Source organism: Anopheles stephensi, chromosome 2, assembly GCF_013141755.1.
Source record: "Anopheles stephensi strain Indian chromosome 2, UCI_ANSTEP_V1.0, whole genome shotgun sequence".
In the NCBI taxonomy this organism is placed as follows: domain Eukaryota; kingdom Metazoa; phylum Arthropoda; class Insecta; order Diptera; family Culicidae; genus Anopheles; species Anopheles stephensi.
In genome coordinates this window covers 45,972,022-46,085,497 of record NC_050202.1, presented here as the reverse complement: position 1 = coordinate 46,085,497, position 113,476 = coordinate 45,972,022, and the positions used below count along the sequence as shown (strand labels likewise).

Sequence of the window (113,476 nt, the reverse complement as noted above, 5' to 3'; positions counted from 1 at the left end):
CTAGGTATCATTCTCATGACATGACAGCGAGCTGTCTATGTACAGCCCCTGCTTCGGCTCAGCCTTTCGCATCGATCTCAACGTCCATGTTGTTCTCAGTTCTTAGTAAGATCAGAGACCTCTTGAGGTGTGCTTGAGTGCTGTTACACATAATCCTCCAGGAAAACACCTCCTTAACGCACTTTCGCAACAATCTTTCCTTCGAAAAGACAAAAAAAAGCCGCCATGATGTTCAATCTTCTGTTTATTCCATCTTTGCGCTATTATTCCACTGTTCGGTGTTCTTCATCAGCTGTTTCGTTCGCTTTACAATCTCTAATGATCCTTCTCTACTGCTTCGAATCCGTTTCCGTGCCGTCGTTGTATCATGTTTATCAACGAGAGAGAGAGGTAGGTAAAGCGTTGTTTTAACGGTCATTTTCACATCTTTCCCGCGCTTTCTACCCTTCTTGTTTCCTCCCCCTTTCTGCAGTACGGGATTAAGGTGCGGTTTTGGAAGACTCCGGAAAATCAATGGTCACTTGTATGTTGCTTCTTCCCATAACGTTCCGTTCGGCCAATTGGGGAGAAGAAAAACCGGATCTCATCATCAAATTTTCAAACGTTCTTTCACCTGCCTTTTGGATTGATTTTACATTACTCTGTTTCCTTTATGTCCGGCTGACGGTAGTTTGGGGGGATGATGGACTTTATGCTAACTTGAAACCCAATACGTAGTGTGATAATGAGGTCATGGTCAACGGTCCTCCTTCTAGATGATGACAGATCGATGTGAGACCTTTCCCTTTCTTCAGGTCCTACAGATATTTCGCGTTTCATAGACGAAACGCAACTAACGTCTGGATTTGGAATCTGGGAAAAATCTACAGCTTCCGCTTATTCGTTGTTCAGAAGATCATTGTGACTCAGATGAACTAAGCACATTTTAGCCGGCGCTGTTTTAGACCTCTTCTTTGACCTGACCGGAGAACCAATAAAAACTCTTTAATCCTGGTTGCTTTCCGGATAAATCACATGACTGGACCATCCCCTACCAACCACCACACTAATACAATGGACACCAACACGGGGATAATGGATACAAATACAAATTCTTTCTACAGTTGAAAATTCCACCGACTTTCCACGAATGGGGGGGAAAACGCACAAAAATAAAACGGACAGCAGGACAGAGCAGCGCCTCCACTGCAAACCGCGTTACAACAACTCAGTGAGTAAAATGTCCCTTTCAACCATTGTATTGTTTTTATATTTATCATCCGTTCTCTCGAGTGTTTCCACACACACACACACTGCGGGGGGATAAGGGATTCTCACCCTTTCTTCGTTCTATATTCCATTGTTCTAATAAAAGTAACGGGTAAAATGAGAATATGTTGTGCTGTTTGTAGTAGCAGCGCGCGCACGATTGAATAGAATAGGTGGTGTGTGGTTTATAATAGAAAGACGCGACCCAGCAGCGCAGCAGTGTTGAGATGGATGGTGGTGTGGTGGTTGTGGCTTTTTCTGCTGTTGACCGGGGGTGCGCTGTTGTTACGCGGAAGAAGAGTATCCACACACACGAGACGAGAAACAGGATGATTACGATTTAGTCTTCCTCCGATTCACTTTCTGCAAATTATAGGAAAGAAACGGGGGAGGGTAAGAATTAGTGATCAATTCGTCATCAAGCGCCCTTGCTAATGCTTGCAGCACACAACAAAAACACATACCTTCCTCAGCGTTTTGCAACCACTCAATGAATTTTTTCATCTGTTCCAGGAAGTGCATTTTTCCCTTGTTAGAATGGCCTTCCTTGTACCACTTCAGGATCGAATCTTCCGTGATGACTTCGGCTGCAAAAAGAGGAAGTTCGAATTAATAACAGAAAGGGTGTGTGTATGTGTTTGTGTGAGGCGGAGGATGCTTACTTTTGTAGAAAAGCAAAACGATCTTCGAAAAAGCTTTCATAAAGTTCATGTTTTCGTAGCAAAACTCTTGCACCTTCAGCAGCAGTACCATCTCCGATCGGTCCGTGGTGGTGAACGCTTCGAACAGCGGCGTGTAGGTGCGCAAATGTTTCAGTGCCTGCTCCGCGACCAGCTCCTCCTTCTTGTTCCATTCGGCTAGCGACATAACGGTGGACCAAATCTGCGTCGGTGCGTTGTCGTGAGATGGGTTGGTGGTGGGAAGAAAGGTAAAATGAAAAAATCCGTCATTAAAAAGAACTCTGGGAAAAACAAACGAGCGCGGGAAAGGATATTTGCTTTGCTTAAGCGCGTTAAGCTAATGTTCCTCCTTTTAAATGTGTTTGAGATATGCTCCTTCACCACGCAATGGAAAATATCCCACAGTTAACACTCTTGAAGGACATTACTCTGGCTAACCGGTTGGAACCACCAGGCGCGGTTTGGAGAATCCGCCAACAGTGGATTTGTCTTGGTGCCACACACACACAACACATAAAGGGAAACAAAAGAATAAACACGGCAGTAAACAAAAAATTTTGACTTATTCGTCGGATACTTACGAGACCAACTACTTCATGCTCGGGAATGTTTGATTTCGTCGACATTTCCTTCGCGTCGGCGATAATATCCTTAATTGTCTTGTTATCGTTAATATCATCAACTAGCAGCTGTGAAAAGAAGGAACACAATCGAGAAAGATGGTTACTTTAAGGTAATATATAATAAAGTATCAAAATAGTATTAGACCACTATATTATATTAACCAGCCCGTCCTGATCGTCTCGTTTTAGAGCGAGGATTAGTGATGGCTCATACGACTCTTTTCATGGATCGACCCGGAGTCTAGTCCGACCAACGGGGTGCAACGAGTCCGGGGGTCCGGGGCATCCCGTAAGTTCGATCAGTTCAGTCTAATACGTGGGTCGATCAGAACTCGCTGAAACTTAGGAATACAACCCGAACGTCGCTTACGATTCCGGGTCGCTTACGGATAGCTTGGGAGGGTTGAACAAGCATCACCTCAAATCTATTTAAAAGAAAATTATGCTGGCAAACTTATCATACCTGCTTAAAATCTAACTGCCTGTCTTTTTAACTGTCGCAGATCACACAAAGGCAAGTAAATGCTTCAGAGTTTCGAAGTCATTTACTGAAGCACATTCTCTGACTACTTTCTTGCACACGATTTCCCACCAAATTTAACATGGTTAGAGCGTTAATATCTGGTTCTACTAGCTAATGTGCGATCTGGTAACCGATCTCACTACAACACAACCTCCTCGAAAGGTCCCCTGTGTCCTGTCATTTCTGCCTTGCCTTGGCCTGATTTTACCCATAGCTGGATTCACAATCTCACGGTCTCGGGATAGCTTCAATAACAGTTACATCAACAAAATGTTGATAATATGAAATGTTCATGGTATCGGGCGTTTCTATCCGACGCAAAGTGTCCGATACATGATTAGCCGATAGCAAGATGGATTATTCTCTAGCACCTATCCGACTCCTCCAAATGGATCGATCATCAGCAGGTTCTAATTGGTGCGAATCTGTTCAGTAAATAATGCCTTACAAACTACAGCCGCCGGTGTCACCTTTCCACCTACCTGCGTCAGTTCCCGTTTCGCTTCCTGACTCGCCTGAGCCATGTGGAGCTTGAAAATTTCGGCCAGATCCTTCTCGACAAGCACCGTCTTGAGGTAGTCCTCGCTGCGCTTGTTCATGGGCAGAAAATCCATCAGACGGGTGTCGAGACCGCCCTTGCGCAGAGCCGCCACCAACGGCGCATTGCCGCCCTTCTCCTGCTTGAAGGTGATGAACACCTCCAGCAGAAACTCCAGCGCTAGCCCGTCCTTCGTCAGATGTTCGTTGTTCAGCACGTTCAGCACTTGCGGCGGAATGGAACCATTGGCTGTGCGGGAGAAAGGAAGTAGAGCAACCGTTTTATTCGTCACATATACATATGTTGTCGCGTCGGTGGACCTTTTGCGTGGATAATGTAATAGTTCTCATTGACGCCAAAAGTCATCGAACTTGTTAGGACTGTGCTAATAGCGTAAGCAAAATGAACTATTTTTTGTTATAATTCAATCTAGGCACTGTTTTGTACATTAAAGCACCACCTTCGGCGTGATCGATTCGCACGCGCCTCCAGTCATTTGATCCTTGGTGCCACACAAGCGAGAAACGTGTGTCCATTACCCCTCGCTGTTAAAAGTAGACCCCACTTCTTTAACCAGGAAATGCATCTGACAAGAAACTTACCCATCCACAGAGCCGTCATGCGAGCGAGCTTGATCCGTTCGAGTGGTGTAAAACCCTTGATGAAGATCAAAATTTTCTTCATTTCCTCCTCAAACATTTTCTCGAGATACTTGTATCGACGCATAAGCCGTATAAAGATCTAGTTGAACAGCGTGTGGAAAACAAAGACAAAAAGAAAGACGGGGAAAAATATTATCAATGTGTGTGTCAAAGTTTGTAGTGTGCGTAAACTGTGTGTAGACAAAAATGTAGGAAAACTAGAAAGGAATACGTCTTACAGGAAAGAAAAGAACGTTTCTCAAGCAAATGGATTCCACTATTGATTTGGCACACCTATCTACCAACGTAATGCTGCTGGGGATGTGAGCCAAAAGCTCACCGACATTAAGTTATAATTAAATGAAGTGTGCCGCCACTCAAAATAGTGCTCAAACGAACGGAACGGTCCGTTGCCTACCTGCTCATGGTTCCGCATCGATTCCATGTCTTCCGATGCTGCGAATATACAGCGATCGGTACGTGGTTTCTCGCCATCCTGCGAGATAGATCCTCCGGGAACTGCAAAAAGAAGAAAACACAATGGCCACGGTCAGTTTAAATTATGATTCATCATGTCACCCGCTGGCTACTTACCGAGTAATCCACCAGCAATTAAGATATCGAATAAAACTTCACCGTAGCGACGATAGTCGAGTTTATTACCAGCGCTGTCAAGGTACTTGTAAATTTGCTCTAGATCTTCAGCTGCTTCGAGACCTGCAATGACCGCGTCACGGAATCCCGTGGGGTCATTCTTCTCTCTTTCATCTGCAAGTAAAAGTGATTCAAAGGAGATAAATCAAATTAGTATTGGTTGACATTTTTTAGCATGTCGTAAACACAATTTTGCTTATGATGTAGCCAGGCGGCGTGTTACGACAAGTATTGGGAAACCCCGACTATGCGTAACATAGCGAATGCCGAAGCCAATATTAATATTACAGCCGAATTATATTGTTTATCCACAAACAGATGAGTACACCATCATGTTTCTGGCTGGAGACTGTGTACTAAAATTGTTGCACAACGCTTTAAACTAATGAACCGCTTGCTTATCGAACTGTCGCTGCAGAAGGCGGAATATGGAAGCTTTCAAAATTTGATGGGTCTGTAGCCAGGCGGCGTGTTACGACAAGTACTGGGAAAACCCGACTATGCGTAACATAGCGAATGCCGAAGCCAATATTACTATCACAGTCGTATTATATTTTTTAACCACAAACAGATGAGTAAAAGCATCATGCTTCTGGCAGGGGACTGTGTTCTTTTACACGACACTTTCCATAACACATCCATACGCAGGACCGGACATTACACACGACAAGTATCATCCCGCTTCATATATTGTTCCAGCTTTTATCGCGTAACTAATTTTGTCCTATTTGTCGCAGATCACACAAAGGCAAGTAAATGCTTCAGAGTTTCAAAGTCATTTACTGAAGCACATTCTCTGACTACTTTCTTGCACACGATTTCCCACCAAATTTAACATGGTTTGAGCGTTAATATCTGGTTCTACTAGCTAATGTGCGTATCTGGTAACCGATTTCATGGCAAACAACAGTAATTCTTCTACTGTCCTGCCATTTCTGGTTTTCCTTGATTTGATTTTATCCACCGCTGGATAGTCAGTCCTGCGGGTGGAGGCGGACGGTCTGGTTGGGATTTCATCAATAATGTTGACACATCAATAAAATGTTGATAAATGTTCATGGTATCGGGCATTTGAATCCGAAGAAGATGATCAGATTAGATATTTAGCCGATAACAAGATGGATTATCCTCTAGCACCTATCCGACTCCTACTGATGGATCTATCATCAGCAGGTTCTAATTGGTGCGTATTCACATGTTTAGGATGATAATGTCTTGTGGGGTATTGTAAATTGCATTGCTACGTAGATTTTATTCTTGAGCAATGACGAGTTGAGGTAAAAATTGGAAGCTTTCCTGAGCTATTAGCAGTTTTGTAACACAAATTCGATGCAAAGCGGTTTATAGAATATCACATTAACATGAGACTGTTTTCTAGATTTGTTTTCCTATTTGTTTGATTCACTACATCCGTGGAAATGGATTCCAACAACACACTCGAAATAGGATACGAGTACGTTTGCAAACGAGCAAATCATATATTCTCTCTACCATAGCTGCTCAATAGGTGAAGCATACAATTTCTTCCCGACCTATTAGTATTGTATGGATGGATTTCAGTAGCATATCCAACGAGAAAGGGAAAGGTGTTATTATTTAGTGTTTCTTCAAAACTTACCCCTTTTCCTGGTCTTAATGCGTTGACCTGATAGTACTGGTCTTTCGGCTTTCTGACTCATACAACAAATTACTGCAAAACGAAATAAGAAGATAAGATAAAATGCGATGAGAAAAAATTGATACAAAAGGTTTTAAAAGTATAACAAATTATGCTAAGTATAGATTTTAAATATTGTTTCCTCACTAATAATCCATAGTGTGTCTATGTTAAATTATAATTGTAATTCTCTTTTGCTCTCCCTTGAAACTCATTTGAAAAAACAGCAAATTTCACACAATATTGCTACGTTATGAAAAGTATGTTTTGCATAATAACATATGAAAAATCTGCATTAAAACACGCTGTACAAAATGAACCCCCACGAAAGGATTACTTTAAAAATGACACGTATTCGCCGCCGTCCATTTCCCATGACCTAAATATAACCCCCACCGACCCGATGGTCAGAGCCGAGCAGCAGGAGGCCATGAGCGTTGTTGATGTTGTCCTTGTAAAGTTTTCCTCGTTCAAACAGAGACAAATATATACACTCTGAGTAATCTCGGGACTGCTGCTGCAACAGTGGCATTGCATACAAACAAAAAAAACTAACAAAACAAGAAACACATTTCGTAGATCAATATTCCAAATGGACAATGTAACGAAAAACAGGTGCATATGGATGGTGTAAGTAACAAACCAAAATAATTTCAAACGTAAACAAAAACAAGTGGTGTGGAGGTGGGTGTCGCAGGCTGCTAAGACACTCGCGAACAATGCACAACCAATAGCACGGGGGGGTGGGATGTGCCATCCCGCACAGCGAGACACATTAAACAGGGGTAATCGATTCACACAACTCGTGGTCGTTACGAATCTGCGCTTGTTCGACAAAAGTATCTTACCCGTGTTTTCTTCAACCACGAAAATCAAACTTTCAATTTCTCTGTTCCCCTGACGACGAGGACGAAGGCGACGACGACGACGTGGCTCTTGCTTTTTTGGTCGTCGTGTGCAAATACGTGTTCGTTAACTGATCTGAAAAAGGGCAATACGAAGGTGAGAGATGATACACACACGTCAACGCAAGGAGCGAAACAGTCCACACACGTGTAGTAACTATACAACGTTGGGGCAGTCGCCAATCAAAAACAATGATAAAAAAACTGTACAAAACATTTCTACGCCCTTCACCACCCTCTCACTGTGTTCATCTCTCCTTTACGAGAAAAGCAAAATAATTTCAACATAAGACAGCACTATCTTATCTATATTCCTGGCCTAAGAAGTAAAAAAATAGTATCCAACATATGCACTGCACACACACCATACGTCTATTCAAATCGATCGAAACCAATCGATCCAAAACAAGCTATGATTGCGCACGCTGCCTGATGGATGGATCCTGCGACAGCGTTGAAAGCAATCAATTGAAAGAAGATTTGTAGCACAAGATTTTACACTTCACCAAAGTACGAACGAAATACGCCCAGTTAAGACTAGCTAAACATAAAAATAAAACAAAAGAAATAAAATAAAGCTTACTTAGTTACTGGTTTTCCGCAAAAATGAAGTCGCCGGGATCCGAGATCTATCCAATCACAAATGGGGATGGTGTGTTAAATGGTTTAGATAAAGATAAATTAAAACGAAAATTTAAAACTGTCACTCGCGCGCTCGGCCTGCTACCACTAGGTTCCAGTCTACAAACACAACAAATGTCTGTCGTGTCTCTGCTGCCCTGTGGTTTCCTCTATATTCTTCTTTTTTCTTGACCACTTCTTTTTCTCTCCCTTGCTCTCTCTCTCTGCCTCACTACTAGATCTCTGAGCTGTTTGCTTTGTTGGTTACAATATTGCAATTGTGAATTTCTTTTGTCTCCCAATGCACACGCGGGGTTATTATCTCTATTGCTTTTGTCGGCTTGAGGCGGTGCTGTGCGCGATGGTGAATTGGTGAGCGGGTGTGTGATGATAATGAAGACACTTACTTCTACCAAAAAAAGAAAAAGAAAAGAAAAACAAAACACAATGAAACATTGTTCTCTCGTCGTGCACATGATAGAATCATAGCAAATATTTATATGCTCTGTATCCATGGAAACTATTCTTTGTGTAGCAGCGATTCGCACAAGCTAAATTTGCAGTAGCCCTTTGTAACATGTGCATATTTTAGCATGCCATGAAACGCACACAAGTACAACGCAACACAGGTACACATGGCTAACAACCAGAAGTTGTGGTGGCTGAAGGTTCAACGTAGGAGGATTTCCCGATCTTGAACTTATGCGCTACTACCTCAACCGCCAATAACCGGTTCGAATACAAGAACGATCTCAACCCGTCTAGCTTTTTCTGCTACCCCGCTGCTTGAAGCTGTCCCTTGCACACCCATTACTCATAGCAGGCGTGCATATTTCATTTAAGAGAATGATAAGAGCGGCACACACGTGCACACCATCATGACTCTGTGACACATCGATTTCATCCAAGTAATAAGCTCTTTTAAACTAAGCCATTAAATACCCGCAGCGCAACTGATATGAAAATCTCAACCAACCCCTTCCAAGACGTCATTGCTCTCAAAACGTCGTTTTAAAGGTTAAGTTCCAGACACAATACACGATTTCATTCTCATCGTCACAAAGCGATACCGACTTTCCCGCAAGATCGATGATGATGATGACGACGAAGAAATGTCCCCTCTCTATGCTAGTTTATGTACTTCAGCAGCACATCCAACATGACACATCGGCACGGAAAGCTAGGTTAGGATTTACCATCCACTCGCCGCACCAACCCAACGACAGCCACCAGCGCGCGCTAGGCGCTAGCCCAGGGGTTGGGGCAATTTTTCGTCCACCTCATGCTTTTGCCCGAAAGCAAAACTAGCTGGAAAAAAAAACGCTTAATCGAAAAAATAGTTTTGTTACCCACTGCGAGTATCGGCAGCTTGCAGTATAGTAGGCGGTGGAATATTTTTCTTTACTACACAAAGCAACTGCTGTTGCTGCTGCTGCTTGCTTGCTCTGTGAAACGCCATTTCGCATTCCTCACAGTGGCCATCTTTAAACCCTCACCCATCGCACCAAGCGATATCATTTTAGCATTTTCGCAACTTTCCTTCTCGCACCAAAAACAATTATCAATGCGTTGAACTACAAATTTCTCTTTTCCAAATCGAATTTACGCATTAAGCGCTGATTCAAGATGAATTCAGCTAGCATGCCCTTCCGAAGCGAACATCAACTTCAGGGACAAATTTTTGTGTAGAGAAAAAAAAACCCTTTTACCACCATCGGGAGTGACGTACTCAACCTTGAAAGCCTAACACATATTCTAACCAATTTCCTATCCAATGCTTAACATCCTTTTGCCCGAGCGCGAGGGCAATTACCTAGGAGAGGGGACTTTACTTACAAATTTATTAGATAGTTCGCGGAGCACTTGACTGAACACAACGATCACACCACACGCGCTGACGATGGAGAAAGAAAAGTGTTATTCACTGTGCACACGGAAGTTGCCTACTCGGGCAGTTTTCGGACCGTCAGACGTTTCATTCGAGCAGAGGACAGGGTTCGTCGACATCAAATGATTGCTCGAATTGGTTGTTAAATCAAAGTGACGGTTGACGGATTCATAATTGAAAAATTATTAAAACACTAAAAATTCTTTTCGTAAATACTCGCGCACTTGCATTATTGTATGAACAGCAAAATGTTTAGCATTTACGCGCCTTTTAAATCAAAATTGCGAAACAGATTCAATTTCTTTGAAGTTTGTTGTTTAGTTCGTTTTTTATGCTATGCTACGCTGCGTTTTGAGGGATAATGGTGGCGACTGATAGTGCCGAATTTTACAGCCAGAAATGTTGCTTAAAAATAAGCATATGAGTTATTTATTAAAACATGCAAGCGTCTTACAAACGTCTTATAACACGAATCCTGCTCAAGTTACGTTTGCAGACGTTTGAGTGACAACAGCCCTGTTGCTGTTTGGGTATGCCTGATTCGTTCTGTCATCATCACTTTCGTTTTGGCAGAGGTGTTGATATTGGTGCGATAAAAACATGGCATCCTTCGTCGCAGCTAGCCGTTCGGCGATTAAATTTCTCCAAGTAAATACCATACAGTACAGCGCAAGAGTTCGCAGAATATTAAACCCCCTCGTCTCGTTTTAGCTACCATCGGCTGGCTTCCTAGCCCCCTGCCTGCAGAATGCAACAGCCCTCAGTCAGCAGCAAGTGCGGCACCGGCGTACGAAGCACTGGGATCCCAAGTGGAAACGATTGCGTAAAGCCAAGTTCATCAAGATCGACATACCGAACATGAACGAAAAGCCGGACGAACTGTCGCAGGAACAGATCAAGACGCGCATGAAGGAGCGTGGCATTGTGCCGCCCCGGCCCTGGCTGGAGCGCCCATTCTACATCAGCTGTACCGGCGGTGTCTTCGAGCCGTACGTACCGCCAGAAGGCGACGGCCGTATGTCGGCAATTTCGCGCGAAGGGGCTAAGCAAAAAATTGAACAGCTAGAGAAGAAAACTAAATCGATGATGGCGATCCGCAAGATCCGGAACTACGACGAAGACTTCGAACCGCCCGAGTTTGCCACCCTGGCGCAGGATATCTACATCGATGCGCACAAAACGTTGTGCGAGAAGAATAAGTACAAGCTGCGGGAGATCGTTACGGAGCGGGCCTACCCGGAGCTGATGCACAATGTCAGCGACAAGACGATTCGGTGGGCGTTTCTGAAGTCTCTCGAACCGCCCCGGGTCGTTCATGCACGGTGCACCGAAGTCATCACGAAGGAGAACATCTTTGCCCAGGTGACGGTGCGCTTTCACAGCCAGCAAACGTTGGCCATCTACGATCGGTTCGGTCGGCTAATGCATGGCAGCGAAACGGTGCCCAAGGATTGTCTCGAGTACGTCGTGTTTGAGAAGCATCTCGCGAACGAGTACGGTGTGTGGAGGCTGCACGAAAAGATTATTCCCGACTGGATGCCACCGAAGGCGCCCGCATTTATTACGTATCGCGTGGACGATGAACCGCCGGCGGCAGTGAACGCGGAAGCAGAGTCGAAGGAAGTCGTTCCGGCAGACGAATCGTCTAAAAGTGGATCGGCGGCAGCAACTGCATGAAAAGGGGATTAGTTTGTAACCGTTCAAAAGAACGCATTATTAGTCATCATGATAATAAACGAAATATGTAACGCAACAGCTTGTTAGACGAACAACATGGTTTCTGAAATAATTTACCGGCCAATGAGGCTTTTGTATCGGAGCCAAAGCATAGATTTTAGTTGTTAACTTTCGAAGTCCTTTTCTAGTCCCGCTGATCTATTTTGCCTGTCTTCAATGCAACCGCTTCGATGAAAGAAAGGACTTGTGAAATGGGCCTAGCATATCGTTTAGATATCAGCTAACACAGCAGCCAGCATGATTGAAACGAGGAACTCCTGCGATCCGGAGACGAAGGCCATAAGTGACACTCCGACACGACATCGACCAATTGTAGAGACCCTTGCAGTACAAAATCATTGTTCGAAATTATGTCTACAAGCTCCTGTCCCGAATAAACTTCTGTGGACTTGGTGCAACTGGTCTGCCTTAACGTCGCGGGGGTAACCAAACGTTAAACCGAACTGCCACGAGCCCCTCCAGAGGTACCTGGGGGCTTGAGCACAGGGCACGTCACCCTGCTTCAAGTAACCTACCGACTACAGAAAGCAGATACAATTATGCGATACCCGGACTTCTCGATAACAGACCCCCGCACCGTCCAAAAAATAATATTCTTATGGGCTCATGGAACGTACGCACTCTCTACAGAGCCGGAGCCTTGAAGTAACTTGATGACGCCCTAGCCATACTGAACATGGTCCTCGTAGCTCTACAGGAGATCCGTTGGTTATGGAATGGTGTGCATGACAGGGGTGGCAGTAACCACTACGACATTTACTTCAGCTGCCACGACCGCCACCATATGCTCGGAACGGGTTTCGCTGTCGGTTCGCAGCTAGAATCCGAAATCATCGGCTTCAAGGTTATCAATGATAGGCTATGCACCCTGCGCATGCGAGGCAGATTCTTCAACATCAGCCTCATCCGAAGACCGAAGACAAGGATGAAGAGGAGAAGGACCTGTTCTACGGCCGCCTCACAAAAATCATTGATCAGTGTCCCAGCCACGATGTTAAAATCATCCTGGGGGACTTCAATGCAAAAGTCGGTAGGGAGCCAATGTCCCGCCAATACATTGGAAGTCACAGTCTACATGAGCACAGTAGCGACAATGGTAGTAGATAGGTCCAGTTTGCAGCTGCAAACAATCTGTTTGTGGGAAGTTCCAAGTTTCCAAGTTCCACTTCCAATCAGATAGACCACGTGTTGATTAGCCGCCGAAGACAGTCGAGCTTGTTGAACGTCAGAACGTATCGAGGGGCCAACATCGATTCCGATCACTGTTTGGTTGGCTTAGTGATTCGTTGCAGAATCGCCCGTCCCCGCGCCAATGGGGGCGAAGTTAACACGCAGGCACGGCTCAACACGGCCTCCCTAAAGGACAGTTACGTCCAACAGGCATTCAAACCCGCTTTAGGAGAGGCTCTACTACCAGAAAACGAGCATGAAACTACGAGCGAACGGTGGAACGCTCTAAAAACAAAAATAATAAGCTGTGCCAATTCCACACTCCCACCACGTCGGGGCAACACCAGAACTGGTGCTAAACCGGGAGCGGTATCAAGGATTGTTGCAGCAGGCCAAGACCGCAAAGCGGTTGTAGCGCCTGATAAGTAAGTAAGGACTTGGGCGCAGATTTCAGGGCTAAGCGAGATCCATGAACGATTTCCCTACGAACCGGTTAGCGACTATCGAGGGTTACAATAAACTGTTGCACAATTTTCAAGCGAATTTTGCTACTCCTTGGGTTTGTGGACAATAACATTGGGATATGATCGAAATTTTGACCGTCATAGGAGGCTCTGACCGAATGCTCTACTAGCCAGGCAGCAAAGATGGCGACGAGCTTGATGATGCAGAGAAGATCTGCTAAGATTCCATTTTCGGATAAAGAAATCGTGGCTACAGCGACGGAGGTAGTAGTATGAAACGAGTCCACGCCAGCCCATGTGTCTAAGTTTGAACGAACGAAAACCTTTCTATCAATAAAATACACTTTTCTACAAAATTTAATAATTTATTAATAACCGTATGCTAAATTCCTGTCTAGCCCAAAGGACCTTGCGTCGGTGACTATTTACAACCAAAAGAAAGAAAGAAAGGAATCATATACTTCCGTGGCAAACCGTTAACATCACACACCACATCATATCACGCCGATTCAGTCGAATCGTAATCCCAGATTTGCGCTAAAATTCTAACCCATTTCAAATTTTGAATAAATTAATTTCTCTCGCGCAAACTGATGCAAAAACAAAAACACAACCCCTAAAAAATCCGCCCCTTTTTAAAACCTACACAAAACTGCTATTCCCTTGATCGAAATATACGTTACGAGCTTGTGCAACGGCCACACTGATCGCCGACGCGGAAGATGCGGAGTGAATCGTCCCACTACTACTGCCACTGTCCGCGGTACCACCACCGCTCGTCCGTCGGTTTCCTTCCCGCCCGATTGCTCCGCCACCACCCGCCGAACCATCACTGTGCGCCGCGGTTGAACTTCCAGTAATACCATTGCTTCCTACTGCCACCGGTGATGTACCAACGCCACCGTGATGATTGCTTAACGTGCTGGAGGGATTGGGACTGTTTCCTGCGGCGGTGGTGGTTCCGTTGGTGAGGCTGCCGGGCACAACATCATTACCACTCGTTCCGGGTGGTCCCGGTGCGTACGAGGCAGCCACGGGATGACCCCAGTTGGAGGGTTTCATCGGTAGTATCTTCGGCTTCGGGGGTAACGGTGGTGGCCCCTTTTGACTGTCTGCCGTACTCGCGCCCGTTTGCCCATCCAGCCCATTGGCTACCGGGGTCGCCGTTTGGTACCGCGTCCCGGCACTATGATTATGGTGATGATGGTGGTAATGCTGTCCGTGTGGATGATGATGCGGATGCACATGGTGATGATGGTGATTGTGGGACGGATAGTGTACCAATGGATAGGGATTGGTGGTGGAAGTGATCGCCCCACTTCCGCTATTTGGCGTGCCAGACGCTCCCGCCGTATGGTAGTGCATTGGATGTAAATGGTTGGCATGGTTCGGTGGGGAACTGTCGGGCGATAGCTCGTGCGGATGATGCTCACAGCAGCCGAGGGTGGTCAGGTCACCGTCGGCAGCGGTGCTAGAATCGCTGGAATGATCCCCCGGTCCGTGGTGGTGCGATACGGAGTTGGATGAGATGGTGCTGCGGGGTGTTGCGGCCACCGATGGTTGACCGTTGTAGGGTCTGGCATGGGTGAAGACTAGGGTAGTGTCTGGAAGGATATGCAGAGTACGACGTTTAGTGTCCGATGCAGTGGAAATGGGATAAGAATGTACCGGTGAAGTAATGGAACCACACGAAGACTTTATCCATCTAAACTATAGACAAGATATTTGCAATTAAATCCGAACAACAAGCAAAACCATGCAATTGAACAAATTATATCTACTTTAACACCAAACAGTTACGAATCTATAAGTATTAAACAACACTGAAACTTGTTAATTGTGTATTAATTTCATAAAATGATTATTTTAATATTAGAAACACAAATAACAAAACAGCTAACGTATGCATTCAAAAGAAGGATTGATTTTTCTAGCTTTGTATGCAATAACCCAGCTAACTGGTGTTCGTCAAATGTTGAAAATAGCTAACTTCACAACAACGATTGCAAAATGCTTAAGAGAGTGATTCTCAGGATCGTTAGATCGAATGAATGATCTTTAATTAGCAGGATACTACCCGTCTTAACGAGGACGTCAATGAGGCTTCCTTCAACAAGGAGGTTGCTTGACGTCGGATGTTTCTCCAGGAGAAAGGAGAAATTTATCTACTGACCTCATAATCTGTTCTAGTCTAATTTTGTAATTATCATTTGAAGTTCATTTAAAAGTTAAATAAAAACATTAGATCTTCAAAAGTTCGAAATGTTGTTCTGAAGATCAACGTATCTTTCCTGAGCCCTAGCGCAAATTATTTAGCAAACTTCTTCATTCGGAAGCCAGGAGACAGTTGAAAAAATGGCCATGAGGTCTTTCGCTTACTGTCGCTTACGGAATAAAAGGTGCCATAAGAATAGAGTGCCGTTTCTTTAAATGCATACGCTAGAATAGTGGAGGCAAAACCGTGAACAAAGAGAATAATTATACTGATGCGAAAATCTCATGAGTAGATTAGTTCCAAAAAAGTGTGCAAACGAAGAACTACTGTAATAAAACTCAAATATATGTATAATCGTAAAGGAACATCATGGCTGGATTTTTTATGGACAATTTAGTATCGAATTCTCTATGCGGAACTTCTTTGATCGAACATCAGATTTCGGTTCGATCGCCCTACAGAATGGAATGGAATAATGGACTCGCATAGCAACAGGCAACACTAGGGAACGAACTACAGTACAGGAACTAATGGATTTTGCGAATGGAACACGACACACACGACAGAAACGTAGCTTTTTGACTTCAATACGCACAGTAAATTGTACATTGTTACGGGCCAACCAGGACAACCCTTAGCCGAGAGCAACTTCAACTACACTCGATATGCTCCCTGTACAGGTGTGTACCAATGTTGTTTGGTGGCGCAGATCACGCGACGAGTTGCACACGTTCACAGACACAGAAGAGAATTAATGGAAAAATAGAGGAAATGTTAGTGGATCGTCGTTTTGCAGTAGTAGATTAGTAAGAGAGAGAGAGAGAGAGAGAGAGAGAGAGTGAAGCATCATTTTACACAGTTTGCTTTCTATGGCGACAACACGGCGTACCCCACACGCATTACTTACCAGCATAGCTAGTTTCGGATTGCGATCCGCCGCCACCGCCGTGAACGTGAAATGGATCGTCCTGTGGTAGCGGCGATGCGTTGCACTGCGTCGACAGATTCAGATGACTGTCGCTGACCGCCGCATGGACCGGTGACCCTGGACCGGAAGGATTCTGTCGTCCGCCCTGCCCGGTAATCGATAGCCGTGGTGCAGGTTGGGGTTTGTTGATCTGCTGCAGCGAACCGCCCACAAACTCGCTGGTCGGTGTGGTAGCCTCCGAGCGTCGGGCCGGTTTGCTGCGCGTCAGCTTAGACGGACCTGCCGTCGACGGTGCTGCAGCAGCCGCCACCGTGCTAGCGTTGCCCAGTGAGGCCGTCGAAGCGGACGAAAAGTTTTCCTTGTCCTTGAGAAAGTCTGGCAATTCGAAATTGATTTCCGTGCCGCGTTGATCTTCCAGGCGGCTTCGCTGGGCTCGCTTCAGTCCTTCCAGCAGTTCTGTGGGTATATGAAGAGCAAATGAATAAAAATTCTTCTGATACATTTAGCGCTTGTAACATACCATCGTTCTGTGATCGCGTTGGTATCTGCAACTTTACGCCCGCCTTCAATTTGGCAATGATCGGCTTCTTGATGCCCAGATTGTTCACACTCTCGCCACCGTCCTCCGAACCACCGGTGGAACACTTTTTACTTTTCGCACCCCGGCCACTTTCCGACGGTGCCGCATTGGAACCGCGACGACGGAATCGGTCGCGTCGGGTGGATGAAGTGTCGGACGTGCAATCCACATCCGGCGGTCCCTTCCCAACCGCTCCATTGCTGGCCGTTTTACCGTTCATCAGCTCGTTAAACACTTTGTTCGTTATTTCGTCCAGTGTGTTTAGCTCCTGCTGACCCGGTCTGGCTGGTCCCGTTTGCTCGTCCTTCACCGATTCCGTCTGTTCCTTGGCACGTGTTTGATTTTGGCTCATGTTGGTATTGCACGTGGCGGAGGCGGCTGTGCCACTTCCGAATAGTTGTTGACTCTTTGTGTTGGTTGCCACCGCATAGGAAGGGGGGTTGGAGGACGGGATTACAAAGGGGTGAGGCGGTTGCGGCTGATTGGTACCGAGTGCTGCGGGTTGACTGTTCAGCAGTTGCTGCTGTTGCTGCTGAAAGTGATGCACAATTTGCTGATGTGTGGCGGTGTTTATGACGGGCCGAGCTCCTGCCAGCGGACGACCCAGCTCGGGATGAACCGGTCCGCCGGTAGGTTCGTTCGCGCTGCGTATATGCAAACACAAACCATCCACCGTGGTTACGGGCTGTGTCATATCGAGAAAAACGTCCACGGTCGACTGTACTACCACCTTCATCTGGTCCAGCTCGTAATTGTACTTGTACAGGATGGGTCGCAGTACGTCTGCGAGCGGTTTCGTCGCTTTGCTCTTGACCGATATCATTTTCCGATTCGGAAGACTCAACTTGAAGACGACGCGCTGATCTATGTTCACCTCCTTCCCGGCCAAACTCACCGACGGTCCGTCTAGATCGAGTGGTTTCGTACCGCTGGCCAGAAATGCTTCGTACGCGTTGTACACAATGCCGCGCTTCTCTAGCAACCGCTCTACCAGTTCCTTAATCGTTTCGTTCGATCGCGTCTGCACAACGGTTGTGGCACCGTTCGAAAGGATCACCCGACAGAGCGTGTTGCGCGAGTCATCCGGATCGTACGATTTGCCACCGATTGCCGCATCAAAACTGTGGTAGGGGACAATGTTAACGGGTGGATATTAGGAAAACTACACACAACTGTGAAACAATCACTCTACGTACCTTGCAAGCGAGCTTCGCGAACTGTGTATATCGCTAGTGGAGTTCGTTGACAGCAGCTTCAACGTGTTGCTACTACTACCCCCGCCCGACGTTGCCATGCCGGAGGAGGATTTCTCGCCACCTCCCGTCCCACCAGAACCTGTACCCTTCCCGCTATCCTTCTTGGACGCATCCGAATCGCCGCGATCCTTTGACTTGCAGCGTGTCTTCCGATGCCACGGCAACAGCGACTTCCTTCGGCGATCCTCAGCATTGCTTAGCGATTTCTTTAGTTTCGTTACACCGGCAGCATTCGCACCGTTGGCAGTGGCCATCGTGGAACTAGTGCGCAGCATCGGATCCAACTGTTCGCCCGGGTACGGTAAAACCTGACCCTTCGCTTCCGCCTCCTGGCACACCCGATACATGTCGGACTTGATGAAGCGCTGGTAGCTGTCAAACTTCATCAGGTTGAAAATTTGCTTCTGAGCCGCGGCGAACAGAGTCGGTTCGGCCTGCGGCAGATTTTCCAGCGCAATGTTACGTGCGATTGAGTCCACATTGACCGGCTCACTGCAGCCAGACTCCAGGTGCCGGGCGAATATTGCCTGTGCTTCGCGTGCTCGTTCTTCGCGCTCGGTGAGCTGCCGGTACCGTTCGCATGCCGTCCAGAAGTAGATGTTTTCAGCCGAGAACTCTTTCTTGAGAAATTCCTGCAGAAGAGAAAGTAAAGAGCGATCGTCACTACTTGGCGATCAAATGTGATGTATTTTTCCATCCATTTTCTTACCGAGAAAGTATGCAGACCTCCAGCATCTTCCAGCAGCTTCTCGAAGGATGTTCCCCATGATGCGACTCCGGTTGGGCCGGTGGATGGCGCAGTGCTACCACCACTTCCTGCAGTTCCCAGCGTGCTACCTCCTGTCGCAACCACACCAGCAGCAGACTCAGTCGATAAGGTATCGACGCCACCGATGTACGGATTGTAGCCACTTTTGGTCGAGCTGTAGTCATCGTCGATGGATTTAGTGTACACATCGCTCTCGGAAGCGGCCAATGATGACGGGCGTCGGGATGAACCATTGGTCGGTGTGCGATGCTCTGTCGAGCGGGATCGCAGCGAGGATTGGCCCCAGCGTCGGAACGGAGATGCGTTGTGATTTATCTGTTTGCCCTGCGGAAGAAGTAAGCATAGAGCAAAACCAAACATGAAACACAGGTGCAAAACAACTCAATAGCACTTCTTTAGTAACATTTAAAGACTATACAATGATAATTCCATTCCCGAAAATGTTCCCATTCATCTTGCAATGTGACCGCCATCTTACATCTTGTTCGGGTTCAGCCGTCGGAGGTGCGATCACATTGATCTCCGGTACGATCGTTTGACGTCCACGACCGACACTGCCAACAACGGTTGAACCACGTTGGTCAGCCTCAGTCTCACCGTTACCGATGCTACTGGCATATATTTCGTCCTCCTTGATGAATCCCATCATCTTGAAACCGACATGGTCGTGTGAAGTGAGCAGCATGTTTGCACGTTGCTCACTGTCGTCGGTTTGCTTCTCGCCGCTAGGATTGTTTTTGTCGACGTCTTGCGGTGCTGTATCTGTATCGACCGGAACCGCCACGATCGATGGGACCACGGTGGCACTCGACGGTGTGGCAAAAAATCGTTTCCGCTCAACGTTCCGGCGTAGCGTGCTGCCGCTGCGCTGGAACGCTGTTGCCAGTGGACGAGAGTTACCGTCGCGAGCCCTCTCTTTGCTGTTGGCACTGTGATTGCTGTTATTATTGCGGTCCAGTTGCAGCGGCGCATTTGCTAACGCCTCCTCACTATAATGTTTGTACATTCACCTCACTGAGCTGGTGTCTCGGTGCAAGAGAGCGGTGAAGCGGCCAAGGAGCAATATTTTCTCGGCCCCCACTTCCGTGAACATTACAGCACGTGCATCAAACGTTCGTCAGACTTGGGATTTCTTTGATCCCGCAGATGTTGGTATTCCGTTACACGTAACTCTTAGCTATCACCGTACACTGCAATGCGAACGTTCAAGGTTTTTTATTATTTTCAAACATTTCTTGAACCATGTTAAGAAGGTTAAACTGATTGAATTTCTGCTTTAAATTGTTTCTTTTGCCCCACGCAACCGGTGAAAGGGAACAGCGTACAAGAAGGAGCATGAACCGTCTTCCTACGAGCCACATTACATTTTACGCTTTATATCAAATTAAATTATTTCTGGCAGATTGATTGACACGTTTTCGGGTCCGGGTCGTTAACGGAGCTAAATTTTCGACACCACACGTGCTAAATTATGGCGCAGTAACTGATACCAATTGTCATCCAAGATAACTGCGCGGCCGTGCGCGGATCATCGGGACGGATTGGAAAGTAAGGTTAAATTGGTTTGTGCCTCGCCACGATTTAAACCGTTGACATATATTTTATTTTACTTTCAACTGCACTGCTTCGTCCGTGCCTTCACTTCCTTCCTGATTTCTGTGGTTCGTGTTTTAATATAATTTTTTTATTAAAAAGAGGCTTTTAAGTAGCATTAAATTCAACATAATACGATGCCCGTTGTGTGGTGAAGCGGTGCAGACACATTCTTTTCGCTCTTAACGCACATCAAAACGACGATCGTCAATCGCCATGTGGAACTGATATTACACGAAATATCAATAGCTGCTCGGCAGGCGTGTGAATAAAAATGCTCAATTTATCTTCCAACAACTAAACGGCCCATCGACTGCGACGTAGCCATGGCTGCTGCTGTTGGCCTTCCCGCAGCGCACACAGTCAGTGTGTCTGTCGTAAGCTATTGAAACTTATTGTTAATCGATGTTTTAAATATTTGACGAAAAGCCAATCGAATCTCGACCAACCGGAGCGCATCAAACGCTACTAAAACCATGGGAGGTCACAAATTATCTTTCCCCATTGGCCGTCGGAGAAGATGATTTTCGAAAACGTAGGTTCTTCCGTTGTGGCGAAACGGAAAACCTCCACGAACCAGGGGGAAGTGACAGTTGCTAGACGTAATGTCTATACTTAATGACACGTTGCGACCTCGTCAAACCTCGTTGGGAGGTCTGACACGACAGGGAAATTGAATGTTTTAAAACACCATAACCATCAACGATGCATGACGGGTTTGTGAAGAGCATCAAAACAACCTCTCGCTATCAGTGTGAGGCATCTAAGCAAAATGCACATGTAATCTTCAAATAAAGAGATGTTTTGATTTACACAAGATAAATCCTCGCCGTAATCTTCATCGTGGTGCGATTCAATGGCAGTTTTGATTGTTATTGATTGCGGTTCCGATTGGAATGATCATACCGAAGCGCGCAACCATTTCTATCTCCTGACGTCAATTTCTAACACATGACGTTCTTTTGCAGGGACAACCGTACGATCAGTCAGAAAAATGTATAATATTTTGACGTCGATCATCAGTGCAATCGTGGAAGCGATCAGCAGAGCCTTGATGTCTCCCAGGGCACGATCGTCTGCAAACTGCACTTCATATGCGTTATCAGAATTATTTTGACTTTGAAGTATCCCATACTGCGTCCCGTATTAGATTTTTCTTCATTTTCCAAGAGTATTTCGTAATAAAAATGAAGTCAAAATCTCCACTTTTAACTCCACTTGTAATGCCTTATATACTTCTAATGATTTCCTTCGTGGTATTTTGGGCAACAAAAAGCCGTCGATCATTAACCACAAGAAATCCAACACAAACATCGTGAACATAAACCGGAAGCTCAAACTCGTGGGATGAAGTTTTCTTCTTGTTATCTTCAAGCGGCTCATTCGCTGATGACAACCATGCGGAGCACGATGGTAAACCCTCGGTGTGATCACAGCAACCCAAACCATCAACAGTACCGTAAGTCACGTTTCCTTTCGAGCATAGTTGTAACACCGGAACACTAAGCTGGGAGCTTACAAAGAAAAACAGGCCGTAAAGTTTCAATGAATGGCGTTCCGCGTTGCTGCTTCGAGGCTTCAGATCTCTACAAAAAAACATTGATGAATGTTAATTCTTGTCCAACAAATTCAAGCCATCGAAATAGATTGTGCGCAGTGCTGTGCGCCCAAGATTTGCGTGTTTTATTTGTCAACCATTTAACCGACGATGACTAATAGCGCAAATACTGTTAAGGTTGTTTTACAATGTGATTTTTTTTTGAGGGGTAAGTGTATTAAAACAAGGACTTTTTTAGCCAAACATCACAGACAAGCAGACGCATCGTGCGGTTGTGGTAAAATAAGCAGCACGAAACGCTGTCCAGCAATTCTTTTATGTTTTCTAGTGCTCTTCCACACTGGACTGTGAGCATTACCGGAAGTAGAAAAGAAAAACAGATGCCATGCAGACGGGACCAACTGCATTTAACTGCGTCAGCCACTTACACGACAAATGGGCCTGCCCTTTGGGTGTTGAGCGTGAAGAAATAGAGGCAAGATCAGCAATTAGAATTTCAGCGCAATCTTATGCACCACAATTCGAGTAAGTGCAGCACGTGTTTGCAATAAGCACATGGCATTGCACATCGTAAAATGCACAAGAAGAGTATTTGGGATATTATTTTTAGAGCTGGCTTCTGATCCATTCAATTCCATTGACACGTGGGTGTGTGTAGAATAATACTCATAAGCATTGCCTAAACATTTCCCATCTGCAGATCAAAAAACAAGATGACTTAATACCATTCGGTGGCCATTACGGTTGGCAGCCCAACAGTTCTCAAACGCATTTCCGTCATCCATTTAAATTCATTCGAAATATGCACCCGTTCGTTTACAACTCGTATAAAACCACAAGAAGTTAATAAAACCAATTTGTCCACTCAGCTCCAACTGAATCAACACGATTGTTTTGCCAAGCTTAGATTGCATTTGTATTTGCCACTGGACTCATCCCCATGTCTCCTTCTTTCGCTTGGTGAAGACGCCAACGGACACACCCGAAGTGTCGCTGATTGAAGCAAGGGGTTTGCTTTGCAAAACTGCACGAAAGAAGCACAGCACAAAACAAAACTCTAAACAGCAGGCACATCAATTCGTGGAATGCAGTTGTCGCTGAATGTAAATATGTTGCTGATGCACAGAACACTGCCCCTATACACGGCGGACACAGCAACTTGTGGCCTGTCGGTCGTCAACTTGCTTTTTGTTTGTGCTGTATCTTCGTTAACATATGTGTGACGCACATGCATAAATCCCTCTGCTCGACTGCATTACGTGGGATGCATCATGCGCCCTGGATAGCCAAGATCTTCATTTCGTTTCGACCAGCTTTATCTTAAGCTTTTTCGTGATGTGTTTCCCGAGCTTCATAACTTTTCCCATTTTTATCTACCAAATTGGAACACAAACTGCTACGGAGAGGTCGTTGAGTGAACAAGATCAAGATCACAGCCCCGTTTTCTACGGTGCGTGAACCACATCGTACGTTCTCTCGTTCATTTATGAGAATTTCTAACGTGTGCGTATACCAACTAAAACCCACAGCTATGGGGCCTTCCAGCTTACTGCAGCACAAGCACGATACGCGATGGGAATATTGGGAGTGAAGTGTTTCTAAAATTTAGGTGAAAAGAAAAAGTGACTATCTCCAACGAATGCACCAACAATTCAGCCCAGTTTCCATCCATTGCATTGTTGCAGCAAGTCGTTTGCGTCTAATTATGCTGACCCGGTCTGAATGCTACTTTCTCACCGATACACCCATTTGTACATGAGATGCATTTGAAATGTATTTTAAACCCCAAACAAAGAGAGGAAGTCCCCACATCTCAAAACACACCAGTCACGTCATTTTTGCCTCACTTTACAATTGCAGCCCGAAAGGAACCTTCAAGAACTTTCCGTTTATCTGCATCGGACAGGCTCGGGTTGCGATCGTCTGTCATCGCATAACATCACCTCATCCTAAAGATGACAAAACACACCGCGGTACAACAGTTGTTTGGCCTGTAGAACGGACACGTTCCAGATTCTTCCACGTACAAAATTGTCACGATCGTTCATTTTATACTTGCTGAAAGTGATGGGCATTATCAGCAAAAATAATTGCGATGGAAATTGCCACAGCGATGCATCGCGAGCTCGGTGGTCTTTCGCTCCTATTAAGCCATTAAAAAATTGACGAAAATTCAACAAACATTTATTTAACGATCGATCGTCGTTATTTAAACGCATTTTTTTTTTCATTATTTGATGGTTAGACACGAATCCATTCAATAACCCTAAGCAACTGTCAGTATATTGCATCACGTAAATTGAACCATCTATACGGATTTCTATATTTCCATTACGCTAAATGCACAGCCCAGTAACTCGTCTTAACAGGTTAACAAACCATAAAACATTCCACACGAAGATATAGGCAAAACAGAAAACCAAACGCCACTCCAGCCAACTTCGGAAACGGTAGTCGGGTTTTATTGCCAATGTTCAAGTTTCAACGTCTTCAAACCGAACAGCAAAACACAAATACCCCGGAAGGAAAAAGGCCGTTAGGTTTTTTTTTCTGTTGTATTTTTGGTAAACATATTATTTTCTTCTCCTCGCTCGCTGGCAAACGACACTGGAAAACGTTATGTTTTAGCCAGAAATCCTGGCAATCCTAAACAATGGCCCTAAACTGTCTTCCTGACGCGGCCCAGTGAACAAGTGGACCACCACGGCCGTACAATTGGTCAACCGCAGCAAATGACTTCTTTCATGAGGCACCCTGCCGTCGGGCAGCTAATTTAAGCTCCGATTTGTTGATGGAAAACGTCGTCCCACCTGACAAACTGCCGGTACCACCGTCAGCCGGAAAGGAAAGTGGTCGTCGCTCCCACAGGGAAGCGGTCGTTACAAATCAGTTTTCCGATGCGAAACAATTGCCATTGGACCTCGATGATACCCCCCGTCCGACGTCGACCGTTTTTCTTCACTGTTCCTTTTTTGTTTTTTGTTTTGCTCCGTTTTGCTTTCTCAGGGAAACAACATTAAGCATCTCTGCCTACCAACTTACACAAACGAGCAGATCAACAACCATCGGAAAGCGAAGCTCGGCGGCTGCTGTACGATACTCAAACGGTGCAAGCGACACGGACAAAGAACATAGCTTTTTACGACAAACAGAGCGAAAATATGCGAAACCCTTCAGCCCGGAGGTAATTGGAAAAGTGGACCAATTACTGGTGACTGCGCCGGTGACACCGGTGTTACCGGCAGATCATAATCATCCCTCAGCAGTGCATGGCAAAAAGGTTGCAGTAGCAAAGGGCGCATCTCTTTGAATTGTTCCGTATGTGTAGTGTGTAGCTGAGAAGTATATTTTTAAGGCTCAAAAGTGAATATATTGTTGAGAAATCACTTCACCACCAATGGAAGGTAGGCAAGTTTCAATGAAGTCTGGTAAAACTCAACGCACTCTCGTGCCCAGTAAACTAATCAGATAATGCATTATCTCTTCGGTCAAGAATATTTACTGGAATGGCAAGGTGATAAGAGAAGCAGTGCATGTCTAATCTTGTACACTTGTACACTACACATTCATCAAATCGATGGTTTGTTTGTATTCACTTTTTATGTGCGATTAGGATTGAAGACATCATAACAGCCATCACTACAAAGCGATCGCCGTTATGGTGCTCCTTTCCAGAATTGTATTTCATGTCAAGAATTCAATTCTCCACCAGTCAGCACTACTTATATAAAATTAAATCAACTGTTTTTTATGCAAATCAGGTAGATTTTGTTGAGGACAAGCCATATTGCATCACAAATAATCGATCAAAATAATAAGGGATGATTTGTGTAGGTTTTACACGCGGTACTAAGCAAATGAAGGACCAATCGGCTGACTTTCATTATACACAACCTACGGAAACGGAAGGGACCAACAGAAACTCCCACTATAATATATTGCATTCTTCTACAACGTTTACACACTCCGGACCATGTCTATCCATTCCTAGCGCTCAACTTAATTAACCGCATGAGACGGCGTCCACCCAAACACACTCATTGCTCAAAGCTCAGTGTGTCGGCACAAGAACATGCATTTTGTAAAACATCAGCACTACACTAACTTCATACCAGACCAGACGACACACCGGTGTACGTCCAAATGCTAATCCACACTGACAAGCCGTGTTGGAATTGCGCCAAAAGAGAGGATAATGTATTCTAATAGCATTAATTACGCAATTAAACATTGACCATTTGCGGTGTGACTTTCTACATTACACAGTAACCGCCGCACGTCAGTTAGGTAAGAAGAGTACGAAATAATTAAATCACCCAACCGACGACGAATCGGCCGGTGACGGCCAAGTCTAATCTGCATCGAGACAGAGAACCTGCCTCATCACACAGAGAATACGTTCCCAACAGCACGTACCCAAATGGGACGAAAGTGAGCAACGACGACGTGCCCTAGGAAGGGATGGATGTTGCACATAAATTTGCGTGTTTCGCCACTTTTTCTCCTATGTCCCGGTGTGCGCAACGCAATAGATGACGACGCTGATAGTGCTGATTAGACAACGCGGCGAGTAATGCGCAACCGAGCGCACCACGACGACCACGATGATGATGATGGTGATGGACAGGTCACTTGATCTCAGGGGATCTTCAGCGGGTTTCGCTAAAAGGTGTCATTTTACCGATGCCGCTACGAAAACTATGAGCTCGCGTGAAAGATATATCGTTTCCGATCTCGATCGTATACCGTCGAACATGCAAACCACCGATCCTGGTGGGTTTCAAACACGCAATCTTTAAACGAATGCTACCGTCGCATGTGAGCGTCTTTCGGGGGGGGAATGGTTTTCAAGTTCAGTTGTTCTGAAGTTGGTTCGGCGTAAGACAACTTCAAACGCTAATTTGACCTATGTACATCGGGAGATTAAGGATGACCGTCTGTATATTACCGCCCGCCCGGAGTAGATAGTCTTGGGAGCAGTTGCCAGCAAAAGGTCCGAGTGAATTGGGAGGGGGTTCTGTGGCATTATTTTAAGCATACGTTACAAAATCGAGCTTCAAACGAACCCTTATGATTCAAACTGTGCCAGAGCGACCCTAAACTATTCAAACGAGAAAACTCAATTGAGTCGGTCTGCACAACGTGGATAACCTATTGTACTGTGACGTGCAAAAACCTCCGACGCCACCGACCGTATCTTAACCTTGGGCCGGAAATATAATAATGCAAGTCCACTCGGCTAAACGCATCGGTGACCATCGCACACCAGCAGACCTCAGTATTCACCACCTCCTGAACACTACGGTGTGCGGTTTCGCTATAAAATGATGCAACTGCACTCCACGCTACTCTTTTAGTGCTTTAGTTGCCGTTGCTCGGAGGCTCTTGTTTGGAACCTTGTAGTTTGAAACGAAAAAAAAGAAATACAGCCATTAAAGATATGGTTCTCAGGAGAAATTTACTGTGGAGGTTCTGTCGTCTGGGGTTTTATTTTTTTGTTTCGTTGGACTTCACGCTCGAGAGATTTCACACAAATAATGTGACTTCCGCTCGTTTGGTACAGCAATTTGCGGACAGTCTTACAGAGGATACACTGTTGCAAACGAACAGGTCGTTGCTTTTGTTGTGGTACACAATTAATCTTTGCAACGGTTTTTCGCTGGAGCTGGACGAGGGATGTGCATGAGGATAATATTTTGTTCCAATGTGATTAGCAGTAATACGTTAGTACAAAGAACGCCAGGGAGCTTAAGTCAAAATGGGTCGAGTAAAACATTGTGTGGTAACCTTGACGTGGCTAAGCTAAAGATGTAACCTATATCGAATCCAATTAAAAAAACGATCAGCAAAGAATAAAGCTGATAGATTTGTAATTTTGAATCAATTCTTCAATGTAGATTGATTAAATGAAAAAAAAAACTATATGGATATCTTAACATGCAGCATTGAACATTGAAGATACTCAATTAATTTAACATCACATCACTATTCTCGTTAGGCTCCGGTGGGTTTGTCATGTCATGAGATTGGCACCGAACGACCTAGCTCTTCAAAATCTTTTTAGACATGGACAGTCGAGGCGAGCTAGGCCTTGAATTGAGATTGAATGATGGTATGCATGCGTCCGTCGATAGGCCGGAATATTGGAATGGCAAACAACGGATCTCTACCGTGAGCAGACTTCTACAGCAGGCTAAGACTACCAAATGAATAAGAAGAATCCTCCTTGAGCACTCCCAGCAAATATGCTACATTCATTTGCATCTGCTCAGCTGTTTTTTTTATAAAAGTGGATAAAAGCAACTCAATACCATCGATTTATTACACCAATTTAAGGTTGCAACTTGCACAGTAGCAAAAGATAAAGTTAATGTGCATATCTTAAAAAAAAAAAAACGTCCAAAAATAAACTCACGTGCGTTTTAATATGCGAAAGACCGAAGTCCGAAAGCATAGCAAGAATCTTTCTCCATTCAGTTTATCCACACGGTTGAGCACATTTAAGAAAGCTAACTCATGATCGGAAATTAAGATTGCTTAGCAATCGCCACCACCTTCAACACGGTAAGCTCTTTTGAAGCCCGGTTTTATCTTTGCCGCATCCCGTGTCAGGTCTCTCTCTCTGTGGTAGTCTTGGTGCAAATAATCCCACGATCACCAAACAAGCGCGTTCCGAACGTTTGACGAAAGCCACTGGTTTGCCTGACGATCATCCCCCTAACCACGGAGGTTTATGCATTCAATCATAATTATTCCATCTCTAGAAAGTTGTTTACCCTTGCCGTATACCAGCCCCGGGTTCCCTTTCGCAGTGCTTTGCTGTTGTACGCGGAGGCATACGTACGCGCGCACGATTTGCCCAGGTGTTCCCGGCGGTGGGAAGAAGCCGCGCAAGGGTTTGTTTTGTTTTTCTTCCTCTTTCACCGTGGATTCGACCGGATTGGAGTCGGTTGGATGCCGTGCAACCTGCTTGATCATCGGTAAACCATTAAACCATGCTGCCATCCCCAAACTTAAGCGTGCCGGCCGCTCCCACCGGAGCGCAACAAGAAGACGGCAACAGCAGAAGCGATCGCAAGGCTTGATCCGACGAAGCCGCTTTTCCATCATGTTTTTAATTTCCCAATATTCCCTCCTTTCTCCGGTTCTGTGTGTTCCGTTTCGTTTCTGAACGAGCCCAAGGAAGGCCGGATGACTTCCTTTCACCCAGAGGAGGAATGCAATTTCAGTTTTGTTTCAGAGTTGGTAATTTTACGTCGGACCGTATGATCTATTATCCTCCAAGTGTGCGCTCCCCTAACGGATGCACAAAAGCCCTCATCCTCAATTTTCTACGCCCTATGGGAACGAAACCGAAGCAAACATCGCTTCAAAGCACCACCACAACAGCATCAATTAAATTCGCACATTCACATACAAGTACACTGCTGAGCAGCAATGCTAATATCGCCGACACGCAACAATTGTGAGTGAAGGATCGCGTGCGAAACACGTCCAAAACAAATGTTGCAGCTCATCGCGCTGGTAAAGATAAACAATTCCATAAATCACTTTCATCATCCTTTTCTCGTTAGTAAAGCATCAGCCGTTGTGTGGCGTTATTGCGCACGCTAACATATTTGGCAACGCTTGGGAAAGTGTACGACGGTACAGCGCGCACTAATGCTTCGGTGAGGTTGGCTGGCTGGCCGAGTTTAGTAATAGCACTAGATGAGATCACGCACACACCCAGACACCGACATACATCGATCATGCGACGATTCATGATTTTGATCTGCCAAGATGTCTCTGACATTGCATTCACTTGGGGATGATGCTGCAATCACGCTTCCACAGCTGTTCCACAGACACAACACTTGAACTGGCTACGATCACTCGGAAGAAAACCATTTTCATTCAGTGGCCACTCTATCTCTCGCTCTCTCTCTCTCCCCGGTTTCCCTCCATAACTTCCCAACTCAAACACAAACAATTGAATGAACGCTTCACTTTCTTCTCGACTGTGAACTTTTCCACCGTAATAACTCGGGAACGCACAATGGATAATCCAGCTAGCTATAATGCACACCTTTCCAAAAACTTCACACCCTTTGCCGCACAAAAATGCACACCGAAACTCAAGGAGCGAAGCTTTCCAAAAAATACAGGGAGCAGCTTAAGCAAACTAGACCCGGACACACTTGAGTTACACCTCACGGACACCTTGCAAACACACGAACCCGTAAAAATGCACTGACCGATGCGTTTGCTACGAAAGATCACTAGCGAGTGATCCGTTCCAGCGGGTCCTACACAGTGTCCAGCAGTGGATAGTATTTTGATTGTTTGAATCGTCAATTAAAGGAAATTGAATCGACGACGACGGTCGCCATCGCGCAGTAGGGGGTGGCTTTTGTTTTGAGAGAGTGCGCGAGAGCGAATAACTTCCCTTATGGCGTTGAAATTATTCAGCAGGGTAGCCTCGCGTGTACTTTACTGGTGCAACCCCCTGTCTCTTTTATATGCACTGTAAGCACGGACCACCCTTACGGAAACACCGAAATATGCGTACGGATTTGAAGCATTAGTTTGCATTTCAGGAAATGCACGTAGCATGAATATTTCTTTTTTTAAACGTGCACAAACACTTCCACAACCACGTCAACCGTTTTTTTAGTGTTCAAGAAAGCATGCAACTAATACAGGGCCGTTTTAAGGGTGTTTGCTAATGGGAAAGGGCCAAACTGACGGAAGTGGATATCCTTCTTGAGCTAAGGGAGGGCGCGCAGCAGGAAAGTGACCACACGCTAATTGTGTACTTGTATCCACTTTCTCAAAACATGAGGGACTCGCGCCCCTATCCGTGATGCCCCGCTACACTGCTGGCACACGGTATGTGTATTAACTTCACTTTGTAAAAACACTTCACGATCTACGTTGTTGCTGGTAAAACTGGTGCTACGACAACTGTAGCAAATGCGGGTATTTCATTTTAATTTCTATCTCAACTGACCGACCCCAACAAAACGCTATGCGGGTTTTTAAGCTATTCGAAGGAAAGCTTTGAAGAAACTTTTCACAAACAGACACACACACACTCACGAACTCCCTCGAAAACTGGACGCATCGATGGTAGCCGGACGTTAGCACTGTTTGCTGTCGGCCTCGTTCGCCGTCTAATAGAAACTAAATCCGCGCACATTCTCAAGTCCGTAAAGCCACCATCATCCGGCGGGCGATCTCTTGCACCATTCAAGGGGTGTTCCTCTCTCTTCAGTGTAGTGTTGCTTCAAAGGCTGACGCTTTGAGTTGCGTCTCGCTCAGCTGCAGCGAGATTCCGTTTCCAGCGGTGGCGCATTAGAGAGCACTCCATGGTAAACCCTTATGGATGGCCCCTATTTCAGAGCTCTCTGTGGCGCTCTCTGTTGCCCTCAGTTACTGCAGTGGTCCCAGTGAAATTTGTGTGGAAATTCACAGTGGCCAAAGAGCGTGAGACGAGATTTCTCGACTCTCTGTCGCGGGATGATGCGTGAGATCGCTCGCGCTTTGACGTGGGCTCGATCTTGATGATCGCGAGCATTGCGTATATGTTGCTCACAGTTTCTCTTATTGTGAAGCATCTTCTCCCGGTTTCCACATATGGCACGGGTTTGATGAGCAACATTACCGCAACCGTCAGAAGATGACGTAGAAGCACATTGATAGTCTACTGAGATTGCTAGAAAGCCCTGTGAATCATAATCTAAGGGCAAAACTACAAGCATATGTAGAAGGTCTTCGAAGAACCAAACTTTGCACAGAGGCCCTCGCCCTAGTAGACTCTTAGTTACAACTGTGACAGCTGAGCTCGACACAGTTGTGTAAATAAAATTTGCAAACGTAGACATTCCGTGCAAATAAGCGCCTAGAGGACACATTTCAAACGACCTACAAAGCATACCCTGGGTCTCTGTACAACAGCTCCACTCAGCAAAACTGTAGCTACCAGACAAAACCATACGAGACAATTGTGCTGCCATCGTTTTCCGGTGGAAAGTCTCCCTCGATTGGTCAACCATTCAGTAGAACACCCTTCTGAAAAACGATACAAGACAAGCCCCTCTGCTAGAGCGCTAGCTCCCAAGCTTAAACGAACAACCCCAAACAGGACAGGCTTGTAAACAGCCTGTAAATGGCAGAACCGATGTTGACCGTAGCTAATATGGTCATTCCAATGCAATCAAGCTTTTCCTTCTACTACAAGCAGCGATCTGGTACTTTGAACCGACACACAGATCTCTCTCCGGACGGTTGGGCGGACGGTTTGGCCCAAAACCGAAGTCTGAACCTTACCACAGCACAACACAGCCGTGTGCTTCGGCAAACCATATTAACGTTAATAAGCCAATTTGGCAGTTTAATGATTCGACTTCTACTCGCTAACGGATACCGGTCCGTGGGATCGGCCACGCATAGATCGAAAACAAGCCCAACCATTTTCCCGCTTCCACCATGGGAAACGAGAACGTGGAGATGATTGATACACGGCCTTAAAGCGCTACAATTTCTTTGGACACACAACATTCTCGACACAGACACGCGCACATATCTATGGTACAATTAGGTGAAGCCTAAAGAACCGAAGCATAGCATAGAGTGTCTGGTTATGGGGAGGCCTCACCTACGCTAACGACATCACATTTTCGCAGTACGGTAAAAATGTAACAATCCGTAAACAAACTCTTCAGCTTCTGCTAGCTGAAATAACTGTTGAACCCCGTTTGGTTTCACTATCCAGCAGGCGACTTAAGGTTTCTACTCCTACTCGGAACACCATCCTTCGCTCTGAGGTCTCAATTAAATCGACACACCACACAATTCACCCGACCTGAACCGTGACACATTGGCGCGAAACCATCGATTGACTACACACCCATTCGTCGACATTCCAACACATCCAAACTTGATCGACGGCTAAAAAACGGTTGTTGCTGTTCAATCTAGGCTTATGGTAGATGAAGGCGGACAGATCATTCCTTCGCACTTACTTTTCCACTACTGCTATCTTCCGTAACATCTTCATCGTGGACACCCTCTAGCAGATTTGGAGCACTCACCTACAATGAAGAAAGGTAAAAAACGGAAAAAATTAGTTCATTGCAAGATTGGATAAGAGTAGTTAGCTTAGTTGTGTTTAAGTCGGTCTTTAACTCTTATATCGTATAGAAGGCGTACGCAAAAAATAGTAAGAATAGTTCCGAAATCCCTTCAAAGCGAACAGAGTTTGTGTACACGAAAAGCCTTACTTCGCTAAACCTATCGAGGATGGATTACCCACGTGGCCACGTTTTGTGGCCGACGCCACACACGATGTGGTGTAAATTGATACAACACTTGTCGTATACCCGCTTGCCGATCTCACGTGAATCCGCAATGTGTTTGTTGACACAATGGAGAAATTCACATTTCACCAACGTCAGAGAGTGGGGATGAAGATGTGTGAGTTTTTTTTTGCTGCAAATATTTCATGTACCAAAATGTATGATAAACGAAGCAGCTTTATTTTATTCTCGCCCTTATACACATTCAACGCCATTCACTCAAAGAAACGCTTCTGAAGATAGCAGTGGATCGCACATGGCAGTAGCTTGAATTTCGAGCAGGGTTAAAGTAAAGCAGTAGCTAAGACCGTTGTGTTCTCACCAACTTTCTAATTTTGCTTTGCGCTAACGTTTACCCGTGGCCTAAAGTAATGATGTGCCGCCAGAGTGCGTCAGGTTTTTTTGGGCAGGGTTTTTTTATTTATCAACCCATCAAAACGTAAAGCTGTTTATGCTCTATATACATCAGAGGTTTTGGAGAGGAGTTCTAAACAACGTTTTTAGCATATTTCTATGTAATATAGAAGGTAAGATCCACCTAACTTCGTCCTTTTAAGTACGTCCTGAACTTAACAGGAAACTCCCATCTGCGTATACCTGATATTAACAGAAATCACGAGTCACAGAAATCACTAAACAGCGAGTCTTCGCTCATCCCCTGTCCGTTTGTCATTTTGCCGACAACCCTGAGGTCGGTCCAACGCCGAAATGAGCTAATAATAGCAGGGTGTAACAATTATCCACATCCAGCTAAGTTTTACACTTCAAGATTAAAGCGGAACCGTCAAAGGAAACGGCGAAGCCAAGGAGAAAGCTACGTTCCAACCAGACTCAAAGCCACACACACACAAACCAGACGTTACTTCCCTTCAACGCAACTAAACCATACCACCTATTCTTTCGTTGGAGTTTATTTTTACTTCTAGCAAACCAAATGCAGCAAATGGAGAAAAAAAGATCTGGTACAATGCACACAAACTTCAACGCCGAGCAAATCACACTACCGGTTACCTTCCTTTGGGAACTTGAGTTACAAAACAAGCCCTAAAAGCCCAAACTAAGAGAGACACTCGATGGAGATGTAAATCATCCGTTTTTTTCCTTTCATTGCCATACATATGTTAATGAGGTAATGAATGGCATTTAGAATGGTTGGCCCAACTGATTGTTGAACGTAATGTGCCAAACACTGGCCCCGGGGCGTACCTTGCTCTTCGTACCCGACACCGGAAGTGCAGCGACGAGCAACGCGGGACGCTCAAAGTGTTCTCTCCCGGTGTGCTAGTGCTTGCTTCAGGTTCCTTTCCTGTGGTACATTTAACCGTATGCATGGGAATGTTAACTGCACCATTCCTTGTCAGGAGCAATCGCCGGAAAAAGGAAAAAGGTATTCTTTTCCGAGCGGAAATCGTTGTCAAAAGCGCAATCGTCTAAGAGGGATCTTCAACTACATTAGAGTGTGCCCTCTTTTTTTTTGCTTTACCATGCTGCGCCATTCGCAGATTCACGTGCGCGGCAAAAATGTGACCAATATCTTCTTACACTTCCCGGACCGAGGTGTTAAGCGTACAACTGTGTTTCGTTGTACAACACACCAACAGGAATATCACCGACAGTGGAAACGTGGAAATTTAAACCTTGTCATTATTGTCACGCGGTATGCCTTGAGGTGGAAAAAATGGGATGCATTTCATATGCGCAAAATAAAAACTAAACCAACCCGACGCAACGATTCGCACATTCGCCAACCGTGTAATTACGCTGGCGTACCGCCAAGCATCGGATTCCCAACTGCCGCTGTATTCGATGATTTATGATCGTTTAGCTTCCGCAAAGCATACCACTCCCAACAATCGCAAATTTGTTATTGATTGCTTGTATTATTATAACATTAATTTTGGAAATATTGCGAGCAACTAAACACTGGAACACACATGCGACACGGAAGTCATGTGACACACACAATCATTCCAGTTGCTTGCAGTTGCTTTAGGCTGCAATCATATTTTTGGCAAAAGGGTGTTATTATTTTGGATGAACATTTCTCTTCCACAAAATGCTACCCGTCAACGTTTGGGGGAACATGCATTAATTAAGTGCAATTATTGTTCTTTGCGCATCACGGGTTAGCAAGCCATTTCAGAAGAGGTCAGATTAAAAGAGAGAGTTGCATTCTTATTGGCGGACTTATAACTATATACATTTATCCTTTCTCATTCTTATTTGGCTCTACAACCTCGAGAGGTCTTTGTCTGCCATTTCCGGCATTTCGTAACTTAATTTTACAAGTAGCAGGATAGTAAATTCTAGCGCACAAGGAAGCAATCTGGATGGGATTTGATCCCCCGTTCTGCCACGTGAAGACCGGGGCCGCTATTACCACGGTCACCAAATCGACCAATCGACCAAAATTTCTATAAAAAACAATTATTTTGTGTGTCTGTAGCAGTGTGCTCCAAGTCAGCCCACCTTTGATACAGCGGGCCTACCTGAGTTGGCGTTGGGTTTGGGAGTGGTCTGCAAGTACAGCCTCGTAAACAGTGGAGTCACTCCTGGAGTTTCGAGATGGAATTCGCCGATCGCTTTTGAGTTCGATGTTAACTTGGTCGATCATGGGCTGTGTTATTCTTGCTGGGCTACTTGAAGAACATTGTACGCAGAAAAATTCATGTTTGTACTGTCCAAATCATCAAACCAACACCCATCGATGCCATAGCCACAACAACAGAACCAGAAAATACATCACACACACAAACAATATAAACCGAGTATGCCCGGGATATGGCAAATAACAAGGAGGATATATATGCCTTGTTAATTTTCTTTAATTGTTTTTTTGTGTGAATTTATGATTCGTAGTCATTACACACGGTGTTTAGCTGTGTCAAACTCAAAAGGAAGGATGTTTAGCTCTCGTCTCGTACTCGCCTCCTTCTGATAAGAAGTACACAGTAAACAATCTCTCGTTGATCCCATTAAATTCAGAACGTTTACACTCAACTTAACTGAAAATTTAACTCCCAAACCTTTAAAGCTGAACTCAAATTTACTAGCCAATTTTAAAATCAAGTGCAACTTGTTTCATAATTTGCCTATATCAAGAAAAAACATTCTTATCTTACTGCTTAATTAACGAAACTTCTTTCAACGCAGCTTCCCCAACATTTGCTCAACAAAACCTTGCAAAACAACCGAAACGAGCTTATAAATTCCTTACTTAACACACACCAGCAACAGCCTAAAAGCATCTACCCGATTTACGCCGACCCATTTCCCACACTGATAAACCTTTAGCGATTGTGACGCGCATATGCTCGCAAAACCCGACGACGAAAGGCCCAGCAGTTACGTCTGGCGTCAATCGGCAGCACATAATCGGACCTGAAAACGAAAAACCTGACAATGATACCCAAAGCCACAATTTAATTTTCATAAATTAAGATAATTGAATCAAATTGAAACCGAACGGATGCATCCGTGAACCGGCGTCTTTTGGGTTCGTCGGTTCAAAACATGAAATCACATCGCTTGTTGTTTACATACCGAGTTTTCGAAAAAAAAAGTAAACCGCTCCCCGACAGGAAACGGTGATACCGGATGGACAGATTTCGATTCTTATTTTTATTACGCTCGCCTTTCAACTGTACATCCCGCTCCGACACGGTTGGCGGAATCTGTTGGAGCGATCGAGCTGTATCTGCTGTTTGGTGCATCCTTCATTTGTATGCATTTTCATCTGCACGGGGTATCGTCGGAAGTATCTTGAATGAGAATAGAAAATCTCACCGCACTCTGGAATGACGATGATTGGTTGGCTTTGGAGATCCCATTCGGTCTGTGTTGGGCTCACCAGCATGCCACTAACGGATATCCGTCGAACACCGTTAACTCTTCGACAAAGACCTTTAACTCCCGCTACGGATCCGTACCGGTTGATCGTCGACTTATAAACACCAACCTTACTGGATGTTTTAAAGATGCAATAACTTAGTACTGTTTAAAGTACTTCTACTTCCTACCGCAAATCATCCTTCGGTACGAAAAACCGGTGCTACGGATATCTGGTAACAGCAACAACAGTACCCCAAGAGTTCATCCAACATTGTGAGTGTGCAAAGTTGATTTTTCTCCCTGTGCATCGTTATCCATGTCGATCTGCCGTTCACATAATTGCGTATCGTACTGGATTTTCACCTAGACCACAGCAGGTATAAACGCTGTACCTACAAATGACTTAGAACGTCCCGTTGACGCATGCATCACAGCAACAACCTGTGCGTTGGAATTTCACTACCATACCAGTGTCTGCCATGGCATCCCGACCACTACTCACCCGACAAACAAACCGAAGCTACTCTACAGCAGTGTGGATGCATCCGACAGACCATCTCTCAATCAGGCAAGCCTACTGCAGATAAGGAGCCAAGAAAAGAGACCCAAGAGGGAATAATTTATTTCCCCTTTGCATCGTACATTCCTCGAACGCGGACAAAACTAAACCGGAGCAACATTATTTCTCATGATAAATGTATCATAAATGAAGCATAAATTCTATGTACTGGCATAGGACGTTGAAAACAATCGACCGTCGACTGGCTGGCTTGGTAGATGCCTTTCAAATTGCGCGAGACGGCAACCTTAGAGATGGTATAGCATGGGCAACAACATATGATCAGAGGGAAATGCGATAAATGGAGATCGTTAGAATTTAGAGCCGTGGCACACTAACCGAAAGCGGAAAGTTGGCGCTGGTCAAGTTCAAGTAACTGTGCATACCAATGCCAGCCGATAAGGTAGTGTGCTTACGAACGTGTTGGCCGAATATATACCAGCGCTACGGGGATACGGCAACAAGGATAATGATCAAAGGTTTTCACTGCAAACATACGTCTGTCAGTGCTAGCTGCAGGCCTCTAAACAGGCGTCGAAGCACCTGCAATAAATCAACAACCGCAAGAATATCATCCAGCATGTGTAACGTGAAACAACACGCACGTTAACATTGGTCGTCACACTTTATTCTACCGCGAAACGGAATCTGTGTCACGTGCCTACAAACGGGATGATGAACTGCGGCCCACCTGCTACAAGTACCACCTATGTACTAATTGTAGCGCGAATTCGTCTACACCGTCTGGCAAGGTCTAATTACGATCTTATCGGATATGGAGCCGATTCATGCATTACCATGAACCGTGGTGGGAAAAAAGACGGTGGAAATGTTTGTAGCAATTGCCAAGATACACAATGGAGCTGCTAGTAGCTATGTTGTATGAGCTAAAAATAGCTCGCGGTACTGGGAGATGTAGATTCAGAGCACGGCAAGCTTCGACCCCAGACATTCAGGCGTTAATGGGTATTGGAATGCTGCTGATTGGGAGAAATTTCCGATTTTTTCTGAAACTTTTGATTTCAAGACACACAATAGAACTGATTGGTTCTCGAGGTATAATACAAAAAAATAGACAAACTTCCCATTATGCATCGATCTCCATTTGATCCGATGCCACTTGTATCTTACCATCTCGCGTAATGATTACCATAGCTGTGCTACGAAGATACCAAATAAGTGTTCTCGCAGTCTATCCAAAAAAAACAACACTTCGATTCAGCAACAAAGTATCGTCCGTCGAGCATCGAGACCCATTAAGTTATGCATGTGCATCTCCTGCTCCTTCTACAGACTACTGACCGCCATCGTTTTGGCCGACTCGTACCGACTGACTGTGTTCAGATTATGCATTTTTTACCAGCATGGCAATGAAATGCGTACTCATGCATTATGCGATCCAATCAAAAAGAAATAAATACAACCCGTTGACGTGAAGCTTACCGAGAGCTTCTTCCTCATTTGTGGATATAAAACAACCCTACACCATGCGGACGGTACACAAATCCGGGCACGTTCACGCGGTGGGACATGCACCTCCACCAAGCACTGATGTCGTTGTCGGCTAGACACCAAAGATAGGGGTAAGTGTGTGTGTGTGTGTTTGTGTTTGCTAAGAATAAACATTACCCTACGTTTGCACTACCCGAGGTCAACTTAAGCTAAGCAAACGGTAGCTGGTTTGCTCTTGAGAGGAAACTTAGATAAAGTTTCCGCTCGTTTACTTCCCCCTTTTGCAAGAGACACGCGAACCCACCGTAATCGGTTCTTCGACTACGGTTAATCACAAATAAAAGAAGAGGCAAGCATCCTTTACGCAAAGTTAAGCTTCTATGAAATAGCTTCTGCCGCTTTGCGTATCAAGTGTCACACCAGGAGCCACTGGAAAACATGAAACGATCCTGGTTTGCTTAAGAACCTTCGCTTGTGATGCTCAAGTCGTTGCTGCTGCAGAAGACAGAGCTGCAACAATGTTGCAGTGTACAGAACCATCATTTCTCACGAATCTAGAGATCCTAGACTCCTAGAGCATTGGGAGGTTCGCGCTTGTCCCTTTTCGGGTTGTTACGTTCGGAATCGTGGGAAGAAGTATCTACCGATAACGGGTTCTTCTACCTTTGGCCGTCCGACTTTCAAGTGATGCCCGTTCTTGGGCCATAACCAAATTGATGCGTTCCTGGTTTCATCGTACGTCTCAAGTGGTTGTAGAGCTCTGGCGGTTCGAGGTTGCATTCAACAAACCAAAGCTCGTGACAGTAATTTTTAAGAAATGGTACCGTAACCCGAACAGACACACGCTATCTTCTATCGTATGATCGGTTTGTGAAAGAAACAGATGGAAAGGGAAATACGTTTTCATTCCATTACCTGTTTGATCTGAGACAACACGTCCGACTGTTGCCCATTACTGAGCTGAAGTTCCATAACAGAATCAGCCACGGTGTAGCGAAACCATCAGACGATGTAGATGATCATACGTTTACGGGGTAAACATTACTGGCCCGTTTTTCGGCTATGATGATTTTATTGTCATTTCGACTTATCTCAAAGTAAACAGTTGATATTTTTACAACAACAAAAATGGATGGATTCCTGATGGATGGTTGAAGCAGGACATTCAAAACGGGGTCCTGTTTTCTTTAGCATCAATGTAAGCAAACATTAAATTGTTAGTTGATTAAAGACTTTGTTTACATTGCTACCATCAAATAACACAACATCTGAGAGTTAATCGTTATTTTATTTGATAAGGAATGACAAAGATTGATTATGGAGACAACATGTTGACTGAAAAATGTTTGCTACAGACAACACCACGGCTTGTAGGCATCATCTTTAGTTTTCTGTCAATTTTTGTTTATATTTTAAACGAATTTGAACAAGTCGGCCACTGAACCAAAAACCTAATCTTAGCTTTCTACCGAACAAAATTCGAAATCCACGTATCAGCAATGAAAGTACAATTGAAAATAAGAATTCATTAAATTAAGATTGTTTGAACACCCGTCTTCTTCTTAACGGCTATTGGCTTAACGACTTGCTGGGTCATGTCGATGACTACACGTATCGATACCATATAACTGAATAGTCAGTCCTTGCTACTCCATTAACCATCTTGTCTGACCACCCATCTAGTGTCGAGGTTTGAAGTATCGATGCCACATATGCCATTCGCAGAACCCAACATGTTGTGAAGTCATACGTCCGAAATTGCTGCCAAATTTTTCGAGCTCCCAAAATGGTCCAAGCTTTGCATGCAACAATTTAAACTGACGTCAGAAGCATTAAGCACGCATTTATAGACAGCACAATCATTTCGCGTAGAGTCATTAAGAATACCACGAAAATCCAACTTGCAATGCATTATCGCACCTAATTCTGATAACTACCACCGTTACCGTTTCAGCGACTCTCGTTCCACCGGCTTACACGTGATATGATTAGCCAATCGATCGAAAATTATAAACCAACACACGAAAATTGTACTTCCCATCATCTGTTATCGTAGCCAGGGAGCATTCGTCGACCTTGCCGCATTTCGAAACCTGAATAGCTCCTAACCTTTGTAGAAAGACTTAGATCAACCTCACGATGCAAAACACTAATTTCCGTGGGAAGAAACGTGCCAGCCCTCCCGTCAGTGTGCGCGTCGGGTGCGTAAACGGATTCGCCAGTTGCGCGCAACCCAACACCCTCATTATCGATCCTCCGACATACCGTGTTCGAACGAATTGATAATTGAACACATCATCTGTGCATGTGCAGCTCCACCCTTCACGGATGTGGGTTGCTTCTTTCTTTGTGTGAACCCATACCCATACACCCATACGGGCATGTTCGAATGGGCATGCACTTAATCGGCAGACAATTGCATAGCGAATGCTACAAACTACACGATGCAATCAATGTACAAAAGGAACACGGTGAAAATATGCATGGTAACGAATCTAGTTCTTTGAATTTGAACTAATCGCTGACGATATGGAAAAAAGGGTTAGGAGATTTAGGGAAGAATTAACGTTGGATACGATAACATATTAGACGAGGACACTTGGTTGACAGGTAACAGATAGAGAAGAAACTACCTCATTTTAAATATTCTTCTTCTTCTTCTTCTTTTTTGGCCTATCGACCTCTTGAGCCATGCCTGCCGTTTCAGTCAGTCCTCACTACGATCCGGATGGGATTTGAACCCCGGTCTTCATACGGCAGGACCGGCGCCGTTGTCGGCTCACCCGGAGATGAATTTAAATAATTAAATTTAAAATATTACGAATGATAAAACGCTCTTTCAGGCTCTTTAATGTACCACAAGCTCACCAAAGGATGGAGCAGATGGCGCAATAGCACGGGTCGGAACTTTACGAAATCCTAACCGAAATTATATGACCAGGAAAGAGGTGTTTTACAGAAAAGTATATTCATTCTTAAAAACGTTCAAACCCTCAAGTCTCTTGAGTCTTTTAGGCCAACCACATAGACAGACTATGATAGTGTTGATGCTTCCGCCTGAAATACTGGGATATTGAGTTGCCAGAATAAGTTGTCTGAAGCATACCAAGCCCGTGAAGCGTTTATTGTTACAGTTTAGTAAGCAAGTAGATCATCGCCATGAAGTTTGTGTACATACTGGACTCATTTATCCAAATTACGTGCATCTTTGCCATATCTTATCGGTGTAATCCGACACCTTCCTATCTTGTGGGAACGTGTGTTAACCACCAATTTTCTTTTCGGAAATAAAGTTTATTATTACAGTTTAGTAGACCACAGCTGGAGGTAATCTACACACAGCTTTCCATACAGTGGCCAAATAAACAGCAATTTAATGGAGGTAACCAAAGACGACAACTTACTCCAATTTTGTCCAAACTGCGAACCGACGCCTGATGAACGCTGGTGAACGGACGCTGCGGTACCAAAGCTTTACACATAATCGGTACATCTTCGTCCAACGCTCGGTTCCGCCGCTCCATTCCCGGCTCCTCCTCGTCCGACTCACCAATGTCGGACGTGAGCGGTGTGCAGCTATGGCTCCGCAGCTTATTACAGTGAGCTGGCTCGCTGGAGGATCGCTTCAGAAAGCTCGCGGTGGTGGTTGCAGTCGCATAAGCAGCCGCACCAATAATCAACCCCGCCAGCCCGGTAGTGGTGGTATTGAAGCTAGTCCGCGGCGGATCAATCCGGAAGCTCGGTACAATCGGTGGCTGCAGCTCGTACGATGAATCGGGCGAGGAAATTTCAAAGTGCACCAGCTTCGTGCTAACGCGACGCTCGGTCGTCCTGCCGTTACCGATGGTACCGACGAGCGGCGAATGGTTTGCATCACCATCATCATCATCACCATCAGCATCGTTCGTCTCTTCCGGTTCCTCACCTTCCTCCTCCACGTCCGAGTGGGATGGTTCACATTCGTACGAGTAGTCAAAATTTTCACCCCACACGAGCGTTCGGTTAAGGGAGTCCGATTCGCGACGTACGAACGATACTGACAACCGGCGCAGATTGTCCTCAGTAAGGGCCGGTGAGGTACAGCGGCTTCCATTCTCCGAGCTGTTCTCACTTGTTGTCGTGGTAGTGGTTGTGGTCGTTGTAAGGGATCGCTTCGCTCGCGGGCTCTTGAGACCTCCCTCTAGACTGTTACTCTTCTTTTTGACGGTGAAAAAGTTTAACAGATTGCTGTGCGACGGTTGCTTTGGGAGTTCGGAATTGCGTCGTCGCTGAAAATGCTTCCGGATGGCGAGCGGAGTCCGCAGCGCCTCCTCAAAGAATGCCTTCGTCGAGGAAGATGACTTTCGTCCACCGGCTTTGCCTAATGTGCAGTGTTCTTCTTCCGTTTTATGAACAACGTGGCTCGAAGAGGATTTAGCTGTCTTTACCGAAACAATTCCATCATCATCAGAGCGAGCCAGTTCCTCCAGCATCAACCGTTGCGAGATTAGTTCCTGCTGCTTATGGTCCGGCCGTGGCGAACTCTTGCTACTGCACGTATCGTACTGGTCTTGTTCCATCGATTCAAAGTCAGAATCGATAAACGATGCGTCGGCCGGAGGTGTAAGCAAGTTCAGGCAATAGTTTTCCGTTTCCTCGTCTGCATCACGACACCCATCTTTCCCATCTTCTTCTCGAACACCATCACTCCCCACGATGCGTATCTTAATCGGAGTCGATGTCGGCCTGAGAGCAAAATTATCGCTCCGACACTCATTTCCATTCGGACCGCAATGCAACTCCTCAATTTTCACCTTTTTCTGCACGGACGCGTCGAGATCGTTCGCCGTTGTATCGGAATCGGAACTAAGGGCGTGCTTCGAGTGCTCACAGGAAGGACACCGCTCCCTGCCGGACGGAACTGGAGCACCGGTAGCACTGGAGGCAAGCAGTGACTTGAACTCGAGCACGTTCTCAAACGACGAATCGTTCGCACTCTTTAGAAGGGCGATAAAATTCTTGCTCAAAACCGGTTGCAGCAAGTTGCTGATAGCAGTCGCTTCGTCGGACACTCCGGCCGGTCGCGCATCAGTCGCCGCAGGGCACTCGAACACGGTTCTAACGCTCGTTGTCACCTCGATCCGATTGCCGGGAAGGCGAAGAGTGTCGCGATCTGCTGTTTCGGCGCGCTTTGGTGGTACGTTTTGCTGGACAATTTCACTTTTCTTCTTTGCACTGCCAACGGTGTTACCGGGAGTTGACACTACCGTACGCATGATGATCGTTATCTCCGATGCACTCGACGCGCCACCATCAGACACTTTGACTACCGGCGAGTCTTTCACCAGCGTTTCCGACTCACTAACGTTTGCTGCCATGGCCACGTTTGCTGATCCGAAGCCTTGCCGAACCACAAAACACTTGATACACAATGTCTAAAGCGGCTTCACCAAATCAAACCGATCAGCTCAGCTTAACTAATGTTGCCCAGCTCATTACTGCCGCACCTACCGCAAAAATAAGCTACACATAAGCACAATATTCCATCGCGATCACGTGCATCTCAATGTGTCAATAAAAATACGAATCGCTTCTCGCTATTGCGTTCGCCGTTGTCACACTTTTCACATCTGCATTCTCTGCAGTTCCCCCACGAAACGATCGAACCTCGGATCGATACGATCCGCCCCGGTCAACATCACACTACGTTCTAACCGGAGCCGCCCGCGTCAGGGACAGGTTTTACCGCGACGAACGTACCAAACCTTGTCTGTGGGAAATGTGCAACCGCATTGCCGTGCGCATCGACGAAATGAATCTTCCCCACGCACGCCCATAATTCTTGGAGCCCGCGTGCCGCATCCGCCAGGCAAAACGTGGAGTGGGGAAGACCCTCGAACACCTCGAAATCGAATGTACGAATGCGGTGCGCATGCGCGCGTGCGCGATATACGACGCGCAACAACATCAACAATCGCGGACGGATCGCATCGCCCGGCTTAATTATCAATCATTATCGATTGCGCGTACACCCGGGTACGCGCGAGTGCACCGTGCAAGGGTGGGACAGCACAACACAAACACACAACCACAGACACATTCGGAAGAAAGGTGAAACTGGAAATGGATGGAGCTTTTTTTGCTGGAGTCACGCACTTTTTTTCGTCTCTCTATTTTGTACTACTACACTTCCGGGGTAGAGTGGGTGCGGTGGTTCGGGGATGGAGGTGGAATACGAGTGTGGAATACCATTAAGTCACTTCATGCTACAAAGCCAAAAACCGTCGGACACTTATCTACTGTCACGAGTAACGAGTACATTCAAAAATACGCCCCTCATGTGCTGAACCCATTACGACTTCGAAGCTCGTATTCGTAGACTTCAAAAGGGTTTCTGGAAGGCTTGATAGAATAGTTGTGAACTATCCAAAGGAAAAGCTTTAACGAAATTATGTAAAAGAGGATAAGCAAATTATTCCCTATCTGTCATACTAGTCACACATTTGCCCATAACAGGGATCAAACCCATAAAAGCACGCATTACAACTATATTAACCAATTAAGCAACCGGATTTCCTGCTTGATTCATGCATTAGCGAACTTTACGCCACATAAACAAACACCAACAGAATTGGCTGCTTTAGCCAAATGCCAACACACGCTGTAAACATCAACCACCGTACTAACACGTCCACAGAACAGGTGATATCATCCTTGACCACAATTTGAACCCGACTGATGGCAAGAAATCGACGCACCAGAATCAAAACAACGGCTCAGGTGTTCTGCCTTGGGGTGTTGGGGTTTGCCAACCAATTCCACACACCGTTGACCTGTGGAACATATAGCCCCACGCGGGTGGTCCTGGTAGTATTTATAGTAACGCTCTGCTCTGCACACCAAAGATCCGCCTGCTTCAATTCCAGCACGAAAAGCAACGTCATCGGACTGCGAAATATATGTGTGTTTACGATTGATAAATTTCGATGTTGAGATAAACATCAGTGTCCGCTTGGAACATGAGCAACGTCACTGATGAGTTCCTATCATACTCATAATCTGTCTAAGATACGCCTATCTCTTTATTGGGCACATCTCTTCCTCTCATTCAAAAGATTGTCGGAACACAAACACAAACACAAATCGATCATCGCATTTCAGCGGAAGTTGCCCATAGCCCCCACAGCACACGGCACGACGTCATCGTTCACACCTTGCAACAATGAATCACTTGCTAGGGGTTGTGTATAGGATGTTTTACTATTACACATCCGAGGCCGACTTTTTGGCGTCACAAATTTATCCGGTAATGACTGAGGGAATCGAACAAAAACGTTTCATATTCATAGCACAAATCGATACGTCTGCAACGCATTTCAGAAAGAAGAGAAAGCTATAACATATTTTCTCTTTCATCAGCAATACTAACACAACGTTATCACATAAATCACAGACACGCACATTAAATGACCCATAATTAGCAACGGACATTGGGTTTGTCCAGACCTTCTTCTTAGGATACTAACACAACATCACTTGGTAGGTAAACCACTGGTTTCTTTAATACTTCTACTAAAATATCTACACAAACACTATTAATCAACGTGCAATAGCGCGCCAACCGTCATCATACACGATCCTCGCGAACACCACCACGATCGATTGATGCACGCTGTACTACCGAAGATGAACTGACTCACACGTTTCGCTGCGTATGACGGACAACCTCACGTGCTCACATGCGGAAGAAGCGGCGCAAAGTAATCGAAATTGACGCGTTTGGATTGCCCGACCCGATCCGGCCGGTCTTCTGCTTACAACTCCAGTTGCCAGCTGCACCGTCCGTCCCGTCGACTGAAATCGCATGGATGCGCTCAGCACAGCTGAGACGAAGGACGAACAACAGCACTACACCTTTAGTTACGGAATTGGACGAAAGGAGAGAAAGAGTCCCCTAGAAACGAGCTTCCACCCTGCCAAAATCTTTCGCGTGTGGATCCGAACCATTCTTCGTAGTATTGCATTTAAAATAAAGCCTTATTTTTCTCCCGTCTGTGATCCGGCACTGGCCCCGGGGAAAGGAGCTGCCTTTTATGGACACGCACGTATACGCTCACGATCGCTAGAGAAGGTTCAGTGCACATGAAATGTTCACTGCCATGGTCGCGCGTTCGGGTTTTATTTTCCATCCTCCTTGCTTGTACTTCTGACCGTTTCATTCCCCCTATGTCTCGGTTGAGCGGTCCTAGATTTCTTCTTGTAACTGGCCATGATCAAATGTAAGCCTGTACAGGTTTACGATCGTTTCCGTTGGCCGTTGCATTAACCAAACCGAAAGGAAAACGTCTGCCCTTTTGCGCATGCGATTATGTGCACTTGCACTTTTTGCACGCCAAACGGTTGTTCATCCCTGTAGAACGGGTAAAAATTGACCTGTAGCTAACATTGAAGATTTTGTTCTAGTTTACCTAAACGAAAGGGTAGCATCAAACGAAAGGATTAGCATTTGGGGCATGGAATTAAACCAGGTAATTATTATACACTTCTTCGAAATATAACTTGTCCATTGAGACCTATTTCAGGTAAGTTTAAAATTTTTGAAAAGAAGCTTCCGCTGTTTCACCTTCTTCTTCTTCTTCTTCTGGCTTCTGGCTTTCTGAGACTTAATTTTACCCGTAGTAAAGTAGTCAGCCTTACGTACGGGGAGGCGGTCTGGATGGGATTTGAACCCCGGCCCTGCCGTGTGAAGACTGGCGCCGCAGTCGCCTCGGAAACCGGACCGCCCCATGCCTTCTTAAAATTATTGCCTACATGCCCTGGATTGGTTAAACAGGCAAAATGCGCGGGAAATTGAAAACACATGCCACTAAGGCAAGATACAACAATCAACTCACACACACGCGCCATAGCCACCACATTCGTTAGCATTTAAATGGAAGAAAATGTTAAGATTATATCTCCAAAGTGAATTCGATAGTCCCCTAACACTGCCAGCGTACCAGAGAGCCTAAAGTCAAATAAAACGAAGGCAAAAATGTGCCTTGACAATGGGTCAAACACATACACATCGCTCTTACCAGAGCAAAGAAGTGCACTTCCTTGTATCGTTAGTCCTTTTATTCACCCTCCGACGATGTTATTTTGAAATCCTGCCAGACCATGCACACGTGCTCGAACGGCCAACCTGAAGCAAAGTGCTTCGAATGCATCCACCACAAAGAAACCAACCTAACCAACAACCGAGAAAGGGTCGCCCTATCGACCGGATGACGTTGGAAGACAGTAACAAAAAGCGGGCAGTATAAATTAAACTGAATCAAAGAGAACAGGTGATAGAAATGTTTGGTAGAGTGGTTCGTTACACCACAGGACACACAGGACAGGCTACAGTAGTTTGAAAAAAGGATCCTCCACCGTTTGTGTGCTCCTTCCTTCATGTGTTTTTTTTTTCTTGGTTTTGACCCATAAAAAAGACAAGTTTAATAGCTAATGAACACGTGTCAGACTCGTGCAGCAAGTGTTTTTCAAACTATAGCTTACTTACACAGGATACTGGTTGGAAGAAGATTCAGCCAAGTAATTCTTGCCAATTTCAGTTCCTTTCGATATCGTTCAAATGATATCGTCTTTGCCTTAGAGACTTACCAGTGAAAGAGAGAGAACGATGTTCAGATAAGATTAGTTTTGCTAGCCATACTTTAATACGTAAGATACATGATCGTGTTACTTGTGGCGAGTCTCATGAAACATTTCACGCCTCAACAAGGTGTTGTCTGCTAGCAATAAATTTCTGAGTTTTCATACAACACATTTAATTTCCAAATTTCAAACAGGTAAAGGACGGTATACTTAGGACAGCCCCTTGAGTCCCACTTCGTTGTACCAGAAAACAAAACGACACTAAAAGTGCACGCAAACGTTACTAACACCAATAGAATTTAAATTGCTTCTTCCATCTACACATGCACTCACCAATGCAACGACTGAGGACGGTATGAATCATACAAAAAGCATTGTAACATACCATTGCACGAGTGACTAAGAGACACCGGGTGCGCTACCATCTTGGAACTCATAATGCTTTCTAACAACATTCCGCCGGCGCCATAACATAAAGATCGCCATCGTTCATCAGCAACAGTGCTTACCGTCTTTATCTGGTCCGCTGAGCTGTACCCACATACGAGCCCGTTCAGCATCATTTGCATAACACCGGTCGGCTTCTTCTGGTGCAACTCCAGGCTTGATTCCATTCCCATTCGGAAGTGGTTGCAAACAGAACCCTGGAGCAGAACACTTAGCAGACCGATCTCCACTGCACAAAACACTTGTAGACTGGTTTCTTTCTACGACACTTGCACGAAATTGAGCACTTACACCGCATCGTTGTCAGTCATGGCTGTCAGTAAAAATAGCTAGCAAACTTTTCCGAACAAAACCTTCAGCAAATTTCAAAAGCAACCGATGCCTGGGAGCTCTCAGTGCCAGTACTCACTACACTACCAAGTCGTGATTTATTTGTCGCAGCGCAGAAGCAGTGGTGAGCTGCCTCCACCTATCACAGTTCAATCGAAAATAGTCACATTCAACAGCAAACGGCACACAACGGTACGAGAGAACCTTCCCTTCCGACACGTCAAGACACGATGACAAAATCGGACTCAATCGTTCATCAGATAACGTAGGCCGACTAACGCGCGCGATATATTTGCTGGTCTTGTGGCTTGCGTAGTAAGTCCATCATCGAAGGGCACGGTGTTCGTGGAATCACTTTCGCTGTGTATGTCTGGTGACCGAGTTGGACGCATCTTATCAGATAAACAGAAGGAACCTCAGTAAAGTCTCGGACGTCAATGGTGTTTGGCGGACACGTTAAGTAACGAGAATGGTACGATCTGTGCCACACTACTCTGCTCATAGAAAGCTTGTCAGCAAAGATAGTTTGATGGTACTTTACAACACGAAATATTATCTCGAAAACAGCTGTTCTAGAATTTTATATAATATTATATACAATCTAACACCAAAAATCCACACGAATTCGTTAACCTGTTAGAAACCATTATGGCGAGCACACCAGAACGGTGAATACCACGAATGATTATTCAACTAGTTCCAATCATTACATACAAACAGCTAATTACTGCAACGCTCGGAGGAAGCAATTGAGTTGCGTGCTCCGAACGTGCAATCCGGCAACGAGTCACGAGTCAGTCTCTTGAATCAACATGGAAATAATGGACGAGCACTTGTGATAAGATCCAGGCCCAACAAAAAGGCGAAACGGAAGAGCATCGGTCTTTGATGCCATCTGGGTGTGCGCGGCAAAGTGGGACCTCTTTCCGGTTAATAGCTCTCAATTGGCATCAATTAAACTTTTAACTCAATCAATTTCAATTTCCTTTCGTTTCGGGCTCACAATGGTGCTCACCCAGTACGGTTGGGTGCCGGTTGCCGGTACCCTCGATGATAGGTAAAGCATTGCGAGTATTGAGACTTCATCAAGCTGGGGCAATCATAGGCGCGACCATAGGTGTTCAAATTACCAAAACGTACATAGAAAAAGCACACAACATGGGACAATCAAATCAAAAGCACTCGACCCTTAACTCCATCTTCATTGCACTATTCAAAAAGTTCACGGCCACCAACCTAAAACTAAGATCACAACGAAACTCGTAAATGTGCAATATCTACCGGAGAAGGTTCACTACTGACACTACCAATTTGTCACGAGTCTAGCAGAGCAAGTTGCCAGTACTGTGAAGGGTGGATATGGTACCCATCATTAGCTTTCCTCACACCATCCTCTCGATATTATCCGTGGTACCATGCTGGAAGCGATTACTCACGACAAGATTGTTCTCAATTTAAGATTGTGAGTGGCCTACGACGACAACGGTTCTGGCATTCAGGAGAGCAGCCATTCGCTCACCAACGCATTCCTAAACGAAACGGCCGTTGCATACGTCATGTAGGTGCACGTCTAGATCTTCGTCATTCGATTTTCTAAGAACGTCTATTAACTAAAAAGCTGATCCGAGCTATTCGGAAGAATTGAAATAGATATAAACAATTCATAAAACATCCGTAATCACATTGCAAAAAAAAATCCATTGGAATGTCTAAAACTTCATTGCCTAGGATAGAGCTATAGAAATTCACTCATGACAAGTATTAAACCAATAAAGGTAATTTTATTTGTTCTACGACATGTGTGGCTTGAGAAATCATATTGAAGACCAAGTCGTATCAGAAATGAGGTCAGTTATGTTTGGCCCGTTCAGTATTCAACACGATTAATGTGAATACTAATGATAAATCGCAGGAACTCATTTTATAAGATAATCCGGGGGGCTTGTCACATCATGAGAATGACACTGGACAACTTAGCACATAAAGTCATAGACCGTAGGCCTTAGTTGAGATGGAGTGATGATTTTGATACAACCGCCTGAAAGGGCCTACGGACAAGAACGGTACGTCTAGGCCGCAGCTATTGATAAACGGTTTTAATAAGCTAAGCTAGTAAGGTATGGTAGGAGGAGTTATCCTGTCCCAAGTCCCAGCCCAACGGGCCAAGATCCCGATTCAATAACAGTAATGGTACGGTTTTGTTTTTAAATTAAGAATTGACTTCAAAGGTCTCTTCGACCCAAAAGAGGAGCAAGCATTATCAGAAGTCGTCTTACAAACAGCTTATTTTGTCGGTTTTTCTAAGCAACTGAATCAACATTACGTGTATTCACCCGTTAAATAATTATTATGCGACCTACAAAACTGTCTCAATGTGCAAGTCTCAATCAAACCAGGAGCTAAAGTAATCGATCACTTACCTCGTCGTATCGCAGATCTGGCTCGCTATAGGTCGCCTCCAGGATCTTCGTACTGCTCAGCCTCCTTTCCCGTTCTTTCTGTTTTGTCACTAACGCACCACCATCAGCACCACTACCATTGCACACATCCAACGTTGAGCTACGGCCATGATCCGGCTTCGTACGATCTTCCTTGCCACCATGGTTTCCGAAGCTTCCACTTCTTAGCTCCTGTAGGCTACCCCAGATGGCAGAAAATCCGCCACTCAAACGTTTCGCTGCCCGACTTTTTCGCCCCGAACCAGGAGTCCCGCTGCCTGTCCGACGTGAGCTTTTGTTCGCACTGCTACGGACGGTTTCATCACCATCGAAGTACATCTCCTCTACACCAAGCTTATCGACACCCCCAGTGCTATCGCGCGCATCCTCTCCAACAGTGCCGGAAAGTGTGGAAATGTTTTCGAAGCTAACCGAGATGGGGCGCGGCAAACCAAACACTTTCGGGCTGAGTTTGTAAGCTGTCATCTTATCACCGCTCCGGCGGCCATGGACAGAAGAAGGTGTGCTGTCTTCCGTACCCATCGGTGTACCGTGGATTGCTGCCAGTTTGCCGGACGAAGCCTTTGCGGTGTGTGTTGTGCAAGCTTTCTTGGAACGTTTCACCGGTTTTAGTGGCTGTAGGAACACGTGCTGGTTGACGCTGCTAGTGGCGGTGGGCCGTTCCTCGTGCACTCCTCCAGGCGCCAGCCCAGAAGATTCGGAGGAAATTAGCGTCAAATCATCGATCGATAGCTTTATTTTTAACCGTTCGTACGCTTCGGCGTCCAGCAGCATCTGATCATGCGCATCTTCCTCGCCATCCGCTAGCGAGCGTGTCGGTTTCTTGCCGAGTGAGAGGATCATATCATCACAGGACCGGGCGACCAGCAGGCTATTCTTCACGTTGTCATTATTGTAGCGTTCCAGATCGAGGAACAACTCCTCCATCGGTGGTACATCGACGGCACGCTCTTCCACCACGTTACCCTGCTCGTCCAACGTTCTACCGCACGTCCACCGATCGACGTCCGATTCCTGTACTATGGCGGCAAGCTCCTGTGTGCCATCATCCTGCATACAATTCAAAGCATTCTCCTTCGAAGGAGATCGATCGGAGGAAAACGGTTTAGGATCGGGCCTGGCACGCACCGTTAACCGATCGACGAATGGGGTGCTCGCAGACGACGAAGGAAAGCTATAGTCGGCTGATTTTGATTTACCGTGCGCGATTTGCAACCCTGCTCGGGACGGACCTGCGATCGCACCGTCTGGCGAGCATCCCGCGCCACCCATGCTGCGTATGTTCCTGATTGGGTCCATTTTTGGAGGGATTTCATTTATTATTCCGGCCGGACGCAAAAATGGGTGCGATTTTCTGTAATGGGCCCGCACGTTCGCTATCTGCTGCTGCTGAAGCAACCGTTGCTGTTGGGGACCAAGCATGCCTGGGAAATCGACCAACAGAATCCGGTCGGAGATGTTACGACAATCGTTGTGAAACCCGATGCCCGAATCGGAATTGCTCGATGTTGTTGTAATTTCACTGTGATTGCTCGGTTGGGGAGAATTGGCTGCCAGCATATCGTGCGCATCGATATCCATTCCTGCTCGTGGATTGAGTCGCGGATCGGACCGATTGCGTGGAAAACCGCGTGCGCCTGGTGCTTGGTCCAAGTTAAGGTTTCTCGCTACCGGCGGTTTGCCGTATCCTCCCGTACTACCGCCGTCCGTTTTCATGGGGGATTTCAAGCTGTACATGCTGCGGATCAGATTGACCACGTACTCGGAATTGGACGGGAACTCGAGACACAAATTCGTTATTGGGTCCTTTGTACAAACAACCCGAAAGAGGGCCGCCTTCTCTAAGTGCACCTCATGATCTACCAGCTTTCCATCGATCACAAATACATGGCAACTGTTCGAAATGACCACATCTTTGCGTGGATGGCTTAGTACGTCCGCGCTGTCACACATCAGTCCGTCCGCGTAAATGGCCGACGTTACTAGCCCAAAGTACTTGTTGTCACTTTCGCTGCTACTGCTCACATAGCTGAGCCGTGCCGATGCGTACTTCGCGATCAAATTGTTGCTCGTGTTGGTCAGATTCAGACAGGAGGGCAGTATCGTCATCAGCACCGTAGTGGGATTTCGTTTTTCCTGGCGCATCTTTCTGATACAGCTACGAACAGTTTGCAGCTTCGAACTGGTTGCTATCTGCTTCGGCATCTCGATCGTTCCAAGGTAGCCAACGATGGCCTGATACTCCAGCAAACCTTCCTGGCTCGGGCACTGTCCCGCCGATCCGGCAGCCCGTACTAGCGCTGTACTATCGTCGCATGGACCTGTTCCAAGCTGTACCGAGCGTACCATTGCACTTACGTTAGAAATATCACAACTATTGCTGGCATTGGGACTGTGGATGACGTTGTACGCCGTGGCCGCCGCACCCGGTTGTGGAGACACGTTACCGTTTACTGACAATTCTTCTTGCACGTTTTCTCCGCTCAGCATGAGCGGTTTTATAGGACTGGTTGCACCGTGTGTCATGATACGATCCGCAGCACCGTTGGAACTGCACCCGGCCATTCCGGCACCGTTCACCACCATGGTGCCTTGTGTGGCTGCGCGCGAGAATTTCGTCTTGTGAGGATACTTCGGTCGGGTGCGCTGCTGCTGTGCACCGTGAAACAGTATGTCCTCATCCGAGCTGTCCGAGTAGTAGTTTTCGGCGATGGCCATCCGAATCGTACCGTGCGTCGTACCGATCAGCTGTACCACTGATTCGTGAGGTAGTTTCGATACGTTCAATCCGTTCACGGAGATGAGAAAGTCGCCCGCGCGCAATCCGGCTAGATCGGCCGGAGATCCTGCCACGATGCAGGACAAGATACAGGGCTGCTGTCCGGATATGGTAAAACCGAAACCATTCGTTCCACGGTTTACTTCGACCGTGCGGTTGCCATAGTTTGATCGTTTCTTTCTTCGACGATGGGCTGCTCCGGTACCACCACCACCACCGCCGCCACCACTAACACCAGCCGCATGCATGATGGGTAAGGGTAGCAGGGGGTTAATGCTTGCACAATCAACTATCAATGTTTAAGTGTTTCTATAACGCGAATGTTTATGCTGCGTTGTTCACTCACTACATTAAGCTTCTTTACACCAGAGATACACATAGCAAACTGTTGCTGCAGACTGACCTGGGACGAATAGAACATAAATCGTTGCTACGCTTTGTTGCTGTCCGCATTCCACTCACGGTGGTGCCATTTAACCAGGAACAAAAACAAACGTCACCGTGCAAATTCCATAGCGCGGATGCTGCGTACGAGCGCTCGCAACAGCGAAACAACATTTGCACTCACAGCAGCCAAGGATCAACTTAGCATTTGGTTCGATTTTGCCTAGAAAGTTTTCACTGGCACCAGCGTCGATGGGTTTTTTTTCTTTCGCTCCGATTTGCTGATCGTGTAGAAAGCTGTCAATTATGAAGCCAGCACACAGCCTCCGCGATCGATCTTCTTCCAGTTCTTCTTCTTTGCACCACTTTCCGATACCACTTTTTTTCTTGTTCGGGCGGATGTGAAACGCGAAATTGGTTGTGCACTGGATGATGGGGTTGCTTTTTTTTCTATGCGTACACCACACTGTTCAAGTATTTGCTACATGCGATATCAATTTTTCTCTAGTTAATCCCATTTTAGAAATGTCCTTTGCTACCATACATTCACTACCACAACAGTTTGTTTCACGAAAAACAGAAGATTTCGTTACAAACGTAAACAAAACGAACCCCCTGCGTACAGCACAATGTTTTCTTCTTGTTCGGCGTCGGTCAAGGTGAGCGTATCAAAGGTGTGCATGGAATGCCGTTTCGTCAACGGTCATATTAATGGGGTTATTAGACGAGGAATTTTTCATCGGTGATTTTCTGTCAAAACACGTTTGACAGATAAATGCCGGTCTGAAAAAATGAATTCGACATGCTCAATTCAGATTTCGATCGCGCTGGTTTTTTTCTGTCAAAGTGTGGATTGTTTACATTTTGGAAGCGTTGTTTTGCCTCGCAATTTTTATTGAATATTATTGTCCAGTTTATTTCGTGTGATTTAAGATGAATATTGAAGACGATGTTTTGTTAATGCAAAGAGAGCGATTTGGGACCAGTTTGAACCGAAAAATCTCTAACCGAACGTTCGTCTGACCGAAGTGCTGTCGGTCACGAAAAAGTATCCCTATCATAATGGCATCGTCAGTCGGTGCCCGGCATGGTACGATACGTGTTAATGATAAATATTTCATTCCATTTTAGAATAACGGACAATTCAAATGTAAAATAATTCGGATGATGGCAATAAAAATCTGTGCAGCATATTGTGTTATTACACGGACAGCTGGTTTTTTTCTGTCAAACGCCCTATTTGACAGAAAATCACCAACCAAAAAATTCCTCGTGTAATAACCCCATAAATGTCAATGTGACAGTCACTGGCCAGGATTTTTTTGTAGCCCATTTGTGGGAGAAATAAAATTTTATTGAATTTGAAAGCTGGAAATTGTCTGAAAAAAAATTTCACCAACAAATCCATCTCCATTTTACTTATAATACCCGATAAAAATCTTTCTGCTGTCAGCCGTCGGCACACGCGCTCATTCATATACATATCTCTACACCTTGGTCGACAGCAACAAAACCGACACCGAATTCACCCGCATCTGCCACATTGTTTTTCCTGTAATGTTTTCCATATTTCGTCGTGCTGCAGTAGTTTATGTACAATTTACGCGTATCGTACATCCCAACTTTTGTACCCATCCGCAACGTTCCCGGCTACTGGACGATACCGTGCGGGAACGATTTGCAATCGAACTTGCAGCCGCCGTAGAGGTGAAATTAGCAAACAAAAAGCTTGAAGCACAAAAGCGAATGGAAACGCGCAAGACCAAGCAAGAAGTGCAGCAACGGTACAATGGTGCGGTCAAAAGGCGCAAGTGGGAGGATCCACCGGAAGATCCGGAAGCGGTGAAAAACTTCGACCCGGCATCGCGTGTGAAACGGCGCAAGAGCATCATCCTGCTCGGTTACTCCGGCGTGAATTACTTCGGCATGCAGCGCAATCCGGGAACGAAAACGATCGAAGAGGATCTGTTGCGGGCGATGCTCAAGCAAAACTGGATCAACGACGAAGGGTTCCGGCAGCCGCAACAGATTCAGTTCCAGCGTGCGGCACGTACCGATAAAGGAGTGTCGGCAGCGGTACAGGTGGTGTCGATCAAATTGCGTAAGATGACATGACTGTCCGGCGGAAGTTTCGAAGTGTTTTTTTCATATCCTTTATTATTTCACTCAATTTTCAGCCGACAATCTGGACGTAGAGGCTCTGAATTCCGAACTGCCGGAGGACATCCGAGTGTACGCAGTCAAGCGCGTGACGAAAGGTTTCAACTCCAAGACCAACTGTGACGCCCGTACCTACACGTACACGCTTCCCACGATAGCATTTGCTGCGAACGAAGAAAAAGTGGACATCAACGCATACCGTCTACCAGCCGATCGATTGAAGCGAGTGAACGAAGTGCTTTCGCTGTACGTTGGCACAAAGAACTTTCACAACTTTACCAGCCGTAAAGAATTTCTCGACCCATCCGTGAAGCGTTTCATCATGTCATTCGAATGTGAAACGCCATTTGTGCCCGAAGGATCGACGGCCGAGTTCGCTACGATTAAGATCAAAGGACAAAGCTTTATGCTGCATCAGATACGTAAGATGGTAGGGCTCACCATAGCCGTTGTCCGTGGGCTTACGGACAGTGCGATCATCGAGAAGGCGTTTGGCCAGGAACGGTACGGCATCCCGACCGCTCCGGGATTGGGGCTAGTGTTGAGCAGAATCCATTATGATAAGTACAACAAGCGGTACGGTGAGGACGGGTGCCACGAAACGCTGGAATTCGAGAAGGAGGAACCGGCGATACAAGAGTTCTTTAAGCACCACATTGCCTCGACTATTGTCGAGACGGAGCTGAGCAGCAACTCGATGATGGAATGGCTGGAAAAGCTACCGCTACACAGCTACGAGCCAAGAGACGAGAATGAGCCGAGCGAGTGGAAACCAAGAAATCGGAAAGACGATAATGATGATGACGACGAGTAGGAACTGATTTGTTATTGCGAACATAGATCATACCTAACACGTAAACTTCGTTTTCTACCTTGTATTTTCATGAGAAATTTTCAACAGTCACCCGCTTCTACTCACGCTTCGTCCGATGCTGTTAAGCTGGCTATTGCCATTTTCAGTGCGCCTTCGCGCGTTTTGTTCCCACCAATGAACCCGGTTTGATGGCAAAAGTTTGCACCAGTAATCCCTGAGACACGCTCTAGATCCTTGTCTCGAATTCCAAGCCATGCTTTGGCCAAAAATTTTCGACACACAAAACTGGACGGTTGCACCGGGACGCATATAACTCGCCAGTCGTCTTCCTTGTTGCGGTATATGACGTACTTCGGTTTTCCGACCAGATCTTGCTCCTGTTCCAGCTGGTACAGATGATCCTTCCAGGGGCACGGTTTCTCCAGTTCGAAGATTTCACCCGACTCGTGTAACGCCAGTCGATTGGCCAACCCTTTCGATACGATATCGCGAGCAGGCCACCAACTGCTCGCATAGTAAGTCACCTTGTCGATAAATTCCTGCCCCGCGTACGCTTTGGCCTTTTCGAAACGTTCCAAACAGCCCGGCGCAGGAGTAGGTTCGTCCCATCGCGAATTGAACGCACCGACGCGTCCACTGAGATGCGTGGAAATGTTGTACCGCGGCTCGCCACCCTCGAACATCGGCACACCATTGTCGATCGCGTCGATTTCGCTGATCAATCCATCGTACACCTTTTTGTACACTGCCTGTAAACATTCGGCGGTCGGTTCCAGGCCAAGCTTATCCTTCAATATCTGGCTGATCACTTCTTCGCCAAAGAAGGTGTAGACGAGCCCGGCCGAACTGAGCCGAATGTCCCATTTAACGTTCAGTTCCGGGCGAAGCGATCGAAATGTTTCGTTGAACGTTCCTTGATGATGATCGTACCGGTGCCGGTCCCGGTCAAATGTTGCCCCAACGTCCACAACTATATCACATTCGTCCAACTTGGCCAAATCCCGAGTTCGAATGATTTGAGCAGATGCGTACCGCGGTAGTTGCTGCAGCATGAAGCAAGCCAACACTTCGTCGCAGTGAAAAATGCCATCGTGGGTTCCGATTTTCACCACCCCGCTAGATGCCACACTCGGATGATCGTCCTTGAAACGTTTTGCTGCTTCTGGTGCGGTGGTGGTCATTGTTCTAAAATATTTTACGCTAGCACGTTGTAAAAAGGCAGTTACTGAAGAACGATAGGTGGTATGCGAAGACCGACTGCGATAGATGTTTGCTGCAGAATAAATTGTACCCTGCAGAAGTCTGCTCTGTACAGTCAACATTTCCCAACCTATTCTCTATGCACCTTGATGTCTGCGAGCGCGCTTTTTTGACGTTTCAGAACTTAATGCGCGACTACACGGGAAAACTATTTTTCGAATGAATTTTCCTTTTTATGGCCCATGTTTTACTCACTTTATTTTCCAGTTGTATTTATTATCTAATTATTTATTGCGATAGCATATCTCCAGAATTATTACAACGATTGTCGGACTATCATTTCGCTGGTGATTTTTCACCGCATAACCTCAAACACAAACAAACATTTTGACAGTGACAAGAATTGCAAAACCGAAAACAAACACTCCGCAGTCAACAACGATGGCTCTTGCGGCGTGGTCCAAATACTCGGCATTTACTAAACTTTCCACAACTATCGTACGAAATTTGTCGGTCTCGTCCACAAACCATCTAAAAGAGAGTAAGTCTGAATGCACCCTCATAACTGGACGGCAATTCTGACATTCGTACCTTCTTTCCGGTACAGTCAAAGAGGTCAAGACAAACGACACGCTGGTAATCAAAGGCGAGTATGTGCCTTCGCCGAGGCAAGATACGGTGATTCCGCAGCTGCTCGAGGCGCGTCAGAAAGGCGAGCGGTTTTGTCCGCAGTGCACGCTCGGGCTGGACATCAAGCACACCGACGTGCTCATCCTCAGCCAGTACGTGCGTTCCGACGGATGCATGTTGCCGCGCCGGATTACAGGATTATGTAAGCGACAGCAACGGCGCATGGGTGCGCTGGTGACGATGGCACAGAAAGCGGGCCTCATGCCTAATCTGAACCCGTCCACAAGCAAGCGAGATCCCAAACAGCGGTACCAGTGGAAGAAGTACAACAAATATTACGACGAGGAAACGATTAAATGTTAATACCATGAGGAGCAGTCACATAAAGTAGCACATTTGGGGCCGTACCATCGGTGTAAATGTTTATTCCTGCGAGTTAACTTTGTGCTGGTTTCACGTAGTTCCGAACGCGCCTTGTTCGTGCTTCCAGCAGCGCTTGCTCCAGCACCTGAATCATGTGCTGCAGCATGATGGGGTCCGTTTCCGCCAACACTTCCCTGCGTGTGTGCTTTTCCGTGTCCGGCGTGGAATGTAACTTTTCCCGATACTCGCTCACACACTCGGTGTCTAGGTGAAACTTCATCTTTATCACCGGTGTTGCCTGTGATCGAAGGCTGCGCGATGCTATGCGTCCCTCGATGCGCCACTCCAAATCTCGGAAATACACCTCATCCTGGCAGGATGCGCGCATCACATTATCGACCAGGTTGCGCTTGCTCGTTATGAACTGCCACAGTATTTCGCTTTGCTTCTGGTCGATACCTTCCAGCGATGTTTGGACCGCGGCATAGAATTCACGCTCGGAGATTGCTATTTTCGTGCTGTCGATTAGCAGGGCGACCAGCGCTTCCAAAGCCCCGCGCACGGTATCGTACGTGGATGAAAGTTTCTCTGCAAAGGACAAGAAGGAAAGCAGCGTTAGCTCTCGTTTTGGTTGCAATCGAGAAACACTACACAACGCACTCGCAGCCACCGTGCATTTCTTCTCGTTGATCCCAGAGTTTATGTACTCGATGGCCAGCTTGCAAAACTCTATCAGCACTGAAAGAAAACGATAGTCATGTGTTACAGCGTTCCGGACTGTTTCGATCTCCCATTTGTTCAGTCACCTTCTTCTGGTTGCTCCAGTAAAAATCGCAGCTGGATCGCTTGCTCTGGTCGAATTATTCGGGCCATTGCATGGAAGCACGGAAATCCAAACGCGCTACGAGTTGCAGTTCACCTCCTCTTTGTGTTAAAGAATTGAACAAACGGGGTTAACAATTCGAATATCTACTCCCTATCCACTGATTGCACGTTCAAAACAAAGTGCATAATTGCACTTGCTTGGCGAAAAAGTGATTGGACGCACACAAACGTAAACAATCGCATCTGACAGCTGTCACAACAAAAGTCGACATTCGCGATTTTGTTTGTCATTCTCGTTGCCGGTCGTTTGCGTTTGTGTGTAAAGTAAGCGGCTTCTTGTCCCCCCAACAACATGAGTTTAAATTTTGGAGAAATAGTGGAACCATCGACCCGTGCCTTCTGGGACGATTATGATGAGGAAGCGGTCGACGAGGAAGCAACACCTTCCAGGTACGTCCTGCTGCTAGTAACGGAGCACATTCGAAATGAAACTCATCGCTCCTTCGACCCTTTCAGTTTGGAATGGATCTGGTACAGCGATCAGGAAGAAGCTAACGGAGATGCGGAGATGCAAAGAACGCTTCAAGACCCGTTCCATTTCGTTATTATCGAGGGCCAAAAGGTGGCCAGCTTCGTCGGAAAAGTGCTTCTAAATGGGCAGTGCAAACCGATTTGTCAGCTATCATGCGGCACCGTAAGCGTGTTCCACTTACCCGCCGAAAAGCTGCTACTTTGCGTATCGGAAGAACTGGACCCGAATATGTTCGGTCGGGTCACACAACGGTTGTCCGGCTGGTTGGATGCGGCGGAAACCGTTTCAACCATTTCACTTCAACCGGCCGTCCTGTACAAGGGACTTACCGAGCACGAGCAGGAAAAGGTTTGCTTCATCAAAACACTGACCGCAGGCAGAAACATGCCGGATGACATCGGTCTGCTTGACGCACCGAACGTAATCACGGGTGTTGCGGCAGGTGTCGCTAGCTATCGGAAGTTTAACGGAAAGAAGGACGCTGCCGTTTACGGTTGCTATTTGGACTCGGTTATGCTGGATTCGGTGTCTTCGGAACCGATACTGCGGTTGTTAAAGGCGCTCGGCGTACCGTGTGCCGATCGTTACGAGCTGAAATTTAAAACGAGCTCAAACCTTTACCTGTAAATGCCCGGTATGGTACGCGGAAAGGGGTTGTTGGTGATGGGGATTACCACCGTTTAATTCAATAAAAGGCGAACCGTTGTCGTATGATTACAACCCGATGCTAGTTTTTTTTTTATTACTATCCGTTCAGCACGCACATCAGGTCGGAGGTCGGCGTGCGCATTGCTCACCTCCGCTCAGTAGGGTGAGAGTGTACACCTCGGTAAGAAATAGATCAACAACAAATTGTCTTCGTTTGTAAAAAGCGTCGCTGCAGCGCAACGCGATCAGTCCCAGTAGTGAAGGGGCCGTGTTGTGTTGAATAAGCTTTGATCCTGTACGTATGGATGTGTGTATGTATCCGTCCTTAAATGAAATTGCTGCCATCATTGCCATTCTTCGCTCCCCTCTGCCTTATCTACCAAACACCCCAGTTTGAAGACCCTCTACGCCATGTAAATGAAGGTATTTATATCGTCGTCATCTCTCCGCATGTATTTATGCTCTATCAACCATTCCAGCTGCTCCTTGATCATTTTCTTCGATGGCAGGAACATGTTTTTAAGTATATCAACCAGCTCAGCCTAGGGAAAACAAGACGAAAAATGAGTTTATTCACCCAGATCCCACCAGGTACACACCGTTGGTTGCGACCTTACCTGTAGCGCGGCGTTGCTTAACCGTTTGCGCATCTTCATGATCTTGATAATTGCTTCCTGGGTGCGCAATATTCGCAGCTGCACTATCGACTGATTGTCCTCCTGCTGGGACCGTTCGGTGCTGAGCTGCAACCGGCCCACGAGATTCACCTTACCTCGACGCTGCGGCTTACCGTTTTTGATGATTGCAAACTCCTGATTCACCCAGAACAGAGTGTTTTCGGTGAAATCCTTCGGATTGCTTATGGCCGGTTCGTACACCAGCAGCTGGCGCTTTAGCTTCGGGAACGCCACCAACGACCAGAGCGTACGGCGCAGCTCCGGATCGGGCAGTTCGGTGGCGAGGCGTAGATTTTCGTACGAAACGCGCTCGTTAGGGCGCTGGTTCCACGCGAACAGTACCGCCATCTGGAATGTGGTCACGTCCAGATCGAACCGGCCCGTGTTGTTGGCGAACGTGATGGTGCCATTGCTCATGTGATGGTACCACTGGAGTTTGCGGCCCGAATGTTTCTTCTTGTAGAACTCCTCAACCTCCGGAATGTAGTCTTCAAGCTCGAGCGGTAAGCTGACCGACACGCGCTCGGAACCGCGTGCCCAGGCACCGGCATTCAAAATCTTTATGTTGATTGCATCGTGGCGCGTCGTTTGCGAGCGGAACTGAGTATTCAAGTCTTCACTAACCTGTAGAAAGCGAGCGAAAAAAGTTTAGAATGTTTCCACCCGTGCCGACACTAGCCGATGGCTTGCTTACCTTAATATCTTGAAACATTCGAGCCAATTTATTCACGTAGTCCGCTGGCATACCGACTTCCCGTAACCATTCTACCATATCTTCCTCCTTTTCGCTGTCGGCGCTAGAATCGAGGATGAGCCTGTAGAAGGAAAAAGCAAGGAAGAAAAATACCATTTTCATTACTATAATTGTCTTACAGAATATCGCTTAATTTTTCACTACATTTTCCCCAATAATGACTGAATGTTGCTGGAACAGCCTTTTAAGAATAACATAAAAAAATGAAACAATATAAGCGAAATTTAGGTTCGAAAATCATGGGAAAATCGTCACCTTAGACCACAGTGCCCCAGATACGTACCTGCGCGTTAGGTGAGCCTTATGGTACCGCATAAAGACATCCTTATTGCTTACATACTTGAGCACCAGCAGTACGTCCTTGAGACGAGATTCAATCTCTTCGGTGGTGAGCCGCTTACTGAACGGTGTCCGCCGTAGCAGCATATCACAGTAGTTAGCCAGCAGCTCGGGACACTTTGACTCGGGCGTCGATATCTTAATGCCGCGGGCCATCGCCGTGTTCGAGGTGGGCAGCTCCAGCTTGAACAGCGTTATGTCATTCACGACCGTTTTGAACGCTTTGTCACGGGCCGTCAAAAACCGCGGATCGTCGTTGAACGCTTCCTTCACCAGATCGCTAAACCGACGGAACAGCTTCAGCAACCGTTCGACGTACTTTTCCGAATCCTGCGTAATGATATCGGCCGCCGCAACCATGTCGGCCAGCCCCGCCTGTACGATGTGGTTTTCCAGATCACGTAACATCGGATCCACACCACCGGCCACCCGGTCCAGTAGGCGAAACATTAGCTGCAAACGCTGCGTTTCCCGTGCCTCGATCAGCGGGGCACACTCGGCCAGCAGCGTGGGCAGATGGTCACCTATTAGCACCGTCACGCAGCACTGCCCGAGCGCAATGATGCTGCCCGGCTCGAGATACCGTTCGCCCCGGGCTTCCTCCTCGCGCAGCTTCGCATCCGCATACTCCATGAAGCTTTTCACACCGTTCGTTTGCAGCTGCTCGCTTGCCTTGAGCCGGTAAAAGGAAGAAGTGGCATGCAGATAGGCCGCCTCAAAGTTTTCCCTATAGATCTCCAGCTTATCCTCCGTGTTGGAGCACAGATTGACGTAGCTTTCGCGCACACCGATCACGAGCTGCGAATCAAACGCTTCCCCGTTCCGCTCCGCGTGCACCAGCTTCATCGCCGACTCCTGTAACCGGTGCTTAATGTTCATGAAGATGCTCTGGTTCCACGAATCCAGCATCAGCTTGCGCACGATCGAGTCTTCGGCGTGGATCGGTTTCTTGGAGGAACTACTGCTGCTGCTGCTGCCGCCGCCGCCGGAGCTAGTGCCGGCCGATGCACAAGCTGCGGAGTTATGGCTGCTACCAGCACCACCGCCCGTTGCCGCGGCAGACGACGACGAGGAGGATGCACCGGCCCCGGACGACGAAACCGACGACGAGCTGCTGCCTTTACTCTGCAGACAGCTTTCCAGCTTCGCAAACGGCAACGGCAGGTAATTGCTTTGCGTGAAGAATTTGCGCCACTCGACGATGTACGCTTTCAGCAGGGCTTGCTCTTCGCGTTGGGCCAGTACGCGGCACTGTGCCTGCTTGATGTACGCTACGATATCTTGCTGCAGGCTCTCGTGTATCTTCAGCGGGCCCTTATCGTCCCAAAGGCATACGAGATGTACGGCAAAAAACAGCTCTTGCCATTCTGACGGTGTGACACGTTCCTGCTTCAGCAGGCTTAAAACAACCGGCCGCATACTGGGCCATTTGTCTTCGAACGTTGAATTCTGCGAGAAGGGCAAAAAAAGGTAAGTACAAAACAGGCATTAGCATCCATTTTAATCTAGCATCCTTGGACATCGTTGCCTGCTGGGATGCAGTATGCAGCATTAAAGTATTACCCTTTGCATCATTTTGGTGTGTTTGTTGCGTGGAATCCGTCAGTATGCTAATGATCCTCTAGCTACCGCGATCGATAATAACTGGTTTCGGGATGTTTTACAACCGGGCCACAAGCTTCCTTCGATGTTTGTTGCCTCGCACGCTCATAACTATTCACAAAACGATGTTCCGGGTTCCGGAGCGGACACACCACGCGTTCCTTGACCGAGGATGATCGAAAATCTGGCGGTACGTCTTACACAACTAGCTAATGCACTTTTGAGGTCACTCACGAAGAATCGCTTCACCTATATCTACATGTGTCACTACCCTTCGGGGGGGGAAATGTTGTCCGTTGCAAAACGCCTAATTAGGTGAAGGATTCTATTTACCGGTTGCACGCAGATGCATATGTGTCATGATCTCTTCCACTGACTCGTTCCACCGAAAGCGCTAAGCGGTAAGCTCTACACACCGGACGACTTCAGGAGAAAGTTTTGCGAACCGATAATGTGGAACGTTGTCGCGTGTGTTTTTTTTTATTATTCCCTGTTGTTGCTTGCTAATCAATGCTGCTTGCTTCGGGCTGAGAGGCTGCCAAGGCAAGGATTGTAATGATCACACCCAGTCCAGGCGACACGGAATCGACATTAACAATAAATAACGATGTAGTAAGTTGCCTTGCACATTGCAGTTGAGCCGGTTATGTGTTGGAAAAGGGATTTCTTATCGAATTGCAGTTAAAAACTGCCACCCCGCAATGCTTCGCGTACGGGCCGGAGTGATTTTCAGTGAGCTGTCAAAGCTGGTTGGGTGTTTTTAGGCGCGGAAGGGGAACGCAATCGGAGGGGAAGATTGGCTAATGACAAGCCCACCTGTCAACGGCACGGTGGGAGCTCATTTGTTCTTTTTAAATGACAAATTAAGATATGAAATTCTTATCTTAATTCGATTTTTATACCAAGAAATGAACAGTTATAGATAAATACAGCAATTAAAGAAAATATTATCCTAATAAATGAAAATACTATTCTCCGAGACACATGCCGGGCACCATCGTGAATGTCCCTCGTTTGACTATCAAGGGACCGTTTCCCATTTCTTTACAAATGTCAGTTTCAACTTTGAATATTCCGAAAACATGAAAAGTTTCATGAGTTTAGTTTTCCTTTTAAAAAAATCATAAAAAACGCTGAATATTTCCTTTTTGACTTAATAAATATTTATTCAACAATTTTCAAAAATGTACCTGGTTAGCTGGTAGTCACTTAACTTGCCATTTTAATCTTTCGTTTATGGTATGTTGTTGTGTTTGGTTTTTATATCGTTAAACATAAAGTTAAAATACTTGTTTATCCCTTTCGCATAACAACTTCCACGGCGATAAGCGGGATAAACATAAATCTTACAAAGAAGAGTATTATTCCTTCCCATTCGCATCCCGTACCATAGTTTTCCGCACAATAAAAGCAATGTACACCACAGATCGCGCCAACGCAACAACAACCGACACCCAGCTCATCGTACCACGTGCAGCTGGAAGGTGGCATTTTTACCGGCAACTGCCATCGCCAGCCGCGCACTCAGGTCTTTGCTTAGCTCGTGCCAAATGCATTTCCCGATCAGTGAAACCGACTCGATCGATGGTCGACAGATGACCAGCACCGTAAGGCAAAGCCCGTCGGTTGGGTTTGCCTGGGCACCGCTCGTATGGTGCTCGACGCTCAGCACACCGTGTGGCCGGTGCTGGGGCAGATCCGCTCCAAACAGTTCGATCATAAATTTCTTCAGCGTGGAATGAATACTGCGCCCCGGGTGAATTTCAACCGTCGGAAAGTGGTAGGCTGTCTTCTCGCTCAGCAACACGTACACCTGGTTGGTGGTTTTGTTCTTGATCGCCACCACTACCCGGAGATAGTTTTTGTAGTGGGCTTTTCGCGCGGGCAATATCGCCCGGTGCCAGTTTGGATCTTTGGGCACACGTTTGCGATAGTTGCGGGCCAGCTCCACCACCGGCAGGATGTCGTTCGCACGGAGTGATAGTTCGTTTAGATTTTGACACCATTTCGCCTGAATGGATTCTTGGTCCGCTTGGGAAGGGGTTTTCAGTTCACCCCCGATTACATTGCCGGTGAGCACGAAACGGAACCACGATCCACCGGCCGTTTCCACCGCTAGTAGTGTAGTAATTTCCACCTTAAGGCCCGTCTCTTCCAGCACCTCTCGTACGCCCGCCTCGACGATCGTCTCGCCCGGTTCCATGCGGCCAGCCGGTAGGTACCACTTGCCGGCGCACGATTCTTTCGCTTCCTGCATCATCAGCACCTCGTTGCTGTCGTTCACGATCACACACGCCACCACGTACGTGACCGTTTTGCCGACGATCGGTACATAGTCGGAGGAGGCCAACGGCTTCACGCCCTGCGCTTCGGTGGCCGCATTCTGCTCTTCCAGCGTAAAATCGCACAGCTCGCTCGTCAGCTCGTCCAGATATTGTCCCTCCAGCACGCGTACCAAATTTGTTTCCATGCTGTCTTGCTTGTCAGTCCCAAATAATCGCACTCACAGAATAGGAAAATGTGTTCTTTTGCTGTTGTCTTGCTTTCAATACTACACACCTCGCTGTAACTGATCACTCATTCCACAAAACCATGGTTACACTATGCTTGTCGGTTGCTTTGATTTGAGAAAATCACAAATTCCAGATGTGGCAACGATCACAAGACGATCGAACAAAGGCGTATTATTGTGGCTCTCGACCAAAACTTCAACCTCAAAACACTATATCTCATCAATTATCACCGCTCTTTCCCTGACCGTTTGGCAAGACTGTCTGACTGGGTCCTTCTTCGCACGAACCAACCGCTAACGCTGCTGCACCATGTTCGCCCGCGATGATGGTGGAATACGATTGAAAACAGGTTGGCACTGGCTCGCTTTGGCGCTACGTAATCTTTGGAACCGCCCGTCTGTGTGGACCGCAACCACATCCACTTACCGCGGGAGAAATCTTTTCGGACACCCGCTCTTTCCAAACGCGTCCCACGACGGTCCGGCCGCGTGCTTCACTCGCCACCGCGATTCATTCACCTTTCGCTCGCCGTTTCTTCCACTTATTTATCAGCTCTTGCGTCGTCGTCGTCGTCGTCGTGTCGCGGACAAGATCGAGTTAGGAATTAGGAACGGGTGGATAGGCGGTTACTGTTCTTCAAATTGCCCTGGGGGTAAAATACACACTACAGACGCCGAAGGCGCCTAGCTACAGCTCGAGCGTTCCCGGGTTTACTTTCGATTCTCTCCAAAGGCACACGTGGCCTATTGGCGCGCTCCAGAAGCGCTCCGAACGATGAATGAATGCTGCGATCGGGGGCTGGCCCGCTGACCAACCTGCTGCAGTAAGGTAAGTTCTTGGATAGCTCCAAGTCTCGATAGCGAGATGATTGCTGGCACGAAGCAAGGAACAAATGATGAATACAGTGCTGCTTGGGACAGAGAAAAGCAAGAAAGAGAATCAACGGATGGAAACGATCATCATTCAGGTGTACGAACGAAGGCACGAAAATGGATAAACTGTAATAGATAACTTTGATGAAAAGCGATGTAAACATTAATTGGAACATTTCACAGAACGCAACAACAATTGCGGACCGACCACCATTGGGCAGCTCATTGTAAGGCAAACGCACAATAAGAAAATTTGGAATAGAATACAGAGAGAGAGAGAGAGAGAGAGAGAGAGAGAGAGAGAGAGAGAGAGGGCCGAACGGCCGATCAACAATTCAATTCGGCTTCAGATCAGCAGTTTTCATTTAAAACGGGATGGTTTGGACATCCAAGCTTCAGCTATTTGAAAATCCCCCAGCATTTAATGACTGGGGTTGCCTGCAAACTTATCATAACATTAGCAGATTATTACAGCTTTGCTATATTGCTTGAATCGAGTATGGTTTATGAAGCCCTACCAACTGCTGCAAACTGACCACACAAAAGATCAAAACGCGAGCACGCGATGAACGCTGAACTAAAGCAGGAAGGAAGTGATGGTTCCGTTTCGATTGAAAGAGCAATTAAAAGCGTCCGCGAAACGTTCACGGAGGGTACTGCGGGTTAGATTGAATGAAGCAATGATCTGTCCATAGAAAATGCCGTGTAATATGCTTGTAAAATGGCATGTAAAGCATGGTTTCGTTACACGAAAGCATGAAGAAAAGCATCGTGTGTAAAGGAAGTGTTTTTTTGTTGTTGCAGTGGGTTGTTTTCTGACTGATTGCGGGGAGGAGTCAACCGGTAAACCGCCGGGATTTCCGATTCGAATTTTGGACCAGCTTTCGCAGTAGACAAAATTGTTGAAATTTAAAATCGATATTTCGTACTATACCGGTCATACGGTTTACAAATATGCAGCATTTCTGATTAAATTAGGGGCTTAGTTTTATGTTTGTTTTATACATTTTCAAACAGACTTACATTTATAATATCGAACTTTTAAACGTATACAATTCACGCCAATAAAACATCAAACGCACGGACGCAGCACATACATCTGATTACTCAGGACGAATCTGATTACTCAATCTCTCACTAGGACGCTCACGCTCGTTCGCTGACCTCTCTGTAGATTGCACTAACACATCATCCGGTAACCGTTGCATGTCACCGGTGAGTTCCCGTGGCAGATCTACCGAGCCAGGTTGGACCATAACACTTAGGTTCACTGGCACTTGAATGGAAAGTAAAGAACTCAGGTTGTATTTTTCATGGATATGAGATGGACAAATTAAGATACATTTTTACAACAATTATTTATCCTCCCATGTAACAACTTTCCGCCAGAATAGCCTCACAATTTGGGAGTAAATATGCGGCATTGTAACTGATTATAGATAAAATCGCCGGGGTTGGGGTCGGGATATAATAATTAGCTTTTCCAAGGGATAAAGTGCCACCACTGAAAGGTTAGTAGCCACAGATGCCCATCAAGAACAAATATCTCTGTACTGTCCTTTCAGGTGAAACTTTTAGCCGATGATGAATAAGAAAGGAACCTTAAACAGTGCATCAGTAATTTGAAATAGTTCGTCCCAAAGCTGCCGAAGTTGTTCCCAAAGGAAGACGAATAAATAAGTGCCCTTATGTAAGCATTTCAATTAAAGATGGCTACAAAGAAATGTAGAAAGCCTGCTTCAAATGATATTGATTTTCAAGTACATTGTCATGGAGAAGTTGTTGGAGGATCGTGTAGAATTTGCATAGGATCCTCTATGATCCTCAGCATTACAATGGCGATCACCTTTCTCTCTGACTCTGTCTCTGTCTTTCCCTCTTGGTGTATTGTCTCTTTATCTTCCAAACCAGATCCGATCACTTCGAAAACCGCGATCACTCGATCACTCTGGAAACCCCGTTACGGTCGAGTTGGGAAGGTTCGAAAACCCTTCCGTTCCACCGATTCCACCACCGATCACCACCAGACCACATCAGTTTGCATTTATATTTGCACCGGCTTTTTCGCACCTTTTACCGGTAGCCTACAACAGCAAAACACCAAAACCCCACAGACCACGACGTGCCCCAAACAAATGCGGCAAGTTGCCTTATCCATTCGTCCATCTTTTGGCCCATCTAAACACCACCCCGAAGCTAATTTTCTTCCTACTCTCTACATACGCACGCTCTACGCGCCAAACCGCGTCCGAAAGGCTCCGCGCGGGAGAAAGCTTGGAAGTCGCGCGGTTTTTCCACCTTCGCCGCGGTTTGGTATGCTAGCATACGCATTAAAACCAAAACAGCGATAAAAATTACACCTGAAACTGAACGCGGATAGTGGTGGGGATTCTCTGCAAAGGTGAATGATTCCATTTTATCTACACGCGCTGTTTGCGCGCGCGCTCCGTTCAATCGCAGCTCAGCCATGTGGTCTGTCTTTTGCACGAAGAAACACGAAATAGTAGGGCTTTGCGATGCGATACCGCACAAACGGACACCAGGCATTTTGGCAATTAGCGTTCCGTTCGACTGATTATGCTCAATTTCGTGGGGTGATTATGAAAAACGTCCGGCACTCTAAAAGAAAACAAACCATAGAAAGGAGAATTGCCACTGTCGTCTCGTCAGACAAAAAGGTGAATAGGTGTTTTTGGTCCAAACTTACTCAGGGCTCTGAGTACCATCAAGGGCCTGGGCCTGGGCCAGGGAGATGGGCTTGCCAGTCTACTTTTCAAACTGGCGCAGGAGAAAGCCATCCATGGCTCGGAGGTGGAAACTCCGGGGACCAAGTTTAAATAAGTCGATCTGTAGTCTGTATAGAACATTTACAATCCTCACATACACCTCTGAGACAAGACAAAAGTCCAAAACTGACCAATCTTTCTTTAGCGCGTTCGAGAGGAAGAGACTATAATGATTAGCTCCGCGCGAGCTGCACGGCGATCTCACCGCCGTCGCCATGATGGCTCTGGTGGGCTGGTCATGTCATGAGAAAGGCACCGGACGACGACCCAACCCGTAAAGTCCTTTCTGGCCATCCCATTCCATGGCCCAATAAGGCGTGGTAGGTCCAGCAATGACATGAGGTGAAAGGCCGGAATAATGGAATGGCACACGACGGCGTTAGACTTTGAACGGTATCGAAGACTTGAGTAGCAGACCAAGACCGTGAAGCGGTTGTAGCGCCTGATAAGTAAGTAAGTCATTATTTCAAGCCACCTTTTAAGTTTGCAAAAACTAATTAGATTTACATACATCTTGCATTTTACGTCCATCCCGGAGTTCTGTTGTGTTGCAACTATATTTCGAACTCTTACAGGTGGGGTACGGTCACAGAAATTTGTCTTTTTGCAGCTATAGTTAACTTTCGAAAAAGCAAGGTAAGAAGCAAGGAGAAGACCTAAAATCACCCTACCGATCGAATGGAATGTCGTGTGACCCACAAAGTCGCCCCGCGGTGGCTTGTGTGTGGAGACGGAAGAAACCAGAACCGAAGGAAAGGAACGTCAAGGTGACTCGTTACGCATAAATAAGCATGGTGATGTTTGCTTGTTTGAATAAAAGAAATGCGACTATCGCGGCCCAACCATCGATCGAGCACGTTGTGTGTGTGATCACCCACAAAGGCATTTCGTTCGCGATGGCGCGTTTGCAGCGGCAGCAAAATAGCCGCATTATTTATCGTACAACATAAAATCGTCGTCGGTTCAATAATCGATGATCGTCTCTTTTGCTTAATAACAGTAAACACTTGGACATCGCATCTATTCCTGCGCGTTGTCCAGTTGTTTTATTAATTCTCCCCGAGACAGTATTGTGTCATCCTCGATCGAGTTGGGAAAGAAGCTGATGGTTTCAGCTCAGTGTCTCCAACTTGTTTTATGGTGGCCCATCCTCCGAAAGCTTCAACATTCCAACATAAGGATGGAATTCGAGTCGAAAGGGGAAGCGCCTCGTTTGAATATGATGTAAGCACTTTTGGGCGTCGAGATGAAAGACTCACAAATCTTATGTAAACTAAGCTGGTCCTGGGTGTTAGGACGTGAACACGTCGTACAGGCGGCATCGAATCGAACCAGTAGGAATATTTGAACCATACTGGTACGATGATCTCTGTAACTTAATATCATCAGAGCAGAAAGCAAAAGTCCTCTTCAGCATTAAAATAATGCCACGAGTCCCCACACCTACCCCAAGAAGGTAGGAAAGCATCGGTGTATTAATAGAAATTGCAGTGCGCATTGCAGCTTCTGCTACCTGTTTGCCCGTGGGGAACTGCAATATGTTACCAGTAGGTCGGGGACACTTTCACCCCATTTTCCTGCTTCATTCTTCTCATTCGCTCAACTGCAACGCTCATTACGATTTGGGGGGCACAAGTGGAAATGATCCATCCCAGATACGTACCTAAAGAGCACCCGAAAGAGCTTCCCGAAAACACAGCTTCCACTTTGATGCGTCACCTTGGTGGGCAGGATGCTGGTGATCCACCTGCAGCACTCTGATTTTCACGAGGTTTTAATGTCACATTCAACTGCTTATTCACCACATCACAGACCACAACAAAAAGAAAAACTTTAACCGAACACCGAAAAACAATGCTGAGTGGACGAGCACCGAGTTTGTACGGACGGCAAAACATTCACACCTTAGGCACGGACTAATCGGGCGAGCTGCTGCGCGCTGTACTGCTGACGTTTCGGCAATGGTTGCGGACGAAGTATCGTGGGAAATGGAATTCAACAGAACCGAAGCCGGTTTGGTGGTGTTTAGAAAGAAAGATTGCACATAGTTTTAAGGGAATGGGTGGTTTGGGAGGGGATGAGCTGGGAGGGCTTATGTTGTTTTGTTGATAGTTTTGTGTTGTGATGTGAAATGACAGATGGCACCGTGGTCAAAGCAACCTCCACCATTGTGCTGACATTTTGAAGAACTCTTTATTTTAATACTTTTACATTGTTTTCTTAAAATATCGTTTTCCTAAAAGTAATAAATATTTAAACATTTACTACACCCATAATTGTAAAATACTAAAATGTTTGTATCTGTTGAAATATTTCATGAAAAGATAAACAAAAGTCAAATTGTCACCTCCAAAACAGTTTGCATAAAATAAACAGTAAACCGATTGCACCACTAAACTAGAAATTATGCCCATTTTGCTCGAGATTTGTGTCGATACGTTCGAATCGGCCGTGGCAGCGATCGAGGGTGGTGCCGACAGGATAGAGCTGTGTGCCGCCCTCAGTGAAGGAGGATTAACACCAACGGTCGGATTGCTGCGACAAATCAAGCTCTACCAAACCCAGTGCGGTGCGCTGGACGAGTATGGCCACCGAAAGAATGTCCCTGTGTTTTGCATGATACGGTGCCGCAGTGGCAGTGATTTCTGTTACTCCGAGCAGGAAATGAATGTAATGGTATGGGATTTGCAAGCACTGAAAGAAAACGGTGCCGACGGGATCGTGTTTGGTGCGCTGGAACCATCCGGACGGGTACACCGGGAGCATTGCGAACGAATAGCCAAAGCGGCGGAAAAGCTTCCACTAACCTTTCACCGCGCAATCGACTGTACGGATGAAACGGAACTGGAGGAGAATCTGAAGCTTGTGGCGCAGCTAGGATACTCGACCGTTCTTACGAGTGGTTTAAAGCCGACGGCTGAGCAAGGAGTAGAAACAATCATGCGCATGAAGACTATAGCCACGACTATCGAACAGGTAATTCTTAAAGTAATTTTCTAGCGACCACTGGGTTTTTACAGTGTTGTTACACTATTTCAGGCTACTGGCAAACGCCTTCGACTAATGCCTGGTTCTGGGATATCACCCCAAAACGCGTTACACATTTTGCAACGTACCGGATGCGATGCAATACACGGATCTGCAAGCATTTTAAAACCGATGGACAATGACACCCGATCGACAACATTGCCGATGGGAGCTAGTAATGTTGATGCTTTGCCCCTGAAAGTGTGCAGCAAAGCCAAGGTGCAAGAACTGCGCCGATTGATTGATAGTATTAAATTGTAATGTAGGGAAATAAAGAAGCATTCCTATTTTTTTCGCCTTAAACATGCAGCCAATCTTCGTGAATGACTCTGGTATACTTTTGGGCCTTGCACGAAAATGCCCCTTACAAAGTCTTTTTGCAGATGAGGTGACTACGATGTCTCTTTTATGATGAGGCTCTATGCATTGCCTGTTCAATCTGCCGCGGTAAATGCTAGGTTTTTCGGTTGTTTCAATACACGAAATATACTACGGTATAGTTCCACTAACCGAGAGTTAGGAGGTGGTCGACTAAATTGTAATTTTCTCATATTAAAAAAAAAAACAAATGCTCTGACCATTGGATTGTACATCCCATACCGTGGCGTGTTGTGTATTTATTCACGAATGTTTTACATGCACATCATAATTCACTTCCAATGCAGAATTTAAGGACTCGACATTTACCGACGCTAGCACACACTGGATAGACGATAGAGGATGCTGTCCTCGGCAAACCCCTAAACACTACCAAGAGCACTCTCCTGCGGTTCGTGTGGAAAAGTTTGTTTCTCTCCCTCAAACAAGCTGTTATCCGGGACTTTTGCTGATACGTTCTGCCTGTGTGTGAAATAATCTTTAAAGTTGTTGTTTCTATTTGAATAATGCTGATCTTCTCTACCATGATCATGTTGCACAGTAAATCATGTTGAATTGAATATCTGCCCTTTGTTCCATGCTACCAGCCCCCTTTTGATAATCTGTTTGGGATTTGCTATTCATTTTGCCGGTTGTTTGCTGTTATGTTACGGCAAAATGCACGAAAGTTCGAGCCTCGCCTTGTGTTCATGTTTCTCCTAGTGATTAAACGGTTTACGCATTAACTAAGTTTCGTTACTCGCCGTTTACAACAATATCTATTCATACCTATAATTATGTGTGTGTGTGTATATATATACTTTCTGTTATTTCTGTTTTTTTTTGCTTCATTTTTTGTTTGCTCCTATTTGTTCCATTATATTAAGGTCTACTTCTTTCCAATATACATATATTTTGTTTTTATTTCTTAATAACGTCCCATGCTCTAGCCCTGATACGGTGAATGACGATGTGCGCTTTTAGCTTGTACCAACTCCTTCTACCGAACCATGCTGTTCTGGCCGTTGTTGGAGTAAGTAAGGGCAACACGCTAATGCGAAGAACAAACGTTGTTTGCTAAAATGTTCGATTTTATCAATGAAAAACAACGATCAAATCTGAAGACACAACACTCGTATATATTTTTCTCTCCAACCAACAGACCGACTCACTATGATCTTAATTGTACAGATAGACACACACACACACACGTTTCGACTCCCAGCCCCATCGTACTCCCCCTTATTCGATCGTACAGAGACATACACCACACCGATTTCCTTACCATTGCTTCGAACTAGCAGCAAATCGAAATTTGATGTTAGCGAAGCAAGATGCTGTTGGTACGGATTCGAGTGTAAATGCATCGAATCGGACGGACGAATGTAAGTATTGATTGATGATGTTTTCTTTTTGTTCTAGGGGTGGTGAGCTTTAACGCATACAAATTTACTTTTACACACGGTTAGACACAATCCCGTCGAGCAAGTGAGTAATCTTTATCTACCGCAAAATTTGACTCTAGTATGTAGCAGCGAAAGAAAGCGAAAGGAAACCACTTCTTCCCAAGGGTGTTATAAGGCTGGTGGTTTTGTAATCGAACTTGCAAACAACCGTGGTTCTGTCTGCCGCTTTTCAGGTGTGCGATCATTTCTAAAGGAATGTATTTTAAAAAGCGATTGTTTCCGCTTTAGCAAGCACGTTGGGCCGGATGGTTTCGACCCATTGTTCCCGGGTAGGTGTAGTCCTTAGACAAATTATTGCAACGAAGGAAACGGCACGAAGCAAAAGTGCACCTGCCATCGGCACCGGCTAGAGCAGAGACGCTGGGTTTACTTAAAATCTTACAATGGAAAAATAGTATAGTTTCGTAAACGGGTAGAAAATATTTGCAACATACATAGGATAGATCAGATACCGCTAACATCTGACGGACTTTGCAAGCTGTGCTACGCAAATACGGATGCCCGCCGATGCAGGGCACAATCGAAAAAAGGGAAAATAAACAAAACATCAATTAAAACAATTATAATATGTAGCAACAATTTTTGTTTCTTCTTTGTGAACGAACATTTCCGTTTAAAACCTAGAACCTACATTTCTGCATCCTTGTGTGTGTGTGTGTGTGTGTGTGTTTGAAATTTGAAATGGTGTGAAGGGTTGCGATAAACTTTGAAATTGTCCTATCGTCCAAAAGCAAGGGAATTCAAGTTGGGCAGTGTTCCCTCGGGATCGAATGGCGCGCGAAATGATTCTTCCATTTGTTCCAGATGGGCGGAACGATAGCTGACTATCGCCAAGATGTCTAAGGCATTCAGCACCAGATATAAGCACAAGATTCAACAAATATAATTAAGTTGTTTTCCTCATGTAGAGGGAAGGAAGGTGATCATCACGCAAAACGCGATGGAACGCAAGCAAGATTGGCCCATTCGATCATACGCTCTTGGTCGGTGAGCTTAACGCCCCCCCGAGTACGGTGTTTAAATGTACCCACACCATTCTACGATCCAGTAGTATAAGTAAACTTTATAGAACCTGCTATTTGCATGCGGAAACAAGGATATCTATATGTATATGTATAAGAATGGATGGTGGATTTTACGTGCGTTCTGGATGTATACCATTCCATCACCATCGGCCGACGGTGTTGTTGTTGTCGTTGAAGTGATGGTGGCATTGGATCTGCTGCTTGCATGCAGCAGCACCATATCAACCAGGATTGCTCTTCTTAATCGTTGAACTTGCGGTTCATGTTGCGTCCGAACAGCGCATTACGGATCTCCGGTACCAACTGCTGGGCAATCAGCTCCAGCCGCGACTCAAGCGTGTTGGACACCTGGAAAAGAAGAGGGATGCGAAAGGATTGTAAGCGAAAAGGTTTCAGTTTTGGCAGAAGATTACCAGCATTACCTTGATGCGTCCCGACTGTGCCAGTAGATCAACACCGCCAGTCGTGTCGGCCGGTAGGAAGGACTCCGTGTCCAAAGTGACCACCACATCACGCCCACACTTGGACTTGTACGATTCGACAGCCGCCGGCAGGATGTTCTGGATGACTTGAGCGTCCACTTGACGGCCACGGATAAGCACACGGGCTTCCATCAACTAACATAATCCGCCACAGACAGAACAGATATAAAAGGATGTCAGAAAAGCATTTTTTCACTACGTTTTTCGCCTGCTCACAATCTAACCTGGAGCAATCCTTGAGTGATGAGGGCAGTCAGGATCTCCCCGTAGCGGGTCGAATCCTTCGTTACTTCGCCGAGACGACGACGGCACTCCTCGAGCACGCTGGATACATGGTCTTCGCGTACCTTCAGCACCTTCAGGCGGGCCTGGTTCAGCATGTTAGAAGATTGGATCTTCTTCTGCAGCTCGACCTGCTTTTCCTTCTTTTCGTAGTACTCCATGATCTTCAGACGCTGCTGCTGCACCAGACGGCCCTTCTCGATGTTAAACTCTTCTTCGGCTTTCGCATCGATTTCTTCCGCCTTCTCGTTGGCCTCCTGCTCGATGAAGGCCATCATGTGCTTGATCTGGAAAAGGGTGCATCACACGGCACGAGATTGGGTTGAACAAGGAACAGGTTAAAGAGGCGATCTTTCTGTTTCCACAGCAACAAAACACTATGATCGGTGGTTGCATCGATATCTCTTCGGTTCTAAGCACGTCATATGACACCAGCATAGGGGGTTACGTTACGTCCATCATCAAGCGAGATGCCGACCCGCCGCACATGATGGACTCTTTTAGGTAAATGATGCTTTAGCCTCACAGTAAAGCGTATTTTTGGAAGAATAATTGAGTTTTATACAAATTTATATCAATAAACATTATAAAACATGGCGAGGAGAGATCGACAGTGCTTCACCACCGTAGGAGGAGGTCATGTGACACATATTGCATCTCCGCCTACCTTTCAGCAACCAGCTGAGCGATGGATTAAGCAATAATGAATTCATGTTCATGGAATTAATCAAGGCAAAGCAAAGGATTTTACAACAAATGCGTCCCAAAAGGACTGTTTTTAGCCATGAAAATATTTTTTCACTTATTTCAATGGACTGTGTAGTAAACATTTGCTGTCTCGCTCTCGCCGCCTGCTTATTAGGTGCATCGTTCGTGCTCTTTCACATGGTCACACTGTTTGACACTTTTCACATGACGGGTCCCGTGACCCATACGAAGAGACGACGGAGCAAGCAGAATGCAAAATTTGCTTTCGCAGTTTCGTACTTTTGCAGCTTATTGCCAACATATTTTCAAAGGAAAGGATCAAACGATACCGCCACTATCCGCACGATAGGTTCTAAGGTTTAGCTTACCTGTTTCTGAACATCTGCATCGCTTAGAGCCATCTTGCCAGCGGTGTTGTAATAGCAAACTACTGCAAACTGCACAGAAATGAAGATTACAATAATTAGTACGTCTTCTTTTTGCGCACAATCGTTCACCACACTGGGCGCGGTTAAGGGAGAAGGAAACGCAAGGCGTTGTAAAGAGTTTTAGAAGATTTCACCGGGGATTGGATTTGCACTACGGAAGAAACATACCGAAAAGTGAGGACCAGCACGCAGTTATTGCTTCGTCGTCGTCTCGAAAAAACTGCGATTGTGACCAAGGTACCGATTGCCTACGATACAATTGACAGCTATTCCTGGAACCGATCGTGTAAGGCAGGTCCAATCATGGCGGTTTTGATTAGGCGGTGGTCTATGCGAACGGAAATAGGAAATGTCAAACTGTTTGAGATAAGCCGCAAATAATAGGAATATTTTTATACGATGTGGTTTTCTTTGACTTTGTGTGCGATTATTATAACATAACAGTTCTATAATATGCATTTTTATTGCCAAAAACTTTATACATAAGGGCTCTCTCAAAATTAATTGCCTTATTATCCCATGCAGCTTGAGGTGATCTAACCCGGCATTACATGCGGGCAGTGTTTACGAATCGGACAGCGAAGATGAAATGTCAAAAACATAGAAAATCGTGTTCTTGGTGTGCCGCAGGGCCGGTTGTTATTTAATCACTGTTTATTATCAAACTACACTTTACCTCGTTAAACAATAACCACTAAAAATGCGGCTAACAAACACGCTTTTGCGGCAGCACATAGGATTTTACTTCAAGAAACACTGGCTGCAGCAGGGCAAACGTGTACCAAACAGTACCGGCGCCGAGGAGGAACTAGTCGCTCGCGGAATCATCGCAAGGGATCCGTCGGAGGTTGTTAAAGAAAATCTTCCGCGGGAGGAATTCCGTATCCCCGGTATGGTACCGCCGCCAGTGGCATATGATGAAACGCATCCCCTCTGGCAGGCGGAACCAGCGTTTGTGTACGGCGACACAAATGTCCTGCTGGAGGGTGTCCGTCAGGCACAGAGTTTGCTCAACACGGTTGTGTTTGATGATCTTCCGTTGAAAATGGAGGAAAAGCTAGATCAAACCAAGATAGCCACTCCGCTTGATCGGTCGATGCAGCAAGCCGTACTGTCGGCCCTGGTTTTCGACACGGAACAGGTTAAAACGGCCATCCAGAAGGTTCCGGATCGCCCGGCCTACAAGCTACCGCGCACGTACGGCATATCCGAGGGCCGAAGGAAGTGAGTATTGTAATGGTGGGAAAACATTAATGAACGGTTATTTGCTAATGATTCTGTTTCTCTCACTTTCAGCCAACTGATACTGTCAAAGTTCGTAACGCACTGCGATCGTTTCGCCGGGCGGTCTGTGAATGCGAATCGCAAAGTAGTTTTCAATGCTCGGTTTTTAGTCCCGTTGGTAAAAGAAGGCGAAAGAGTTCTGCTGAACTTGAAGGCGGAATCGATGATTATATCGCACGATCCGTTGAAACCACTCGACACGGCCGTTTATCGTCCGATGGATCAGGAGGTACCGAGCTTGTTCCCTCTGAAGGAAACCGTGTCGATACCGGTGCAAAACATTTACGACTGGAGGAACGATTATCGTAAGTTGGTTGATGATCGCAAGCGCGTATCGTTGGGTTTGTACGAAAGAAAACAGGTTAATTCTCGCCCTATATTTTTACAGCTATCAGCCGTAATTACAAACACTCGCATCCGCACACCATTCTCATTCACTGCTCGCCGAGCGATGTAAAGAACGCGACGGAACTACCCGTGTCGCGTGATCAAATCGAAGGTCGAACGATGGTAAAAGCATTCGCTGCGGCCGCCGCCCGTGCCCGTCAACTGTACGGCGAGGACGTGAAAGCGCTGCCCAACCCAATCACTGTGCAGGCGGTGCAAACCGACAGCAAAACGTTCCACTTTAGTGTGTATCAGCTGAACACGCTCGATTTGAGCTCCAGCAAGGATCGTAATATGTGGTTCCGGAAGGCACCGTTGGAGCTGTACTCGCAGTGTGGCTACGTGGTCGGTAAGCCAACACTGGACGACTACAACAAGGATGTGCTGCGGCATTTTGCTGTATTCTATTCGAATTAGTGCAGGTGGGGCTCTAATAAATCTATAGCATTAAAGTAAAAACGTATCAAGCAATGCATTATGCATTAAAAATGAAGGATTAAACTAATTTTTCATTCGATGACCCTATATTCTTGGCAATTAATCCAACGGTAATAGTCTTTTTTATTTATTATTTATTATTTATACAAAATATTGCAGCGTTATAAATTGATGCGGTGGAGCTATAGCCAAAATAGCCGAGGGATTTGAATTGAGCATTCGCTCAGCTCTGGTGAAAGACGAAATAAGCTAATTCCGTCCATTCAACAGCTTTTCGTTGTGATCATGGCAAAGATGGATAGGAGAGACATTCCCCACTGGCCTTTGGGATTTTGAAAGTGACCAGCTGCTTTTGGTGGATATTCCATGGCTTTTGGTGGATATTTTTGAGCTTTTGGTGGATATTCTACCATTCCATGGTAAAAATCAGAGAAGAAACTGATCGTCAAGACCCTGAACGAATAAAAAAAAGGCGATTATTTATTTCAAAAGCACTCAATCTCAACGAACGGCAATGATCTGCATTTGTATGGCAGCGGAAGCAATTGGATGCAAATCCGATTAATTGGAAAGATATTTAAACGATCAATTATCGTTCGCGCTGCTTGTAGATAGCGAACCTACCACAACTTAGCACGTGCTTGTTCCACCCGCTCGTGTAGTAGCGAAGGTGGAATACCAAAAAATCAATACTTCCCACGAACTTTGCCTCGTGACCGCGTGTAATACTGGCACGATTTTTCCCGCGCGATGGGTAGTATGGACTATTGTTGTTCGCTTCTGAAACAGTTCTAATCCGACGAACGTGGCGTCAATATCGGTGCGCTGTTTCTGCTCGGCAGCACGCATGAACGTGGCGCACTCCGTAGAGCGTTGCGTACATAATCGCCAGGTGTGACAGAAAAATTACAGCAATCGATTAAACAATCCAAGCCATACGGTGTCGAAAAATTGCAAGACAGTGTAAAAGAACGTGTCCGACGATGAGTAAATCTCCCGCGAGCGTAGTATCGTCCGATGAAACGCACAGTGCCAGTGATGAGTCGTTGGTAATATCGGCCGCCAATTCACACACCTCGCTCAGGTACATCAAGCATCTCGCCGAGAGTTGATGCAAGGGTTTGGGGACATGGTTTTACCGATAGTTTCCCACCATACGCAGATCCGTTGGAGTAGCGAAAGCGGTAAAGAAACCACCGAGAGACGAACCGACTACGGCCGCAATCACGATGGCCAAAGAACGACCACCATGGCGCCCAGCTAGTCTCACGGCGGTCGTAGTTCCACCACCACCGAAACCGGACATAAAAGCACGGCTGCTCGAGGCTTCCAAGTGAGTGCGCTGCTAGATAATGGGGAATTCGGTTGTACGGGATGCAGTTCTATTTATGAAGATGGATTCTAAAAATAGTCCCCCAAGCTGCGTTCCCGAGCAGCGTTGCGTTTGTGTGGCATGGCGTTTTTCCTGTACGATAGGTTTGCCTCGTTTCAGGCGTATGCGTCGCGTCAATGCAGTTGTGCAGACTGATCCGGTACACACGAAGCTGATGAAGGAAGTGTCTACGGACGAGCAGACCGATCTGATACCGATGGTGGACGAGGAAATACTGACCGATGGCAATCTGGTGATACGTGAAGTTGGCAATCGTACGGCGATCGATGCACTCGACTACGAACGGTGCGGCGTACTGATCGATGTGTTTTGTTTCGATTTACAGTGATACTTACCCACTCGGTGGCGCAAATGACGGACGGTGTGGAAACGTGTGACAGCGGTACCCAGACCGCCATTCCCCGGAGTGGAATTTCGTTTCGGAAGTTCCTCGAACCGATCGCCGTAAACGAGCTGCAGAGTAACGCGGTTCCTAACTCTTTCAAACTTACATCGGAAGAATGTCATGTAGACATGGACATGGGAAAGCCGGAATCGGGATTGCTCTCAACCACGCTGGAACCGCTCGGTGAAAGCTTTGCCAACGGTCCACCAGAACCATGCTCATCGCAGAGTGGCAGTGATAGCATCAAGGAACCGAACACACCCGATTTGATTAGTGCAACCGTTGAAGGCGATCCATCTCCACATCGTACCGCGACCTTGCTAGAAACGCCCACGTTCGCAGCCTGGCAAAATCTGGACTTTTCCGACGACGAGTCAGAAGGCTACGTTCCGCGCGAGCTCCCACGTCGACCGATCGGAGAAGGTGATCGTCCGTGGGCAGAGTTTAAGGATCTGGTGATTGGGTCACGGGTAGCCAACATGCGACTCTCGCCCGTACCGCCACGAAGGCCCCGAGCACCTAACCAAAAGACAGTGACATGGAGCGACAGGCAACACCGTGCGGTATCGAAGTTGATAAACGAAGCAACCGCACTGGTTGATATGTTCGATCACGTTTCGCTGTTGCTAGGGCCGGATATTACGCTACACAAGCTTCCACCACAGCAAGAGTTTCGGCTTCCGCCAGCGAAATGGGAACCACTGTTGACAAAGTCCTGCGATTTGCTGGAGGAAAAGCTAGCTCAGGTAAGGCATCTTTCGATGAGCGATTTCGAAAGCCAAGCAATACCGGCGGACGCGAAAGTATCGTCCTGCACCTCACCGATGATATCGGACGTTGGACCAGAAGACATTTAATCGACTTGGGGCTGATAAAAGATAGCTTTATTTATCTCGAACTAAACCCAATCACGATAGCGCTACGTTAACAGCCACAAGGAGAGACACTGTCCACCAAGCAAGATGTCCTGCGCGTACAATCGGTCCACCATTCATGGGCCCATTGCAATCCTCCTCTTCGCATTCTTCGCAAGCTGACATCCGGTACACGGAGTTGAATGCTTCATTGCCCTGGCGTGAGAGTAGGGCACACTCTCCACTAATGGCACACCCGCGCCATATTTGTTCCGGTGTTTCAGCGGAGCTTGGAACCAACCGTTTATAGCCACACACCGTTCGGACCGGATTGTTGGTAGCGCTGAATGGCGTGCAGGAAACCTTTTCCAGCGTCGCGAGATTATCACAGTCCAGATCATTGTTGTCGGTGCTGCAGCTATAGCACTCTAAACCGTGCGAGAAAGGTGCGGCCAGTATACCGACGAACAGCAGCGGAAGAATTGATCGCACGAGGATCATGTTGATATGTTTGTTCGCAGCGACAAGTTTGATTGATACTGAATTGATTGTCTGGATGGGAGCGGTATACCTTCCTCGCTATATTGACTGACGGTGCTCTACCTTGAACGGTAAGATAGTGCAGTGAGTACTCAGCTTAATTCTATGATAACCGGAAGACGCTGGGTCCACCAGCGCCACAATAGCCTGCAATGCCATTGAAAGCTACGAGTGGGCCGATAGGTAGCAGGCAGATAGCTGATATAATAGTAAGTGAAGTACAAGACAGTTTTCTAATCTTATTTACACAGTTTTATTTATTGTCTTATCGATCGTCATCGATTCCGGTAAACTTAACAACCAACAAAAACGAGTAAAACAAAACAAAACATCATGAAAAGAAACAGTTCAGAGCATCTAACGGCAACAGAAACACGTTTCTCTCGGTGTAACACTACGCTGTGACAGTAGCGTGAAGCTTAAGCCATAACACAACAAAATGCAATAAAATAAAGTAAGATGAAAAGGAAAGCAAAGACAATCAAACAAGATCTCACGTAGTAAAGGGATAAGAAAATGCAAAAAAAACCCTTTACTTAAGCAATGCGTACGATTCCAGGCAAATTGGGCACGATCGTCAAAGTGGTTCCTCCTGTAACGGCAGTAGTAGTAGTAGAAACAAGTGCGTCGTAAACAACATCCGAGCTTAGTTCCAAATTCTACCTGATATAGACTTGAGTGGTGTCGTACGCGCTATATCAATCGAATCGGATCGGATACATTTGTTCGTTGATTTGCTTCTATTCTGTGTTTTCCCTTCAACCTGGCGTACCGCAACGCTACACGATAAGCAACTGGGTGTGTCATACCTAACGGAAACTAGAATTGGCAGTAGCGTGCTTTGCTAAGGCTTTGAGCTTCGAAAATGCAAGTACGCAGCCGCGTGCAGCGGGTTGCGGCAGTACGCAGCCAGTAACGGATTTTTTGAATGATTGACGAAAGGGGATTTTGAAAGTTTCGTTGGGATAAAGTAAAAGTTAGCGTTTTCGTTCGTATCTAGGTTTTGCTACAGCGCCAATGGATTTTTCTTTGCATACACCAGGCAGCTTTAAACTTTTTTTTTTTTTTGCAAAACATTAGGAAAATAGCGTTTTCTTGTTTTGTTCGAAATGAGTGAGCGCGTGTGTGTGTGTGTGTGCTGCTAAAATGCTAGCCTAGTACCCTAAGAATAAATCGGAAGAGAGTAAGCCCTAGTTCTTAGTGGCTAGGTGTTACCAGTGTCCAGGACTGGGGTGTGTCCCGTTCACTCGGCGGCAGCGGCAGCAGGACTTTCCTCAGTCTTGCTCTCCTCGGCGGGGGCAGCGTCGGCGACAGCGGGGGTCTCTTCGGCCGGGGCTGCTTCGGCGGGGGCAGCTTCAGCGGCCGGAGCCGCTTCCTCCGCTGGGGCAGCCTCACCTTCGACCGGCGCGCCCGTCTCCTCCAGCTTGGCCGCCTGACGCTTCAGCAGCTCTTCGTCCGACTGTGCGATCGCCTTCAGCTCGGCAATCTCCTTCAACAGCTCCTCGTTGTTTTCCTCGATCGCCTGCTTCTCGAGCTCGTTCAACCGCGCCAGCTCATCCTCACGCACCTTCTGGGCCTCGGTGATGCGGCTCTGCTCCTCCTCGGCCGCCTTGCGCGCTTCTTCCTCAGCAACCTTGCGGGCGGCTTCCTCTTCGGCGGCCTTGCGGGCAGCTTCCTCTTCGGCCGCCTTACGGGCGGCCTCTTCCTCCGCTGCCTTGCGGGCGGCCTCCTCCGCTTCCTTGCGCTTGCGCTCCTCCTCCTCCTTGCGCTTCTTCTCCTCCTCCTCCTTGCGCTTCTTTTCTTCCTCCTCCTTTCGTTTCTTTTCTTCGGCCTCCTTCTTCTTCTTTTCCTCCTCCTCCTTCTTCTTCTTTTCGGCCGCCTTCTTCTTCTTCTCTTCAGCCTGTAGTGGAGAACAAAAAAAAGGGGTGGAAGTTAGAATGATTCAAATTGAAAAAAGGCTCTCCCCTAATTTTAGTGTACAGTTTACAGTTCTGGACTTTGTCGCACACTCTACACTGTGCTCAGGATAAAGTGGAAATATAATATTTCTAATTCTTCTTCTTTGACATAACAACCTCGAGAGGTTCTTGGTCCTGCCTGGCTTCCTTAATTCTTGTTATCCATAGTTGGGGGCGGTCCGGTGGCCGAGGCGACAGCGGCGCCGGTCTTCACACGGCAGGGCCGGGGTTCAAATCCTATCCAGACCGCCTCCCCGTACGTAAGGCTGACTACTTTACTACGGGTAAAACTAAGTAACAGAAAGCCAGAAAAGGCAGGCCGAGACCTCTCGAGGTTGTAGTGCCAAGGAAGAAGAAGAAGAAGATAGGATAAAAAATGGACAATCTTAAAGATAAGAGAACGGAAGCAGCTCAATAAGTGTTGATAAAATTCAACGTCAACAATCGATCGATTGACGACAGCTGACCGTGGCTGTACGCAGCCGACCACCAGTACACAACGGAGTTCAATGAGCAGTCTATGCCAAAATAAGAGAAAAGACTGTCCAACGAACGACCATAGTCGAGTATCCGGTTATTTGGGGCGCACTAGGTTTCTTAAACAAAGATATATGATCAAAGATCAAAGAAACAAAGATATGATATCAGATATGCCAGGAGTTAGGCTACGAATGAGAACTACGAATGAAGACCCGGTAAGCGACCGCCTAGGATCCTGTGGGCAGGACCTCACTAGGAGTTATGAGTGAAATAGCATCTTCACGACTCTCCGTTCCCCGGTCATGCATCGATAAATGTCACAGGATATATCGCTAGATCTATTAAAGTCTAAAATTCTCTGCTTACATTCGTTAAACACTGGCGGATAGGATCCCCAATTTCCATTCCGCACAAAGGTTCTAAGGTGCTTGATCCACCATTGCTTATCATAGACAATGGGTTGACAGTTACTAATACAGAGATCGAAGAACATGGCAGAACACTAGCAAGCAAATAAATTGTCCATTTCATCTTGAGAGTTGTCGAGAAGGTGCAACAGAGTTCAGAATTTTATCCACTTTATCCTGACCAGTGTCCAGAAAAGTCTTGAACATTACGTGTTCATCTAGGTATCCCTAAAAAAAGAGATCGCCCATTACATACCTTCTTGGCTTCGTCAGCCAGACGAGCTTCCTCGGCCAGCCGGGCTTCCTCGGCCAGTCGGGCTTCCTCAGCGAGCCGGGCTTCCTCGGCCAGGCGAGCCTCTTCAGCCAAACGTTCCTCCTCGATGCGGCGACGTTCCGCTTCTTCGGCGGCCAGGCGTGCTTCCTCCTCCTTGCGAGCCTGCTCCTCCTGGCGCAGTTTTTCGCGTTCAGCAGCACTAAAACGACACTCAAATTCTGGTTAAACCTCACACCTCCTCTCGCATGTGCCGCAAGTACACATACGCTTCCTCCTTCTTCTTGGTCTCCTCCAACAGCTTCAGGCGCTCCTTCTCCAGGTTGACCGGTTCGTAGCGCACCTTGTTCAGCTCGGCAACGCGCTCGATCTTCTCCTGCTTGTCCTTCAGCTTCGAATCGGTCGGATCGTCGTACAGCTTCGGGTTGTTGAACTTGCGCGTCGGGCGAACTGGATTTAATTTTCCTACTGTAGAGTTGCAAGTACATCCACAGTACGGAGGGAATATGGGGAGGTCGGTCGGGTACGCATCCAGGTTGGCAGGTTGGTTGAGAGTGAAGGGTTCGCGAGCAGGACGAACGGGTCGGTTTTATTGGGATGGTTGGAAAGTAATAGATGGACGAGAGAAGAAGAGATATCTACAGTCAGGGAATCGGTTCTACAAAGCGAATACTACGATGAGTGGCATATGTAAGATCGAGTGAGCAGTTGGTTTATTTCCGTTCAGTTTTTTTTTGTTCTCAGCAAAAGCAGCGAAGCGATCAGGCGATTCCGTTTGGGAACTTAACCAGTGAACACAATCACAATCACGAGTCCATGATTTTGCTGGACTGTAGTGGAGCGTGTGTCCACTGTTCACGCACCCTCGAGCGAGTTGTGACGGGGCTGGGTAAGGGTGAGGCGATGAAGGACGAAAGGGACACGAATGAAAGAAATTCACAAAAACAGGTAGAAGGTGAGGGCATGCAACAACCGTATACATAGTAAAAAATTGTTCATTTTACACCGGTATGTGGTAATAATATCTATCTGTATGTGCAAGCTAGCGCCGGGACTCCGTGTGTCCAGGGAGCCACACGTGGGTCAAGCCATTTCCAGTGCATTCAACAAGCAGGCATGCTAACGTTAGTGAATTGAACGCTCTTAAACCAACCAATCGTGGAAGGAAGGCCATCGTCTACTTACTTTGATTAGCTGTTAGAACAAGTTCGGGGTTTCTGGGGGAGATCACATTCAGCGGGTGGCTCTTATATGGGAAGATGCGCGAACTCGCGCAGACGCACCGCGATCGTGGTTGATTTTTATTTCATACGTACGTAAGTACGCGAGTGAAAATTGGAAGAAAAAGTGTTCGGTGTGTGTGTGTGTGTGGTTTGGGAGGGTTTGATCAGGATGTAAGTAGATGTAAGTTTGTACAAAAAACATCAGAGAAAGGGACAGTGAAAGGAATGTTGGCCTCGAAAACTGTGTGTGTGTCCATTTCCAGATGGTGTCTGTTGTTCATTTTTGTAAAAGTGTAGTTTTTTAAAGTACAGTTTCGATAAAGTTGAATAAATCAATAGGTAAAAAACATGGCACAAGAGTATGCTGCAAATTGGGCGCTGGGCGTTTGTAGAGAAAGAAGGAAAACTACAGTAGTACAACAACAATAAACGCAACTGCTACCATATGTACACGCAGTGATTTAGAAGACACTAAGAACTAAAATAGAGAGAGAGATAGAGAAAGAAATATAGATTTAAGGAAAGGTGTTGATTGATATGCAGGCAAGCATAGCAAAAGATAGGGAAAGAACACTCACGCCTGCAGGAAGAAAGTAGAGCGAACCGGAAGATCCTATCCTACGCATCCTACGAACGAATCCATTTTCGGAACCATACGGTCTAGGGTCATCCTTGCCCGAGGTACAACGCCAAGAAGCAGACAAACAAAACGGCAAAGTTGTTTCACAGTATATCGTATGTATCTTCTTCACAGGTTTATATAGTGAGGTGATTCGGTTTTACAATAAGCTGCCTTGAAGGCCTGTATGCTAACGAACGAAAGTAGTAAATAGTGAGCTGATCCTCTGTTGGTTCCCTCTCATGCTTTAACGCAGGAAGACCAGTGGAATTGGCATCCAGTAAATAAAACGATGTACTCGTGTGTAGTAAACTGTAAATATAATATCTGTCATCTTCATCATCAACATCTGTAAATATATACCCTTTTCCTCTCTTTCTCTCTGTCTCTCTTTTCGTCATCTAACTCGTCGGCTAACATGGAACATACTGTGCAGAATGAAACTAAAAGTACAACTTAAAGAAAGCCGTCCGGTGAGATTAACATAAAGTTAACCCATCGGTTGCACGAAAGCTGCTCAATGTTGTTTCTGCGTTCTAAAACAGCTGTCTGCTTATTGGAATTTTTCGTTTGATAGAGAAACATTAGTTTGATTAAAGCGGGAAGAGTAGAGCAAAGGAACGCTGATACGCTTTTAGACGATCGGGTCGATAAATCTACGATCGGGTAAGAAGAAAGTCGATAGTTGTTGAAACAAAAAACGGTAGAGTAGGAAGAAGAAGTTAAACATCCACCCTGGCTGGCCTTCGTGTCGGGACGAAGAAGCTTGGGAAGATGGCCGCCACCGGATTCTACGAGCTAGATCACACACTTAAGCAGCTAGATTAACGTCACTGCTGTAGATGCCCTTCTTGTCGCCGAGCTTCGATTTGTGCGTTTCGGTTTTAGTTTCCGTTTGCTTAACTGGAATTATTATTTTTGTGGGAAGCGGATGAGTGCATACAGTGTCCCCAGCAGAAAAGCGTGTGATAAATGTAGTGTAAATCGTTCAAAGAGAAAGAGAAAGAGAAAAATGGCGGGAAAAGACAAAAAAAATACAGTCAGTAGAGGATCATCCCTTCACTCCCGAGTTAGCGATCAACGAATTTTTAGAAACAGCATATCCCCCGGCCCATTATGCAGCATCACAATGTATGTTCGACGCAGTAAACACACCAAAATGGTGAGAGTGAGTGGTGGGTGTTGTCGGTGGTTGAGTTAGTGACTTTGTCGGAGGTTGGTTTTAATATACGACGACACGTAAACTGACGCAGTGGGTAAAAAATAGTTGTTGATGTAATGGCGAAAGATTTTCGTGAAAGCGCGGTACGGAGACGATCATCACAACGTTTAGCCACAAGACCGACGATGATGATGGGTTAGGGCGAACACAGGGACGAAAGAAAAACGTTTCATTTTGCGCAAAGTATTACTCATACCGAAGTGAGTCGGTATGTGGATGAAAATGTGTGGACGCCTACGACACGATTACACACGACAGGTGCACACCGAACGGTCCATGCCGGTTTCCAATCGACAGAGACCACTTAGGAGATTTTTTTTTTCTTCTGGGATTGCTCCCAGAACCCGCATGAAGTTGGTGTAGTGCGCACATTCTATATTAATCACGACCAGCGCCGCCTGGAACCACCTACCTCCGCAACTTACGTGGCGTGTGGTGGTGTTGAGTGTACGCGAAACTACGCGAGAGCTTCAGATACTGCGATAGTTAAGCCAGACAAACTTGCCATTATACATTTTGCGCTGGTTGGGATTGAGCATGTTGTGGTAGGTACGGGTGTGTGCAGGGTAGAGCTGCTGACGGTAGAGATTGTTCTTAATTTTTACTAAAAGAACGGACCAGAAGACAGAGGGAAAAAATAGAAACACCCATCGAGACACCATGGTCAACATATTTAAAGTGGGCGTTAAAGAGAGAGAGTGGAAGAGAGAAAGGGAGAAAGAATTAGAAAGGTCACATTAGAACGGCATATTAAACGGTGCTAAGTTCGGTGAACAACATTGGCACAACGGAGCACTAAAACGACACTAGGAGGAGACAGGAACAAAATGGCAAAGATAGGGGAGCATTTGTAAGTGGTAAGTGATTAAACACGCCTGTGTTACCGACGGATCTTGGGGGTTGGAATAGCTATAGCGAATGTATGTGTGTGTGCTAAACTATGTTTTGGACAATAATAACTAACAGAGGAAAACAATAATAAAACAATGTGGTGTCTTTCGCGAGTGAATGACAGGAACACTAAGTCAAACTACTACTACTACAGGGTGTTCCATCTAGAGAAACTCGAAGTTTTTATCATGTAATATTGGATAAAATGTAAGTAAAATTAGATTCTTTACAATTTGTTTGAGCTCGTTTTTGAAGAAGTTTTTTGTAGCGTTTTATCACCCAAGTGAGAGTTACCAGTTTTTGTTTTCTTTTTAGAGTTTCCAGTTCGATAGAAGCAGGCGATAGGCGATCAGAACTTTTTGAAAGAAATCAATTCTGAAACCAATTACGATCAATGCCATGTTTGTCTGCCTGGTCCTTGGGAAAATTGGGCTACTTGGTCCTCGATATCATTCACCAAAGAGCGTTGCTATGGTGCTTCATCTTCAAAGAACGAATCGAAGGATCTAGGACCTAATCGTCGAGGATTAGTTCACAATGATCAGTACCCCAAAAGCTAGTTAAAACAACATCACCAAGCAATATATGTGCTTCAATCATCATGATAGATTTGTCAATTTCAAACAGTTTTTGCTAAGAATTTGACGGGATGAGTCCCTAACTCTTCTAAATGGAACACCCTGCATAGCACAATTACTACTGCCTTCCAAAACAGTTTCCCTACATTGTGTTGGCTGTGTACGATGCGTGTTGCTAGAGAGTGCTGTTCTAGAGTGTTTCCAGAGTGTCAGCGCACTGGGTGTTCACATTCTGTTCTGTCAGCGTCGTCGTCTGTTCCGGTTCTGATAGAGCATCAGCGTACGCTTTGCGTTTCTTATGAGCGTCGAGATCAGAAGTTTTCTTCGGTAGCTTGCTATAACTACGATCCATCCGTTCCCCCACGCGTGTGTGTGTGTTAGGTGGTTGGGTGTAAATCATTAAATAAATAGAAAATAAGAACAAAAAACCAGTCAGCTTCAGTACGGTATCACAACTCCCTGCCCTGCCATTGCCCGGGATTGAAATGAACCCAAAATGGGGAAAGATGCGCTGAGGTGACTGAAAATCCCCGGTATGGTTTGGACAACTGGAACCGAACGCGAATTTACTTGTAATCCTCTAGTGCCTCTTTGGCAGCCCTCATCATCGATCGCTGGACCCGCCGGTGGAGCTTTCGTTGGACTCTCGCCAGTACTGTTTTTAGTGAGTTGGTTGGTAGTTGACGTTGTGGTGGTGTAGGAAGGTGTTTGGTTTTGTTTCAGGACGTTTGGTTCAGGACGGATTCGCGGTGGTGTAGTGCATTGGAAATAGATTCGTATATTTAATCTTGGCTCAACTTGGTTGTACTGCTGCTACGGTCAAACTGATGCAATGTCGTGTGAGCGGCTTGAACTGATCGGTGTTGTGTGGAGGTTTTATTCAGGGTGCCACGTTGGCCAGATGATTTTTAAACTCACAACTTCTAGTGATTAAAGGTAAGACACACATAGGTAGTGACTTAAGTAGGGCACTTTTTTTTTCGTCAATGAAATGAAACACAAGAAACCGGGATATTGTCAATAAGTTTTAGACACAAAAACGGGCAGATATCTTGTTGTTTACCGATACGCCTAGTGATACTGGTGTGGGAAGTGGTGGGATCTAGCTTAAGGGTACTCATGAATGAACTCCTTAAACTCATCCGGTACCTTGTACGCATGGTTCAGATAGTACTTTTCGAGATATTTCTTAATTTTCGTGTTTACTAAGGAGAAGACAAAAACAAAGCGCAATCAAAACGTGTGCATCCGTACGGGAACACTCGCCAGCAAACAAACACACGAGTCACGGTCAAATGAGCTTCCTTAGACTTGAGGCGTCATTCTACTAGCACTACTGCTGCACGTGCCACGCGTCGCTTTGTTCGTTTCGTATGGACAGTTTCGTATAGACAGGGCGTTTAGTAGATACGGTACGAATAGTACGAGGTGATGGGATAGGCGAAGAACCTAACTACGATCGATGGTGCAGTACTGTAACGGTAGCGGTCTGATGTACGAGTTGTACACGTCCACACAAATTGGTACAAAACAGGGGAAATGAAAGAGAGAGAGAGAAAGAAAAAGAGAAACAGAGATAGAAATATTATAGCTACAAGGAAGTATAGGCGTAAAAACACGTTTAGCGTACAAATGTGGCCCAAACGGGGAACAACGCCTCATCTTCTGCAGGTTGGTGCTGTTACGTACGGAACTGCTTGCTTGGCGGAAGCAGTGCAGTGGAATTGGAAACGGTGGCCTCAAGCGCTTCGCAAAAAACTCGATGCGATTAGATCACACAAGGTGGAATGGGAAAACAAAGATAAACATTGATGTTGTTGCTTGAAAGCGCGAAATAGAAGAAATATTTGCTTTTGAAGCAGTTAACGTTCCAAAAGTGGCTTTTTTATAGTTTAATAGTTATTACCATGCACCGCGCATAACTGAGCACCCGATACTGTTGTAGATCTATTATTTTTCTGTCCTGTTTTCCGATATCACTAGAAGTATTTGCGTTTTTAAAAATCATCCATCATTCAGCCGAAAAGAGGAGGGTCTGTTTGGTGCAATTATATGGGGGGGTTTCTCTGTTTCTCCTCGACGAGGATCGGAAAGGAAAAAAGGGTTGGGGTGTCTTGATAGTGGCTTTCGGTGGTACTCTTGTCTCTTTTTGGTTTATTGTTCTACCAGTTCACATTCTGGCGTTGGCGTTGTCGGTGACAGTGGGGCTAGTTCGCTCTGGTGTGTTGCCCTGCACGAGTCGACATCATCCAGCGAGATGGATCGTGGCGAAAGTGGTGGATCGTGGTGAAAGTCGGTAAGAGGACTGGGTGTCGGTGAAGCTTGGTGTGGTGGTGATGGTGGTGAGAGTGGTGAAGTTGGTGGTGTTTGCTGCTTCGGAGCTTCCGCCCTTACGACCTTGCGGGCGGTCTTACACTTTTTGTCCTGCTTGCGCTGGACCCGATCCCTCTTACCTTCCTCCACATCGGCCTTGGCCTGGGTGCGGTTGGACTTATAGTACGACATGACGTTCACATCCTTGCCGACCCGGGCGGTATCGTAGTTATAGATACGGGGTTTGCTTTTCGGGTAGGCCTGCGACCCAATGATGCGCGTACTGGCCAAGTGGTTCTTGCCTGTATTGCGAACATCAGGCAGACGGGTCAGGATCGGATTTACCGCCAGATCGCGATCGATGACGGAAGAGAGAGAGAGAGAAAGAGAGAGATAGAAAGAGAGAGAGATAGAAAAAGAGACAGAGCAGATAGCCGAGACGGAGATCGTGGGGGAATCAAACGAGAGGGAAAAACAGAGAGAGACACAGAGAGACACACGTAAGAAACAATGGCTGGTTTCCGTGAATGTCAACACGCAACACACGTGTGACGTGACATAGAAATACTTAGCAACAAATAAGTGTCATAATTAGACTCGTTTTTGTTTGTTTTGTTTTGGCCAAAGAAGCGCGTCCGCGCTCAGCAGACAGTAAGAAAGAACACAACGAAATTGAACATAATTGACAAACAAAAACACCAGAACAGAGCACCTCAACAGAGCAAAATTAAACAAACGGTATATATGCATTCAAAAATTAACACAGCAACAAAATAATTAACGAAAAACTCTGAAATGGTAAAACATCAACAAGAGAACTGGAAAAAAGAAACTGCGAGTTCCGGAGACAGGAACAGGTCCCCAAATTTACGGAATCTTCTCCAAATGACGACTCTCATGCTATTATCCCAACTTTCTTCTCCAACGATTACGAATGCAGTTAGCACAAAATATCTCTCCTTCGGTAAAGGATGTAGCTTCAAAAGTTCCCATTTTACACATTAATAACATCACAGCACATAAGAAGTTCGATCGATCAAGTCACATACACCGGTTCACAATACTAACCCTCCTCATCCACATAGTACGTGTAACGCCACAAGATGTCATCCAACAGCACATACTCTTCGGTGCACAAATGTTTCCGACGGTTTGATAGACAGTTTTTGTACAGTGAGCCCCCAATCAGGCATTAATAAAAGCGAAAATATAACAAAACCCAAACCGCAATTCAAACAACGATTAACGATGCAGAAAACATCCGACGAGTGGTTGCAGCAGCAGCAGCAGCGATGTAGCGTTGTTAAATTGCGTACATAAAAGCGAAGCGATTGTAAAAAGAAGCAAAATAGAAACAAATATCAAAACAAAACATAACCACAAACTAACACACTTCAGAAAAAGGAAACAAAAGATTTTTCTCGTTTAATATAATGCTATTGCACGCAACAGTAGAGTTGATGACGAATGGAATGATCCAGCATAAGAGCGGGGAAAGTACAACAACAAAGCGCATCAAAGCAACGGTTTAACAGGAAAGTTGTACGGAAAAAGGGTAGTCAGGGATAGCAGGGGTGCCTGGAAAATGCCATGTTTTTTTTCTCTTTCTGAACCGAATTTTGGACAACATTTTTTTATATGAAGATTTTTCTTCGAGTGTTGAAAGGCATTGCAGCTGTAAGGAAATGTGATTCTTGAATGGAAATTTTAGGCAACTATAAAGGGTCGCATCAACTATCAGAAATTGGGAAAAACAAAAGGTGTTGGCCATGGAATGGAACGGTGGTCGAGGTGGTGGGCGAGTAAGAAAGGGGAAACGATCTCACTTACCGACATAACGCGACGCTGGCGAGTGATATCTGGCCATGGCCTCGATATCGTTACGGACGCTGCGAATCGGATCGGTAATGTGACTCTTGACGTAGGTGTCACTGTTCAGGCGGTTGTGCGTGGAGAACGGATCGTACACCCACTTCTTAGGGCTGAACAGTGGAAAAGCAATCGATTAGTAAGTGGGTAACTCTCCGCTTCCTTCACGGTTACATACTTCGGTTCTGGAGCTGCCTGTGCAATCGGGGCCATCAGGCGTGGAACGGGATCGTTCAGCTGGCGCAGCAACAGTGCAGTCGAGTTGCGGATATCACGCTTCTCGTCCTCAAATTCCTACACAACGGAGCGGGGAACGATGAAACAGGCAAATTAGTGTTGATGCATACAGCTCAGTAAGACTACCAGCTGTTACGGTACAACCGCCTACAGGGGAGTAAGCTGCTTTATTAGGCAAGGGCACAACATTTTAACACTGGGTTCCAAATTTCTACAAGCAAGGCTAGCGCTACCGAATACGGTGGACTTTCGACCAAATATGCTGCGAGGGACATCGGGTACGAACAAGGTAACGCAAAGCAACAGGATTTTTTTTCTAAACATGGTATACATGACAACGATCTAATAGGCAATGCAATGGAGACGCATGGTGGCTCTGAGTAGTGTTTTGGCTGAGTAAGTGGTTGATTGGCTGCGTACTTGAGTTATTGGGCTACTGATTGGGCTTTAAAATGAACGTTACGTTATGTGAACCGTACGGGCAGCAAAGTTTGTGAATCGCCAGCGACTAAGGATGTGGGTCAAGGTCATTGAGCAGGTAGGCCGGCTTGATTATCGAGTTTGCGATGCAGTGTTTTAGTTTTACCGGATTTTGGAGGAACGCTCGAATTTCGCGCAGAAAGGAGCGTGAGAGAAAATGCAAACGGCCAAGCAAATTTTAATTCTTCGGCAGTACCGGTGTTTGGTGGTAGTATTTACTGTTTCATGTGCTTGTACTGTTGTACGGTCGGTGCTGCTGTATAGTGTCCATTGCTTACCAAGTATGAGGGCGAGTTGTAATACTGCTCTAGGGCACTACTTACAGGACTAGCGCGATATTTACGTTCAATGCGATCGAATTCTTTGTTGATGATCGACGGTCGCAGATAGGGCGAGCGGATTGTGACGACCCGGGCCGGCGATACGATGACGCGGGCCGGCGAACGGATCGCACGCACGGTGCGTACCGGCGAACCGAGCACGCGCACCGGCGAGCTGATCACGCGCATCGGCGACCCCAGCACCCGCATCGGGGATACCATGATCCGCGGCGGTGACGTGACGACCCGCGTCACTGGAACGAGCCGCTTGTGCGCTACGTACGGCATCGGTGTGCGATACGTCGTGGTGGTCGTGGTGGTGATCGTGTTGAACTGATGATTGATCGTCGGGGGCCCATCAACAAACAATCGGGTGTGAGGAGTGTTGGTAATTGTTGTTGCGCGAGATGTGTTGATGTGCAGTGTGACCAACAAACGTTTGTACACAATATTTTACACACAATATGCACACCACATATACACACACAGAAGAAGGGTACGAATTTACGGATGATGGTTGTGGTGGCACATCAGATGGTATGGTAGCAACGTTGGTGACGATTGTGAAGAATAACCGAAAGAAATGCGAAAGGAGTGAGTGGAGTTGAGGTGAGGGGAAGAAAAACAGTGAAAGAGAGAGAGAGAGACAGAAAGAGGAAGAATGGAGCAAAAAACAGAGAGAACGAATTAGGGACGAGAATCTATTATATACAGATTCGCAAACAGTTTGTGCGTTAAGTAGAACATTTAGGAGTACAAATTAATGCGTAGCGTTTGGATATCAGATTGAGATGACTAGTTTCTTACTGTGGCCGTTCATACGAAGACAGGATTAGGGTCCCTTATATAGAGACCTATTATAACAGGCCTCATGTAAGCGGCCGCAGCTTAGACTGGATCTGTAAGCATGTTCCCATCATTTAAAAGCAACAGGCACGGATCCGTATTGTGAAAAAAATTGTAATATATTAATCAAAGCTAAGAGAAGCTGAACGACATTTGACCTCTTGTGAATAACTGCTCCAAAATCACTAAAGGAAATAAGTTTGTCGTCAATTTTTGACAAACGATTAAAAATGGGCTCATTATCTTAGACCGCTTCCCGGTACGCAGGACTGTCGATCCAGCTATGGGCAAGAGCAATGCACAGAAAACCACAAATGGCTGGACGAGGTCTTTTGAGGATGTAATGCCAAAGAAGCAAAAATGCATTCTTCAGCTCGGCAATGGTCAGCCACATGTAGCTACCTCTCCATTTGAGCGGATGTTCAAAATGCCAATTCGTTTTCTAGAAATCCAAAACAGGGTTTAAAATATGCTTTAGAGATTTAACACTTATGTTTTTTGGTGAACGCCGCGAACTTATTCGTACTCCTAATACAAAGATATAAAATTGTCATCATTATTTAGATTAAAGTTTCTTATCTCGTTCAGCCCTGCTTCTCTCGATTGACTTAACATAACGTCAAAGGTGAAACAAAAAACGATTTGTGTGCGTGTGTGTCATCTGAGGCTGAAAAAGGCCCTTTGCTCCGTGTTCTTCGATGGTGTGATACTTAACTAGTTTTGAATGGTGATCTTTACATCTACTGTGCGGTTCTCGTCCTCTCTGAACCAAACATGCATATCATTCACCGAGGATCAATTTCCATTTTTACAAAAACATCTTGAAACTATTTCAAGAGAATTGTAGTGTTGTGCAATGTGCAATGCGTTGAGTTTTGTACAGTTTTGTACAATAACGAATTCAGTATCACAGCACTAACAACCAAACGTACCAAAAAAAGAATCACGAAGTATCACAGAATGACATCTGAGGATTGCCTTAACCTGTGCAAACAAAATACTTACTCGTGGCACTCCGGTGTATCGCAGTGGCGTCTGTGAGAGAATAGGAGGGTAAAAACACAATAAGATCAAATTGTCCGCAATTCCAGGTTACTAAGACTGTGGCGAGAGTGGAAATGTCGTTGATAGTCAAACGGGAATGAATGGCAACAGAGGGAGAAGAGAGTATACAAAGAGAAGAACACTACAACATATATATTCACACACGGGGGAAAAAAAAGATTGAAAGTGGTGTTATTAGATTTACTCAGAAAATAGAGAACAGAGGACGGTACACAGAAATACAAACCAAATGCAACAACAGCAAAAAAAAAAAACACGAAGATGTACAACAAGGACAACATAGAAGCACACAAACACATACACAAAGAACACAAGAGAAGCACTCCAGAAGGAACGTGTTTTAACGGAGCATTGCTTCTTGTAAGAAAAGTAAACAAAGTAGTGAATAAGTGGGTTGTGTGAGTCCGTGATTTGACAGTTAGTACAGTGGAGTTGTGACAGTGGTAGAATGGTGTGGGGCTGCAATACGTTGATAGCATTAAGTTGAGGTGTTTGCTAAGGTGGGCAGTTTTTGTGGGAGGATTATTTTAGGTTCATGATGGAAAAAGCATAGTTTTTGTGCGAATGTTTTCAAAGGGTATACACTTCTGTACAATTATGTCCTATGGCTATACTAATAATTGATAATCTCAACTGTACATGAACAATATCGCTTTCCACTGTACTTAAGGTCGCACTCCGGACACTCCCAACCCGCATTATCGTTTGTTTGTGTGCGTGTATTTGTTTGCGTGCGTTCCGTGTGTGTCCACTCCAGTATTGCGGATCGAAGGACAAACAACAACACAGTACATTTTGCGATTGGATAGGAATGAGCTTTTCCTTATCCTTTCGGTTTTATTGATTCGAATATATTGGCATCCATTGGGTCGCTTTAATTCACCATTGATTCACAAATGTAAGTAAAATTTGGAGTTTTCGTTGTAGTGCAGAGTATAATATGAGACATAGAAGAAACAACAAAACAAAAACCACGGTTAGTACAGTTCACCAATCTTGGCCACTAAGGATCTGGATCTACAGGTGCCGCATCTCTACTAGCTACCCAGTACTAGCTGCCTCAGAAGCAGCACATTCGGTGCAAGTGCTACACTATAGTACAGTTAATGTTTTGCTACTTCTCTGGAGCTACCTGTACCCATCTTATCTGTAGATACTTTGGGAGGCGGGCGAGATGCACCGAGAAGATTGGTGAAGGTGTTTTAGAAACGCTTACAGTGGGTTAGTAATATTGTGACGATCGAAGGCATGATGCACAGAGAACGGGGTAAAAAGGCACACAGCACGCGGAAGAAGCCTTCGATGTCGATGTGTGAAGAAGGTGAGGTGCGTCAGGTGATCCTCGGTTTTAGACGCGGTACGAGTAGTGCCGGTAGGTGGTACCGTGCGGCAAGCGTCCGGATGTGGTCGAGCTGTAGCTGTAACCGCCCGGGCCACCGCCAGTGGTCGAGGTACGCTCCGTGCTGTACGAGTAGCCACCCGGTCCACCGCGGCTGTTGCGCTCCGTGGTCGATGAGTACGAGGACGAGGAGGTGGACGGGCGCGAGTACGGATCGGATGAGTTGGATGACTCGGTGACGGTCTTGTAGGTCTTTGAGTACGTGTAGGACTCATCACGACGCGGCGTCGACGTCTCGACGGTCGTATAGCGTGGGGTCTGCGAAATGCGTTTGTTTCAGTTTTTTTGGTTGTTCTTCGGTATGCGTTCATTTGCAAAATGCTCTTCCTTTACATCACCAACACGCCCTTCTTGTAACAGTATGAGAGGATAAGGGGATGGGAGGGCTGATGGAAGGATGGCAATGGGATGGAAAAAGAAATGTGTGTGTGTGTTTATTTGTTTTTTTTTTTAAATCTCATAATTGTTCGTATGCTAAAAGCGCTTCGAGCCCAATCCTCCTCTTAGCTCACAAGGGTTCGTACGGGACAGCTTCGGTCCGCCGAGGATCGGAAAGAAATTGAAACATGTTTGAAAAATATATTCCCATCATCATCGGATTCGTTTCGTTCGTACAGGATGTCTTTGGTGTGTTAGTAAGCACGACCGTGGTGTCAGAAACGCCCACGATCGTACTGCGTCTGTAGGTTAATACTGTTCTACTAAATGCCCATCATTATTGGCCTAACTTCAAACTAAGTGCACGCACCCTAGCGGCGATAGTAGGTACGGGCATAACCGGGCTCGAAAAAGATCACGTGCCGGCGCCCATCCTTGACCGGGGCCGTACCGTGCACGCGGCGCAACAGCACATCGACATTGTCCGCGTCCGTCGTGTGACCGGTGGCCCGATTGTATTCCCGGCGGTGCAGCTCGTTCGCGATACGCTGACGGTTCACGTCCCGCGGCGACCGATAATCATCGATCGGGCGGGCCAGAATGCGCGGATCCGGTTCGATGCCTTCGCGATTGATTGCCTCCAGTATGGAGACGCGGGCCTCCTTGCGAGGCTGTCGCTTACCGTACGCCGTGACCGGATCCGGTATCAGGCTGGGGCGAGGCACAAACGGCACCTTGTCCCAGTCGACCCCACGTCTCTGTGAAGAAGAGATTGGCAAGTGCTGGATTGATAGTGGCCTTGTAGGAGGTTTGTTGGGCGAGGTTGGTTGGGCCTTTTGTAACGCATTACGGGAGTTAGTTGGAGGATGCTGTCCAGATGTTAGCGGCAATGAGACGGTGAGAGTATGCTTTTACTGGTGCACTTGCCGATCCAGCCGATCAGAAGCACTAGAAAGGGCATAAAGGATAAAAAAACTGCTGTTCCTGGCTTCTCAAAAAAGTTCCAACAAAAAATTGAACCAAACGATGAAGATCAATATTACTTCGCCGTTGTAAGTAAGGCCATCACTTCAGAAACAATGGACAAAACCCAGGGCCAGCCGTTAACGGGCCAATCTCTATATAGGTGGGTGTCGCTTATTTTTGAGCATCGCACCCAACACGACCGTGATGACCGTTGTTTGTGTGGTGGTTACGATCTTTTGGTAACATTCCGTGCACCGAGCACGTTTGGCGGGTTTAAAAATAGCTATTGCTCAGTCTAAAGTCTACCCACCGATCGCAGGTTTCGGCTGTCCTCGCCGAATGGAACAACAGTGCTCCCGTAAGATAGACTAGCCATGATGCGCATGTGGATGTGTGTGTGTGTGCGTGCGTTTTCTTGTTCCTCAAACGAGAAGTCAACCCTGTGGCGTGGTTCGTGGAGCACTGCTGTCACCAGTTTGCCAAGTCGAGGTACAACGCGCACGCCCTTGCGCTAGACAACATATTTTTAGTTTGACAAAAGCGAATGTGTGCGATTTTGCTTAGCTTTTTGTTTCGCCCCGTGCGTGTTGGAAAATATTTGCTGCAGCTGGTATTTTGAAACGGTCTTTGGAAAGTGTTTCTTAACGTATTTCAAACATAGCGAGCTCTCTCCCTCTCTGTCTTCGTTCAGGCGTTGAAGTAGCGATTCAAGCCAGTTTGACGTATGATAAAGTACGCAGCCATTTGCAACTGCCACCATTTTGGCGCCCTAGTGGCGTGTAAACTTATGTCATAATTTGGAACGGGCAAGCTATTTGGAACACCACCGGCGCTATATTTAGCCACATTCGCACGACTGGTGGTGGCGGTGGCCACTACACCGTACCGCTTGTTAGCAGCCATTGAACCTGACCCTGTAATAGGGCAGCCATTTTTTCCTATCCTCGGTTTCATACGCAGCCATCATACCGCAGCCGTAACGAGCGTAGCTTCGGTTGCTTTGATGATGTGAAAAAGCGGCGCTAACGCCCCCAATGGCTGGTAGCCACATTCGCGCGGCGCTTTATCGCATTCTTGCTAATTATTTGATCCACTTTACTGCTTTTTTTGTTCTTTCGTCTACCAAGGATTCCTTTTTCGTCTTGCGCTCATTTCTCCACTACCGCGAATTGTGTCGGACGGTAAGGATTAAATATAGATTTTACCGTACCACGTTTACATCGCACTAGCGCGCTTAGTGGCCACCGTGAGGTAGAATTCACAACAACAACAAAAATAAACCTCATGGGAATCGAGTTCCGGCATGAGCATTATAAAATCGGGATTAACTGTCGTACGGTAGCGCCAGATGGTGTAACCCGAGCGGTGAAAGACCCGATCCACCCCGGATAACGATCTGTTTAGGTACGCTTCTTCGAAAGGGAGCTGATTTATGGTCCGAGACGACATTATTTGCGGATGGGGAAAGACTACGATACTACTAGGTGGCTTCGGTTCGTAATTTATTGTGTTTCTCTAGATTTGGGTCTACCAAATCTCGTAGAGAGCGTACCAGAGAGCCACCGTACTCACATAAGGAAATGTTTGCTTTTAAGAATGCAATCAGAATGCGATATTGTTCAATCGGTGTTTCTTCTCAAACGATTTATCGAAATATTTTTCAAACGTGTCTCAATTTCTTTATAAGAAAACTCGATGTTTTGTACAATTTAACCTATTTTTTTTAGCACAATGGAAGATATTTCTAAACTGTGTAACAAAACCGGACCACTATTTTTGCGTGTATTTCTAATAAAAATTATATGCAGTTTTGAATAAAATAAGGATAAATTTTTACATAAAAATAAATTACAAAAAGGAGGGTGAGCAAAAACAATTTACGATACACAAAACAACGTATACACCAATTTAAGAAAAGATCAGACGGGACAAAATCAAAACAAAAATAATATAAACAGTATAAACAGCCAATTGTGACAAAATGTACAAACGACACCAAAACAGGATACATGGCCCGGTTACGTACACCGTTTTACGGCCATAAGGATGAAAAGAAAAGAGCTTGTGCTGTTGCTTGTATCATTAGCTACAGTTCCAGTTCGTGTTTGAGTAGTTTTTATACACTTATAGGCTTTTTGTTGTTTGTTTGTTTCGCATTTGAAGATGAGTTTATTGTTTGTTTTTCGTTTCTGTTTTGTTTTGTAAAATGTTTTCTTGTGCTTTGGACATAATTTTTACGTTTGTCTATATTGTTTGTTTTTTAACGACTTTTGACGGCACTTTGAAACAGCAGATGAGTTATGATGTGAATTAAATGGGTAGGTTGGGTTGGAAAGGTAGGAACCGGGAAAGGAAGTAAGGGAACGTCACACATACACACAAGCATACACACGCACAAGACAGTTCTAGTCAGATGGAAGATTGTGCAAAAGGAAGGAGTCGCACAGAGTCGATTGGGAAGTAACGAAAAAATAGGCACACATTTTGAGCAGCCGTAACAACCGTTGACGACCCGTGGCGCATTCGTGGTGTGTAACGTTTTGAGGCAACGGAAATTTCACCATTTGTAAGATTCTATTTTCGTACTCCGTTCCATTCACGTCAATAAGTGGTTGGCTTAACTTTTTCGCTCGCGCAAGCTATCGAACCGTGAGTTGGGAGTATAATTTTCAAAAAACGCACTTCAGGATTGTTTTTTCTAATAACAGTAGAGTCTCTTTTTAAAGGGTTTTGGGAAGCACTTTGATGAGATCGGAACTCGGAAGTTTAAGTCCTTATCACGTACACTTTTTGAATTTTTGAATACCATTTTACACTTCGCACAGTTCTTGGCTAAATGTCTTATCACAGCACTAAACTATCCGCTATCACAACCTTTTCTGATTTTGCTTCACTTCAACTCCTCGAACGTTACACAACTCAAGAGCGCACTGGTGTCAACTAGAGAAGGATAAAAACAGGACGGGACGGGAATTGGTTCCGAGCGAGTGATCGGTTCTAAAGATTCTAAAGCTCACAGTCCAGTCCTAGCTGGTGGTTCAAATTCCGGTATTAATGTATTATTGAGTATTGTTGAGGAATTTGGTCAATCTTTAGCTTCTGGCAGGACACAAGGATACACTCGCCATCGGAAGAGACTACCACTTGGGCGGGTGGGTTTTTTTATCAGGATAGGAGGATAGGAAGGACCTCGCATACTCGTGTGTATGGGTTTGGAGTTTTAGTGAGCAGTTTGAAGGAGCTAATCGGGACACTTTAGGAACAATGTGTATGTCTGTTTGTGTGTGCTTCTTTTTTTTGAGGTTGGCTTTGAAAAAAAAACAAACGGTTTTTGTTCTCTTACCGTCACGGTGTACGAGGAAATCGTGGGGCGAGTATAGCTCGAGCCCACCCGGCGGGTGCTGTAGAAGTCGCTTTCGTAAACCATGGTGGCTCGCTTACTGACACTGAACGATGTTCGGATGTGCTACTGGTAACCTGGTACTGGTTCGAGAAAGTTACTGGCTCACTCGTTCACTACGTGCCGCCTGCTTGCGATGCTTGCACTTGCTGCGCTGCTGGTCGAAATGGTTCTGACTCGTCCCCAGTCGTTGAAGGATGAAGTAGTCCCTGGTTGCGCCGTTCGTGTTGCGCTGAGCGTGCGCTGGCCGCCAGCCAAGCGAACGTGAGGCGTAAGCGAGACGGCATCAGCACACGATCGTACCAGGATGATGGGTGACAACATCAGCTGGATCGGGATGCGTCTGCGCTAAAAGGTCTGCGAACGAACGATCGACCGAATGAACGAACGCACGGACGGAATGGGGTTCCAATGGGGCCACGAGCAGATAGGGTGGATGAATTTCGTGTGGGCGAAAATTATCATTTTCAGTTCAGAGTTGTTTATATGTGTGTCGGTGTGTTTGTGTGTGTGTTTTTCATTTTTCCCTTTTTCCTGTGGCGCACGAATCTACGGCATTCATTGAAAAATAGGGAAAAGAAAACCAAAACATCCTTCAGCAAAAGAATCTTTACACCCAAAAAGCCACAAGAATACGCAAGATCGCAAACGGAAGGGCACACTTGTCTCTTGTCTGTCTTGTCAAAAAAAGATCACGCGAATTTGGTGCAAAATGGCTGCGATCGAGCGAGCGTGAGAGAGAGGAAGAGAGAGAGAGAGAGAGTTCGGGTTACCTCCACTGTGTGAAGCAAAAATCATGCTAATCACGTTTCTACGGCTGCAGTTCTTTTGTGCCAAGGACGCAAAGGAATGGGGCGAATCTAGAGACCGAAAATTTGTGTGTCTTTGTGGGTTTGTTCCCCCATTTTTATTCTTTTTCTTTGCGTCCACATTTCATTCACTTCAACCTGTCACCTGTTCGTTATTGTCTACCATTGCCAGCGCCAGTGTTGCCAGCCTTTTTTTGTCCATTTGGAGCAGCAAATCTTCTTCATTGAATCGTTCCGCCGCTTCGGTGTGTTGGTGATATTGCGTCAACGCGATAGGAGGATCGACCGAACGGATGGAAGTTTAAATTTTTGCACACGATCGCGTAAATTCGCTTTCCAAACACGGTGAGAGAGCGAGCAAGAAAAAGACGCATGCGAATGCGATGACCTCAAAGAAAGCAATACCGTTTGCCGATTTTGCAAATATTTGCTTTCGCACACCCATTTCGCGATCGAACGAGAGCAAACTGTAAGTCACTGCTGCTGTAATCGATGTGTAACAGCAGGTCTGTTTTTATAGCATGTTTTTGTTCAGTGGTTTGCAGGCCGGGATGGTTTTATGATTTATAAACAAACCAACCGATTGTTGATGGTACAAAATAAACCTTCGAATTTTAAAGTGGCCGTTGTTTGCTCTACTGAGGAGATTTTTTTCAATTCTGTTGTAGTACGAAAATGGCTATCTAAAGATACATAATTTATTTCAAATGCATGAAATAATCCCCCATTTTTATATTATAAAATCTCCCAGGTGTTAAAAAATATTTAGAAATGGTTTTGCCAAGAAATGCCAGAAAAAATGTGCTAGCTGTATGAAGAACTTTCGTCAAGGGTTTCTTGTCTAGTTAAAATTGAAAAATTCTTCACTTAGCCGTACAATCAAATAAAATCCAATGTTCAAAACATTTCCATCATCGCCATTTTCACATTTCTGAAATGATTTGTTTATCGTGTTCTTCCAACCGTCCAACTTCAAACCTCTTTCTCTCTCTCTCTCTCTCTCTCTCTCTCTCTCTCTCTCTCCTCACGTTCGATCGTCCTGGAATGGAGGACACGAGCAAATTCCGTTCCATAGCAAAACGACCTCTGCGCTGGCGACGGAAAATTCACCTCCACCATCACCTCACCTACTCATTCCGCACGTCAGTGGACGACTCTTAGGTGTGTTCTAAAAATAGCAAACATTAACACCCCACCAGCAATTGGAGCTGTATCGCAAAAATCTCGCCCGTATAGAAAAGGGAAACCGAACGGTGCTGCCCGAAGCTCGTGGCCTTACCTCACCGGTTGGAGGTGGTTGGAATGTGGCTGCTTGATTCAACCAATCTAACACACATGATTCATCGCACGCGCCGTCCTTCGTGTGAGTTTGTTTTTGTTTGCTCAAAAATCACCACCTGATTTTTCCACCGTGGGAATGGGCATAAAGAATTGCGCATTGGCCCATTCCACTTGCGAGGGTTTTTGAATCATGCACTCCGAAATATCTTTCCTCACGGTGGTGAAGGAGAGTGTTGGATTCGGCCGAGTGCACACCGTAATGGGCTGCGTACGTTCATGGCATGGAGACGCATGGTAGTTCATTCCGATGCAGGCTGACGTTGCGTGTGATATGAGGGACGAATGAAAAAATGAGTTTCTGTACTTCTATTCTAGCCTTCAAACTTTTATTTGTGTTTTTCCAGTCTCTGTGGATCGCTTAGCACTGACATATTGAGGTCACCGGTCGGTTTCCACCTGCTCGTTTGCTCCAAGGCTGGAATTCTTCATCCATCACACTTCTCTCTTTGTTGGCTGTGATTTCGTTTCAATTAACTCCTGCCATTAACTGCTATCTCGTCGCTTTCAGCAGTGAGGTTAATGGCATCAGTGTCCATGGTGCTAACGTCACAATCGTTTGGTCCTCTCTCTAATAACAACAGTTTAGTGAAGGATATCAAAAGTGGACTCTATCGTTAGCAATATTCTCTTGGTTGCTTTCATTAGGCAGTCTTTTCCTTGTAGACTCTATACCGGGTACGGGTTTTACGGACTCAAACCTCCATGAGCTTTTGCCTAAAATTCTAGGAAGCTATCAAGCGTATTCTTTCATTTTGTACATCCCGAAGAACAAGCCCAGGCGACGCGAAATGTCTACTTGGTTAAGGATCTGTTATTTGTTGTTTGGAGCTTAATGGAACTCCTCCAACAGGAGGATCTTCAAGATTCAGGAGTAATCCATTATTATAGCGATAGGCAGTGGCCTACGTTCGATTCGATAGCTGGGACGATACAAGTCTCTCCAAACAAGTCTTGTCAGTTTCGATAGGAATCCTTGGTTGTTGCAAACGAGTAAAAATTGCCTCCTCGATGCCTGTTACTGCGGGAGTGCTTGTGTCCCTCCGACGGGTAAATATGTCAAACAATGAGCCTCTTTTATGAGTCCCATTCGCTCAACGTGATCGTGGAAGAGGCCGTGTTGTATTGTATAGAACTTGATCTCTCCAAAACATTCTTTGCCCAGCTTCTGTCCAATATCGTGTCTTTAGTCTGATCTTATCTTCTTCCTTGGCAATGAAGCAAAACGATTGTGGAAAAATAAAAATAAATTGTGTTGAGTGGTTTTTTGAAAGTCTTTTGGAGTTCTTTACCCCCTTTAGTTCACACAACATCTCTATATTTAAATTCTTTCCCCAAAAAATGGATCCAATTCCAGCTTTTGGTTCATCAATCATTCCTACGTACCTTTGTATGACCTAAGACGTCATAAATAAGCCACGGTGACGGTTTGATCATTTTTTTCCCACGTTTGACCGTTATGTTAGCCTGCCAACGGCTGTTGCGCTGTACCTCACCGATGGATGAGTAACCGTTCACCGGTGGACGGCTATTCATAAGGCACAGGTAAATAGCGGAAATGGTGACAAGATGGTCAAAGCACGTACGTTGGGGGTTTTAAATTTAGGCCCGACAGTCAGACGCACCATGCAATGCCAAGTACTGACAGTGACGATGTAAACACCGATGATCCGCAGCAGTATGCAAGGACAAGCGACCAATAGCCTCCGTCGGCATGATGATCGACTTAATTTCTAGTCGTCCGAACAGATGGTTACAAACCACCATTACTTCCGAGTAGGTACATTACGCTGATCGGACCATCGAAGGTGCCGAATCGCAAAAAAGGGCCTCACTACTTGCCCAAAACGCACACCACGTGCGTGCATCACTGTCAGTGTCAGGGCCCATCCCCTCACATCAGTCCAAACACGAGCTGCCCGGCGAGGACTAGTGACAATGATTTGCCCAATGTGGGGGAGAGAGTGTGATGCGCCATCGTAGCAAAAAGAAAGAAAGAAAGCGACCTGATGGTGATTTCACGTCTCGTGTCTTGGGTTGGGTGTTTCATTTTCATTTCCTCTCGATGCGACTCGATAAACAATGATGATACAACACCGTGCCCTTACAAATCGGCAGTATCGGTGATCGGGGCGTTTGTTGGCCGCAGATTATTTTTAAACCTTGCTGCCCTCTCTTGGCATTCGATTTCGATAGAACTCACTGTTTACAGTGTTTACACACACACACACACACCTCGGCAGGGAAGGAAGATCAGGAATGTTTGATTGGTGGCCCAATCCGTTCTGGGAGTTGTTAGCTGTGCGGCTACATTTAGATGTGACAGCGTCGAAAACGTGCTTTACCCTCACTTGTCCCCGATAGTCGATGTTGCAATCGAAAACTGTTTGATGACGATGCTATATCAGTGATTTGTGTAGACCTTTGTGTTCTTTCAATGAGATACAATCAGCTATGTTGACATCATTACTCTAGGAATTCTGATGGCCAGCAGATCAACAAAGTCTCACGACCTAGCGGTGATTTATGATTCCCTCCTTCAAACCGTAAGGGACGACCTTCAAAAGTTCCAAAAACAGAGACGTAAAACTATCAATGACACGCGCCCACAACATCCAGACCCGAGGCGATGTAAGATCATCGAAGGCGTTAAGTTAGTGTGGGTAACCGACAAACAACATCTACACCATCGTTTAATAGGCCGTACGGTGCAGTGGACTTGCTGTCAGGTTTTGCTATCCTTTTTATTCAAACGATCTCACGTTCCAATGTCGTACATATTATTTACAACGTACCGAAAACAGACAGAGCAAACCCCACAAATGCAGAACAAATATCGCTTACAGAACGATCGTCAGTAAGAAAGTGAGAGAAAAATACTAGCTAGCTTAAATACAAGATTGATCCCCGTGTAGTCAAGGCGTATGCCGTTTGTAGGTGGTGTGCCTTAGTTTTTTGCTTCGTCTTCTGCTCCTAGGTGCCCCTCGGTGCTGTGGTTCTAATTCTAAACAGATTGGTTTTCCCTGCCAGGGTCACGAAGCATCAACAGATGCTGCTCCCCCATTCATGGTTATTCGCACAAGCTTGTTGTTGTTGTTCGTGTTGCATGCGATGTGCGTAGTTTGTCTCACATAGGACCATACCGTCGGGAGGGAAAACATCTCCTCCAGCGTACACAAAGCCCCGGGGGGGTAGGGACGCACGGTTAAAGCTAAAAATAGTTCCAACGAACTGGGTCGGAAGACCTGTTCGGCAACAACCACTTTTAAACGTCGTTACAAATTAGCTTCTTCGCGCACGGCGACGCTATGGTCCTATGTGGGACAAAGCAGATCGCTAATTTTTGGCCACGCTGGTGCGGTTTAGTTTCCGATCGGGAACATCTTCTTGAACAGCTTCAGCGTAGATTGACGGTCGAGCGGACAGGTCGAGTAGATTTCATCGCACGATCGAGCGGTCTGCATTTTTCCATTCTTGATCGCTTCCTTAATCGCCGTCCCGTCCAGCATGTAGTCGATGATCGAGTTTCTGGCGCGAAATACACAACACGATCAGCGATTGTCTTGGTCAGTTATGTTGTGCAACCGGTTACTTACTCTGACAGGGCCAGGATCATATGTTCCACCTGATCGGCCGTGCCCACCTGGGCGTGGTAATCCGACGAACGAAGGTAACTGCAAACGGCCTTCTGCATACACGCTCCCGAGTCGATGTTGTTCTGGGCGAGATAATCGTCAACCTTGTTCATCAGATCACTGATCCCGGTCGGATCGCTGTCCGCGCTACGGTAATGGCCAGAGCTTCCATATCCACCACCGATCACATTGACCAGCTTTGGGAGAAGTAGCAGCGCACCGATGCCGACGAGTGTGCCAAGAACGACACCGCCGAGATCGATTTTGAGCGGTGTGTAAGAACCAAGGCCGGTGCTGGAGTAACCGTAGCCATTGACACCACCGTAGCCCGTTGTCAGCCCTAGTCGTTGGCTACGATCGCTGGCCGTTTCGGTTGCAAAGCTGTCGTTTTGTCGCCGCCAAGGATTGCTGGTTAAGTGAAATAGTTTAAGATCAGTGATCTAACTTTCTTGTGAGGAGATGAGGATCATTTTATTCGATATGTTTTTCAAGTTCAAATGTTAGAATGGGAAACTTCTTCTTTTTAACGACCTATAAAGGTCACGCATGTGTTTAATTAACTCACAAGACTTGTTATTATCGCGTGTTTGGATAGTCAACCGTCTCTTCAGGGGAATTGTTAGGATGGGTTTCGAAACCCGCTACTGCCGCGTGAAGTGGGTTACCGCTTTGAGAATCTCTACAGTGCAATTGGACATGAACATGAACTTACAAACGGACTTTAATAAGACTAAACAGGTAAAGTAATATTTTGTTTTGTTCTTCGATAAGGCTCTCAAAATACTCTTAACAGGAATTTCTCTCTATATTGAGACTAAAACATGAAAAAGGTTTCTTTAAATAATCTACGTCAACTAGAGCCATACAAACTCGGCTTGAAACTGACTTCTCGAACTTTAGAGCTTCACAAAATTCTTTCCTGTGTGGATGCACTTCATCTATTAAATGCATAGATTTTCTAAGCTATCTTAAACAACACCAACTGCACATCGTACTGTATAACACTACACATGATACGCCGTATAACACTTTCTTATCCACATAGGGAGCTTAAGATCACTTAGAAGCCATTCGCTGCTTTACTTACCTTTGTGCCTCAACACACTGCCAACCGATCGTTGCAAGTACTAAAACGGTCACAAAGTAAGCTGAACGTGCTGCCATGTTGTCTATTTGGTTGGAAGCGATTTGAGCTTTTCGTGTTTACTTTCACTGCTACTAGCACTACTCACTGATCGAAACGTACAAGCTGTAATGAATCCTTCTGTCTGCAGAAACTATATTTTATACCCAAAGCCCATCAGTCCTACCGTCCTACCATCTCCGGTGGTAATCATCACAACACAATGAATAATAGAATTACTAACAAGTGTTTTCCTTCCAAATCCCTCCAAATCATCATCAGCTAGCTAGCAGCAATAGCAGCATGGTTCACGACCTTTTTGTATCGCCAGTACAGAAGAAAAGGAAAAAAACAGAAAGCGCCCAAGTACAAAACACTATTCCGGCAAATGGGGCTCCAAAGGTATCACCCGGCCAGAGTCACTTCCTTGCG

General features: G+C 46.0%; 16 protein-coding genes across 30 annotated transcripts; 7 read left to right on the top strand and 9 right to left on the bottom strand.

The window, feature by feature from the left end:
* Positions 1–1,215: 1,215 nt before the first annotated feature.
* On the bottom strand, positions 1,216–10,065 carry LOC118506928 (protein krasavietz). 9 transcript variants are annotated; one of them, XM_036044732.1, is made up of 12 exons: positions 9,927–10,065; positions 8,053–8,098; positions 7,413–7,545; positions 6,526–6,597; positions 4,848–5,021; positions 4,672–4,772; positions 4,215–4,353; positions 3,557–3,861; positions 2,510–2,617; positions 1,911–2,130; positions 1,713–1,835; positions 1,216–1,611 (listed from the first exon to the last, which is right to left on the bottom strand). In XM_036044732.1, exons 4-12 carry the CDS (start codon positions 6,584–6,586, stop codon positions 1,589–1,591), a joined length of 1,254 nt encoding a protein of 417 aa, XP_035900625.1. In that variant the 5' UTR covers positions 6,587–6,597; positions 7,413–7,545; positions 8,053–8,098; positions 9,927–10,065; the 3' UTR covers positions 1,216–1,588. The 9 variants fall into 9 exon arrangements, with proteins under 9 accessions (XP_035900625.1, XP_035900624.1, XP_035900626.1 ...); XM_036044731.1 differs by having other exon boundaries at positions 8,053–8,499; positions 9,927–10,057; XM_036044733.1 differs by having other exon boundaries at positions 9,923–10,034.
* Positions 10,066–10,495: 430 nt separating this feature from the next.
* On the top strand, positions 10,496–11,747 carry LOC118506934 (probable 39S ribosomal protein L45, mitochondrial). Its single transcript, XM_036044750.1, has 2 exons — positions 10,496–10,626; positions 10,690–11,747. Exons 1-2 carry the CDS (start codon positions 10,579–10,581, stop codon positions 11,653–11,655), a joined length of 1,014 nt encoding a protein of 337 aa, XP_035900643.1. The 5' UTR covers positions 10,496–10,578; the 3' UTR covers positions 11,656–11,747.
* A 1,941-nt stretch (positions 11,748–13,688) lies between these two features.
* On the bottom strand, positions 13,689–56,074 carry LOC118506888 (regulator of G-protein signaling loco). Of its 4 annotated transcripts, XM_036044654.1 has the most exons (8): positions 52,245–56,074; positions 33,255–33,323; positions 19,038–19,421; positions 18,269–18,960; positions 17,013–18,193; positions 16,472–16,948; positions 16,160–16,236; positions 14,816–14,953 (listed from the first exon to the last, which is right to left on the bottom strand). In XM_036044654.1, the coding sequence occupies exons 1-7, from the start codon at positions 55,308–55,310 to the stop codon at positions 16,199–16,201; spliced, it is 5,907 nt and encodes a 1,968-aa protein (XP_035900547.1). In that variant the 5' UTR covers positions 55,311–56,074; the 3' UTR covers positions 14,816–14,953; positions 16,160–16,198. The 4 variants fall into 4 exon arrangements, with proteins under 4 accessions (XP_035900545.1, XP_035900548.1, XP_035900546.1 ...); XM_036044652.1 differs by lacking the exon at positions 16,160–16,236 and having other exon boundaries at positions 13,689–14,953; positions 52,245–56,071; XM_036044655.1 differs by lacking the exons at positions 16,160–16,236; positions 52,245–56,074 and adding an exon at positions 42,834–45,318 and having other exon boundaries at positions 13,689–14,953.
* Positions 56,075–56,891: 817 nt separating this feature from the next.
* Positions 56,892–58,465, top strand: LOC118506920 (tRNA pseudouridine synthase A). The gene is made up of 2 exons (XM_036044716.1): positions 56,892–57,547; positions 57,624–58,465. The coding sequence occupies exons 1-2, from the start codon at positions 57,004–57,006 to the stop codon at positions 58,418–58,420; spliced, it is 1,341 nt and encodes a 446-aa protein (XP_035900609.1). The 5' UTR covers positions 56,892–57,003; the 3' UTR covers positions 58,421–58,465.
* Position 58,466: 1 nt separating this feature from the next.
* Positions 58,467–59,759, bottom strand: LOC118506933 (MYG1 protein). The gene has a single exon (XM_036044749.1). The coding sequence runs from the start codon at positions 59,740–59,742 to the stop codon at positions 58,522–58,524; it is 1,221 nt and encodes a 406-aa protein (XP_035900642.1). The 5' UTR covers positions 59,743–59,759; the 3' UTR covers positions 58,467–58,521.
* Positions 59,760–60,000: 241 nt separating this feature from the next.
* LOC118506954 (28S ribosomal protein S18a, mitochondrial) lies at positions 60,001–60,676 on the top strand. Its single transcript, XM_036044773.1, has 2 exons — positions 60,001–60,161; positions 60,228–60,676. The coding sequence occupies exons 1-2, from the start codon at positions 60,062–60,064 to the stop codon at positions 60,611–60,613; spliced, it is 486 nt and encodes a 161-aa protein (XP_035900666.1). The 5' UTR covers positions 60,001–60,061; the 3' UTR covers positions 60,614–60,676.
* LOC118506948 (COMM domain-containing protein 2) lies at positions 60,634–61,664 on the bottom strand. Its single transcript, XM_036044766.1, has 3 exons — positions 61,420–61,664; positions 61,274–61,351; positions 60,634–61,201 (listed from the first exon to the last, which is right to left on the bottom strand). The coding sequence occupies exons 1-3, from the start codon at positions 61,484–61,486 to the stop codon at positions 60,687–60,689; spliced, it is 660 nt and encodes a 219-aa protein (XP_035900659.1). The 5' UTR covers positions 61,487–61,664; the 3' UTR covers positions 60,634–60,686.
* Positions 61,665–61,711: 47 nt separating this feature from the next.
* LOC118506944 lies at positions 61,712–62,695 on the top strand. The gene is made up of 2 exons (XM_036044761.1): positions 61,712–61,888; positions 61,955–62,695. Exons 1-2 carry the CDS (start codon positions 61,791–61,793, stop codon positions 62,595–62,597), a joined length of 741 nt encoding a protein of 246 aa, XP_035900654.1. The 5' UTR covers positions 61,712–61,790; the 3' UTR covers positions 62,598–62,695.
* On the bottom strand, positions 62,680–66,748 carry LOC118506897 (cullin-5). Its single transcript, XM_036044677.1, has 5 exons — positions 65,952–66,748; positions 64,333–65,837; positions 63,990–64,110; positions 63,236–63,919; positions 62,680–63,160 (listed from the first exon to the last, which is right to left on the bottom strand). The coding sequence occupies exons 1-5, from the start codon at positions 65,961–65,963 to the stop codon at positions 63,023–63,025; spliced, it is 2,460 nt and encodes an 819-aa protein (XP_035900570.1). The 5' UTR covers positions 65,964–66,748; the 3' UTR covers positions 62,680–63,022.
* Positions 66,749–67,130: 382 nt separating this feature from the next.
* LOC118506935 (8-oxo-dGDP phosphatase NUDT18) lies at positions 67,131–74,362 on the bottom strand. The gene is made up of 2 exons (XM_036044751.1): positions 73,825–74,362; positions 67,131–69,410 (listed from the first exon to the last, which is right to left on the bottom strand). Exon 2 carries the CDS (start codon positions 68,458–68,460, stop codon positions 67,450–67,452), a length of 1,011 nt encoding a protein of 336 aa, XP_035900644.1. The 5' UTR covers positions 68,461–69,410; positions 73,825–74,362; the 3' UTR covers positions 67,131–67,449.
* A 134-nt stretch (positions 74,363–74,496) lies between these two features.
* On the top strand, positions 74,497–77,024 carry LOC118506941 (copper homeostasis protein cutC homolog). The gene is made up of 3 exons (XM_036044759.1): positions 74,497–75,137; positions 75,201–75,482; positions 75,516–77,024. Exons 1-2 carry the CDS (start codon positions 74,568–74,570, stop codon positions 75,447–75,449), a joined length of 819 nt encoding a protein of 272 aa, XP_035900652.1. The 5' UTR covers positions 74,497–74,567; the 3' UTR covers positions 75,450–75,482; positions 75,516–77,024.
* Positions 75,769–80,262, bottom strand: LOC118506946 (V-type proton ATPase subunit E). The gene is made up of 5 exons (XM_036044764.1): positions 80,105–80,262; positions 79,877–79,945; positions 78,743–79,087; positions 78,459–78,653; positions 75,769–78,384 (listed from the first exon to the last, which is right to left on the bottom strand). Exons 2-5 carry the CDS (start codon positions 79,907–79,909, stop codon positions 78,277–78,279), a joined length of 681 nt encoding a protein of 226 aa, XP_035900657.1. The 5' UTR covers positions 79,910–79,945; positions 80,105–80,262; the 3' UTR covers positions 75,769–78,276.
* Positions 80,263–80,500: 238 nt separating this feature from the next.
* On the top strand, positions 80,501–82,100 carry LOC118506930 (39S ribosomal protein L37, mitochondrial). The gene is made up of 3 exons (XM_036044737.1): positions 80,501–81,160; positions 81,233–81,525; positions 81,609–82,100. The coding sequence occupies exons 1-3, from the start codon at positions 80,637–80,639 to the stop codon at positions 82,022–82,024; spliced, it is 1,233 nt and encodes a 410-aa protein (XP_035900630.1). The 5' UTR covers positions 80,501–80,636; the 3' UTR covers positions 82,025–82,100.
* Positions 82,101–82,834: 734 nt separating this feature from the next.
* LOC118506919 lies at positions 82,835–85,683 on the top strand. Its single transcript, XM_036044715.1, has 4 exons — positions 82,835–83,129; positions 83,208–83,378; positions 83,538–83,692; positions 83,764–85,683. Exons 1-4 carry the CDS (start codon positions 83,029–83,031, stop codon positions 84,678–84,680), a joined length of 1,344 nt encoding a protein of 447 aa, XP_035900608.1. The 5' UTR covers positions 82,835–83,028; the 3' UTR covers positions 84,681–85,683.
* On the bottom strand, positions 85,452–106,349 carry LOC118506907 (uncharacterized protein CG45076). 4 transcript variants are annotated; one of them, XM_036044698.1, is made up of 8 exons: positions 106,083–106,349; positions 99,937–99,966; positions 98,044–98,418; positions 97,227–97,342; positions 97,010–97,161; positions 88,603–88,783; positions 88,319–88,535; positions 85,452–87,117 (listed from the first exon to the last, which is right to left on the bottom strand). In XM_036044698.1, the coding sequence occupies exons 1-8, from the start codon at positions 106,164–106,166 to the stop codon at positions 86,461–86,463; spliced, it is 1,812 nt and encodes a 603-aa protein (XP_035900591.1). In that variant the 5' UTR covers positions 106,167–106,349; the 3' UTR covers positions 85,452–86,460. The 4 variants fall into 4 exon arrangements, with proteins under 4 accessions (XP_035900591.1, XP_035900590.1, XP_035900592.1 ...); XM_036044697.1 differs by having other exon boundaries at positions 88,603–88,801; positions 106,083–106,348; XM_036044699.1 differs by having other exon boundaries at positions 88,603–88,801; positions 98,089–98,418; positions 106,083–106,348.
* A 4,591-nt stretch (positions 106,350–110,940) lies between these two features.
* LOC118506945 lies at positions 110,941–113,200 on the bottom strand. Its single transcript, XM_036044762.1, has 3 exons — positions 113,009–113,200; positions 111,883–112,329; positions 110,941–111,814 (listed from the first exon to the last, which is right to left on the bottom strand). Exons 1-3 carry the CDS (start codon positions 113,083–113,085, stop codon positions 111,649–111,651), a joined length of 690 nt encoding a protein of 229 aa, XP_035900655.1. The 5' UTR covers positions 113,086–113,200; the 3' UTR covers positions 110,941–111,648.
* Between the last annotated feature and the right edge of the window lie 276 nt (positions 113,201–113,476).

Bases quoted from the DNA above. Each gene is read 5' to 3' on its own strand.
- LOC118506888 (XM_036044652.1), bottom strand. From the start codon at position 55,310: ATGCATGCGGCTGGTGTTAGTGGTGGCGGCGGTGGTGGTGGTGGTACC. The intron at 33,324-52,244 runs GTAAGTGATCGA...TCTTCATTGTAG, and splicing joins CAGATCTGCGATACGACGAG to GTGAGTGCTCCAAATCTGCT. The intron at 18,194-18,268 runs GTACGTAGAGTG...CCCCTACCACAG, and splicing joins TCGCGAAGCTCGCTTGCAAG to TTTTGATGCGGCAATCGGTG.
- LOC118506930 (XM_036044737.1), top strand. From the start codon at position 80,637: ATGCGGCTAACAAACACGCTTTTGCGGCAGCACATAGGATTTTACTTC. The intron at 81,161-81,232 runs GTGAGTATTGTA...TCTCACTTTCAG, and splicing joins ATATCCGAGGGCCGAAGGAA to CCAACTGATACTGTCAAAGT. The intron at 81,526-81,608 runs GTAAGTTGGTTG...ATATTTTTACAG, and splicing joins CGACTGGAGGAACGATTATC to CTATCAGCCGTAATTACAAA.
- LOC118506954 (XM_036044773.1), top strand. From the start codon at position 60,062: ATGGCTCTTGCGGCGTGGTCCAAATACTCGGCATTTACTAAACTTTCC. The intron at 60,162-60,227 runs GTAAGTCTGAAT...TTTCCGGTACAG, and splicing joins CACAAACCATCTAAAAGAGA to TCAAAGAGGTCAAGACAAAC.
- LOC118506944 (XM_036044761.1), top strand. From the start codon at position 61,791: ATGAGTTTAAATTTTGGAGAAATAGTGGAACCATCGACCCGTGCCTTC. The intron at 61,889-61,954 runs GTACGTCCTGCT...CGACCCTTTCAG, and splicing joins GAGGAAGCAACACCTTCCAG to TTTGGAATGGATCTGGTACA.
- LOC118506945 (XM_036044762.1), bottom strand. From the start codon at position 113,085: ATGGCAGCACGTTCAGCTTACTTTGTGACCGTTTTAGTACTTGCAACG. The intron at 112,330-113,008 runs GTAAGTAAAGCA...TCACTTAACCAG, and splicing joins CAGTGTGTTGAGGCACAAAG to CAATCCTTGGCGGCGACAAA. The intron at 111,815-111,882 runs GTAAGTAACCGG...ATTTCGCGCCAG, and splicing joins ATGATCCTGGCCCTGTCAGA to AAACTCGATCATCGACTACA.
- LOC118506920 (XM_036044716.1), top strand. From the start codon at position 57,004: ATGTTTTCCATATTTCGTCGTGCTGCAGTAGTTTATGTACAATTTACG. The intron at 57,548-57,623 runs GTAAGATGACAT...CTCAATTTTCAG, and splicing joins GGTGGTGTCGATCAAATTGC to CCGACAATCTGGACGTAGAG.
- LOC118506948 (XM_036044766.1), bottom strand. From the start codon at position 61,486: ATGGCCCGAATAATTCGACCAGAGCAAGCGATCCAGCTGCGATTTTTA. The intron at 61,352-61,419 runs GTGACTGAACAA...GTTTTCTTTCAG, and splicing joins ACTGGAGCAACCAGAAGAAG to TGCTGATAGAGTTTTGCAAG. The intron at 61,202-61,273 runs GTGCGTTGTGTA...TGTCCTTTGCAG, and splicing joins GAAATGCACGGTGGCTGCGA to AGAAACTTTCATCCACGTAC.
- LOC118506897 (XM_036044677.1), bottom strand. The intron at 63,920-63,989 runs GTAAGCAAGCCA...CGCTTTCTACAG, and splicing joins GAATGTTTCAAGATATTAAG to GTTAGTGAAGACTTGAATAC. The intron at 63,161-63,235 runs GTAAGGTCGCAA...TGTTTTCCCTAG, and splicing joins TAAGCAACGCCGCGCTACAG to GCTGAGCTGGTTGATATACT.
- LOC118506928 (XM_036044732.1), bottom strand. From the start codon at position 6,586: ATGAGTCAGAAAGCCGAAAGACCAGTACTATCAGGTCAACGCATTAAG. The intron at 5,022-6,525 runs GTAAGTTTTGAA...TTTTACTTGCAG, and splicing joins CATTAAGACCAGGAAAAGGG to ATGAAAGAGAGAAGAATGAC. The intron at 4,354-4,671 runs GTAGGCAACGGA...CTGTTCAACTAG, and splicing joins CGATGCGGAACCATGAGCAG to ATCTTTATACGGCTTATGCG.
- LOC118506919 (XM_036044715.1), top strand. From the start codon at position 83,029: ATGAGTAAATCTCCCGCGAGCGTAGTATCGTCCGATGAAACGCACAGT. The intron at 83,130-83,207 runs GTACATCAAGCA...CACCATACGCAG, and splicing joins AATTCACACACCTCGCTCAG to ATCCGTTGGAGTAGCGAAAG. The intron at 83,379-83,537 runs GTGAGTGCGCTG...GCCTCGTTTCAG, and splicing joins CGGCTGCTCGAGGCTTCCAA to GCGTATGCGTCGCGTCAATG.
- LOC118506934 (XM_036044750.1), top strand. From the start codon at position 10,579: ATGGCATCCTTCGTCGCAGCTAGCCGTTCGGCGATTAAATTTCTCCAA. The intron at 10,627-10,689 runs GTAAATACCATA...GTCTCGTTTTAG, and splicing joins CGGCGATTAAATTTCTCCAA to CTACCATCGGCTGGCTTCCT.
- LOC118506907 (XM_036044697.1), bottom strand. From the start codon at position 106,166: ATGGTTTACGAAAGCGACTTCTACAGCACCCGCCGGGTGGGCTCGAGC. The intron at 99,967-106,082 runs GTAAGAGAACAA...ATTCTCTCACAG, and splicing joins TTTCCTCGTACACCGTGACG to ACGCCACTGCGATACACCGG. The intron at 98,419-99,936 runs GTAAGTATTTTG...ATCAATCATCAG, and splicing joins GATACACCGGAGTGCCACGA to TTCAACACGATCACCACCAC.
- LOC118506941 (XM_036044759.1), top strand. From the start codon at position 74,568: ATGCCCATTTTGCTCGAGATTTGTGTCGATACGTTCGAATCGGCCGTG. The intron at 75,138-75,200 runs GTAATTCTTAAA...ACACTATTTCAG, and splicing joins TAGCCACGACTATCGAACAG to GCTACTGGCAAACGCCTTCG.
- LOC118506935 (XM_036044751.1), bottom strand. From the start codon at position 68,460: ATGGAAACAAATTTGGTACGCGTGCTGGAGGGACAATATCTGGACGAG.
- LOC118506946 (XM_036044764.1), bottom strand. From the start codon at position 79,909: ATGGCTCTAAGCGATGCAGATGTTCAGAAACAG. The intron at 78,654-78,742 runs GTTAGATTGTGA...GGATTATGTTAG, and splicing joins TCACTCAAGGATTGCTCCAG to TTGATGGAAGCCCGTGTGCT. The intron at 78,385-78,458 runs GTAATGCTGGTA...CTTCTTTTCCAG, and splicing joins CACAGTCGGGACGCATCAAG to GTGTCCAACACGCTTGAGTC.
- LOC118506933 (XM_036044749.1), bottom strand. From the start codon at position 59,742: ATGTTGACTGTACAGAGCAGACTTCTGCAGGGTACAATTTATTCTGCA.